We start from the raw sequence: 144,179 nt of genomic DNA, 5'->3' as shown, positions 1-144,179 counted from the left end.
CAATGTGTGGAACATGTATTTTAACATAACCATTAAATAAATAGGTAACAATGCTGTAGAACCTGAAGTAAAACTAAAATTGTAATAATTCAAAATATAGCTTTACAATAAACCTTCAACCTTTCTCCAGGTCGACAGCTGGTTGACTTCAGGCATATTGCACCCATAATGGTCTTAAGGTGCCCCCAGCACATCATACGATATCCTTCTCTAGGGTCAGGAGCATAAATGGGAACCTTAAGTCTTTATTTTCTAAATATCTGCAGAGAGTAAGTTTTGTTAGTAGTGTACTCTGTGCTGTGTCAGGGACACTATGTTATGTAGATGCACATTATTTATTAGCAAGAAGTGTACTATTTAACAAAAACTACCTCTCCCAATACCCGACAGATTCCAAACCAGCCCCCTCCTTCCTAGTCATCATGACAAACTATATCCTTACCCACAATTACTTCTCCTTTCAAGGCATTACATACAAATAAATCCGAGGTACAGCTATGGGCACTCACATGGCACCTATTCATGGGCCATCTAGAAGAATCTTTTCTAAACACCCAGAATCCTAAACCCTCACCTGGTTCAGATTCATTGATGACATCTTTGCGACCTGGGTTTGAGGGAGGGGGGGGGGGGGGGGGGGAGGACACCCTATCCCCATTCATCCAGAACCTCAACAGTTTCTCCCCCATTTGATTCACCTGGTCCTACTCAACCCAACCCACCATCCTAGATGTTGGCCTCCACGTCAAAGATGGCTACATCAGTACCTCCGTCCATATCAAACCTACTAACCACCAGCATTAACTCCACTTCGACAGCTGCCACCCATTGCACACCAAGAAGTCCCTTCCATATAGCCTAGCCACCCATGGCCATTGCATCTACAGTGATGAGCGGTCCCTCTCGAAATATACCAAGGGTCTTACTGAAGCCTTCACAGACCATAATTATCCTCCCACCCTTGAACAAAAACAAATCTCCCATGCCTTATCTTTCCAGTCTCCCACCACCTCCCAAAGTCCCACTGTCCAGCCACAGAGGAGTATTCCCCTCATAACTTAGTACCACCCCGGACTGGAGCAACTGAATTAATTCTCTGCCAGGGTTTCAATTACCTCTCATCATGCCCTGAAATAAGAAATGTCCTGCCCACTATCTTTCCCACCCCTCTCACAGCGGTATTGTACTCTCCACTGAACCTACAAAATTTACTCGTCCATCCCTACCTCACCTATCCCTTCAGTGGCAGGGACACCTGTGAAACCAGTCATGTGATCTACAAGCTAAGCTGCAACCACTGTGCTTCACTCTATGTGGGCACGACAACCAACGAGCTGTCTGTCTGCATGTATGGCAACCGATAAACTGTGGCAAAGAAACACTTGGATTACCCTGTTGCTGAGCACGCTGCCAAACATGACATGCTTTATTTCAATGACTGCTTCACAGCCTGTGCCATATGGATCCTTCCCACCAACACCAGATTTTTTGAACTGCGCAAGTAGGAACTTTCCCTGCAATAAAGCCTACGTTCCTGTAACTCTCCTGGCCGCAATCTTCATTAGTCATTGTCCTCACCCATCCAGCCCCTTCCCTGTTTCAACTCCCCACCCCACCCTACCATCCCTCCACCTCCCCACTCCAGCCTCCTCCTTACCCCCCACCTAGGCACCATCCTGTCATGCACTGGTGCTCTGCTCGCATTGTGGCTTCGGCTGCCCGAGACTCTGTGTGTGTGTGTGTGTGTGTGTGTGTGTGTGTGTGTGTGTGTGTACTCTACTGTTCTTGCTCTACACATTGCTTAATTATCTCCATTTGTAAATCCCTGGGTAACTTATTTTCTATATTAGAAATTTTATCTACTTTTGTAGCTGCTTCCTCCCCCTTTCTTTTTAAATTTGAAAAGTGCATATTTAAGTTTTTTAATTCATCCCCTTGGGTTGTGACAGACAATTCTTCTTTGGTGGCTTTAACACTATTTGTTAAATCTTCTAATTTTATTCAGTATTTCTGGTAAAATGCCTTCTGTCTTGTGGGTAGTAACTGGCATACAGTATACACAACAAAAGTTCACTTAATAGCACTTAAAAATAATGTTACTACATTTTGACACCATCACTCAGTCAGTGAAATGTGTTTTTGCAGTTCTTCACAGAATGAATTACTAATAAAAATAAATCTCAGGCTGGGGCTATTTACAGTTCACCTAATCAGCTGGCTCCACTGCACTGCTGATGTGTCATGCATGGTCTAAGTGATACAGTGATGAGCTGTTGCATAGTCATTGTGTGTCCAGCTGACTGACTGCTGCACTGCGAAGCAAAGTGGAGCTGCAATGTTTTTGTGCTGGTCAGCTGCTGCAGGGATGTTGTCAGAGATTGCTGCTGCAGTTTTAGTCTCAAATCACTATGTGGAATTCTTCCACACTGTTGATGAAATTCTTTTCTACTCATGCGCCAGAGATTACTAAAGCATGTAAAAATCTTTCATTATTGACCTCGTTGCTATGGTCAACGCACATCCTTTGTCCTACTCTTTATAATAAATAACTCTTCTTCAGTCTTAGTCCAGCTCAAATTATTTCTTCTCAAATATTCAAATTAATTCAGACAACACCATTGTGTGTGCCTGATTATATTTTCTAAGCTGTTGACTTGATGGTGTAGACAATATTGTATCTTGTTCCAATATTTTTGTCAAAATTCTTAAAAAACCTTTTTATTGTTATTAAAGCTTTCTTCTTTTAGCATCTCTAATTTGTTCCATGCACAAGGATGCCAAATGAAGTGTGATAGATGTCCTTTTGTGGTACGATGTGTTCCATTTCTTGCACGATCTGTCATCCGGTTATGTGTGCAACGGTCACATATATGAACAAAAATAAGGCCTAACTACAGGGAAGTGCATATCAAGAATACTCAGAATTATATTTTTAGATTATATCAAGAATAATTTTTTTGAAAAGCCCAATGACCTGACTAAAAAGTAGTATACAGTCACCATTATGTAGATGGTACACTAGTCTTATTTGATGGCACTCTTGCCAAAGGTAATAGATATTGCCAAAGATTTAATCAGTTACATAAGAACATCACCTTCACTGTAGAACTTGAAGACAATTGGAGTATTAACTTCTTAGACCTAACTGCTAAAATAGAAGGAGATACTCACCTTTTCAAAATATTTCAGAAACCCAGTACATCTGACTGTGTAATTCACAGCAGTTCTTGCCCTCCATGATATCATATTTTCATTCAGTGATTGACAGGTTAATCAAATACCCTTTTAATGAGGTGAATATTAATGCTGAATTCACACACTGGAGAAGGCAGCATCTGACAATGGGTATGACCTAGAACTAGTTACGAAATTATACAAAAAAATTTGAGATGTATATAAATATGATTTTAGAAATGACAAAAGACAGATAATGTAACTCTTTGGCCTGTCAGTTCCATATTTACACTATATGACAGTTATGTCATAAATGATCAAGAATTGTTACTGCCTAAGATTTGACAGCAGTAACATATTCAATTAACTGTTTACTATGTGATAGGATGGACTTCATATTGTCTGACATAAACTGACATGTATGTTATTGCTATAGAGATACATAATGTGCGTGGACTTATATTTCTGCTGTTATATAGACAGTTATCATGTTGTAGAAATCGATGTACATACAATTGTTTGTTCTTCTGTATCAGATGCTCCTGACAATGGGGTGTACTCTCAAATACTGATTTGGCAAATAAACCTTTAAAGTGCGGCTCATGGCATATGGATGACATCCTATAATAAACACGCTTACCATTTACATGATTATCTTCACCACACATTCAGAAATTCTTCTATCGAGTAGGAGTTGTCAAGCATATATGATTTTGTTCATTTGCCAAAACACAATGGTGAATGAAAACAGGAAAACTATGTAAACTTTTTCACATATTTATCTCCAAAATCTGTATTATCTATAGAACAAAAGTTGCAGAGATTAGATGTTTAAGATTATAATATAATAACATGTGACTTCCATTTCAGGTTCTTACTGATACAAACTGCTATGAACTAACAACATTCCATTTAATTTATTGATTTAAGTCTTGCATTATTTTTACTGGAATAGTCAGGCCTTGTGCAGTACAGAATTTATACTTTATGCTTGATCTGAGTTCAGAGAAAGTCTATTTGCAGAGAAACAGTGATCAATTTCCAGGAAAAATTTTTTGTAAATTTTCAAGTGTCAAAGGTTCTGTATCAGGCTTGATTATAATTCTTACATCATCAGCAAAGAGAACTATTTTATGCTTGTTTGGTATATGCTAGTAGGTGGTTTATGTGTAATAATAACAAGAGAAAACGCAATGCCGATCCCTTTGGTACACTCTAGCAAATGTTACCCATTCTAAAAATGTAGTTTTATTATACACACTTCCCAAGTTTATTAATGCACACACCACATCATTTTAGTTGAATAGGATGAAAAACAATTACCAATAAGGTTTCCGATACCAAATAAAAATGCCTTTTACAAGTTACAGGAAAAAGCGTTTAGCAACATTTTGGCATTTAAATTTTTCGTAATCTGATTTGTCAATTAAAAACTGTATTCTGTGGAGAAGCCTTTTGAAATTCAAACTGAGACTGTTTCTTGTTCTAAGAATGGTGTGTTACAACTGCTTCAAACATTCTCTTTTCCAGTGCCTTCAAGAAGGAGGTAAGTCATGAGACTGGTTGTAATTGATATTGTGTGTTTTATTACTTTTCTTGTAAAGGATTCTGTTGGAAGATATCCCCTTTGATAGTGATCTAGTGTGTATGTGACTCAATAGATTGCATATATGTGAAGAATGAGTTTTTAGTATTTTACTTGAGATAGCATCAACTATGTGAGAATTTTTTGTGTTTGAGGGATTTCATTACATGCTTAACTTCTTTGGGAGAGCATAGAGTAATTCTTGTGATTTTGCTGATTTATATGTTGAACTGTCCATACTGATATACTTCTGGGAAGTGAGAAATGACTGACTATTTGACTGCTTTGATTTATTTGGCTGCATTCTGTAATAAAAAAATCCTGACATTTGAAAACTTATTCCTCAGTATCTCCTTTGGTTATTGCTCACAGCAGCTTTATTTTTATTAACTGAACTATTAATTTCAGATGTTGTACATATTTTAATCAATTTCCTTAATACATACTTAATGCAGCACATTATTTCTTTTAATAGAAATCGGTCCTACTTCTCTGCTTGTCCCAAACATTTCATACAGTTTCCTTTTTCTGTAAAAGGTCCTTTTTCTGTAAATGTCCTTTTGCTGTAAGTGAAACCTTGATTCCTTTTTTGATCCCTAGTCTGTTTTGACTTCTTATAAGTGTTATTTTTCTCCTTAGAAAAACAGCTGTTAAGGATTGGTAGAAATTCATTTATAAATATAATATATTTGTGATTGACATGTCACATTATACACATCCCAACTGGTTCTATTACAGTATATTTTAAGAAGGTAGTACTCAACACCTCATAAATATTTGAAGAACATTATTGTTACTACCAACTTTTGCTGATAAAATTTCTTTATTTGACAAACCAGTTTCGGCCCACAAACCTTCATCAGGTTCATAAAACATTTACATCATGATACCAGACGACACAAAATCAGTGGGGTCAAATAATAAAATCCGTGAATTCATCACTGTTGTCAAATTTTAATATAAATTACATTGTTAATCATAAATTTTTTGTGGTTGACAATACAATTTGGATTTTATTACTTGATCCCTTCAAATTTATATCGACCAGTATGATGATGTAAATGTTTATGATGGCCCACGGACTGAAACTAATGGTTCAATAAAGAAATTTTATCAGCAGCTTTTGGGAGTAATGAAGACATTCTTCAGATGGTTCTGCTACTTCACAGCACCTCTAAAAGTTAATCAAAATACTCAGTTCTGTATGCTTTGCATTTAGAAATATCTCTCACTGTGTTGACCTGCATACAGAATTGCTAGCACGCTGTCCTGTGGTGTAATCTTCTGGAGCAATGCAGCTAAGATAAGAAAAGTATTTACCTGACAGAATGTGCAGTAGAAGTACTGCATAAAACTGATAACTGAGCATCTTCCAGAAACTTCTTCAGAGGATCTTGTGATTCTTACAGTCACACACCGGTATGTTTTAATTTAACTATTGAAAGGCAAATACCAATATGGCTCCATAGGAAAGTATGTGGTCAATCTGCTTCCCCTTTATCGATCAATTCGGGCTTGTGTTCCATTGCTAATGAGCGTGTAGTCCATGAGGACATTAACCCTTCTTTTTTCCAAGATTTCTTTACTTTGTTCATATGCTTCGAATAATTACCTTTGATATTGTTGTGTTTGAAAGCTACAGTCTAATTTTTAGCAAAGATTTTATTTCATCAGTTTTTACCAATATGATTGTGCCTTCTTTCTTCTCACAGTCATCTACATCTGCATATATATATATAATCTGCAAACCTCTGTAAGGAACAATGCAGAAGGCATATCCCACTCTATTGGTTATTAGGGTTTCTTCCTGTTCCATTCACATATGGAGCATAGGAAGAATGATTGTGTCAAATTTCTCTTATCCTAAAGATCTCTTTGTGGGCTACACATAGGGGACTGGAGTATATTCCTAGAGTCATCATTTAAAGCCAGTTCTTGAAACTTTGTAAGTAGACTTTCTCTGGATAGTTAACATATATCTTCAAGAGTCTTCCACTTCAGTTCCTTCAGTACCTCTGCGACACCATACCGTGGATCAAACAAATCTCTGACTGTTCGTGCTGCCCTTCACTGTATACATTCACTATCCCCTGTTAGTCCTGTTTAGCATAGATTTCACACACTTGAGCAATATTCTATAATGGTTCATGTGAGTGATTTGTAAGCAATTTTCTTTGTGGACTGATTGCACTTTCCCAGTGTTCTACCAATAAACTGATATCTACCACCTCCTTAATCCACAACTGGGCCTTTGTTATCATTCCATTTCATATCCCTACAAAGTGTTACATCCAGGTATTTTTATGAGTTGGCAAATTTCAACAGTGCCTCATTGATATTATAATCATAGGATACTATATTTTTTTCATTTTGTGAAGTGCTTAATTTTATACTTCTGAAATTTTAAAGCAAGTTGCCGACCTTTGCACCAGTTTGAAATCTTATTGAGAACTGACTGAATATTTATGCAGCTTCTTTCAGATAGTACTTCATTATAGATAACTGTGTCATCTGAAAAAAGTCTGAGATAGATATTACTATTGTCTGCATGGCCATTAATATACAACATGAACAGCAAGGGTCCCAGCACACTCTCCTGGGACACACCGGAAGTCACTTCTACATCTGACGGAGACTCTCCATCCGAGATAACATGCTGCATCTCCCTACCAAAATTTCCACAGTTAAGTCACAAATTTCAGCTGACACCCTATATGATCGTACTTGTGGCAATAAACATACTGAGTCAAATGCTTTTCGGAAATCAAGAAATACTGCATCTACCTGAATGCATTCATCCAAACCTTTCAGCACGTCGTGCGAGAAAAGTGAGAGTTGTTTCACATGATCAATGTTTTCGGAATCCATGCTGGTTGTCAGTGAGGTCATTCTGTTCAAGATACTCCATTACATTTGAGCTCAGAATATGTTCTTAGATTCTACAACAAATTGATGTCAGGGACATTGTATGGTACTTTTGTGGTTCACTTCTAGTGCACTCCTCATAGACAGGTATGACTTTTTCCAAGAACTGGGTATGGATTTTTGTTCAAGGGATCTATGAAAGACTATAATTAAAAGAGTGGCTAAGTCTGCCACATATCCAGTATGGAATCACAGTGATTTCATTGGGCCGTGGAGCTTTGTTCAATTTTAATGATTTCCGCTGTTTCTCAACACCACTGACTCTAATACTTATTTCATTCATCTTTTCAGTGGTATTAGTGTTAAATTGGGGCAATCATGATAATCTTTGCAGTTATTTTTCTACAGGCAATGCTCATCCAAAAGAACATTATTCTCAAAATGCCAAGTTTTGGGCATACTGTTACAGAAGCAATAGTTGGTTTAAAACAAATACAGTTGAAACTCACATAGCGAACATAATTCATTCCAGAATCTTAATCGTAGTGCAAAACAGTCGTTAATTGAAACAATTTATCCTGTGTAAATTAATGTAAAATACTATAATATGTACCATACAGAAAAAGTAATAAAAGTTTTATCTTATTCATGCCATTTATTCAAAGAAAATTATACATACAGTATTATGTACTTTATTATTCATAATATATAACTAAATCTTTGTTACTAGGAAGCTATGTTTCTTGTTTCTGCTGATACTTCAACAGTTGGCAATAATGCGACACAGAATTATCGTCAAATAAATTTGTAGTGCACATACAAATAGCCACTGCATTATTGGAGTGATGATTTTCAATGTACAATGCAACTGATTCTCATGATTTCAGCATTTCTCTTATTGTTCCAAAAGATTGCTACTTTGCTGTTACTACCTCCTTCTCCTCCTCCTCCTCTGCAGAACTCCTTTCCACAGCTTCCCACTGTGAAACACACTGCAACTTCATAAGCTCTTCAATGGTCATTTCTTGACTATGATCTTTCACAAGCTCACCAATATCACTGTTACCCACTTTTAGTCCCATGCTTTTGGCCAAACACACAATCTCGTTGACTACAGGCTCCACAGGTACTGACTCAAATGCCTCAGAGTCACATTTGACAATGCGCTCCAGCCAAATCTTCTTACAAGTAGAAGTGAGAGTTCTCTTGGTAACCCCTTCCCATGTAGCCAATGATATTGAAGTGATATTTCCAAAACTCTCTGATGATGAAATTGGTAGCTTCTGTCAACTCAAAGCAATGCTCAGAGAGTGCTGTAGTGATGAGATTCTTAAAGTTAGAAATAAATTGCTGGTCCATAGGCTGGAATAACGGATTGGTTTTGGGAGGCAAAAATTGGATCTCGGTGAATTTAAATTCTTCATGGAGGTTGTCTTGTTGGCCTGGAAAATGGGCAGGAGCATTTTCCACAACATGCAAGATAAGGAGTGGCAGATTCATCTCAAGGAAATATTTTTTCACCAAAGAACCAAACACTTCATTGATCCAATCACAAAAAGATCATGTCACCCAAACCTTGTTGTTGGACCTCAACATCTCATTTAATCTGCTCCTCTGGACTTAACACTTCTTGAAGGCTTGTGGGGTTTGTGAATGTTAAACAAGCAGCGGTTTAATTTTCAAATCTCCTCTTGCACTGGCACAGAACAGCAGTGTCAGACGATTTTTCATTGGCTTGTGACTGGGCGATGCATTCTCCTGTGCTGTTAAAAAGCTATGCTTTGGCATCCTTTTCCAGACTAGACCTGCCTCGTCACAATTAAGAACCTGTTGTAGCAGTAACCCTCAGAATATATGAGTATCTTGAAGTTGCTGATGAAGTTCTCTTCTGCCTTTGTGTCAGAGCTGGCTGCTTCGCCGTGCCTCACAACACTGTGGATGCTGATTCTTCTCTTAAACTTCTCGAACCATGACGGCTTCCCTTAAACACTTCTTTGGCCGCTGATTACCTTGGCATCTTCATAACGACGTTGGCAAAATTCTCACCTTCTCACACATTATGTCCTCGTTAATAGTGTCGCCTTGCAATTGCTTTTCATTTATCCATGCACTGAGCAACCTTTTGACGTCATCCAGAATACGAAGCAGTTGTTTGGCTACTCTTTCACTCCCTTTGAAGGATATATCTCCTCCACCTTGTCCTTTTTCTTGAGGATAGTGCAAATAGTTGATGTAGACCGATTGTTTGTGGGTGCTAAACCAGCAACACTCACACCACATTCGCGTTTTTGAATGAATTTACGTTTGGCTTTTAAGGTCATTTTCTTCCTGTTATGGTCATCTTGCGGCTTTGTCTTCGGGGATATTTCTACGAAGGTTATTAAAATGTGCACACAAAAAAGTGCAATATAAGTTTACAAAAACGTGTAATCACAAGTTGCATGAAGAGACTAGCAGAAAGAGCTCAAAGCCCAGACTGCAGTACGTTCTGAAGACATTGTTGATATGCCGCTGCCAACAGTGAAAGGTGTTCATATTGTTGAACGTTTCCTACACTGCGCGTGAATGGCTGGTGACGTCTCACTAAATCGTCACTCGTTATACGAAACGTCTCTCGCTAAGTGAGTCATTCTTGTACAATTTTTTATGATCCTTATGCGAATTGCGCGTTATGGGAGGTGCTCATTAAGTGAGGTTCTACTGTATACATATAGAACGAATGTATCAATGACATGCTAATATTTATATGGAAAAATGTGAAACTTATCGACAAAGCCATCCAGCCATGAATAAGTTTCTCCTGCCGCTGTGGCCGAGTGGTTCTAGGCGCTTCAGTCCAGAAACGCACCCTGCCTCGGGCATGGGTGTGTGTGATGTCGTTAGGTTAAGTTAGGTTTAAGTTGTTCTAAGACTAGGGGACTGATCATCTCAGATGTAAAGTCCCATAGTGCTTAGAGCCATTTGAACCATGAATAAGTTTCAGCAGAGACGACTATTTGACAGGCTCATTTTCTAACAAAGGGGAAAATGATAAGTTACACTGAAGAGCCAAAGAAAGTGGTACACCTGCCTAATATCGTGTATGGCTCTCGCGAGCACGCAGAAGTGCCGTAACACAACGTGTCATGGACTCGACTAATATCTGAAGTAGTGCTGTAGGGAATTGACACCATGAATCCTGCAGGGCTGTCCATAAATCCATAAAAGTACGAGGGGATGGAGATCTCTTCTGAACGACACGTTGCAAGGAATCCCGAATATGCTCAATAATGTTCATGTCTGGGGATTTCGGTGGCGAGCGGAAGTGTTCAAACTCGGAAGAGTGTACTTGGAGCCACACTGTAGCAATTCTGGATGTGTGGGGAGTCGCATTCTTCTGTTAGAACTGCCCAAGTCCGTCGGAATGCACAATGGGCATGAATGGATGCAGGTAATCAGACAGGATGCTTATGTACATGTCACATATCAGAGTCGTATCTAGACGTATCAGGAGTCCCATATCACTCGAACTGCACATGCTCCACGCCATTAAGAGCCTCCACAAGCTTGTACAGTCCCCTGCTCACATGCAGGGTCCATGGATTCATGAGACTGTCTCCATACCCATACATGTCCGTCCGCTAGATACAATTTGAAACGAGAGTCGTACGACCAGGCAACAGGTTTCCAGTCAACAGTCCAATGTCGCTGTTGACGGGCCATGCGAGGCTTTGTGTGGTGCAGTCGTAAAGGGTACAGGAATGGGCCTTCGGTTCCGAAAGCCCATATCGATTATGTTTCGTTGAACGGTTCGCACGCTGACACTTGTTGATTGCCCAGCACTGAAATCCGCAGCTATTTGCGGAAGGGTTGCACTTGTGTCATGTCGAACAATTCTCTTCAGTCGTCGTTGGTCCCGTTCTTGCACGATCTTTTTCCGGTCGCAGCGATATCGGAGATCTGTTTTACCGGGATTCCTGCTATTCACGGTGCACTCGCGAAATGGTCGTACGGGAAAATCCCCACTTCAAGATCCTATAGCTATCTCGGATATGCTGTATCCCTTCGCTGGTGATATGCTGTATCCCTTCGCTGGTGCGCCAACTATAACACCACGTTTAAATTCACTTAAATCTTGATAACATGCCCTTATGGCAGCAGTAATAGATCTAACAACTGCGCCAGACACTTATTGTGTTATATAGACGTTGCAGACGGCAGCGTCGTCTTCTGCCCGTTTGCATCTCTCTATATTTGAATACGCATGCCTATATCAGTTTCTTTGGCGCTTAGTGTACATACCAGGATATTTACAGGAAGCATGTAAGCGCCTATTACACGAAGCGCCTGATCCGTACACCTGGAGAGCCTGTACAGGCACTCTACGTACACCTATGCACCAGCGCCCCAAGCGGGCATATCTGTAACTACGTACTGGTTCACATAGACCTATTGCACTATCTATATGCAGGATACACCTGGCGCACATGCGCAGTAGACGGTAATAACGCGCGAAACGCAAACAAAACTGCCTGATATCTTGTAAAGTCGTTCGTTCTACGGCGCGAAACGCAAGGGATTCTGTGTGACTTATTGGAACGCCATTCGTTAAAAATATTTATGTGAGCTCAAGGTTCCTATTTAATAAGAAATTGTTTTTATGATTATTTATTAAGTGACTGTTATTCTCTTATGTAGGTTACTACTTTCCTGAATTACAGGCTCAACAGTTAGATTTATATACGACACTTGGTTACACAGGTAGAAGTATATAAGTTTACATTGATACACCAGTTTGAACATGGAGGATCCACTTGTTTTTTGTAGCTATTGCTCTGACAGTGGCAGTAAATCTTCTTATTAGGGCACATCGACGACGAAAACGAAAATCCAGACGTTGTTGAGTTCGACCCTGGCTGAAAAGAAGGAACGAAGGTAGGGGATTATATTCACTGCTTATGAGAGAACTGAGGCTCGAAGATCCGCAAGAATTTTGGAACTTCTTGAGGACGGATATGGCCTGTTTTGAGAAGCTGCTGTTTATGATAGAAGACGGATTTAGCAAGTGTGTGACAAGTAATGAGGGAGGCATGTCACGTTCTCGAAAGTAAGAATTAAACCATATGTTTATACGTTTTATGATCATACCAGTCTAGATCACTGATAAAATACCGGTAAACGCCCTGTTATGTTGCAGGCTGGTTGTAACATTACGTTTCCTGGCGATAGGTTAATCTTTAAAGTGTCTGGTTTTTAGTCACAGTACAGCACAGCCCACCATTTCAAAAGTTGTGGATGTATGAACTGCAATTTGCAGCACTTGAAAGGACCAATACTTAAAGGTGTACTTGTGTTATTTTTCCAGGTTTTGAATATACGGTACATAAGTGCTACTCAGAGTTTTTCAGTCCTCGTCTATCGCACTGGGCGAAACTGCACGGAGTTTGTCGCCTATCACTGCCAGTTTCTCGTTTCTGGCATACTGAAATAAACAAGAGATTCAATCAAAACAAACATGAACTTTCGTAAGCTAAGGCAGTACGATACAAATCGAAAATCACCGTGTGGCGTTATATGCATATTGCTCCCCAACGCGAAAATCTGAATAAGCTACTAGCCACCAAGCAGTAAGCAAATAACAAGCAGAAGGAAAGTTATCTTTGTACCATCTGCTTCCAAGGCGAAGCTTAGTTTTGTTCCTAACATTTGTGTACCTCAGGCAAAAACTCATTTGTATTAAATGTCAATCCCAATGTCATCAATACACAGGCTGATCCATAGGCTATAGTATCAAGAGGATTTTGTCTGCCTTCGCAAAATAAGCCAGCCACCCTGTTCAGTGAATGTTGGTTATTTTTGAACTGTATTGACATCCACAAAGATATAGAACATATGTTCAAGGATCAAAAATCAGTGCCATAAGCGAAAGAAAATATGTTAACTGAACACAGCAGAGAAAATATTTTCTTCAGATTTAATTCAGCAGGACGACGAAATTAATCATGATATACCTGGCTGACACAGTACCTTCCCAAGCCAACTGAAGATTATAAAACAGCAATTTCCAAGCCTTAAAGTGACATAGGCTGCTGTTAATTGAGAGATCGTGAATGGATTAGTCTCGCATTGCTTCGTCAAGAAGAGGAAAATAAAAAAGATTACAGTATAAAGACAACGAGAAACAATGTACAACTGTGATATAAGGCATAACTGTGCCTGTATCAAAGGAGTCTCCAGATAAAACATCTTTTACACTGTACAAATTTGCTTTAGTGATATTTTTGTAATGAAGAAATGTTGTAATTTTACACTTGCAAAACAATTCAATGGAATAAATTCCACAATGCATTTGAAAAGGCGGTATTCACGCAGGCCGTCAATGGAGCCCGGCCTCAATGTAGATTTCTCGAGAGACCCGATGACTGACTTTAAATCCTTTGTTCTCTGGAGTGGCTGTGCATGACGCCACGCCGCTAAGTACCTAGGACTGCCACTAGATGTCACACTCAGAGAGTTGCTCTTTTCCAGGCCATTGAATTTAATGCAATGCATCAGAGTCGCTGTCGGATGTATTACGCCTCGCGTATGTATTTGCACTCCGGTCAGACAACAGCTTGCGAGGTGCCGGGGCTAGCAGTGTATTTAACACTAAATTCTTCTAGAATCTACATATGTAAATGATGCTCTAAGCCCCCCCCCCCCCACCCTTCTAACTCCGACTTCTGCTGTTGCACATGGATTAAAAAGAAACGCGAACTGACTGTAATCGACCCTGCAAGTGGAGTAGAAAAGAGTTTGGCACCTGCAATAATTTAATTTGATAAATAAGTTAAATAAAGGAAAGTTTCATTAACGTAGTGAGAAATGATAGGGTTGCTCTACCGATTAACAGAATGAATGTTCTGTCCAAAATAACAATATTATTTATTATGACTAAACTCAAAATAATAAACAAAACACATGAAACATTTACAATACATCAAATTGGCTCAAAGTGGATACTCAAATAAATGCTGTGAAGATGAAGTTGTCCCTAAACTAGATTGTGACATTTATGACGAAGTGGTATGTGGAGCCAATTCTTTGCAACTCAAATCTTAAGAGAAACACACAGCCAACCCAACATTAACTGCCGCTACAGTAGTGAGAACTCAGACAATGAACACCCAAGACAGAACAAAGTTAGAAAAGACGAACAGGCGCGCTCTGCTGAGCTCTGATTATCACCTAGTAAAATTGTCTGCTTTGCCGGTGCTGCGGACATACATTACCAAGTTGTCTTCTTAACTGCAAGGACACGATCTGGCGTACCGGAGCCGATGGCTGGTTGCTTCGACGTGCCGTCGTGGTGATAATAATGTCGCGAGTATAGCCCGAAACAAATTATCCTGGTCTGGTTGTTCCAGACTAAAGACTTCCTAGCAATACAAATGCGTCTCTGAGGGAGACAAAGAAGGCTCGCCACACAATCACTGACGGTACAGTGATTGATTTTAACAAGCGAAGTCACACAGTAACTCCAATACAGTCAACTTTAGCCAAAACTGCTCAAGACAGACAACGTAGGCCGCTTGTACGAAAGGACGCTCAATTGCCAACTGTACTCGGAAAGTTACGTTGAAGTCGAAACTTCAGCAACTTCGTCAAACAGTTACAATTAAATAAAACTATATTAGACAGCCAACGGAAGGCAGGCTGTCCAGAGCAGCGAGAGCTCAGTCTTGTAACCTGCTCCGACCGAAAGACGAGAGCCGGCTCTGTTCAAGAGCACCAGCACAAGCCGAACCCAGAACCTTCCCGCTCCCACGACAGTGGCCGTGGTTAAACGTTCCAATCAGCAACTCGAAAACCGGCGGAAAATTCCACTCTATTGCCGAAGCACTACCATTCCACCAATGGAGATTCTTGGCGCCAATTTCTGCGCCGATTTTGCTACGTCACGGAGCTATGCCCTGAGCAAGCCAATCACAGTTACGATTTTGCAGAAAACGCGGGAATTTGCCCGCCAAGACTGCCTGGGAACACAAGTCATTCCCACGCCTCGCTGGTAGCCCGCCAGAAACGGTTTTCACTAAGTTTCTGCGAACTAACGGAATCTCTAGCCCAGCCGCCCCTTCTGGCCCATCTGAGCGTGTCGCCGCCCCTCTTATGACAACGTCGGCGTCTGGAAAGCATCCACTCGACTCCCTCACACCCGTCGGCTTAACCCTTTCAAAATCAGCAGAACCCGCCTGTCACCGGACCACCCGGGTGACTAGAGACGCTGCGTTGTAAAGTCCGCGTGTGAAGGAATAGCAACTTTTCACCGCTTGCAATTGGAGAGGAAAATCGAATTACTCAGTGTAAGATAGAAATATGAGAGAGGGCCCATGCCACCTCTCAAGCTTGTATAGATATTACGCCTGTGAGCGTATATATAAGCTTCTATCTGACCAGGGATCTTGTGGACTGGCCCTGTTCCTCTTTGTTGATGTTGTTGTTGTGGTCTTCAGTCCTCAGACTAGTTTGATGCAGCTCCCCATGCTACTCTGTCCTGTGCAAGCTGCTTCATCTCTCAGTACCTACTGCAACCTACATCCTTCTGAATCTGTTTAGTGTATTCATCTCTTGGTCTCCCTCTACGATTTTACACTCCACGCCGCCCTCTAATACTAAATGGATGATCCCTTGATGCCTCAGAACAAGTCCTAGCAACCGATCCCTTCTTCTAGTCAAGTTGTGCCACAAACTCCTCTTCTCCCCAATTCTGTTCAATACCTCCTCATTAGTTATGTGATCTACCCATCTAATCTTCAGCATTGTTCTGTAGCACCACATTTGGAAAGCTTCTATTCTCTTCTTGTTCACACTATTTATCGTCCATGTTTCACTTCCATAGATGGCTACACTCCATACAAATACTTTCAGAAACGACTTCCTGACACTTAAATCTATACTCGATGTTAACAAATTTCTCTTCTTCAGAAACGCTTTCCTTGCCATTGCCAGCCTACATTTTATATCCTCTCTGCTTCGACCATCATAAGTTATTTTGCTCCCCAAATAGCAAAACTCCTTTACTACTTTAAGTGTCTCATTTCCTAATCTAATTCCCTCAGCATCACCCAACTTAATTCGACTACATTCCTTGATCCTCGTTTTGCTTTTGTTGATGTTCATCTTATATCCTCCTTTCAAGACACTGTCCATTCCGTTCAACTGCTCTTCCAAGTCCTTTGCTGTCTCTGACAGAATTACAATGTCATCAGTGAACCTCAAAGTTTTTGTTTCTTCTCCATGGATTTTAATACCTACTCCGAATTTTTCTTTTGTTTCTTTTACTGCTTGCTCAGTATACAGATTGAACAACATTGGGGAGAGGCTAAAACCCTGTCTCACTCCCTTCCCAACCACTGCTTCCCTTTCATGTCCCTCGACTCTTATAACTGCCATCTGGTTTCTGTACATATTGTAAATAGCCTTTCGCTCCCTGTATTTTACACCTGCCACCTTCGGAATTTGAAAGAGAGTATTCCAATCAACATTGTCAAAAGCTTTCTCCAAGTCTACAAATGCTAGAAACGTAGGTTTGTCTTTCTTTAATCTATTTTCTAATATAAATCGTAGGGGGGGGGGGGGGGGGGCGGGGGGTCCACCGGGGGCCGAACCGCACAATAACCTTGGGTTCGGTGTGGAGTGACGGAAGGGTGAAGTGGACTGCGGTAGTCGTCGTGGGGTTGTGTTCGACAGCGGCTGCAGTGGGGATGGAGCCTCTCCGACGTTTCTAGGTCACCGATTACCATACAACACAATGCAATACAATGGTTATGATTCATAATTATATTTTTCAAAATTTTGTTAATTTCGTAAATGTTTAGTATCTTTTATCTAGCCATCTTAAATGTAAAAATCTTGTTTATTTTATAAAATACTTTTCCGAATTTATAATATGTCTGAAAGCTACAATATGTCATAACTTCTTCTCTGTCTTCATAAATTCAATAGCTGATTTTAAGGTTTTCATTTCTTAGTTAATTTTAAGATCATACGTATGTAAAGCTGCACTATTATTAATCCTTTTTAAAAATAAGAAATAAGCAAGTATCATAGTCTGCACATGTACGATTTCGTATTTTGAAAGTACAACCTGTCTTAGTAACAAGGCGGCAGTCATTTGTAAATGGCAGCAAGTAAATAAAAAGTGTGTATATTCGTGGCTGCGAATACATTTCATGAAATTGAAATTTGTGGTAAGATCTTATGGAATCAAACCGCTGAGGTCATCGGTCCCTAACCTTACACACTACTTAATCTCACTTAAACTAACTTAATCTAAGGACAACACACACACACACACACCCATGCCCGAGGGAGGACTCGAACCTCCGACGGGGGGAGCCGCGCGATCCGTGATAGGACGCCCCAGACCACGCGGCTACACAGCACGGCTACATTTTAGGTATGAATAAGAAATTAGTGGATATTAGGCGTAAATAGAGGTGATATGGAATACCCAAGGTAAATGCATTTACAGTTGACCAGCAGATGTTTCTGTAAGTACAGTCCAGCCTTCTGAATTTTTACGTACTAGGATCTACTAGATGACTAGTGATGGGGATGCCGTTCATGATATTTAGAAGTATGCTTCTTCACTTTACTCACAGAGGCTTTCATAGTTTTGACTGTACTAGTTTGTTTTTTGTCAACATAATTCATTCTACCAAGTATGGAAAAGTATTAATATTTTGATGTACTATATTTCTATAAATTCCGTGAATACGACCATCAGACATCTCCCAGTACTTGATAACATGAAGTTTCGACTCAGTTTTATCACGATCCAGAACACTAGAATCGGTTTTGCTTTCGGTATTACCGTTGACAATCGGTGCAGGTACAACTGTGGGGACACATTGTTTTTACACATTTGTAGTCGTTGTTGTAGAATAAGCGTCCGTTTGAAGACATTTTGCTGAACAATACTTGTGAAATGTACCATAACACAAGTGTAGATTCACTCTGTAAATTAAGACAATATTTATTGTGGAGTTTCATCTCCTTGGCCTAATGTGAACTTCATTTGTTTATTTATGTAGTTAGTTAGTTATTCTTTGCCCATTGACTCTAGCTGATAATTTTCACCCGAAAGTATAAGGTGTGTCGTACAATTTTATATGTACAATAAATGTCCAGTAAAGAAAACAGGATTACTTTTTGAAGGGACATGTGAGGTTACTACTTACCTTCTATTACAGTACAACAGCTAATATTTAATTTGAAATTTAATACTTACATACATTTCTCTGTAAGATACACTTTTAAACGTTTCTTAAATAAATTTAATGCTTTTACTTTTTTAATTGATTTTGGAAGTTTGTTGAAAAACCTTTTGCCTACTCCATAGGGAGCACTCATTTTCAGTTTCACATTATCTTATGTACTAACTTTCCTTTCCTCTTGTCGCGTGGTCATTTACGACTTTATGTAGGAGGTATTTATTACTTATTCTCTACATCTACCTCTACATGGATACTCTGCAAATCACATATAAGTGCCTGGCAGAGGGTTCATCGAAACATCTTCATAATTCTGTATTATTCCAATCACGCATAGCACGCGCAAAAACCAACACATATATCTTTCCGTGCGAGCTCTGATTTTCCTTATTTTATCTCGGTGATGGTTTCTCTCTACGTAGGTCTGTATCAAAAAAATATTTTCGCATTCGGGGGAGAAAGTTGGTGATTGGAATTTCGTGAGAAGATTCCTCCGCAACGAAAAAAGCCGTTGTTTTAATGATGTCCACCTCAAATACTGTATCATTTCAGTGACACTCTCTCCCCTACTTCGCAGTAATATAAAATGTGCTGCCCTTTTTTGAACTTTTTCGATGTACTCCGTCAGTCCTATCTGGTAAGGATCCCAGGCCGCGCAGCAGTACTCCAAAAGAGGAAGGACAAGCGTAGTGTACGCAGTCTCTTTAGTAGGTCTGTTACATTTTCTAAGTGTCCTGCCAATAAAAAGTAGTGTTTGTTTTTCCTTCCCCACAACATTTTCTGTGTGTTCCTTCCAATTTAACTTGTTCGTAATTGTAATTCCTAGGTATTTAGTTGAATTTACAGCTTTTAGATTTGACTGATTTATCGTGTATCCGAAGTTTAATGGATTCCTTTTAGCACTCATGTGGATGACCTCACACTTTTCGTTATTTTGGGTCAATTGCCAATTTTCGCAACATACAGATATCTTTTCTAAATCGTTTTGTAATTTGTTTTGATCTTCTGGTGACGTTACTAGTCAATAAACGACAGCGTCGTCTGCAAACAACCTAAGACGGCTATAATATTCTGATTACACTCCTGGAAATGGAGAAAAGAACACATTGACACCGGTGTGTCAGACCCACCATACTTGCTCCGGACACTGCGAGAGGGCTGTACAAGCAATGATCACACGCACGGCACAGCGGACACACCAGGAACCGCGGTGTTGGCCGTCGAATGGCGCTAGCTGCGCAGCATTTGTGCACCGCCGCCGTCAGTGTCAGCCAGTTTGCCGTGGCATACGGAGCTCCATCGCAGTCTTTAACACTGGTAGCATGCCGCGACAGCGTGGACGTGAACCGTATGTGCAGTTGACGGACTTTGAGCGCGGGCGTATAGTGGGCATGCGGGAAGCCGGGTGGACGTACCGCCGCATTGCTCAACACGTGGGGCGTGAGGTCTCCACAGTACATCGATGTTGTCGCCAGTGGTCGGCGGAAGCTGCACGTGCCCGTCGACCTGGGACCGGACCGCAGCGACGCACGGATGCACGCCAAGACCGTAGGATCCTACGCAGTGCCGTAGGGGACCGCACCGCCACTTCCCAGCAAATTAGGGACACTGTTGCTCCTGGGGTATCGGCGAGGACCATTCGCAACCGTCTCCATGAAGCTGGGCTACGGTCCCGCACACCGTTAGGCCGTCTTCCGCTCACGCCCCAACATCGTGCAGCCCGCCTCCAGTGGTGTCGCGACAGGCGTGAATGGAGGGACGAATGGAGACGTGTCGTCTTCAGCGATGAGAGTCGCTTCTGCCTTGGTGCCAATGATGGTCGTATGCGTGTTTGGCGCCGTGCAGGTGAGCGCCACAATCAGGACTGCATACGACCGAGGCACACAGGGCCAACACCCGGCATCATGGTGTGGGGAGCGATCTCCTACACTGGCCGTACACCACTGGTGATCGTCGAGGGGACACTGAATAGTGCACGGTACATCCAAACCGTCATCGAACCCACCGTTCTACCATTCCTAGACCGGCAAGGGAACTTGCTGTTCCAACAGGACAATGCACGTCCGCATGTATCCCGTGCCACCCAACGTGCTCTAGAAGGTGTAAGTCAACTACCCTGGCCAGCAAGATCTCCGGATCTGTTCCCCATTGAGCATGTTTGGGACTGGTTGAAGCGTCGTCTCACGCGGTCTGCACGTCCAGCACGAACGCTGGTCCAACTGAGGCGCCAGGTGGAAATGGCATGGCAAGCCGTTCCACAGGACTACATCCAGCATCTCTACGATCGTCTCCATGGGAGAATAGCAGCCTGCATTGCTGCGAAAGGTGGATATACACTGTACTAGTGCCGACATTGTGCATGCTCTGTTGCCTGTGTCTATGTGCCTGTGGTTCTGTCAGTGTGATCATGTGATGTATCTGACCCCAGGAATGTGTCAATAAAGTTTCCCCTTCCTGGGACAATGAATTCACGGTGTTCTTATTTCAATTTCCAGGAGTGTATATATGTAGAGTGAGTAGACTGCGTTAATATTATAGTGAAGAAAAGCTTGTCAACAAGTTTACCAGGGTGGTATTTTGGCTATGCATCTCACTGCTCTCTTTTGAATTTTAAATATTCTTTTTAAGCAGCTATCTTGTTCACTTCCCCATTTACGAGTTGAGCAGGACAGATGTGGGCACCCAAGTCAATAGTATTTGTCCTGAGTACTTTATCATCCACAACTTTTGCCGTTTTGAGCATGAAAAAAATCTGAGTGTTTAGCTTTTTACACAGAACAACTTTGTGCTTCCCCCATTTCTAATGCTATAATAGTTCCTAAGAATCTTGCGCTGCTTACTACTTTAAGTGCCTCACTACTTACTTTAATATTTAAATTATACATTTTATGATTAACTTCTTTTACTTGACATGAAAAACAAATCTTAAAACACCTAACTTTATAGTCTACGTTCTTGTTAATTCAGTGATTTGTCTCCTGAAGAAGATTCAGAGCAGAAATATGTAGCTGCATTAATATTTTTATCATTCACTAATCCCAATGAAAGCAGGTGTTGACAGATGTGAATATTACCGAACTATCAGTTTAATAAGTACAGCTGCAAAATACTAACGCGAATTCTTTACAGACTGATAGAAGCCGACCTCGGGGAAGATCAGTTTGGATTCCGTAGAAATGTTGGAACACGTGAGGCAATACTGACCCTATGACTTATCTTAGAAGAAAGATTAAGGAAAGGCAAACGTGCATTTGTAGACCTAGAGAACGTTTTTGGCAATGTTGACTAGAATACTCTCTTTCAAATTCTGAAGGTGGCAGGGGTAAAATACAGGGAGCGAAAGGTTAATTACAATTTGTACAGAAACCCGACGGCAGTTATAAGAGTCGAGGGGTATGAAATGGAAGCAGTCGTTACGAAGGGAGTCAGGCAGGGTTGTAGTCTCTCCCCGATGTTATTCAGTCTGTATATTGAGCAAGCAGTAAAGGAAACAAAAGAAAAATTCGGAGTAGGTATTAAAATCCATGGAAAAGAAACAAAAACTTTGAGGTTCACCGATGACATTGTAATTCTGTCAGAGACAGCGAAGGACTTGGAAGAGCAGTTGAACGGAATGGACAGTGTATTGAAAGGAGGATATAAGATGAACACCAACAAAAGCAAAACGAGGATAATGGAATGTAGTCGAATTAAGTTGGGTGATGCTGAGGGAATTAGATTAGGAAATGAGACACTTGAAGTAGTAAAGGAGTTTTGCTATTTGGGAAGCAAAATAACTGATGATGGTCGAAGTAGAGAGGATATAAAATGTAGACTGGCAATGGCAAGAAAAGCATTTCTGAAGAAGAGAAATTTGTTATCATCGATTATAGATTTAAGTGTCAGGAAGCCGTTTCTGAAAGTATTTGTATGGAGTGTAGCCATCTATGGAAGTGAAACGTGGACGATAAATAGTTTGGACAAGAAGAGGATAGAAGCTTTCAAAATGTGGTGCTACAGAAGAATGCTGAAGATTAGATGGGTAGATCACATAACTAATGAGGAGGTATTGAATAGAATTGGGGAGAAGAGGAGCTTGTGGCACAACTTGACTAGAACAAGGGATCGGTTGGTAGGACATGTTCTGAGACATTGAGGGATCACCAATTTAGTATTGAAGCTCAGTGTGGAGGGTAAAAATCGTAGCGGGAGACCAAGAGATGAATACACTTAGCAGATTCAGAAGGATTTAGGCTGCAGTAAGTACTGGGAGATGAAGAAGCTTGCACAGGATAGAGTAGCGTGGAGAGCTGCATCAAACCAGTCTCAGAACTGAACACCACAACAACATTTTGAATTGCACATAATGTTAGCGTAAATAGCGCTAGGGAAATGTGTTATTGGTCGAATGAGCATACTATAGTTCAAAACACGTTTAGTAGCGTATTTTCTGCATTTTCATCTGATGTTTTTGCACCTTTGCCAAAGGTATAACAGCGGAGTTTTACACTCAGCTAACGTCCGTTCGTACGTGCCGCCGAAATGTAGCTGCCTTGGCATTGGCCACTCTCTGAGTGTGACATCTAGTGGCAGCATGAGGTAGCCGTGGCGTGACGTCATGAGCCGTGACCTAAGGAAGCTCAGGGTCGAGCCGCGGGAGGAAACGTTTGGCGCTGGCGTCGTCTGCTGTAACACTAGAAAGTAAACACATATTCCCGCCGCGCTCACTCCCGTTGTTGCAGTGGATTCCGTCTTGTTTTGACTGTATTGTATTGTTTCTTTGTTTTCGTGTTGCATTTTGAAGGCTCCATGAGGACTTGGATATTTTTTTTGGGTATTTTCTTCTACAATAGAGGCCAAAACGAAAAGTAATTCCGGTTTTGCAATACCTGGGCAAAGGAAAAACCTATCCTTTGCCCAAATAAGAACATAAATTGATAAAACGATTTTCAAAGATAACCTATATTCTGTGAAGTCAGCTTTATCGAAGGAGAAAAATGGTACCCCCCCCCCCCCCCTTATAAAGGTAATAAGCAATGAGCGAGGTAAAAAAACTCTGTGTGTCATATTAAGGATGTTCTTAGCTGCGTTCGTATGTATGTTCTCTATCAAGACAATCTCGATGTTCTGAAATGTCTGGGCGGCACTATTCCTGTATTTCACTTCTCAGTAGTTAACCGTACGAGCTCTGTAAACAAAATCCGTTGTTAATTTTCTCTGGCCTTTAATAATCTTTAACATTGCTAGTCCCTTAATTCTAAGTTTCGGCTGTTTTGTGTTGTGGTTGGCATCTCGTAAAATCTTATTTTCACTGTTTGGTACATGGCTAAACGAAGCGACGTTTTGACATTCCGTCTGATATGAAAACGCGACAATTAGGCTGAAAAATTCTTATGCCCCGCCATAGGTCGGTCCTCTTTGTAGGCCTGGAGCCGCTTTTGGATCAAAAGGGTCTACGCGCCAGTTTCAATGTACCCGTAAAATACAGAATCAGTTCGAGAGGGAAACCGTAAGGCGCGTGGAAGTTGTTCAAATTTGTGTCAGGTCTGAGCAGTAGTAAGTCAGCGAGCGCGCTGTGGCCCTGTCGCGTTCACATGTGGTCTGCAGGTGCATGGTACCCCTCCCGTCCCCACCACCTGCACCAAGTTGCGCATTCGCTGAGAGATACAGTCGTCGGCACATCAGCGCCAGGGTAACGCAAGTACAACAAGCTCTTCATTATCCGGGCCCAGAGGTGTTTGCAAGGACGAGCAGGAGGAGGAGGAGGGGGAAGAGAGGGGCACCCCCCTTCCCCTGGAACCTGAAGTTTTCTCGCATCACCTGATTTCAGCTCACTTGCAGGAATTAACCTACTAATATTATTATGTTTTTCATTCAGGGTTTTTTTCCTGACAACGGTCCTCTTTTTTTGGATAAGTAGTAATTTTTTAACGAATTTTGTCCTGCGTACTCTAACGACAGATCAACGCATTTCACTGCCTTAATGTGCATGATAACGAATTCCTCGATCACCTCGTCTTCTCTTTGTTTTCTACCAAACACACTTGTTTCACTCTATCCCCGTCTCTTCGACGCTGAAATTCCAAACCCCAGTTTATAGGCATCTTCTACAGGGCGACAAAATGCGTAGTTCAGTAAACGAACATCATATTGAGCTTAAGCCTTTTCTCCCCGAATGTGTAGGCGCAGAAGGAACAAACATAGAACGGAACCAGTCTTTGAAGATAGCATCGCCGAGCCCGGCTCATTTTTGATGCAAGTAGTACACTGGCAAGTTCGCTACTCCTTTGAACAAGCGCGTTTTTTTTCGATTTGTCGCTAACTTCTCGCAGAAAAGAACAATTAAGTCTTTCTTTATTAGTAGCACGCTCTTCTATCCGAGATGCAAGTTCATCCTGGTATAACCTACTCAAAATTGTTCAAATGGCTCTGAGAACTATGGGACTTAACATCTGAGGTCATCAGTCCCCTATAACTTACAACTACTTAAACCTAACTAACTTAAGGACATCACACACATCCATGCCCGAGGCAGGATTTGAACCTGCGACCGTAGCGTATGACCTACTCCAAACCAGTTTCATCGGCGTTGTAAATTTATTACGGGAGGAAATTATTCTGTTCATTGTGAAAGAAAAATACGAAGCAAAAAGCATCAGCTTCGTCTTTGTTCTGTGTTAGCACCAATTTTCTCTCACTGAAAAGCAATTTCTAGAATACCGTAGCGATGTTTAAATTCAACCAGCCATTCTGACGAAGTGTTAAACATTATTCCAGTTTTCATGGAACTCTGCTGCTTTCTATGTTAATATCCTTCTCGTGCTCTCTTCCGCTGGAACCGCAAGTTACAGTGGTTCATTCAGTTTCGGAAAAAAAGATGGTTTCATGGATTTAAGCCTTGACGGTTCGGCTTAGCTGTTAGCTATGGTTATATATATATATATATATATATATATATTTTTTCTGAGAATGTTTTGCTGCAGATTCTCGCTTTTCTAACTTACCAATGCTTCTAATTTGCCGTTATTACAACATTGCGTTTACCTGTCATCTGTTGTAAGCAATCCCCCTGACGATGTTCAACAGTATGCTTTCATTTCGTATAAACACTGATTGTGAGTAAAAATCCTGGATGAATCGCCCCAGAAGGAATCATTGTCTTTTACCATTGGCTGTAAGTGAGGAGGGAATTATCGACTTTTAGCTCATAAGAAAAGGACTTGGCAAACATTAGCCTCAGACACGTTACGAGAGTAAAATCCAATCATTTGCTTTAAGATGAAACAGGAAACAGAAACATATTTCAGGAATGTCCGACGTTGGGATGTTGATTCGTGTTGTTTTATGGCAGAAAAACACGGGTCGGAACGAAAATATTCGTTCTAATTACAGCAGAATACTTCAGGCTTCGATTTCTATTGATTCAAAAATCGTCGAACTGTGTATGAATAATCATCAATCCGAATAATACTCACCTGGATAATCAGAAGGCTAGTAATCAAGTGGAATTCGCTGCGGACGCAGCCTCTCTAATTATTGCATCATGTCGGCCACACGCGGGAGCGTCTGACGTGGCGTGGCGAGTGGCAAATTGTCACAAACAGATTCACCGCCGCGACGGCGACTGCTGGCGCACTTCAAAGTGATCCGCTATTCAATTTTTCTTACGCGATTTTAGGGAAACTATTCGATTACAAAGTAATATTTTGCATATCATAACCTCGTATTATACTGTATTTCGGTGGCTCAGTGATGAAGTGACATACGGCGCCAAAGACCTCGCGTTCGATTCGCGGTCAATCCTAAGATTTATGTCTGTTACTTTTCTTCCTTTCACCTCATCCAATGTTTTCTAATGTCAAAAATGTCAAACTGCACTATGGTTCGCACTGCACGTTAAACTGTAGGCCCCTTTGTAACTGGCTCGATAAATTAATTCATAGGTCGGAGGACAACAATGTACCAATGCCATAGGATGGCTTCTAGTAAAGCAGTGATCGCCGAACCATCCTTCGGGCTGATGACAGCCTTATCTTTAATATTATATTACGGCTTGATTAAAACCTTCGTTATTCACTGTAGTTATATGGTGCTTCAAAATCAAGTTACTGTTTGCACGTATTAAAAAAAAATTGCAGTGAATTTTGCTTTCACTGTCTACTTTGCATCGAGCACACTTTAGATCATGCGTTACTTCCTATGCGATGTTAGTAATTATTCGAATGTTTTAACCTTTCTCTCTCTTCTGTGTACTTCCGCGGAAAGCTATGGAAGAGGGATCAAGGCTCTGAAATTGCCATTTTTGATATAACTGATTTGGTAGGTCTGATGCTGTATCGTGCCCCAAGCAATAAAATTGACTGGAATTCCACCGAACTTATTGTGTCTCAAACGACAGATACGTATCCATTCCATGTTTTTAAGGTAAATTACTTTTGATACCTAAATGGTAACCATATTTGTTCAGTATACGTTATACTATTTTCATCTTTTTGTAATGTGAATGTCATCGCTTTGATCCAACGACCTGAAACTACATCCTTAAATCCAGCCTATCGCATACCAACAATGTTAGGTCAGCATTGTAAATTAAAAATTCGAAACAGAAAAACATCATAATGATGGAGAAAATGGTGGTAGAGAGTAACAAAATAACCAGTAACAAATGCCAAACTGGAGTAACAGGAAACAAAGTTTAGAAAAACACTTATTCGACGAAGATACGATCTATGTCATTTTGTTTGCCTATAAAGATCCCATTTGACCATGTTAATCGGCTAATTGCATTAATTCCGTGCCTTCTGTTACCTAATGTTGACGCGGATCGTTAAAGTTGAACAAAATGTATAAATGATTTTACGGGCTCTTTGAGTAAAGTGTAAGCCATGGCCAGAATCCGACAAGATCAATGTGGGGAAACTCCGAAAACCGCCCTAAAATCAGACCGTAGAGTAGACTATAGTGTAGGATCGAACCGAGGCAGACCACGTCTTGCCAGTTTAATAGATTATCGTGGAGCCATGTCAGGTGTACAGTGTTGCCAGTTTAGCTTTTTTCCTTCAAGATCAGATCACTGGCGTATTTGAGGAGAAAAAAATTTAATCCCGCCTAGCAGGATTTCTCGTTTATTAGTTTCTCATGACGGGCTAATTATCATAATAAGAAGTGCGTCACAAATTTCTGGCCGCATCTGACGTGTGCGTAATCAATAAAGAGAAGAATAAAACTTGAAACTACCTGGCAGATTAAAACTGTGTGCCAGACCGAGACTCCAGTACCGCACTGGCATACAGTTTTAATCTGCCAGGAATTTAAAACCAGCGCACACTCTGCTGTAGAGTGAAAATTCATTCTGGAAGAATTAAACCTACTACTAAGCGAAAATGATCACAATGCGCTCATTGTCATCTGCCCTTGTAGCTTCAAAACGCATTTGTACAGGCACTACAGCGAACTTCCCCAATCCAAGAAGTGATGCAACCAGATAGTACTGCCTGAACAGGGTATTTCCTACCGTGCCTCGCTGAAGGTCTCGTAGTATTATGTCCCCAGCAACGAGTTTCCTACTCGGTAGCCGTACCGATTCACATATCACAATCCCTGCGAATTTATTTAGTTTTCTTCGCAGTATTTATAAACAAGCAGAAAATACCTGTTTGTTAATTTAAGATGCCTCCACAACTCCAGTAGAGATTTTGCGAAGTGTGGTTAAATGATGATTTGTTTAAGTAATAGTTAACTAAGGTTCCGAAAGAGAGTAGTAAGGCAAAGTGTAAATTTTGTGAATCCTATATTCACGCTAAACGCAGCGACCTTGTACATTACACCAAAATACCATCCAACATAATTCCTCATGGAGCTGGTTGGACGAATTTGTTACATCAACTAAGGAAACCGAAGCAGTCTATCTGAAGCTTCCCTGGTCCTTTTTGTAACATGCCATTCATCAAAACATAATATTACGGAAGTATATTTAATGATAGTCCAGCTGCAGTAGGACGTAACAACAACAGAACAAAGCACAGTGCAGTGGTGACTTTTTTTTTACCTCATTTTGAAAAACTTTCGTTGCACGATATAGGGGCCTTTTAGTATTCTCGTTGACGAGTCTAATCACCAGTGTTAACAAAACGTTGAGAATTGCATTTGTCTATTTTAGTGGTAATAAAAAGATTTGACTTACACTTTTCTGTCAGTTTCCTAGTTATGAAACTGAGACACCGAAAATATCACTGCACATGTGCTGCAAATGTTACGTGACAAGAGAGTGAAAATAAATAACAGGAAATGACTTGGTGTTGACAATTCCAGAATAAAGGTGGGTATTAACACAGGAGTTCGTGTAAGGTCGCGAAATAAATGTCCCAATCTCATCATTATTCGATGTGCATGTCGTAGAATTTCTCTCACGAGATACTAGCATCCGATTTGCTCTTTCTGCTGAACGACAGTGCTTGTACAAAGCTGTGTTTGCCGCAATGAAAAGTAAGCTGTCACAGGCGAAAGAGCGGATGCTCGAATTGTAGAACAATGGCTGGAACTCTCTTCTGTGTTTGGAATCACGATGTCAAAGGAAAGGAATTATACAGCCTACATTCCATGTATCTAGCTGAAAAAAATGTTGCACTCTCATTTTTTTCGTCCTCTTTTGGCTGAAGGGCAAAGGGGAGATAGGTCATTTGAAACCGAGGCTGCAGATCCTTCAAAACAGTTTTAGTGGCGGGCAATGCAGAGACATTAGTCTTCCCAACACGCAGGAAGAATTTCTTGGCAGTATGTCCTGTCTACTGGAGAAGAAATGGCATTTCGTAAAATGTACGTGACTCTGCTTTTTAAGTCATTTAGTGAATTTCAAGCAAGACTTTCTGATAAATTTTTGAGAAATATGTCAGGTACAGTAAATTTCAAATTCTTTGTGAGTAGTCAAGGAATTACTTACACCGATAATAAAAAATAAGGAAGGCCATAGCGAAACGATTAGTGGTAAAATATTACGTAGATTTATTATACGGAAAGAAACTTCTGAGCGTCTGTGTTTCTGAGTGGCGAATACGCTTCAGGCGTTAATCCGTTTGAATGTTTAGCGGGTAGCAAATTCTTTACTAGTTTTGCCGCGCTCAGATGTAGAGGCGGAAAGAATTTTCGGTATCATGAGCATTGTGACACAGAAACTACGCAATATAATTTCGTCAGAAGTGTTAAACGTAATAATTAGCCAACAGTAAAACCAGAGCTTAGTCGCATGGGAAAGTGTTGTAAAAAGTTCAATCGGAAATATTAAGCAAAGCAGTTTACATTTTGAACTCCCATCGCACGTTTCAATATGGCGCGGACGTAAACATCAGCCTTCGCTGTTGGTCAGTGTATTGCCGCAACCAGATATTCTGCTTTTACGTTCGCTGGCTTCGCCAGCTCAAACAAAACTGTCACCCTCCAACCTAACGTAGACCTCAGCCTGCGCTAAGCCGGCCGCTGTGGCCGAACGGTTCTAGGCTCTTCAGTCCGGAACCGCGGTGCGGCTACTGTCGCAGGTTCGAATCTTGCCTCGGGCGTGGATGTATGTGATGTCCTTAGGTTAGTTAGGTTTAAGTAGTTCTAAGTTCTAGGTGACTGATGACAGATGTTTAAGTCTCATAGTGCTTACTTAGAGCCATTTGAACCATTTCAGCCTGCGCTAGTGATCAGCCTGACGCCACAGCCGAGATTTCAGGGAGGGATCCAATACCACACTTTAAGTGGAACGATGGCTACATATAAGAGTGACACAGCTGATAATCTGACGATCTGAACTGAATCTTCGAGAGCTACAGACATTTCGAGTAGGACTGCACGCCTTAATTTCTGTCGATTACCGAACTGTAATTTGAAGCTGGTAATTGAACTGCAATCGTTATTTACAGAGGTAGTTAACTATTTTGTTATCTTGTACGGTATTAAAAATATATGGTAGATAAATGTCATTACAAATAGCGTTTTAGCTGAAATGACTCTGAGCACTATGGGACTTAACATCTGAGGTCATCAGTCCCCTAGAACTCAGAACTACTTAAACCTAACTAATCTAAGGACATCACACACATCCATGCCCAAGGCAGGACTCGAACCTGTGACCGTAGCAGTCGCGCGGTTCCGGACTGAAGCGCCTAGAACCGTTCGGCCACCGCGGTCGGCCAGATAGCGTATTATTGCATGCTTTTTAACACTTAGAAATATAATACAACGTTCACACAGTCTAGTTTATTTCTGAACGCCTTTTAGCGGGATTGTCGCTACGCATTTGGCAATACGGAACAGGAATGCAGGATTTGATAAGTTCTGTAAGATGGAATGTTGGGTTGCGTGCATCCCACAGGTTCGGATTCAAGGGGGAGTTGAATAAAAAGTACAGACCTAACCACTGACGTAGATATAGTATTAAGATTACATTAAGAAATAAAATTAATTTTTCGTTATTTTATTGTAGCACGTTAAATGTACGCGTGGCCTCCGCTCAACCGAAACCTGGATCTGCAGCTGTCAACCTCGTAGTGTTTTTAAGAAGGCCCCAATTTCTGGAAAGGACATATTTTCGATCTCAATATGTCACTTTTTTTTTCTTCTCTTCTCGAGTGATGCATTTGGATCCATAGACAAACATATTTCCAGTACAGCACAGCCATGCTCTGCAGTCTACAAGAGCTCTGCGGTGCAGAACTGAATGTAAATTCAGCAAGTGGATCTTCTTCTCCCACAGGGAAATGGTGAACTGCTGTTGTGATTACATTGTGCTGCTAGGGGAGTGGCCGTCCATGTGGAAATTCTGGACGGGTGTCGGGAAAATGTGCTGCAGCGACAGCGGTGTAAGCCGGCCGAAGTGGTCGAGAGGTTCTAGGCGCTTCAGTCCGGAACCGCGCTGTTGCTACGGTCGCAGGTTCGAATCCTGCCTCGGGCATGGATGTGTGTGATGTCCTTAGGTTAGTTAGGTTTAAGTAGTTCTAAGTCTAGGGGACTGATGACCTCAGATGTTAAGTCCCATATTGCTCAGAGCCATTTGAACCGTTTGATAGCGGTGTAACATCCCGTGAACCACACGCGGATCCAGAAGGATATTAGTTACAGTGTGTTCCCGATTTAGGATGATTTTCTAAATGTGGTTGACCTTCGACGTTTGTTTGGTGTGCAGGAGGAATGAGAATGTTTTTGTTGTTGCTCGGTATGTAGGCTACTTTCACTGTGAGTTATTAATGTCGATACTAATTCTGTCTTCCTCTCGCCCCTTCTCCCCCCTACCCCCCGCATATTTTAGCACGACATGTACATGGGCTTTAATATAAAAAACAATAAATATATAAATATTTTAATACATTAATGATAATAATAATAAACATAAAATGCGTTTAAATCAGCGTTTATTAAATCACTATGACATAACTTCAAGAAGATTGCAAGTCGGGAGAATACATCACTAGAAAATCTGAATAATTTGTATCTCATACAGCGTCATAATTCACACAGTATAAAATCGTGCGCACTCACCATTGAAGTGATGCAGTATGGTACACTTCTTTTTACTGTTCTCATGTTACATTCCGTTTCTGTTACCATAATACGGCTCATTTTACACAACCTCACCTAACAAACAATCTACACCTGTTGCGATCCCGGCACAATGCGGCAACTCATTCCATTACTATCAAACAAACAAATAACGACACAGTTGCGAAAAACGAATGAAAAATCTCATTGCTGTTACAAAAACACACAATCAATTTTCTTCATTTATAGAATTTTAAATGTGTTGAACAAATGCGATGAATGATCGGCTATAATGAGGCAAAAATGGTGTGATGTTAAAGCTTTCTTGCAAGACCCTATAGTGTATTTGTATTTTCTGTTTTTTTCCAAAAAGTTTGACATTAGTCACTGACATGTACTTTAGTTTCGTACTTCCCCTTTTAAGAATTGTCGAATACCGTTAAAGAAAGCACATTGTCGTATTGCAATAGCTAAAATTCGACGGTCTTCATCCTTATTTTCGGTCAAATACAGCAATGCACTTAGACGACAACACAAAATTATTATACGAGTAGCTTCGAGCTCACGACCAACAGCGCGGCAATACGACGCTACACGCCACTATCTGACTTTTTTCAATGCGGCTACTGTTGTAATGGATGCTAGGTAAACTGACCTCGGGCGGTTATCGAGGATGGAGCTCTTGCACGACGGCCTGTTACGAGTATTGTGACAGGCTATACTGCGAGATATATCACCATTTAGTCGGTTCTCCGACCCCCACCCCGATCCGCATCCTCCACTAGCGAGAAAAATCGTTCTCTGTATGAAATTTGTTAATAAAGTGTGTCTCAATAAACGTGTATCATGTACGAACGAGAGGGCATCATATTATTAAGCGACGTTCCCGGAACCTGGTACCTATTGCACTGCTTCCACGAGAAACAAAAAATTGATTTTCAATATGGTGCGTAATCACTGACCGAATTTAAAATTTTTTGTATGCTGCCTTAGGCTACTCATTAAGAAGTACAATCTTATATCAAAAGTTTAATACAGGAAGACAAGTATAGCTAAAATTCATGGGTCTTCATCCTTATTTTCGGTCAAATACAATAATTCACTTCGACGACAACACAAAATTATTACACGAGTAGCTTCTACCTCATGACCAACAGCGCGTCAATACCCGTCTGCATTCATCAAAAATTTGAGAATGAAAGCACTTAGCGACTTCCAACGAACTTTACACGTAATTTCAAGCCTTTACGAAACTATTCCTCTGTGACACACCCCACCCATAATAATCAAAAAATGACGAAAAGAAAAAAAAAAGTTGTCCATTTACTACATTTTCTACGTTCATGCAGAAAAACCTTAACATCAGACATGATGTTTTAATCTGTTACTTCTTTACTAATGAATCTATTCACAGCGCAATTTACATACAGTATCCACATATATCAATGAATGTACTTGCAAAATTATCATTGTTCAGGAGATACGACATCATAAACATTGACACGCGTTAAAAATTAGTTTTTCTTCAAAACGGAGCGCAAATTACTCCGGCTGTATCCATCCAGTGTTTCATAATGAGAACACTTAGAGACTTCCAACAAAGCATAATTTCAAAGCTTTTCCCGCTTACATGCTTAACGTCAAATATTTAACACATTAACCCATTTGTAAAGTAGGCAGACGTTTGAAGCTGTCGTATACGTGGGAGTTCGATTGTTTAAAGGATCGAGGATTTACTGGTAGTTTGAAGAAGTTTTACATTTCTGATCATTTAAAGCAAAGTATGTGCAGCTTCGTTCAGATGTGCTTGCTTTTGATAAATTCATCATGTTCGAAGAATTTGAGGTTAGTGTTAGTATTGTCCGCAAGGTCATTAATATACCGGTGATCAAAAAGTCAGTATAAATTTGAAAACTGAATAAATCACGGAGTAATGTAGATAGAGAGGTACAAATTGACACACATGCTAGGAATGACATGGGGTTTTATTAGAACCAAAAAAATACAACAGTGAAAAAAATGCCCGACATATGGCGCTTCATCTGATCAGAATAGCAATAATCAGCATAACAAAGTAAGACAAAGCAAATATGATGTTCTTAACAGGAAATGCTCAATATGTCCACCATCATTCCTCAACAATAGCTGTAGTCGAGGAATAATGTTGTGAACAGCACTGTAAAGCATGTCCGGAGTTATGGTGGGCATTGGCGTCGGATGTTGTCTTTCAGCAAAAATGGTTCAAATGGCTCTGAGCACTATGGAACTCAACATCTGAGGTCATCAGTCCCCTAGAACTTAGAACTACTTAAACCTAACTAACCTAAGGACATCACACACATCCATGCCCGAGGCAGGATTCGAACCTGCGACCGTAGCGGTCACGTGGTTCCAAACTGAAGCGCTTAGAACCGCACGGCCACACCGGCCGGCTGTCTTTCAGCATCCCTAGAGATGTCGGTCGATCACGATACACTTGCTACTTCAGTTGACCCCAAAGCCAATAATCGCACGGACTGAGGTCTGGGGACCTGGGAGGCCTAGCATGCGGAAAGTGGCGGCTGAGCACACGATCCCCACCAAACGATGCGCGCAAGAGATCTTACACGCGTCTAGCAATATGGAGTGGAGCGCCATCCTGCATAAACATCGTACGTTCCAGCAGGTGTTTATCAGCCAGGCTGGGGATCATGCGATTCTGTAACATCGGCGTACCTCTCACCCGTCACGGTAGCAGTCACTGACGTTTTGCTGTCCAGCGCCATCTGTCGGACATTTTGTGAACTTTGTTTTTTTTTTTTTTGTTCTAATAAAACCCCATGTAATTCCAAGCATGTGTGTCAATTTTTACCTCTCTATCTACATTATTCCTTGGTTTATTAAGTTTTCAAATTTATACTGTCTTTTTGATCACCCGGTTCAACGTGAACAGCTAGATACCCAGTACACTTTCCTGCAGTACGCTTAAGCTACTTCTACATCAGTCAGTGACTAATACATTCAAAATACTGAGTCAAATATATTTCTGAAATGGAGAAATACTACATCTATATGACTGTCTTGATCTATTCATTTCAGGATATCATGTGAGAAAAGTTCTAGTTAGGTTTGTGTGATATATGTTTTCGCTATCCGTGCTGGTTGTCATGGACGAAGTCGTGCTGTTCGAGATACCTTATTACGTTTGAGCTCATAATACCCTCTTTAGATTTTGTGGATCATTTCTACTGCCCTTCTTGTAGACGGGTATGACATTTGTTTTCTTCCAACTACTGGGCACGGTTTTTTGTTCGAGGGGTCTACGGCAGATTGTAGTTAACAGAGAATCTAACTCAAGCCGCAAATTGGGTGTTCCATCGGACCTTGGAAAACTGTTCAATTTTAAACGTTTCAACTATTTCTCGACACAACTGACACTAATATCTATTTCATTCATATTTTCAGTGGCACGAGGATTAAACTGGGGCAATACTCCTGGGTTTTCGTTTGTAAAGGGACATTTGTAAACTGAGTTAAGAATCTCTGCTTTAGCGTTGCTACTCTCAATTGCAGTTCCTGCTTTGTCCGTGAGTGACGATATTCTAACTTTGGTGCCACTACTGCCTTTAATTACGACCAGAATTATTTTCGGTTTGGTGAAATTTTTTCGACAGTGTTCTACTATGGCAGTCGCTGAAGCTTCACGCATAGTTGTCTTGATGCCCCACGCGTTTTATTCAGCATCACTCTACGTATAGCTCTATGCATTGTTATACCTCTTATGCAATAGTCTCTGTTTCTTTAGAATTTTGTTAACAGTGACTGTAAACCATTTTATATTTTCTAACACTAATACGAGACAGAGTTGGCCCTTGTTCAAGCTACTCATTGCTGCACATAATTTGTAACTTACAACAAAAGTGTAATATATCACAGGTATCACGTTCTACACGACGTTCTCAAGTTATCCACCGATACTACAGTAACGCTACAAATGCGAACAGTTATTAAAGGCTGGTCACGTCAGACCAATAATTTGAATTCTGTGGGTTGTGATTTTGTAAATACTAGTGTTAAGGCAAAATTGTTGTGGGGAATGGTTCAGTAGAACTATATGATAGACTTGATGCAGTACAATCGATATTAGATGGTCACGTAACTCCTGGACAAGAAGATCTTATGTAGTGCGGACGCGAACTGGTGAGCTGCTAAGGAACTGCAACGATGATGGTTCTCCGGTAACAAAAGAAAATTGTTGCAGCCAACGTTCTCGGGAGTGTTGTCTAGTTCGCAATGCAAATGCGGTAACTGAAAAGTCCCCTTCCGCCTCAGTTGGGAATCCCATTCGTCACTGTCGTACTTGGTTCACATTCGACTTGGAAGAACCGAACTATCTGTAACAGGTAGTATCTCAAACAGACAGGACAGGGAATGAATCGTAAATATGAACAGCAGCGGGAGAAACTGCAAGGAGCAGGCGTGGAGGGGAGGCGTGGACCCGCGGCACCCCCTCCTTCCCCCACCAACTGCGGCCAAGCTGTTGCCAGATAAACTGCACGCAGAGTGATTCAGTCGGCGCTCGGCTGTAGACAAGCGGTGGCGTTAGGGTAAGTACGTCTTTGAGAGCTTCGCGGTCACGTACCAAATATTCATCTGAGAACTTGGCGTAACGCACCCTAGCTGTTAGGGACGCCGTATGCTTCGGCCAAGCACCCGGCTGTGCTCGTGTACTGTCTGGAATGTGGGATATCAAGCAATCTGCTGCGTCTAAAGAAAACAGTTTTATGTAAATGAAGCAAAGCTATATCCGTATCTGTACTTAGTTTACTAGCAACATTTTAATTTTGTGCGAAAAAATTAAAAAAGAAATCTATTTCGCATTAACGTGTTTTCTTTGCTATGCAATGTTTCTCGCGCGGTTTTAAGAAAACTATTCGCAAAAGAAATTGATTCTTGCGCTTTAATTTCGTATCGCCGCTTGATTATGAACTTGCTATCTTTTCTTTACTCGACATAGTTTTTATGATGGAATTAATGAAGCAGTTTTTGGATAAAACATATGACCTTATGTTGATCAAATATAAAGTACATCTGCAACTACACTCCGCAAGGCACCTGGCGGTGTGTAGCGGAGAGTACTTCTGGTACCACTGCCTGATCCCTCCCCCTTTCCCTGTTTCGTTTGCAAATGGCGCATGGAAAGAATAATTTTGGTAAGCCTCCATATTAGCTCAAATTTCTAGAATTTTCTAGTTTTGGTCGTTTTGCGAGACGTGCATAGAAGAAAGTGATACCTTGTCCAACTCTTCCCAGAAAGTACTTTCTCGGTATTTCAGTAGTAAACTTCTCCGTGATCCGTAACGCCTCTCTTGTTTCGTCTGCCACTGGACTTCATAGGGCATATCCGTAACTTTTTTCCGCCGACGAAACGATCCCTTCGCAAAAACGCGCCGCTGTTCGCTGTGGTATCTTGCCTCCCTCTTATCAATCCAAGCTGGTAAGGATCCCAGACTGATGAGCAATACTCAAATGTCGGTCGAACGATAATTTTGCAAGCCACTTCCTTCGTGGATGAATTACATTTCATTTAATATTTTCCCTACGAATCTGATTGGCATCTGCTTTTCCTACTGTTTGTTTCATGTGGTCATTCCACATCAGACCGCCCCTGATAGTTACTCCCAGACATTTTTTACGGTAGATAATGTTGGCCGCAGTTTGTCACCAATACCGCAGCTTTACAGTAGAAGCTTTCTTCTCATAAGTTCAAATGGTTGAAATGGCTCTGAGCACTATGGGACTTAACTTCTGAGGTCATCAGTCCCCTAGAACTTAGAACTACTTAAACCTAACTAACCTAAGGACATTACACACATCCATGCCCGAGGCAGGATTCGAACCTGCGGTCGCGCGGTTCCAGACTGTAGCGCCTAGAACCGCTCGGCCACCTCGGCCGGCTTCTCATAAGTAACCGCTCTCTTTTTTTTTTTTTTTTTTTTTTTTTTACAAGGACATGATCAATTTTCACTCCTAGTGCGATTCATCAATCCTCTGCAGGATTCTGACGTTGCTATCTCCTTGTAGAAACCGCATCATATGCAGATAGCCTCATGAAACTTTGAACGTTATCCACTAGATCAATTACACAGGGTAGTTCACGAAGATATGCAAATATTTTAATATGTTATTCTACAAGTAAAGCTAAAGAAAAAAGTTCATATAAACATGTTTGGTTACGGAGTTACGGTAATAAAAGATTTTGCATTAAATTTAGCAACTTCGCTAATATGAGGCCATCGCAAAACTGTACCAGGTTAAAGTAAAGCACGATTTCCATTTATATATTTATTTATAATATGAGACCATCGCAAGACTGTACCAGGTTAAAGTAAAGCACGATTTTCATTTATTTTGTTGTTAGTGATCGGTGAGTCTAATAAAACATGTCCCAGACGTGTATCTGCAGTAGTTTTTCAGAACAACCAGAGAAGCAAAGACGTAATTTCGTAAAATTTTAAATTTAGCAACTACTTGGCGCATTTTTATTTTTAATTCCAGACAATTGCACAAAGTTTTTAACAGAAGTTGTAGAGAATTTAATTTTGGAAAAATGATGGTAATAACGTTAGGCCTAACTGAAACTGTATGAATGTGTCAGATAATCTGCTTTTATTAATAAAATAGCACACGTGAATTCGTTTAAAGAAAGAACAAAGCTCAGTTTTAAGAAAGTTGTATAGTGTACATACAATTTCACAATACATTCACAATAAATGTTCAAAAATGTCCACCGAGTTCGATGCATTTTAGGAAGCGACTGAAACAACTCACTAACGGTTGCCAACAGTGACATAAATGTTTCAACATCCTTAATGGAAAGTAAACAAATTTACTTGTAAATAATCTTTGCTTCTCTGGATGTTCTGGAAAACTGCTGCAGATATACGTCTGGGACATGTTTTATTAGATTCACCAGACCAATAACAACAAAATAAATGGAAATCGTGTATTACCTTAACCTTGAAGTTTTGCGATGACTTCATATTATCGAAGTCGCTAAATTTCAGGCAAACTCTTTTATTAGCCGTAACTCTGTAACAAAACATTTGCCGGGCCTGTGTTTATATGAATTTTTTTCTTTACTTTTACTTGTAAAATAACATATTAAAATATTTGCATATCTTCGTGAATCACCCTGTATATATATATTGTAAACAGCAACGGTCCTATTACACTTCCAGAAACTACCCTTACATCTGCCGATTTTGTACCGTTAAGAGCGACGTATTGAGTTCTATCTGCAATTAAGTCTTGAATCCAATCACAAATGTGGTGCTATACGCGGTAAGTTCTTATTTTTTCACTTAGCAGGACTGTATCAAAAGAGTTCCGCATGTCAAGGAACACTGCATGGACTTGAACGTCGATGTCTGGAACACTGTATGCGCGATATAGTAAAGATTTTTTTTTAATGCGTCTTTCAGTGCAACGTCCCGTTTTTACACAACAAATGAAAACTGCTACCCAAATTCCCGTTCTAAGATGAACTGGAAACAACACCTGAGAACTCTCCTAAGAACAACCAACAGCTCTCGATCTCTGATTCGCAAGTGAAAAGAGGAGTCTTGTTCTCGGATTAGATATTCGAATACTCGATGTAAGTTCTAGAGAACATGAAGGAATCTCGTTGGCTAACACCAAGTAAATGCGTCACTCAGGAAGGCACATGTCTGCAGCAAAGCCACACTTCACACGGAGCCAGTAACTTAGTTCAGTGGGCGACTTATTAGTAAACAAACGTGTTAGGACATTTTTTAACCGAGTATTGTGGTAAAATGAGTTATTAGGCTCGGATATAGTCGACGTTTGCCTAGCTTCCCTTACCCCTTCTCACTAGTAGCACGCCCCACTGGATGTGTCTGAACACCGTGTGTTTGGGAGGCGTATTAAGTCGGGTGATGCTGAGGGAATTAGATTAGGAAATGAGACACTTAAAGTAGTAGAGGAGTTTTGCTATTTGCGGAGCAAAATAACTGATGATGGTCGAAGTAGAGAGGATATAAAATGTAGACTGGCAATGGCAAGGAAAGCGTTTCTGAAGAAGAAAAATTTGTTAACATCGAGTATAGATTTAAATGTCAGGAAGTCGTTTCTGAAAGTATTTGTATGGAGTGTAGCCATGTATGGAAGTGAAACATGGACGATAAATAGTTTGGACAAGAAGAGAATAGAAGCTTTCGAAATGTGGTGCTACAGAAGAATGCTGAAGATTAGATGGGTAGATCACATAACTAATGAGGAAGTATTGAATAGGATTGGGGAGAAGAGGAGTTTGTGGCACAACTTGACTAGAAGAAGGGATCGGTTGGTAGGACATGTTCTGAGACATCGAGGGATCACCAATTTAGTATTGAAGGTCAGTGTGGAGGGTAAAAATCGTAGCGGGAGACCAAGAAATGAATACACTAAGCAGATTCAGAAAGAGATGTAGGCTGCAGTAGGTACTGGGAGATGAAGAAGTTTGCACAGGATAGAGTAGTATGGAGAGCTGCATCAAACCGGTCTCAGGACTGAACACCACAACAACAACAATGGTATATTAAAGTTGATCGTCCAGCTAGCAGCTGAACGCAACTCAGATTGAGAAAGGATGAGGAAGGAAATCGGCTATGTCTATTGCAAAGGAACCATACCAGGGGTTGACTAAAGGTATTTATTGAATACTGCCGAACCATCAGTTTAATACGTCATGGTTGCAGAAAAGCTAGAAGAGGACGATATTGAGGAAGATCAGTTTGGGTTCCGGAGAAATAAAGGTACACGGGGGGGGGGGGGAGGGGGGGGGGAATACTGACCCTACGAATTAGCAGATGGGTTGAGGAAAGGCAAACTTACGTTCATAGCATTTGTAGACTTAGAGAAAGCTTTTGACAGTGTCGGCTGCAATACATTCTTAGAAATTCTGAATGTAGCTGGGATAAAATACAGGGAGCGAAAGACTATATACAGTGGGTAGAAAAACCAGACGGCAGTTATAAGACCCGAAAGGCAATAAAGAAAAATAGGAAGTGATACACGGTTGTAGCCTATCCCCAGTGTTATTCTAATGGAATGTAGTTGAAATAAATCAGGCAGTGCTGAGGAAATAGATTAAGAAATGAGACACTAAAAGTAGTAGAGGACTTTTGCTATTTGTGCAGAAAAATAATGGCCAAAGTAGAGAAGATATAAAATGCAGGCTAGCAATAGCAAGAAAAGTGTTTCTGAAAAAGAGGATTTTGCTAACAAATGGCTCTGAGCACTATGGGACTTAACAGCTATGGTCATCAGTCCTTTTGCTAACACCTAATATAAATTTGAAGTGATGGAAATGTTCCTGAAGGTGTGTGTGTCTATCATGTGTAGCCTTATATGGAAGTGAAACGTGGCCGATTAGCAATTCAGACAAGGAGACAGAAGCTTTTGAAATGTAGTGCAACAGAAGAGCGCTGAATATTAGACAGATAGATCGAATAACACATGAGGTGGTATTTGCACAAACTGGGGAAAAAGAAACATATGGCACAATTTGAATAAAAGAAGAGATCAGTTGATAGGACACGTTCTGAGGCATCAAGGCACTGTCAGTTTTGGTAATGGGATGAGGTGTGTAGCTCTGACGGAGGGGGGGGGGGGGATGGAGGGGTAAAAATTGTAGCGGGTGGGAGAAGTCACGTGCGGTAGGTATGCCGAGATGAAGAGGCTTGCACAGGGTAGACTAGCATGGAGAGCTGCATCAAACTCGTCTTTCGTGTGAAGACCAGCACAAACGATATAATATGTGGAAACCACGAAAAATGGCCAGGCGGAAATACCGGAAATGTGAAATGTCGGCCTCCCGAGGGTGACTTTATTGCGCCAACTCTCTCTCTCTCTCTCTCTCTCTCTCTCTCTCTCTCCGTCTGACTTCATTAGCAGAGGATTCTCATTCCACTATATTTTATGGTTGTGACAAGACGAAATTATTACTTCCTTAGATGCAAGTGTTCTGTCTAGGTAATAAAGTATCCAGTAGCAAGACGACGTTGCCTCCATTTTTAGTTTTTTGAAGATGTGACTTCCTTTGGGTGAACATCGTTATTTTGAATTCAAGTCAATACTTTTTCTTACAGAGGATAGCATTTAATTCCCTAAGCATAATGGTTACATGTACGTGCGGTATATACACACTCGTGACGATCCTGGCTTGGTGTTTCCGAAATTGTTGGATGCCTTCTGTCAGGTCGACTTGTTAACGACTTCAGACATCTGAGGAGTGCTCAAAAATATTTCATTTGCGTCAGGTAGATTTTTTTTGTTAACAAATCTACTGCAATTTCCAAGAATCGTGTGAACAAATATAAATCTTCCTTCGCCTTCTTACTAAAGATTTCGTTTGTTCTTTCCATTTTATATCGCTTTGTAGTATTGCCTTTAATATTTAATCCGTGTGACTAACATTTCTCTTGTTTATATCACTATTTTATATTTCGGTACATCTAAGGAGAGCTAACGTTAAGTATGTTTGTGGAAATACGAAGTCGTTCTGTATTTCCTTATAGTCATCCAGAGATAGTACTTTCCTCCAGATAAGCACATTGTCAGCGAACAATCTGTGTGCTGCATGCGCTATGTGATAAATCGTTTATATGTACAGAGTCTGGCAGAGTGAACAGTAGGGTATAAAAAAAGACAGAACTTCGAAACATATTTATTGAAACGCACATTGAAAACAAAGAAAATTATGTGCTATTACATATCATATACGCCCTCTACTTGGTTTTAAATATAAGAGTAAACAAATTATGCCAAACTAAGCCACACTGCACACCACAGTCACACGTTCACAGTGCGCGGGTTTGTCATGCAACCAAAGAGGGATTCCCTTGGTTAGACAGCGATCAGTAATTCTGTTTATTTACACCCCTGTCTAGTTGAAAATGGGTCTCATTCCGACACCAGCAGGTTGTTTGGCATCTGCGGGTCGCTAAAAGTTCCAGGAAGTGCAAAGCGAATGTTCATCGGTCAGCATTATTTATTCGCTTAGTTTCTGTACGACCTGCAATTTGTATTTATCACGGATAGTGTGCTGCGAGTAACGATGTGACATTGTTATTCAGCGCCAATGCATGTCTGCCTGCAGAATGGTGACTTCGGATGACAGTTCGACGCGCCTCCTCCACTCGTCCCGCTGTGTCCTTCGTCACCCTGGACTTCTCTTACTTGCACAGGGTGCAGCAGCCCTGAATTCTTGCACCGCCGTACAATCGTCCGATGATCTGGGATTTTATCATGTCGTTTCGACTCGAAGACAAAAAGAGTCGCTGAACTGTGATGGGAGACTAGTTATTTTTTAAATACGCCTCGACGGGGAGTGCTTGATACCCTGAACTTCACAAGGTCATAATTAAAGCGTGATTGTGCCCTTCACGAGGGTTCATCTATAAATCTGAACTAGGATAGGGGCTAATTGCGCGGTACATTCTTTGTAAAATTTAATAAGAATCATGCAAGCCCTTTTTTATTCTCTATTTTGCCAAGCTCTGACTGTGCAGTTGGTTAAGTTTAACGAAGTGTTCATCGATGGAAAAGTTAATGTCGTTTAAGCGTGTACAGCCCCTGGCAAGGTACACTTCTCATTGCACGCAGCGCTGAGCGCACTACAAGGCCTCCCTCACATTACGAAAACAGCCGACGCACGACGAACGTATACGAACACTCCCCCTTCTCTCTAGAGCAGCCCAAGTTCAAAGAACTTAGAGAAGGACGCCGAAGTCAGCCGAGAGAGATTCTGTTCAGCGTTTCCGACGCACTTGACAGGGTTGTCAGTGCAGTCTTTAAACTATAGCCCGGTCCACACGCAACGATCTGTCTGCGCAGACATCAGCGCAGATGTCTGTACATGCAAAAGATCGCTGCAAATGTGGTGTGTTCACACGACACAAACCCCAATCTACTACTCGCCCGCCATCTGTAAGTGTAGAAAAGAAATATCAGTGCCAAGCGACTACGCTCCCCGTGAACGTCAAAAATTTAATTCAGTTATTTTGAAATATAGAAATGGAGGAAGTTCTGTTGTGGTCTGTGTTCGCAACTTGTGTTGCAAAAAACATTCAGACCAACCGCAGGAAACAGAGAAAGCGGTCAAAATGGTATAGACAGTGGCTGCTAAAGCGAAAGCAGTTTTCTCACGTAAATTTACTGCGAGAGGTGCAGGGCGAACCTAAGGCAAGCAGATCAAAATACCATAACGTTGGCTGGTATACTTGATCTACTCCTACACCAGATCTTCTAGATTTCTGAACTTTGGATAACTCTTTTCGGTAAACAAGTCGCAACGAATTTATTTATTTTTATTACTGTTTCTCTGTTTGCCGAGGTGTCAACTGCCCGCAATTTTTCAATTAGAGCTTTGTATCCTGCTGTCTTTTTGTCTCAGTCACTATATTCTTTACTTTTAATCTTCCACAAACATGGGTGGTTTCTATATATTTCAATTAATTCACTTACAAACTCTCGAGAACACTGACAAGTATCAGCCATTTTAATGCCCTGTGCGCACAAATACAAACACTAGACTGAGCAAACAGCTGTTTCGCGCAAGATTTGCGGCGATCTACTGTCCACACGCTCCAACTTGTCTGCGCAGATGTGGTTTGAACCCACAGGTTTGAGAGGTTTCGCTCAAACCTCCAACTCCAACTTCCAGGTTTGCACACACCTCAGGTTGGTGCAAATCTTCTGTCCACACGCAACGATCTGTGTGCGCAGATGTGATGTGCGCAGACAGATCGTTGCGTGTGGACGGGCCTTATGGTTGGCAGTCTAGCGGACACCCATTCAAAAATATTGCGAATGGCGCATGGGAAGAATGACCGTAGGTAAACCTGCACATTAGCTCTAATTTTTCGGATTTTCTCATTGTGGCCATTTTGCGAGATGTATGTGGGAGGAAGCAGTGTATCACAGTCTAACATTAGACTGGAATATACTGTCCGACTCTTTCCAGAATCAATTATGCGTCTTGGCGAAATTGCTTCCCAATTAGCGTAAGGTCGCTCGTGATACGAGCCTGTGACCCGGAAACGTAATAAGACAAAATATGCACATGAGGAAAAAAAATTAATCGCATGGTCGCCTGACAGTGACATCTTAATTCCTGACCGTAAAGTACTAAGGATTTAAAATTTTCAACTGCATTTTCCAAGAAGATACTGAGCGAAATAACATCTAACAAACACAAAGCTAAATACACAGTTCTGGTGACAAGTAAAGTACCGATATTTCAATTACGGAATTATTGTGACAGGCTACAGATAATATTTTTTCCATTTTTAGACATGTTTGGAATTCCACATAGCGTTAGAAATGGTAGGAGTGGCCGATGAGGTATGTTTTACTTTGCTATCGAGTATCTAGAGATTGTTTCTAATTCCCTGCCTGAAGTCTACCACCAAGATTCAGAATTACAATTAAAATTAGCTGTCTTCGTACTACAATCGCTTGCTTTCCACGAGCATTTGGGACTCATATATATTTTGATAAACGCGGCAATGAATTGTCTGGAGCTTCGACGCATATCAAACATTTCATAATTCAGTTTGCACGCAAATACGGGGATCTGTAGACACATGACCGGAACAAATTTCGTGTGTAATTTTTGTGGCGCCCTCCTTTCCATTCACTGCGATTTGTCAATGGGCGTGTGATTTGCGCTCACAGATGTGAACAATTTTGCCCAAATTTTCAAATCCAACTCCCAAGTTAGCGCAAGTCTTGATATGTAAAAATGTCTGTTTCACAGCTACGATAAGCCTGCAAAACGCGGAGATGTAACCTCGCACGGATAGAGGGTTGCGTCGTGACCAGCGTTTACGGGCGAAGTGTGATCACTGCTGTTACTCCGCTGAATTGCTTTGGTTGGTGTTTGGTGGTAAAATTTCTTTGTTAGTTTTTTTGCGTGTAGCCGGCTTAGAGACGCGTCGCCGAAGGAGGAAATATTCTTGCTGGACTGGTAAGAATCTGATAGCCTATTATGATACTAAAATTTTGAAGGAGTAATGTTTACGTTATTATTTGTATAGTGGCTATTGGCTAATGACAGTTTAAATTTCGGCGGTAAATGAGCGACAACTTGTTGATTTCGTAAGTGAAATCATTTATAGTGAAGAAATGTTAGAAGTATGTACAGTTCGTAATGTTCATGGAAATTTGTCGTAATAGTGCAGTTTAAAATATATTTTGTGGCTAAGTGATATTTATGAGTTGTGTGTCAACCTTCTACTTTCAAAGTAAACACAAATCATGCTGTTTTTGTGATGTGTGCTTGTAAAGTGAGATGGAGATGGTGAAGTGGCGAAATTTTAAGGACTTGTGGTATTTGTTTGCAGTTGCATAGTCGCGTGCCCAAGCGTTTTTGAGGGGTTACTGTGAACCATACAGACGCTATGCGAAATTGAATTCGCGGTGTTATGAGTCCGCTCGAGTGACTTCCCGCAAAACAGAATGTTTCTGGTGGCAGATTCATTAATATGAAAGGCTGTCAACTTGTTCATTCTCTGCACATTCGAGAGAAGTTAAAACCGAATTATATGTGAGGAGTAACAGATTATTTACAGACGTGACATTTCGATATGTATGGGAAAAAGTAGTTCTCATTAAGCCGAAGGAAAACTCTCACTGGTTTATCGTAGTTTTCTTGTGCTATTCAGAGACCAAGAGACAGCACACTGGTGGATGGATATACTTATGGTGTCATAACAATGGCTTCGTTGCTATTTATTGTTGGTTAGCAATGTGTGGACGAGTGTTCGTTTATGTAGTAATAGTAGTGTTTTGTAAATATAGATATCAAGTGTGTTTCCTTCTTTCCAGGCGCCAGTAATGGAGCTCGGTGAAAACCTTTATGAAGGTTGTGATCAGCTGAGTGTTTCGTAAGTACAAATACAATCAAGCTTCAATAAATCTTCTGTCTGGTATTATTATCCATTTGCTAACTGGACGTCACTCATTCATTGCCCTTTATAAAATAGACATTGTTTTCTATATCCATTGTGTATAATTGATATTAAATAATTCTTATAATTGTGATGTGTAGAAACTTTTTCATTGGATGATTATGTCATGTGCACTGACACCTGGATGAAATTTAGGGGTGATAAAGTTCTATGGTAATTATGCAATTTGACTGTAACTACCACAGCACAGTACATCAGTTAGCTTGGGAAAAAAATTGTAGAATTCGTAACAGAGCTGTTATCTATCCTTCTAGTTAATAGTTTAAAATAGAAAATGTTTCCTCACAAACACTGATGTTCATTTGACGTGAATTACTATATTTTCTTCAGGAAGAAGTTGTTTGCAACTCAACGATTTTCCGTTTTAACAAAATTTTTCCACTAAGTACCTAAGGGACCAGAGTGAACTGAAGCTAAGTTTTACATCTACATGCATATTCTGCAAACCACTGAGAAGTGCATTGCACAAGGTACTTAGCAGTATACCACATGCTGTTCTTCCCATTCTAATCCTGTACGGAGTGCGGGAAGAACACATGCTGCAAGTAGGCTAGTCTAATGTTGTCTCTATGGGAGTGATACATAGGGGGTTGAAGAATATCTCTAGATTTTTCATTGAATATTGCTTCTTGAGATTTTGTAAGCAGGCTTTCACAGAATAATTTGCACCTCTGTTCAAGAGTGTTAATTCAGGATTTTCAGCATTTCTGTGACTCTCTCCCATGTGTCAGACAAATCTGTGACCACTTGTGCCATCCTCCTTTGTATGCATCCATTCCATTTTAGTCCCATCCACATGAACATTATTCTGAGATGAAACCCACTGTTTATTTGTAAACAGTCTCCTTTGTAAACTGACAGCATTTTCCCAGTGTTTTGGTAATGAACTTAAGTCTGCCATGTGCTTTACCTACAGCTGAACCCAACTGATCATTCAATTTCATATCCATACAAATTGCTAAACTTAAGTATTTGAATAACTATCTTAGGATACTATGTCTTTCTTTGTTTAGTGAAGCTCATAATTTTACATTTCTGAACAACTAAAGCAAGTTTCTAACCTCTGCATCTTTTTGAAATCTTATCAAGATCTGACTGAATATTTGGGCAGCTTTTATCATACAGTACTTCATTATAGAAAATTGCAAAAATTGCACTATCTGTGAAAAGTCTGCAGTTACTATCAGTATTGTTTGCAAGGCCATTAATATACAGCAATGGCCTCAGCCTACTTCCCCCCGTCACACCTAAATTCATGCAAACAAAGTTGACTCAACTCGGTGGCTGATGGGAGTGACTGTATATGGGAAATGCTATTATCGCTCCTGTCTGCCACCGCGCAGAATATCAACTTTGTTTGTGCATGTAGTAGTGGTACTTGTACGTCTGCCAATGACTCGCTACCCAAGAGAACATGAGGTGTCCTTCCTACCACGAAATTCTCAATCCAGTCACAAATTTGGTTAGATGCCTCATTTATTCATACTCCTGTTAATAAACTTTTGTTTGGTACAAAGTCAAATGCATTTTGTATATAATAAACTGCATCCATCAGTTTGAGTTGATCCATGGCTGTCAGCATCTTGTGTGAAGAAAACGCAAATTGTACACCAGAATCCATCCTGGTTGGAATAGAGACGGTCATTCTGTTTGAATATATCATTGTGTTTGCACTCGGAGTATATGTTCTAGGACTACAAGACAGACATCAGTGAGATTGGACAGTGATTTGGGGACCACTCCTGTCACCATTTCTTGTATCGTGTGACCTGTGCTTTTCCCATTCTCTGGGCAGCAGTTCTTTGGGCTAAAGTTATGTATTGGACACCCCCCCTCCCCCAATCTTGGTTGTGGGGACAGAAAACAGTCAACCGGGCAGCCGAAGATGTAGATTAGGTTGAAAGGTGACAATCTGGTTGTGAGTTGGCAAAGCAGTGAAAGCAGAAAATGTGTTTGTGCTGACAGATTGACGAGGAGCGAAGGCTAATGTTTACATCTGCACCATATTGAAAATTGCAAGGGGGTCCAATATGTAACATTTTACTGTGTTTTTTTTAAAGGTACCTACAGTATATTATTAATAAAATGGAGCTATCGTAGCTGCAAATTCTGTATAGAATCTGACAGGCCTCCCATTGGGCACAGGAGCCATTTTTAATTTTAGCTGTTTCTGTATGTCACTATTGACATCAGTATCTATATAATTCAATTTTGAAGTGGTGCAAGGATTAAAGTGGGGCAGTACATCTGTACCTTCCTCCATAAACATACGTTTGAAGACAGTGTTCAGTAGTACTGCTTTTACTGTTTCACCATCAGTTTCTGTTCCTCTGTTTTCCTTGAGAATGTGGACATTTAAGTTTTGTAATGTGGTGTTGGTACTGTAGCCAATTTGCCCAAGGACCAGTTTGTAAGACCCTGGAAAAGAACAAAAACAAAAACAAAACAACAACAACAACAAAAATCTCGAATTTAGTAAATCATTGTTTCTAACCTGTAACTTGCCATCCTGACAAAGGTTATTTTAAAGAAATCTTTGAATGTAAAACAAATTTCTCTATTTATTTAATGTTATACATGTTTTGTATGTACTGCAAATGGTGATGAGCATCAATAGATTTTCATTCATTTAACACATGGAAAGTTTACAAATATAACTGAATGTTACCACCCTCTATCCTTAAGTATCATGGTTGTATTCTTGTTTTGTGTGGCTAAAGGTTTGAAGTTACAGTACAGAATATTATGAACATCAGTTATTATTTTATTGTAAATGTAATTTATATTCAAAATGATTTGTTTAAATAATTATTGTAATTCTTTCAGAGAGCAAGAAGTGAGCAGCAGCCAGTCATTGTCAGTAAGTTTACACTAAACTTTCTCATATTTTGTGTTATTTTATTTAATCCATGAAAAGAAACAATCAGAATCTTCAAGTCTAAAAACTGAACGTGCATAGAGTTACAATGACTGTGTGTACCTCATTTGATGATCAAAGAACACTAGGAATCTAATGAATGCCTGCAGAGAACTCCTCAAACAAGCTGTCAGTGATGGCACGTTCACATTAAGGATCATTACAGGTGAGGGCTATGACATTAAGACAAAAGTCTACTCATTATTGTGGTCTGGCAGTTGATCTCCATGATCAAAATAAACTCAAGAAGCTGTGTCAGAGTGACGCTTGCTGATTTTTTGACATAATTGGAATTGCATATTTTGAATTTTTATCTCAATGTTGTGTCAGTCGTGGCAAAAAGTATATTCCTTCACCACTGTTGTGGCCCCACCTGATCACACAGCTTTCACAATTGGCAAATGTTGTGAAACTGTTTGTTTAGTGTATCACCTTGCAAAACACGAATGTACCCAAAGAAGTTACTCTATATAAGTTTGTATAAGAATATAAGTATGTGAATCGCAAATCACAAAACAATTGGGCAGATTTTTTTTTTACGTATTTGGTTGCTTCTCGGAGTCACAGTAAAGATGTTTGATCACTGACCAGATTATGGCTGTGAAGGGTAGATAGTTTTTGGTTCCACAGTGTCATTCTGATTTTTTAAGAAGCTGGCATTTCCAGTCAGTATAAAGAGTCCACATGTGATACGGTTTGCTGTCCTGTTGCGTTGAGTCCATTGTAGACTCACATTGCTGAGGACTCTTGTTTTGTGATAAAAATCAGATTACAGTCCACTCTGTCTCCCTGCTGCCCAGATTCATCCTAATGATGTTTTTGTATTTTTTAAAAAAAAGTGTTAAAGACAATTGTTTTGACGCCTTTATGGCATTAAGAAGTGTTTGTCACAGGCACTAAAGGACATTTCAAAAGGAAGTTTTCTGAGGTTGCTTGGTGAAGTTGAAACAGCACCGAGAGAAGTGTGTGATTAGAGGAGCGGAGTGGAAGTACTTTGAAGGAGACAAGGACTGAGGAACTGAAAGTTGAATGAAACAGTTTGCTTAACTTATTTGTGAGACCTCGTACAGAGCTGATGTCTGAAACAAATTGATCAGGAGAGAAAAACTGGCTCCCATCTTCTCCAGCCAGCAGCCAACATCTCCTTAGGAACCTCTTTATTTATTTTGGGTGCCGTTTGAGGAAAATTCTTTTGACAAAGTGTTAAAAAGGCATAGTGACACTGAGACTTAAAACACTTGTCAGTGAAATTTGTGTGTTAATCCCAGCACTATTTAAGGATATTAGATGGTAAGCTCAGTGCTTGAAGAACATATTTTTGTTCATTTAAATTGGAGTATACTTTTCTTTCTGGATGTAAGACTGAGCAAGGTGGCACAGTGTTAAGGCACTGGACTCCCATTCAGGAGGATGGTGGTATAAATATTCTTCTGGCCATCCAGATGTAGATTTTCTGTAATTGCTTATGCTAAATGCTGGGATGGTTCTCTTGAAAACAACAGGGCTAATTTCCTTCCTGAGGTAGAGTTTTTACTCCACTCAGTAATCATGTTGCTGTCAACAGAGTGCTAAAACGCCCCCCAGGGGGTCCACAAATCTTTTGTGGATACGTGCGTAGCGAGCATGGGACCCCGAGCTAATGTGGCCTTCCTTCCTTTCCGGGCTGCATACCTTCCCTTTCCGCATCCTTCCCCATCCCGCATCTTCGCCCCTCCTCCCCTCACCTCTGGCTCTTTGCTTCCCTTTCTCCCCATCTGGGAGTATGGTTTGTGCCTACGTCCGGAGACGGACGCGTTAAACTGTTACAACTTCCTTGCTTTCTGTACTTGCAAGTCTTCGTCCTTCCTCTGTTCTTCTCTTTTCCTTCCCGCTTCTCTCTGCACTTTTCTCTGCTGTGGCGTTTGAGACCCCTCTTCTTTCCTTTCCCTTTCTCTTTTTTCCTCCCTGTGCGTGTCTGAAGGCCGACCCATGCACTTCCATGCGTAGCCGGTGACGGGGTAACGCGTAATTCCCCGCCCCGGGTAGACAGGTAGGACACGTACGTACCCCCTGGTAACGGCCAGGCCCAGGGAGGGGTGATTACCTGAGCTGATACCTTCCGAAAGTGCCGATTGGTCCCTCCGTCCGTTTGTCGGGAGGTGTGACCTGAGGTGTGAACAATCACCTAAGGCGGGAGCGCCCTCAGTGAGGGCCCCCACAAGGGAGGAGCGCGCCATCGGAGACGCTGGTAATCATGGGGGATTCTTCTGCAATGGTTTCCTCACCTTCCACTATGTCTGCTCACAAACGTAAGTTCACTGAGTCTCAGCCACAGACAGTTCTTCCATCGTTGCCACAGTTCCTTGTTGTTTCTCGGTCTGACGAAGGTCACGACTTCTCCACAGTCAATCCTTTCATTATTCAGAAAGGTGTCGACGCAATTGCAGGTCCTGTAAAGTCTTGTTCCAGATTACAAAATGGCACCCTGTTGTTAGAAACAGTCAGTGCCCTCCAGGTACAAAAATTGCTGCGTACTTCTCTGCTCCACACCTTCCCTGTCCGGGTGGAACCGCACCGTACCTTAAATTCCTCTCGTGGGGTCGTTTATACACGCTCGCTCGATGGATTGTCTGACGAAGAAATTCAGCACTACCTGTCTGACCAGGGCGTAACGGCTGTTCATAGAGTTATGAAAAGGGTTGACACGAACATCATTCCAACCCGCACTGTGTTCTTGACATTTGACAAAGTTCAACTCCCATCGAAAATCAAAGCAGGCTATGAGATAATTTCCGTTCGCCCTTATGTCCCAAACCCTACGCGTTGCTATCGGTGTCAGCGGTTCAATCACACCAGCCAGTCCTGTTCCAATCCGGCCAAATGCGTTACGTGTGGCAAGGATGCCCATGAGGGTGCTTGTCCACCTCCATCCCCTCGCTGCATCAACTGTATGGGTGACCACGCTGCTTCCTCTCGAGATTGCCCCGTTTTTAAGGACGAAAAGCTCATCCAGGAAATAAGAGTGAAGGAAAAGGTGTCGACCTTTGCTGCTCGAAAATTATTTGCCAGTCGCCAGCCCACCGTGCCGCAGACAGGAAAATACAGCACTGTCCTTGCTTCTCCTCGGCCAACAAAGGAGGCGGCCACGCAGACTTGCGACCTCACCTTCAGTGCCACGGTCGTCAGATCGGCCAGCGCAAAGATCGCCCGTTCAACGTCACCACTTTCGCCTGCCCACTCTATAGCTCATCCTTCATCGGGTTCTGCTAAATCTCGAGCCCAAAAGTCAGACACCAAGCCTTCCAAAAAAGAGCATACTCGTGAAGAGTTTTTACGTACCGCAACTTCCCAACCATCGGTTCCTCCTTCATCTAAACATCATACTTCTAAGAAGGCTACAAAGAAACCCAGTTCCTCTCCTCCTCCGCCAAGGCGTGTCCCATCTACAGCACCACCTGGCAGAAATCGCCCTCGGCCGCCTTCTGTGTCGCCGAGGCGCACTGCTGGTGGCCGGTCAACCGGCCAATCGCTGGTGGCAGGAGCTGCTCCTGACCAACCTATGGATCAGGATCTTCTGCCTTCGGCTGACTGCCATTCCATGCTGTCGGTCGCTAGCTCCGAGCAGTCTTTGAGTTGACAGCAACTTTGGTCACATTCCTCCCTTTTCTGTTCACCCCATGTCCATTATCCACTGGAATATCCGCGGCATTCGAGCCAATAGGGATGAATTGTTGATCCTCTTACGATCCTACTCGCCGGTCATCTTCTGTCTTCAGGAAACAAAGCTGCATCCCCATGACCGCTTTGTTCTCCCTCATTTTCAGTCCGTCCGATATGATCTCCCCTCTGTTGAAGGCTCTCCAGCCCATGGAGGACTCATGATTCTTCTCCATGATACTCTCCATTATCACCCAATCCCCTTAAACACTTCCTTCCAAGCTGTCGCCGTCCGTCTTTCCCTTTCCGGATACACGTTCTCTCTTTGTACTGTATACATTCCATCGTCCACACCAATGGCACGAACTGATCTCCTTCATCTTCTTGGTCAGCTTCCACCCCCCTATTTGCTGGTTGGGGACTTCAATGCCCACCACCCGCTTTGGGGATCTCCACATCCTTGTCCACGTGGCTCCATATTGCTAGACGTCTTCCACCAAGCGGATCTAGTTTGCCTCAACACTGGGGTCCCCACATTTTTGTCTGCCTCCACGACAAATTTATCTCATTTGGACCTTGCTGTCGGTACTGTTCCGCTAGCTCGGCGCTTCGAATGGTCCGCCCTTGATGATACACACTCGAGTGACCACTTTCCATGTGTACTCAGACTGCAGCCTCAACTGCCATATATGCGCCCCCGACGCTGGAAGTTTGCCCAAGCCGATTGGACACTTTTTTCGTCTCTAGCGACATTCGATGACTGTCGCTTTCCCAGCGTCGACGATGAAGTCACACATATTACCGACGTTATTCTTACAGCTGCGGAACGTTCAATACCACGCACCTCCGAATTGCCCCGGCGCCCCCCAGTTCCTTAGTGGAACGAGGCATGCCGTGATGCACTACGTGAGCGGCGCCGTGCTCTTCGCATTTTCCGTCACCATCCTACTTTGGCCAACTGTATCCGCTATAAGCAGCTCCGTGCGCGACGCCGTCGCGTCTTCCGCGATAGCAAGAAGGCAAGCTGGAAATTCTTTATTAGCTCATTTAACACCTTCACTCCCTCCTCGGAAGTTTGGAGTCGGCTTCGACGGTTCTCAGGCGCGCCTAGTTTCTCACCGGTCTCTGGGCTCACTGTTGCGCATGATACATTAGTGGACCCCGTCGCAATTTCTAACTCATTGGGTCAGCACTTTGCTGAGATTTCGAGCTCTTCCAATTACCCGCCAGCGTTTCTCCCGAAGAAACGTGCAGCGGAAGCGCGACCTCTTGCTTTCTCCTCTCCAAATCGCGAAAGCTACAATACTGTTTTCTCCATGCGGGAACTCCAACATGCCCTCTCCTCTTCTCGCTCCTCCGCCCCAGGACCGGATGGTATCCACGTCCAAATGTTGCTGCATTTACCAACCCATAGTCTGCGTTACCTCCTTCGCCTTTATAATCGAATTTGGACCGACAGTACTTTTCCCCGACGATGGCGGGAAGCTGTCGTCGTTCCTGTTCCGAAACCTGGAAAGGACAAACATCTCCCCTCTAGCTATCGCCCCATTTCTCTCACGAGTAGTGTCTGTAAGGTTTTGGAGCGTATGGTGAATTACCGTTTAGCTTGGTGGCTGGAATCCCGCAGTCTTTTAACACCTGCCCAATGCGGATTCCGAAAGCATCGTTCTGCAGTTGACCATCTAGTTGCTCTCTCCACTTATATCATGAATAATTTTCTCCGGAAACGCCAAACAGTAGCAATATTTTTTGATCTGGAGAGAGCATACGATACCTGTTGGAGGACAGGTATCCTTCGCACACTGTTCTCTTGGGGCTTTCGAGGTCGGCTGCCCCTTTTTCTTCGCGAATTTATGGCAGAGCGCACATTTAGGGTGCGGGTGAACACTACTCTCTCCCGTACTTTCTCCCAAGAAAACGGGGTACCCCAAGGCTCCGTGCTGAGTGTTGTACTGTTTGCCATTGCCATCAATCCAATTATGGATTGTCTCCTTCCTGATGTCTCGGGCTCCCTCTTTGTGGACGATTTTGCGATCTACTACAGCTCTCAACGGACCAGCCTTCTTGAACGTCGTCTTCAAGGATGTCTCGATCGCCTCCACTCTTGGAGCATCGAAACCGGCTTCCGTTTTTCTCCCAGTAAGACCGTTTGTGTTAATTTTTGGCGACGTAAGGAGTTTCTTCCACCCTCCTTACATCTAGGACCTGTCAACCTTCCGTTTTCAGACGTTGCTAAATTCTTGGGTCTTATGTTTGACAGAAAACTATGCTGGTCCTCCCACATTTCATATCTTTCGGCTCGCTGTCTGCGATCCCTCAACACCCTCCGTGTCCTGAATGGTACCTCCTGGGGAGCGGACCGAGTGGTCCTTCTCCGCCTCTATCGCGCCTTAGTGCGCTCGAAATTGGACTATGGAAGCATAGTCTACTCCTCTGCTCGGCCGTCTATTCTTTGGCGTCTCAACTCTATCCATCACCGTGGATTACGTTTAGTGTCTGGAGCTTTTTACACCAGCCCTGTGGAAAGCCTTTATGCTGAGACTGGTGAACCTCCGCTGTCCAATCGGCGAGCAGTCCTTCTGAGCCGTTATGCCAGCTATCTGTCTTCCATGCCTGTTAATCCAGCCCATGACATATTTTTCGACGCCTCCTTTGATGTAGGGTACGCAGGCCGCCCCTCCTCCCTACTACCACCGGGAGTCCGCTTCCGTCAACTGCTCCATTCTCTTTCCTTCCGCTTTCCTAAAACCTTCTTGACAACTTGGGGTACAGCACCGCCTTGGCTCCGTCCCCGGATCTGCCTGCTCCGTGACCTTTGTCGATTTCCCAAGGATGGTACCCCTTCACTTGTTTATCGTCGGGCATTTGCTGCTCTATGTGCACAAATGACGGAAGCCACATTTATTTACACTGATGGCTCGAAAACATCGTTAGGTGTAGGTAGTGCCTATGTTGTTGGCGACACCCCAAATCACTTTCGGCTTCCCGACCAGTGTTCGGTCTATACTGCGGAGCTTTACGCTGTTCTCCGGGCTGTCCACTACATTCGCCGCCATCAGCGGATACAGTACGTTATCTGCTCCGATTCTCTCAGCTCTCTCCTCAGTCCCCAAGCTCTTTACCCTGTGCACCCTCTGGTCCACCGGATTCAGGACTGTCTGCGCTTGCTCCACCTGGGGGGCGTCTCGGTGGCGTTCCTCTGGCTCCCGGGACACGTTGGTATCTGCGGAAATGAGGCGGCCGATATTGCAGCCAAGGCTGCAGTCTCTCTTCTTCGGCCAGCTATTCCATTGATTCCCGTTGCCAGTCTACGGAGCGTTTTATGTCGTCGTGTTGTTCATTTATGGCACGCGCACTGGTAGACACTTCCCCAAAATAAGTTGCGGGACGTAAAAACTCTTCCTTGTGCTTGGACCTCTTCCTCCCGAACGCGTCGTCGGGAGGAGGTAATTTTAACTAGACTCCGGATAGGGCACTGTCTTTTTAGCCATAGACATCTTCTAAGCGGCGATCCTCCCCCACTCTGTCCCCACTGCTCTCAGTTGTGGACGGTAAGACACCTTTTAATTGAGTGTCCCTATTTTACTCCGTTACGCGCCCGTCTAAAGCTGTCGCCTGATATATCGTCAATTTTAGCAGATGACTCGCGATCGGCCGATCGCGTTCTAGAGTTCATTTGTGCCAGTGAAATGACGTCAGTCATTTGAAGTTTTTTTGGGACAACCAACCCCCTTCTGTAGTGAATTTTTAAGCCTTCCTTCTGCTTTTAGTTTCTCCAATTTTATGACTTTCGTTCCCATTGCTGCTAGTTTCCGTTTTCGTTTTTTTACTGTTTCCTAAGTCACAGACCGGGCGCTAATGACCTTAGCAGTTTTGCGCCCTAAAAAAAAAAAAGTGCTAAAACGCTAATCTTCCTTCCTTTAAGATTTAAGGTAGTTATGCTTGAGGAAGATTTCTCACATTTTTAGAGTTACTATTTAGAATTTTCATGACATTAATATTAGCTTTCTTTTTTCTGCACTTAAGCTATTTGTGTGTTAAAATTTTTATTTCTAGAGGCAATTATTTTATACAAAAGCATGGTTTTATGGCAATATATACTGATAAAATTCTGTTGGGCTTGTTGCTGCCATCATATGGTGGCACTACCACGTGTGACATCAGGTGATGCCCAGTCCAGAACCTTATAAGGTAATGTTCTAGCTGCAAGAGCGCTGTGCCTGCTTTAACCTTCTGGTGGCCAAGCTGTGCTTAGCTGCAGGCTGCTGTCTTATTGAGCGTGTTTTTAGAAATGTGTGTGTTGTTTGCTTCTTTTGTGAAGCTACCCCAGAATTTTTTGTCTTTTTAGTAATACATGTGTCATTGAGTGTAATTCAGTGCCTGATTTCCAGAGCATACTCTCCTACCACAGATTTCTCTGCGTTGTGAGGTCTACATCACCTTTCACATAGCTTGCTGTGGAAAACAGACACAGAATTCCATTTGACAAAAGATCTATTATCAGGTGGACAAACGATTTCTCCGAGAGTCGTAAAAGAAGTGATTCAGGTAAAAATTTCTGAAAACCTTTCGATAAATATTCTGTCTGCAGTTACGTATAGCTTGGGACCCAAGCTTTAGAAGGCTGAAGCAGTCATAGTGGCCTTGCAACCGAAGCATTACCTTATATGGTGCCAGACTGGGCACCAGTGACATCACAGGCAATAGTGCCACCATATAAGAATGACTTCAGCAACCACATGACGCTCATCACCTGACAATGGCTGTGGAATACTTGGGCAAAAGCTTGTGGATTTTAAACCCGTTGAAATCATTGTAAACCTGGACAAATTTCATCAATCATATTTCTGGTTTTACATTAGTATGTTTGATCATCCTGACCATTCATCCCCTGTTAAATAAGCAGCATGGGATGACCAAGGTCACAAACTTTGTGTATATGCCTTTTATCTCATAGATAAGAATAACTATTACTCATCTTTGCAGCTGAATTTTTAATGAAACCTGTTTTGCCAAGTTTATTTAGACCCTTTTTTGGTGGTTTATATTCCAGTAACAATATAATGAAACGGATAGTCCCTACTCACCATATAGCAGAGATGCTAAGTCGCAAATAGGCTCAACAGAAAGACTGTTGAAAAGTGAACAAGGCCTTTGTCGAAAATAGACAAAACACATACACACACTCATGTCAATGCAACTCACACACATGTGGTCACAATCTTTGGCAGCCGAAGCCTGACTGTGTTTCATATATGTCCATTGGCTCCCATGTAAGTACTTCTTGAGTCAAGCTTCTGTGGTAATTTTTCACGCAACTGAATGTGACAACTGGATCCAGAAGTGCTTACACAAGACCCAATGTAAATGACACACACACACACATACACACACACACACACACACACATACACACAAACTGAAGGAGCTGTCTAAAACAATGTTGAACGAAACCATTATGACCACTACCTTCAGTGAGATCGAATGCCAGTTGATAGCATTGCAGACATTTGATGGTGTAAGAAAAGTATGTATGGGGAGCAGATATGGATGCAAAATCATTCTAGTGACAGTACGAGCTGTAGATTAGAAAAGCCAATGAAATTAAAGACTTATGACAAATGGAGAAGTTGGTTGACTGTCTGTATGCATCTATGGAAAGTGATTGAAGAATGATGAAATAAGAAGTAGGTGACAAGGTGTTGAGCATCCACAGGTCTTCACAGAATGCGGAGTTTAGAGGCTAGGGCATCCTGTAAAACAGGATGGGTGCCAATCTGTAGTAGATGTGACAGATAAGTACAATGTTGGTGTAGACACAAATGTTTTGGAGTACACTGTTCAGTGAAAGTTGTTTAATATGGGGCTCTGCATCAGACAGCATCTACATGTTCTTATGTTTACACAGTGACATTGTTAATTACAATTTCTGTCATGTCAGGGTTGCTATCATCCAGAGGCACAGGTGCACCAAACATACACCACGCCTCGGACACAGACCATTCTGGGTAGTGTTATGTGGGTAGAGGGCTTTCACCTCGGCTTCTGTGGGACAACTGGTAGTAATTGAAGGCACCGTGGCAGCTGTGGGCCTACATGAATATTGTTGCAGACCACTTCCATCCCTATGTGCTTGATTTGATGCCTTCCTTGACAGTGGTGGCTGCTTCCAGCACAATAACTGCCCATGTCACAAGGCCAGAATTGTGCTACAGTGGTTTGAGGAACATGACAGTGAACTCATATTGAATTCTTGGCCACCATATTCGCCTCATCTGAACCTGATGGCATACTACTGGGATGCTATCGAGCAGTAGCTCTATGTCGACAAATAATCTATCACTAATTTATGGGGATTGCATGACCTTTGCATAGACATTTGGTGCCACATACCTCTGGTAACCTACAAAGGACTAATTGAACCTGTGCAACATGGAATCTCTGCTGTAGTATGTTCCAAATTGGGTCCGACCAACTATTAAGCATTTGGTCATAATGTTGTGGCTCACCAACATAAGTGTTAAATGTTTGGTATAAGTGATAAGTGTTTGGTTAAAAACAAAAATAAAAATCCATTTGCAAAATAGAGATAATAGCTATTCCTACCTACAATATAATCAAAGAGAAAAAGTGGCTGTAAACATTAGTGATGTTCATCAAATGTACGCATGTACCAAAATTTACATACAATAAACCAGCCATCGTAGTCTTTCGTAATTTTGCAAGTGGCCAGGGCACCACAACAAAAATAATTTCTTAAATATGCTGCTTCTACAAGCATTTATTCTGAAAAAAAGGTTATATCAATCTCATTTTAAAATTATGTAATGACTGCAGCACAACATTATATTGTGAGCTCAGAGAAATGTTTCATACACTCCTGAGCAAGATCACACTGTTCTTGTAGTTGATGGTCTGGATCCCTCATAAACTCCATCTCCTTATCTCATATGTCTTCAGTGTTGACAATATTGGACAGCCTAAAGGCTAGACATGAGCTTGTTAACGTCTAACAAATAAATCGAAGGACACAAGTCACTACAGGTGTAATATGGTTTATTGCCCTAAGCTGAGAATGTATTCAAACAAAATGTCTGAATGTGGTTTAGTTTTATGAAACCAAATTTCAGAATTATAACAAGTGAAAATCCTTTATCCATGACTGTGGGGAGGGGGGGGGGGGGGGGAGGGGCAGGCAAACAACCATACAGACATTTTCAATATTCTTGGATGTAACAGAATGTCTGTGTCAGTTCCTACAAGATATTAAAATATAGTGTAGTGTTTCTCTTTGATTACCTAGTTTGCAATAATTCTTCAGAAGATCATACTAGTTTTTATGTTTTCAGGAAATGCTTGTATCAACGCGGACAGAGTACTGTCTTGAAGACGCATATACAACAGAAGAAAGTTTAACATGGCCAGCAGCGATGGGGTTAGGGCCACTTTCTGTAACATCAACTACAACAACAGCAACCACAAATGCAGCATCAGCTTCCTTCCCAGCTACTGTTAAGCGACCTCATACTGATGCTTTTGCTGGACAATATCATTTTGATATCCAACCATCTAGACACCAAGAGGATGCGCATTGGGTGGTATGTTTCATAATGAACAATGAAAACTCTCAAAAGTGAATTTTCAAGGTTACTTCAAACTTTTGCAGTACATTTGTACTATCTTGGTATCATTAAGATCTCATCCGTTGCTGTGATATGCATATTTTTGTACAATGTGGAAATTTTAAGCTTTATAGTATCTTTTTGGGACTATTTTGTTAAGCAACTGATTCTTGTTGATAAAATTATTGATATAGCCATCCAAAACAAATATCTCTCATTTTGAAAGTGATATTAATGGGTGATGTATTAATTTCACCCAACTGTTAGCTTGAGTTGTGGTGCAGGGATGTTATCAACAGAAATGGGAAAATCGTCCATCTATGAACCCAGTCATACAAAATATTTGCAACACGTACTTTGAGGACAACAGCATTTACTGAACACCAGTGAACTTGTGTAACAACAGAGTAAAATTTGCTATTAGTCCCTAAAAACAAACAATTATAGTTCTTGGTGGAAAGTGTTTAAGCCATAGTTCCACATAGAAATTAACATTCTAATTCACTATGCATGCACATTGTATGACACTAAGAAAAGCTGCATCGTGCCTGGTGGGGGTGATGGTGGTGGTGGAAACCATACACTTAGACATATGAGGTCGATGCACTATGTGACACAAGTCTAAATCAGTTGATGTAAACAGCAGCAACAATTGTAGTTCACTTGGAGAGGCTTTTGGATTATAGTGATTGAAAGGGTGTTTGCCACTGGTCATCTTTAAATTGCCAGCTACAGAAGTTCACGACTGGTCTTTTATATCAGCCGTGTCTCCATCGCATGCACCTTTGTTGTGCGTGTGTGACGTTGCATCGATGGATTCTTATCTTCCATTTTCACATCCAGCAGGGTTACTAAATCCCTCCCCCATGAAATGATTGTGGGGCCATTACCTGCTGACCAGTGTGGAGGATGAAGCTGGTAGCTGGGCAGTATCATGGTGAAAGATTCCTGTGTGACATCCGGGAGTGCTTGCGATTCTAGTGCGGCTGGATGTTTGTGGAGAGTGCACTCTCATCTCGTAGTGGGGGGGACCAGGCAGCCCTCTAGGACTAGAGAGAGCTACAATGTGGTAGTGATACTGAACTCCCCAATGAGAGGAGGTCATACACCTAGATGCTGTTTCAAGAATTTATTGTGGTGCCAGTGCAGCATCCCACGTGTTGTAGCCACCAACACTATCTGGATCCACCCCAAATTCAGCTCAGATGTGTGTACCCACAATGGGGCATTTCACACGGAACAGTGTGGCTGCGTCTCCTTCGCATTGTATGTTTGGGAACAAGATCCAAAAGTGTCCTGTTAGGATGACCATGAAGGTGCTGTGACGGGTTACAACCATTGACAAGAGTGAACCAGTAAGAAACTAAGGATTTTAGTGCTGTAGCAGATGCACCATACCCTGGAGCTCTTAATGTAAGTGTGAGTTCTTTTTGTTAACACATCTGAGGCTGGGTGAAACATGGGAGTAGCAACATGTTTAATCCTATTGCAGGTGCAAAACCTTTTGAAAAAAATCATTTTGAATTGGGGACCATTGCCAGTTACCAGCATGTGAGGTTCACTGTCTGTTGCAAAGATCCTGTAAAAAGATCTCACTGTGGTCGTCGTTGGCTGCTGGAGGCATACAACATATGGGAAATGGGAGGATTGGCTCACAGAGAACGATTTGGGTGGAGCTGACAGGTGTGCCTGTTGAACCACCTGTGCAACGCCATCATCCAGATAAGATCAGTAGATATTGCAACATATCAGTTGCTTAGTGCTTGAAATTCCCCAATGGGACTGATGCAAGAATGGAAGCCCCAGTATTGCTGGGAGGATGGCTGCTCTTCCCAACGCCATTCATCAGCTTCTGTAAAGATCACAAAACCTTGCAAAACCAGATGTTGGTGCTGCTGATGGAAAACGAAAGGCGAATGACAAGTGGTCTGCATCTGAGAGCTCAATAGGCCAACCCAAGGGACATATTGTAGGACCTGTTGAAGAACCAGGTCACACTTAGATGCAGGAACTGTTCAAGCAGTTGTTCCAGTTGGCTGTCTAACCGAAAATACTGTCCCCCCCACAGAGGGCCCACAGCTCTTTCATGGGTACGTGTGTGGCACACATTTGGTCCCGAGCTGTATGCATTCCCTTCCCCATATCCATTCCTTCCCATCCTAGCTCCTCCTCATGCTGTTTGTCCCTTTTTTCAGCTTTTTCTGGTCTCTTCCTCCCCCCCCCCCCTTCCTTCCCTTATGTTTTCTGTTTCCATAAAGTGAACCATTTGGGGAAGAACTCCCTCTCTAGGGCTCCAGGATTGGTTCCTCTTCCCTCTTCTCTTTCCACCCTTCCTTCCTCCCCTAGCCCCCACACCTTCACCTGCTAGGTCACCAGCATGTGTAACCAGTTTGCGTGATGGGGCTGTTATGTACCCATCTGACAGCATCCCCTGACAACACAGGGATCACTGTCACTGCCTTGTTTATGCCTGGGAGTGGTTGCTCATCTTCTTGGGACATTGGAATTCCTGACAGTGACTGCTGGACCAGGTGGCTCTAGCTGCAACTGGATGGTGCCTGCGAGGTGAGTCCCTGATTGAAGTGGGTGGTACCAGAGAGGATACTCTGTGCATGAAGTATGCTAAGCTCCTTAATTCTGGGCAATCTTCCATAGCTGTTTCTTCAGACAGAAACAGTTCTCTCTCTGCTTCTACTTTTGCGTCGAAAAGGAGGGGGGCCAGGCCTACCAGCTTGCATTGAGGCAAAATCCTTTCCCTGTGACTTGACTCACTCCAGGACAGATGCAATGGGGATACTTTTTTTTCTTTTTCTTTCTTTCTTTTTTTTTTTTTTTTTTTTTTTTTTTTAAAGAATATTTCGATGACAAGTTTTCTAAAGTTGATCCGCTTAGTAGGATGTGATCTCATTCTCTGCTGAGTAAAACTTCTTTTGCCAATCAGTTGACTTCCCTTTGTGCTTGCGACCACTCAGGGGATATCCCAGTAAGTATTACCTCTCACCAGTCTTTAAATATGACCCAGGGCATTATTTTTCACAGTTCCTCCTCCTCCTTCAGTCTGATGAGTAACTCAGGACTAACCTGGCACGACGTGGCATTTATTTCGTACAGCAAGCCCACAGAGGTTCTAAGAACTATCACTTTGATGCTGGCACTTTCATCCTGTCTTTTGAGGGGGTATCCTTCTGGAAAAGTCTTAAGTTATGGTTTACCATTATGACATGAAGCCCTAAATCTTGTCTCCCACTCACTGTTTCTAGTGTCTCCGTTTTGGTCACATGTGATGTGAGGTGAATCCTATTTACAGTGGCAGCGGTTGTCCCCTCCATGTGAGGAATTCTTACACCCACTGCCCAAGTGAGTTAACTGTTGCAGCCCACATTCTCCTTGCTTGCTGTATTGCCTGACCTATAAAAAGGAAAGGAAGATTCAGGAGTTCAAAACTCTCAGACCATCTGTCCTATTCTGAGGTCTGACAGAAATTCAACTTTCTCCACCCTGTATCTTTACTGCCCATTTTTGCTTCTGTTGCATCCTTTCCTCCTCCTCCTCCTCGTACTCGTACTCCTTCTGCTCCTTCCTCCTTAACTCCGTCCTCTCCCCCTTTCCTCCTCTCTGGCGATTCCCATTCCCACCCCTCTGGACTGCACCTTCTCTTCGGCCGGAGAAGAAACCCTCTCCTCTGGCACCCACTGGGGATGGGGCTGCCTCTGTGAACCTCCCTTCACGATGTCTGCAGCACAGAAACCCTGTTATTTCAAGTTGGATGCGGAACCCATGCACGGTGGGCTTCAAGGCTACTTGTTGTCTTTTGGATCCTGATATTGCTTGGAGCTTTCTGTCTTTCCAATCACATCTCCTCTTGCCCTCTGAAGGAGAGGAAGAAGATGCATAATTCTTGGTACGAAACCTTGCTGACATCCCAGGGGCTGTCACTCCCTCCTTCGTAATCATGTTCTGATCTTACACTAGAGAATGCCACTCTGTGCTTACCGGTGACAGACGCTGACTCTACAAATAACTGTTTCTGGCCTGTTTGACGTCCATATGGGCTCATCTAGTACTCTCCTCCAATGGGACTCTAACGATTCCTATTGTCACCTTCTGGAATTGCAGTCTCTTCTTTCTCTGTACTCTGTAGCTTTTGTTGTATTGCAGGGATCTCATTTTGTGGATACTCACGTACCGACTCTTCGTGGCTCCCAAGCCTTCTGCCAGAACTGGGTCAGCCCTTTGTGAGCCTCTGGTGGTGTCAGTATGTTGGTCCACATGGACATTGTTAGTTTCTGGGTTCATCTACATAATGTGTTGGAAGCACTGGCCGTTTCAATCCATTTAGATTCTGTGGTAACAATATGCAATCTTTATCCCTTTTCAGATTGACTTTGTATGCTTCCTGCTCTTCTTGCTCTCCTCCTTTGACAGATCCCTCCCCCCTTCTTTCTCCTTTGGGTTTTAACACCCATAATCCTTTTGTCGGGTGCTACTGCAACCACTGACTGGGGCAGGATTGTTGAAGACCTTCTACTAGTAGGGCTTGATCTCGGACCCCTTACCACTTGAGCCCCCACTCACTTTAATATTACGCATAGCTCTTTCTTGGCCATTGATATTTCTGTATGTAGCACTGGATTCCTTCCCCTTCATTCAGTGGCGAGCTCATGACAATTGCGACAGCGATCATTTTCTGATTGTTTCATCTTTTCTCTAGTATTACTCGTTTGGAAGTTCTCTCAGGTGGGCCTTTACTAATATGGATTGGGATGCCTTTTCGTCAACTGCCATGCCACTGCTCCACCACACAGTGGCATTGATGAGTCTATATATAGTTTGACTGATGCCATTCTTTTAGCAGCTGCTTTGACAATTCCATCTTCATCAGGCTCTCCTCAACAGAAGACTGTCCCTTGGTGGACCCCTGAAATTGCTGCAGCTATTAAAGATTGTTTCCGTGCTTCCCGGCCTTTAAAAGGCTTTTTGCCCAGGCCACTATGTTCCTAAATGCCAGAAACTGATTCGTTGTGAATGATATGTCACTGTCACTGGGCTGCATACTTCCTCTTTGCATGTGTGGGCAGTGATCAGGTGCATTTTTGACTGCTGTCCTGTGTTCCAAGAATTTCTTTGAATGGTGTTATCCTCAGCAGCCTGGGTTCTGTCACTGAGCATATTGCTCAGCATTTCGTCCAGGCCTCAGAGTAGGTTCAACGTCCATCAGTCAGATACGGCGGAACAACATCCTTTATCTTTTATTCCCTACTGCCTCGAACCTTATAACACCCCACTTAGCGAATGGAAATTTGCCATGCATTTTCTTCCCCTTTTTAACTCTCTCTATCAAGGGGAATTCCCTTCCCATTGGTGAGAAAGTGTCGCTATTCCAGTTTTGAAATTTGGTAAACCACATCTTCAGATGGACTCTTTCGTCCGGTCAGTTTAAACAATGTTCTCCACAAGTTATATGAACATATGATGAGTTGAAGGCTGTATTGGATCCTCGAATCCGGGGACCTTTTGGCTTCGACCCAGTATGGTTTTTTTCACTGAGGCTGCTGTACTACAGATAATTTAGTTTGCCTACAGCCTGTTATCCAAATGGCTTTTTCTGGTACTGTGCAGAATTTGAATCCCCGCCAGACGTCATTGACGTCAAAGACCCCTAGAGGTCTCTGCACCTTCGTGCCGTAAGGTGTGGTGGTGCGTGCCTCTGGGCCCGCATTTAGTGTGAGGGCACCACAGTGGAACACGTGGTTCCAGCTGCCAATAGCGGTGCCCCTGATAGAGTACTTAAGCTCCTGCCTCTCACTCAGCCAGCCAGTGTAACCTTGCATACATCTTGGGACACATCGCCTCGCCTTAGACAGCTTATTTACTTTCTTGTCCTGTGTACGAGTGGACGTGGTTGTTAGGTTTTCGTGTGACTACGTTGTTTCGATTTTGTTGTTGTTCGCTCTGTCCTCCGTTGGTCGTGTCCGTCCTCCCGTTGTGTGGTTGTTAGCGGGCCACGCCGCGGGTCCTCCTGCGCTTTCCATCTCTTCAATCCCGCGACTGTTCCAGTTGCCGTTACAACATTTTTGGCAACGAGGTCAACAGTGTTCGTTGTTGGTATGGAGGCAGAAGTTAGTCTGTCTGCTGGAGCAACTGCAGCAGCAGCAGCAGCTCCAGTTAGACATCTTACAAAAGTCGCTGCAGTTGGTAACGGACAAAGTCAATCCCCGGGACGCGTTACCACAGCAGCTTCAGAGTCCTCGGATGTCCGATGCTTTCCCATGTCTGCCATCATTTCCACCCTTTAATGACGCTAAAGGGGACTGGGAAACCTACTTACATCGGCTGAAACAACATTTCATAACTTTCCAAGTCACAGATGACTCCTTGCAGTGGTCGTTGTTTTTGTTTTGGGCCTCCCCAGACACGTTCTTTCTTCTCCGCAAGTTGGCACCATTGTCCGACCCTGTGGCTCTCTCTTTCCAGGAGATCTGCCTTTTGCTGACAAACTGTTATTCCCAACGCTACCATGTGGTGGCCTCTCGGCTGGAGTTCCACCAGTACCATAAACAGCCTGGTCAATCGTATTATTCCTGGGTCATGGACTTATGCAGGGTCTCAGCCGTCGATGCGATTTTACATGTGCCAATCAGCAGTATAAGGCTTCATATGCGGACTCCCTGATTCGGGATGTGGTGTTTCAGCTGGTTCCCGATCCTGAGGTCTGTATTGTGGCGTTGAAACTCGACAACACCTTCTTAGAAGAGATTCTGCGCATTGCCCACTCCTTTGAAATTACTTAAGCAGCTAATGAGTGTTGTATGGTGCGATCGCAGGTGGTGGCGATCGCGGCGTCACTGCGGGTTCCGCCCTCGCGACGTCGACGTGGCCCGGCCGACAGAGGCCAGTGCCGTCGGGACTCCTCATTGTCCGACGTCTCTATGGCATTGGCGCTAGAGATGGGCAAAACTGTTCTTTTCAGAGATTGGATCAGAACTGTTCACTCCCTGAAATGAATTAGCTCTTTTTCATGACTCACCACTCATTTACAATAGAAAATAAATGGAAGGCACATTGCCCTTTAAACTTGGTTTATTCCAGTACTATACCTGTATTTTGATCTTATTTGATCCTATTTTGAAGTAACACAGATAATGAGTTAGAATTTTGTATTGTTTATTGAAATTTCCACGATATAACAAAGTTTTTGATTATTGATTTATTTTGCACTACCATGGTTTTTTGGGTGATCGGAAAATGTTGTAACTTGAGATTTACATTAACAATATATTTGGCTATAATGTATTAAAATTTCATTAACCTCATACAAATACATCGCAAGCCATATATTTTTAAAGTGAACGTTTCCTTCCGAAGACGCCTAAAATCGCAAAATCCGTACCAGAATAAGAAAAAAAAATATAAATTTGACTGTAAAACGAAAGTGCTGCATATACCCTTACGCAGAATAAAACAAGGAAAATATTGGTGTATCACATTTTGCGATACGTTTATCGGTTCGCTCGTAATTAAAGCGTAAATTCGAGTGTCCATAATAAAAATCCTATAGTAAGAGGAGTCATCAGGAACCTAATCTAATCAGTTTAAACAAATAAAAATAAAATAAAAACAATTGATGTATACATAACATAATAATGTAATATACATAGCGGTATTACTACGAAGAACAATATCCAGTAGGGACGAACTCTGATGCAGAGGCGCTGAGTCGAGCAGGTCGAGCCGCGAGCTGTATTACTGCGTGAGCTGAGACCGCAGAGACCAGAGTGACACTCGAGTCGCTTTGCTCAACGCTCTGGCTAGAGTCGAGACAGTGGGGTGAGCGTTGAGCGGGCGAGTTCCGAGGGAGGGGGGAGCGGTGAACTCACCCGCTCCGAGACAAATCGTCCGTTCCCTTGCGAGCAGGTTGTTGCAAGTAGTTCCTATGTTATCCGCTAGGTGGCTCTCTGTCCTGTTGCTCGCATCAACTGCCCAGAGGGCAGGACGTGCGACTGAAACGATCGCTGTCAGGGTGCGATGCGAAGTTAAGCTGCGCCAGACACTGTACACGGCAGACGACGCACAGAGACGGCACGGAATATGTGAAACACAAAATCCAATGGGGCACTGCACAATGCAGGCAGCCAAGGTAGAAGCAGGGCAGAGGCCGGCGCTGGCTGTGTTGTGTGGCGTGCACTTTGCTCTGACCAGCTGCTGAGGCGCTGCTGATATGCTCCGTCTCTCTCTCTCTCTCTCTCTCTCTCTCTCTCTCTCTCTCTCTCTCTCTCTGCCGTGGGAAACGTTTGGAGCTACCGTTCTTTTTTTCTGAATCACTGATTGTTCACTCCTTTGAAAGATTCAACTCTATGAATTAGTTCAAGAGCGGATCCCCCATCTCTAATTGGCGCCTTCGGTCGCGCCTCGTCGCCGGTCGCGCGGCCCACTTCCATCTTGCCCACAGTGCGACACGTACCTCATTCCACGACAGGAAGACCTTCTTGCCAAGCTTGCCGGGGGAGAGTATTTTTCCAAGATCTACCTGGCTGAGGCATACCACCAGTTGCCCGTGGATGGCGAATCTCAGAACATTGTGGTTATTAACATGCCTATTTACATGCCTTCGGATTGACACCTTCCATTTGGTGTCCCTTCGGCAGCGGCCATTTTCCAGCGATTCGTGGAGCTGCTTACACAGCCTATCCCTGCCTGTGTGAATTATCTGGATGACATCTTGGTCACCAGGTGTTCCCGTCAGGAACATTTGCAAAACCTCAGAGCCTTATTTCTTGCTCTGAAGTCTGCTGGTGTACGCTGTCGGCTGGACAAGTGTTTTTTTTTTTTTTTTTTTTTTTTTCAACCGGAAGTGGAATACTTAGGCCACTGGCTTGGCAAAGATGGCATTCGCCCTTTGCGTCGTAATGTCGCGGCCATTGAGGCCCTTTCTCGTCCCAAGGACGTATCTGAACTCCAGGTGTTTTTGGGCAAGGTTACTTATTACTTAAAGTTCTTGCCCCAGGCTGACTCCATTGCTCAACTCCTCAATCACTTGTGTCACAAAGGGGTACCTTTTGATTGGTCTCCTGCCTGTGACCAGGCTTTTCTCCGTTTAAAGGCGATGCTGAAGTACGCCCCTTGCCTTACTGCCTTTTCCCCGGACTGCCCCTTGGTTGTGGTGGCTGATGCGTAGGCATATGGCATTGGAGCCGTCCTTGCGCATCGGGATGCCGATGGCTCTGAACAGCCCATCGCTTATGCCTCTAAGATGTTGAACCCAGCACAACGGAACTACTCCCAGATTGGAAAGGAGGCTCTGGCGATTGTGTGTGCCGTCCAAAAATTTCACACCTATCTCTTTGGGGCAAAATTCACCCTCCTGACATACCATAAACCCTTGGTTACACTTTTCGGACCCCACTCTCACCTTCCAGAGTGGACGGCTCACCGTCTCCAGCACTGGGCATTGTTTTTACATAATTACACTTACACCATCCGGTATAAGCCCACCATGCTAACGTGGACGCTTTGTTGCGTCACCCAGCAGGCCCTAATCCTGCCTTCGACCAACAGGAGGTCCTCTGCTTTCACATTGATTCTGCCTGCCGGGATGCGCTAGACGGTCTGCCTCTTACAGCTGCTCGCATTGCTGCGGCCACCCCACCGCGACCCTGTCTTGCAGCAGGTTCTCAACTATGTGGTCCATGGGTGGCCATCCTATGTTACTCGTCGGATGCAGTCCGATTTCAGCCCCTGGCGCCACTTGTCCCACAGGCTCTCTGTGGTCGATGATGTCCCTCTCGGCCACGGAGTCGGATGCCCATCGGGTGGTCATCCCTCCAGAATTGCGGCTTCGGGTGCTCGGTTTGTTAAACCGCTGGCACTAGGGTATGTCCCGTATGAAAGTTTTGGCCTGCCGGCATGTGTATTGGCCCGGCATCGATGGTGATATTGAGCGCCTGGTCCGTGGGTGCACTGTCTGTGCGCGTCACCAGGCAAGCCCCCCTCAGTCCGTTTGCACCATGGCCTGTGCCTTGCTGCCCCTGGGATCGCATCCATATCGACTTTGTGTGCCCGTTTTTGGGGTCCATGTGGTTACTTATCGTTGATACCTACTCCAAATACCCATATGTTGTCCGCATGGCATCCACCACCATGGAGGCTACACTCACGACCCTGGTCCAGGTTCTCACCATTGAGGGCATGCCACACACATTGGTCTCCGATAATGGTCCCCAATTCATGGCGTCCTCCTTCCACGACTTCTGTCAGGCCAACGGTATCAAACATATCCATAGCCCCCCTTTCCACCCTTCATCCAATGGTGCGGCGGAGAGGCTTGTCCGCACTTTTAAACACCAGTTGACTAAGGCGGTCGACACATCTGCAACCGCGTCGGCCCTCACCCTGTTTTTGAGCACCTGTCGCACTACGCCAATTGACGGATGCAGTCCAGCAGAGCTCCTTCATGGGCGACAGCCACGGACGTTGCTCCATTTGCTGGTGCCATCCTCCTCCCGGCCCTCACAGCGGGTTTGCCCCTGGCACGGCCGTGTGGGCCCGCGAGTATGGGCACAAGGCGGGTGGACACCCGCCATGGTCGTTGCGGCCCATGGGAGGTGTGTGATGTCGGTGCAGACATCAAAAGGGTTGGAGTGCCGCCATCATAATCAGCTCCGCCCGTGTGCCGCCACGGGACTCGCCCCACTGCCTCTTTCCCTACCTCCTTCAGGTACGGACGTGGTCCTTGAGTCACCGTCCCTGCCCCCAGTTGCTGTCTCCCCGTGGGCCTGCCGCCGGCCCTCTCCGCCTCCGGGTGGATCGGCGGCTCCCGCCCTGGACTCTGGATCAGCTGTCATGGATACCTTGGGTGTCCCTTCCTCCCCACCAATAGCGGTTGATGAGCGCGTCTCCTCTTCCCACTGCCGCCCACCTCGGCACTGTCCAGGGCTTTTCCGCTCCTACGTGCAAGTTTCAGGAGGGGAGGGATCTGGTACTGCATGTTGCGGAATTTGAATCCCCGCCAGACGTCATGGATGTCGAAGACGCCTAGAGGTCTCTGCACCATTGCGCCGTAAGCTGTGGCAGCGCACACCTCCGGGCCCGCATTTAGTTTGAGGGCGCCACAATGGAACACCTGGTTCCAGCTGTCAATAGTGGTGCCCCCGATTGAGTACTGAAGCGCCTGCCTCTCGCTCAGTCATCCAGTCTAACCATGCGTATGTCTCCGGACATATCGCCTCGCCTTAGACAGCTTATTTACTTTCTTGTTCTGTGTATGAGTGTACGTGGTTGTTAGGTTTTCGTGTGACTCCGTTGTTTCGATTTTGTCGTTGTTTGTTCTGTCCTTTGTTGGTCATGTCCGTCCTCTCCCGTTGTGTGGTAGTTTGCGGTTCGCTCCGCGGGTTCGCCATGCTTTCTTTCTCTTCAATCTTGCGACCATTCCGGTCGCCGTTACAACAATTTTGCTCCCTTTAACCATTTGAGAAAGTGCATCCACTTCGGAATTATGGGCAGAGGTGTCACAGTGAAATTAGTATCGGAAATTTGTCAAACAGTGAGGCCATTGATGAAAGCAAGTGCCATTCTTTTTAGCAGTTTCACCTTGGGTCCAAAGAGGAATGAATGGTTTTTGACTTGCAGGTATTAATACTTTACATAGAATAAAATTCTTGTGACAAGATCGAGCACTAGAATTTAACCCTTTATAGGTTTGCAGTCTATTTTTCAACCACATCACATAGGGCACATTTTCTCATTGATTTACAGTATGATTTAGTCTTTATGGCTCCAGCACATCAGTGAGAATGTTTTCCGGTTGGAAAAGTAGCCACAATGTAGCTCACTAAATTCTCAACAGACGGCAGGCGTACATACATTACCTTTGTGGTTGAAATATCAACCACAGAATGTTGCTGACCACGTCAGAGGTATTTACCGCCTTTGTTACTTTGCAGGCAAGTGTATTTTTGTTGTTAAATAAATTTTACCCATTGTAGTCGTTCTCTGAAGTTTTATCTTTGGAAAAGTGGCAGTAATGTCTTGAAATAGAAAGTTAGTAGTCTTGAAATAAACGATTTGCAATTACACTGTTGAGCAAGCTCTTCATTACTGCTATTCTGCTGAAATACAGAGCTGACTGTTTTTGTAAACTGTGATCCATGAAGGTGTGATGGTCATTTTTATACATGCTTTTTGGCACCTGAAATGTTGTAAGAACATCACAGAATTTGACATGCAGCCTGTAACTTTTCCGCTGAGATGTTATTTTCGAGTTGTATGCACATTTGGCATGCTGCAGTACAGAATTGGACATCCTACATTTTCTTCTGCTTGGCATCAAGACGATTTGCTTTGAAGTAATTGTTATTTACGAAATATCTATCATAGCTGCTTGTACTGTGTACTTTATGAGTGTTCAATGTTTTTTATGTTTATTATTTTCCTTTGTGGTCAATAATGGGTACATTAGCGTAATTTCTTTTGTAGTGAAGTGGCTAGACAAAGACTGAATGAAGCAGAGATACTGCAGATTCTTGAAGATTCATGTTCTGATGTTTCTTCGGATGATTCTGAGTAGGGGGGTGATACAGATGCAGAAGATTCCATGAACCCAGGGCCAGTCAGTGCCTCCCTGATACAGTTCATCCTGTGCAGGATGACAGAGGAATTAGACTTCAATGGCAGTACCTGCAATGAATGTGAAGATTCTGCAGTTGTTACTCAGCCTCCACATTCCTTGACAAATTCTGCTACTCATTCAGATAGTGACTTAGGGACTGGTGGAACAGCAATAACACAGGGGCAATACCAGTTCACTAAATGTGGAGTTGAACCAAGAGAATTCAGTGACAGTGTTTGTAGTGAATATTTTAGGCCAAATGTTCCAGTAAATTTAAGTTCCCCATCTGAGATATTTTCACAGTTCTTTTTTTGACACTTTTCTCAATTTCATAGTAGTACAACACGTATGTTATTCAGAGAAGAGCAGTTCTTAATCTGAACTTACAGGAGCTGAAAGCTTTTATTGGTACACTAATTATATGGGATTCCATTCTCTTCTGAGTATTAGCCAGTATTGGTCAACTGACCCCAACTTTCATGTACCAAGAATTGCAAATACACTCCTGGAAATTGAAAAAAGAACACATTGATACCGGTGTGTCAGACCCACCATACTTGCTCCGGACACTGCGAGAGGGCTGTACAAGCAATGATCACACGCACGGCACAGCGGACACACCAGGAACCGCGGTGTTGGCCGTTGAATGGCGCTAGCTGCGCAGCATTTGTGCACCGCCGCCGTCAGTGTCAGTCAGTTTGCCGTGGCATACGGAGCTCCATCGCAGTCTTTAACACTGGTAGCATGCTGCGACAGCGTGGACGTGAACCGTATGTGCAGTTGACGGACTTTGAGCGAGGGCGTATAGTGGGCATGCGGGAGGCCGGGTGGACGTACCGCCGAATTGCTCAACACATGGGGCGTGAGGTCTCCACAGTACATCGATGTTGTCGCCAGTGGTCGGCGGAAGGTGCACGTGCCCGTCGACCTGGGACCGGACCACAGCGACGCACGGATGCACGCCAAGACTGTAGGATCCTACGCAGTGCCGTAGGGGACCGCACCGCCACTTCCCAGCAAATTAGGGACACTGTTGCTCCTGGGGTATCGGCGAGGACCATTCGCAACCGTCTCCATGAAGCTGGGCTACGGTCCCGCACACCGTTAGGCCGTCTTCCGCTCACGCCCCAACATCGTGCAGCCCGCCTCCAGTGGTGTCGCGACAGGCGTGAATGGAGGGACGAATGGAGACGTGTCGTCTTCAGCGATGAGAGTCGCTTCTGCCTTGGTGCCAATGATGGTCGTATGCGTGTTTGGCGCCGTGCAGGTGAGCGCCACAATCAGGACTGCATACGACCGAGGCACACAGGGCCAACACCCGGCATCATGGTGTGGGGAGCGATCTCCTACACTGGCCGTACACCACTGGTGATCGTCGAGGGGACACTGAATAGTGCACGGTACATCCAAACCGTCATCGAACCCATCGTTCTACCATTCCTAGACCGGCAAGGGAACTTGCTGTTCCAACAGGACAATGCACGTCCGCATGTATCCCGTGCCACCCAACGTGCTCTAGAAGGTGTAAGTCAACTACCCTGGCCAGCAAGATCTCCGGATCTGTCCCCCATTGAGCATGTTTGGGACTGGATGAAGCGTCGTCTCACGCGGTCTGCACGTCCAGCACGAACGCTGGTCCAACTGAGGCGCCAGGTGGAAATGGCATGGCAAGCCGTTCCACAGGACTACATCCAGTATCTCTACAATCGTCTCCATGGGAGAACAGCAGCCTGCATTGCTGCGAAAGGTGGATATACACTGTACTAGTGCCGACATTGTGCATGCTCTGTTGCCTGTGTCTATGTGCCTGTGGTTCTGTCAGTGTGATCATGTGATGTATCTGACCCCAGGAATGTGTCAATAAAGTTTCCCCTTCCTGGGACAATGAATTCACGGTGTTCTTGTTTCAATTTCCAGGAGTGTATAATGTCACACAAACAATTTCTAAATTTGTTATCTGCATCAGAATGACAATAAAAGATGCCCAGTAAAGGCGCTTCAGGCTAAGACAAACTTCATCAAGTAAGACCACTTTTGAATCAAGTGAATGAACTTTTCAGAGCAACATTCAGTCCAGGTACATTCCTTTCAGTAGATGAAAGTATGATAGCATTCAAAGGCAGGATCCCTCTCATGCAGTACATGCCACTCAGACCAATAAAGTGTGGCCACAAAGGTTTTGCTATATGCTGCTCTGTAACAGGATACATGTTGAACTTTCAGATTTATGAAGAAAAGACTGATGAATGTAATACAACCTTGGGAGAGAAAGTTGTATTGTCACTTTCATTATCTTTCCAACATCATGGATACTGTTTGTTTTACAGTCGTTTTTTCGCCAGCTTTCCTCTCCTATCTAAATTTTTGCAGGAACATGTTTTCAGGTGTGGGATGATTTTATCTTCAAAGAGGTATTTCCCAAACCCTTTCAACCGATAAAAAACAGACTTCGCTGTCTGTAACAAAATGGAAAGACAGGGGCACTAAGTCAGTCATTGTGCAAGCAGTATGCACAATCCGACAGATAACATTTTTTACACGTTGTGACAAGAAGGGGAAGGAAGCAAATGATCCCTTGTCCTCAAGCCATTGCTAATTACAACTGCTATATGGGTGGTGTAGATAGATTTGACCAGCATCATGCACCCTATAACGTAGCATGGAAGTCTAGGTGCTGCTGGATGAAAATTTTTTATTATTTTATAGATGCATCAATAGTGAAAGCCTATGTTCTGTACAAAGAAACTAGCAAACTAACCATACACAGTAAACAGCAGTCACATTTAACATTCCGGATCATACTGGCAAATTATCTAATAGGTAGTTTTTGTTCCAAATCAAGGATGACAACTATACCACACCCAAAAGTCCTTATTAGTAAGAATAAATCACACATCACTTCCAAGATCAGCATGTCTCCTACTACTGCAGCACGCATGCATGTGAAAGGTACTTCAAGGAGGTGTGCAATGTGCAGTACCGGAGCAAAACCGAAAAGAAGTTCTCTTAATTGTAGTTCCTGCAAGGTAGCTCTTTGCAAGCAATGCTTTGCACCATTTCACGATATGAAATGATTGAGTGTTATTGGATGGTCTTTGATTAGTTATCAAAATAATTTTTAAAGGTGGATATGCTCACACAATTTAGTTAGAAAAGTAAAATTTTTATTTTCAATAGAAAAATTGTTTTGAAAATGTGAATTTTGTTCAGAGTATTTGTTTTAACGTCAAACCCAGGAATAAAATTATCTTCTTCAAGAGATGGTCGAAAAATCAACAACAAAACATTCAGGTAATGAATGTGATCTTAAATGGATTGTGGTCGATTTTTTGCCAAGCAAAAAAAATCCTAAAAATTCAATTGTTGTTTGTCATGTTAAAATCCATATTTTCCTGTTTCCATGTGTAAAAAGAAAGTTAGTACTTTTTGTGTCTGCTTCTTTGAAGGAAAAAATTGCTGTGACCTATAAAAGGTTTAAAGTATGAACAAATATTAAAGTATTTGTGCGGCTGCTTTCTACACAAAATATATCACTTTTGCAAGCCTGAGAGTGGAGTGTCAGCTTCTTAACACATTACCTCAAGAGTGACCACTACACCCAGACTCCACCAGAATGATGGCTCGACTCGGAATGACCTGGAGGAACAGCTCAATTGCACTTTTAAGCTTTTAGTGTCCCCCCCCCCCCCCCCCCCCCTCACCACCCCGGCAAAAAAATAAATAAATTCACAGCATACTCAAAATACACAAAAAGGACCACCATTCACAGTATACATAAGTAACAAGTATATCTAAAAAGAAAGATGATGAGACTTACCAAACAAAAGCGCTGGCAGGTCGATAGACACACAAACAAACACAAACATACACACAAAATTCTAGCTTTCGCAACCAACGGTTGCCTCGTCAGGAAAGAGGGAAGGAGAGGGAAAGACAAAAGGATTTGGGTTTTAAGGGAGAGGGTAAGGGGTCATTCCAATCCCGGGAGCGGAAAGACTTACCTTAGGGGGAAAAAAGGACAGGTATACACTCGCGCACACACACACATATCCATCCGCATATACACAGACACAAGCAGACATTTGTAAAGCAAGCACACACAATCACCAACTCCAGCATCTAGGTCCTGAATGCAGTATCACGTAGGATGCAAGCAGCAATCTGGTGGGGCCACAGAAGGGGAAGGGATGGTGTGTGGGTGGGTGGGGAGAGAGATGAATGCTGTCTGGTGGAGTGTGCAGGGACTAAAATGTCAACAGGCACAGTGTCAGGATGTGGGGAAAGAAGGAACAGAAAAGGAGAGGAGTGGGGAAAGACAGGCTGATGCGTTGGCAAAGGGCTACAAATAAAGAGGGTGGGAGATGAGCATGCAGATAGAGAGGGTGGAAACTGTTGAGTGGAGGGTGTGGGGACAGTATGTTACTGTAGATTGAGGCCGGTATATTGCGGGAGTGGAGAATGTGTTGTAAGGATAACTCCTATCTGCACAGTTCAGAAAAACTGGTGGTGGAGGGAAGGATTCAGATGTCTCGGGTAGTGAAGCAGCCATTGAAATGAAGTGTGTTGTGTTCAGCTGCATGCTGTGCCGCGTGGTGGTCTGCTTTGTCTTGGCTACAGTTTGACGGTGGCTGCTCATCCTGTTGGACAGCTGGTTGGTTGTAATACCAATATAAAAAGCTCTGCAATGATTGCAACAAAGCTGGTAAATGACATGGGCTGCTTTCGCAGGTGGCCCGGCCCTTGATGGGGTATGATAAACTTGTGACAGGACTGGAATGGGAAGTGCTGGGTGGGTGGATTGGGCAGGTTTTGCCCTTGGATCTTCCACAAGGATATGATCCTTGTGACAAGGGATTGGGATTGGGAGTGGGATAGGAACGGACTAGGATGTTGTGGAGGTTGGGTGGACTGTGGAACACCACTTTAGGAGGAGTGGGACGTATCTTTGGTAGTATGTCCCTCATTTCAGATTGTGATGAGAGGTAATCAAAGCCCTGGCGATGGATGTGATTCAGTTGTTCCAGTCCGGGATGGCCAGGCTGTGTGGGAGGGATTTTTTGGTGTGAGGGGATGACAGCTGTTAAAATGAAGGTACTGTTGGTGGTTGGTGGGTTTAATCTGGATATAAGTGAAAATCGAGCCATCGGAGAGGAGAACCGTGTGAAGTGGATGGGAGAGAATGTCCTGAGGTTGTGAAGGAATGAAGACCCTGAATCCAGATCATGAAGATCATCACCAATGTACCTGGATCAGACTAGGGGTTTTCTGCTCCTTTCCCCACCTCCCTGCCCATCATCCTTCTGACACGATGCCTGTTGACATTCTAGTCTCTACACACTCCACCAGACAGCATTCGTTTCTCTCCTCAGCCGTACACCATCCCTTCCTCGCCCCTCCAAATTGCTGCTTGCATCCCACGTGATGTTTCATTCCGGCGCGATGCTGGAGTTGGTGGTCGTGTGTGTGAGAATGGTGTGTCTCTCTCTCTTTTACTGATGAAGGCTGTGGCTGAAAGCTACGTGTAAGTGTCTTTTAAATGTACCTGTCTGCAACTTGATGTGTCTTCTTTACAGTAAGTAGCAATTTGCCTTTTCCTACAGTGTTGATGTTCCTACTGAAATTTCCATTGTTCAATGTTAATTAACGTGGAAGATAACAAGTTTATGGTAGTTTAAAGTGCTTTACATGAAAATTGGAATGCTTAACTTTTAGATGGTGTGGGTCACTTTTCCCAACAATCTCAATTAGTACACTTTTTTTGCACGTAGCAAACAGTAGTACTAACTTCAATAGGCTTTAACTTTTAATTAATAGAGCCCAAATGACAACTAACTGCACCAATATAATCAAAATGGCCTAAATAATAATCTGAATGAAAAATCCAATGAAATTTGATCTAAATAAAAACTTGAGAGGTTTTTATGTAAGTTTTACATACCAAAAGATAAATGTATGGAAAATAATATAAAAATTTGTGAAATAAATTTGGTTATTTATGGAGAAGAAAAAACATAACAAATGGGAAGAATTCATCTGCTGTGTTGCAATACGTAGACGGACACAATGAATGACTGTTAAAATATTAAGCTTTCAACCCCCCCCCCCCCCCCCCCACACACACACACACACACAGACACAGACACACACATTGACTACTATCTCTGTGCACTGGAGCCCAACTGTGACCACAACTGATGTGAGCAGCAGTCCGCGTGACTTGGTAAAGGGAGAGGTATGGATATCAGGGTGGAGGGTGGGGGAAGATTCTGTGCTGCTATCCCTCCCCCTCCCCGTCCCATGCCTCCTCCTTTACTGCCTCACCCTTCACCCAACCAGCAGTTTGCAGCCAGCTCATGTCACATTCGGTCTCCATCGCTTTTTTTGTGTGTGTGTGTGTGTGTGTGTGTGTGTGTGTGTGTGTGTGTTCTATTTTGGCAGGTGGACTTTGTCCAGAAGATTAAAATTTTAACAGTCTTTTTCCTTGTGCCTGTATGCAACTTAATGCTTCCTCTACATGGCAAGTAGCAATCTGTTGTTTCCATATTGTTGTTAGATCAGTAACCTACATATATGTCACCTAATCTGTACATATGTTACGTCCTTTAAGTAGGTATGTATAATGAATGTCGTGTTACATTCATTTGCTATATAACTGTGTAGAATACAATGATTTGACACATTTACCTAATTAAAAACAAATAACAGGGTATATACCATGGGCAATGGGAAATCTGGGAAAAAGCTGGGAATTTTTTCAGCTGGAAGAAAACTGGGAAAAACCCGGGAACTTTTTAGAATTCCGGGAATTTTTCATTGCTTTAGTTTTCTGTCAATTTTGTAATTTTGACTGGTAAGAACTGATACAACACAAAAGAGTGGGGAAAAAACTTAAGTTGTAAAGGAAATGTGCCATTTACTACAACAAAACCGTTGCACACAAAAGCGTGTGCCAACAGCAAAATTTTTCGAATGCTTTAGGATGAAGACTACTCAACACTTCGTAACAACCAACTGCTTTTGCTGAGGTGACTTCACAACAGTTTACATTAGGCTCATTTGAGTAATTGCCAGTGGGCTCATGCACAAGTGCAGTTGAGTCATATGTGAGCAGTACCTTTTCCTGCTTATGGCTGCTTGAAGTGCGGCTGTTAGCTGTATCAGCAGTGGCAACAAGCAGCCAGATGCTACCCAAAAAAAAAATTTCTGGTACGCCCAAGCTGCCAGATTCGCACATGCACAGAGCAGTTTGCAATGAGAAGTAGTGGGAAGGGAGGTAGTCTCCATGTAACTCGTGTTAATGTTTAGTGATTTTGCTGTTCTTCGTTTACAGCTCCCATGTCAAATCAAGTGAATACATTCACATAATTATTGGAGGCTAAAATATGTTATTAGTTTCAGTTTCCTGATTTTATTATATTTCCAGGTTTTCTTGACAGTCGACCATTAATTGCCGTGCAGAACAGTGAAGTTATTTTTGTTGATTTGCTGAAGAAATTTTGTTTTCATTAATTTTTTTCTGCAGAGGCAGTCAATTTATTTGAAATGGAGCATTCAATTTTACACTGCTGGCTAATGTCAACAGTTTTTGCTGAATCACAAGTGCTTGTTTTTATTTCTTGTGCATATGGCATTATGCCATAATAAAGATCTAAACCAGGGTTGCCACAAGTTCTGGAAATCAGGGAATATCAGAGAATTTCAAACGTGTCAGGAGAATCAGGGTAATTTGGGGGGGGGGGGGGGACCATTGGAAAAATCTCGTTTTTGTCTGAGTAGATGAAGTGGTTTGTTTACTGGGATGTTATGTGTCTCATCACTGGCTGGGCGCAGCTGGGTACGTGCACCGCTTCCCTACTCCCTCATTCTTATTGCTTCTCCCTTTTCATCCACTCCCCTCAGCTTGCGGTTAGTGCTGCCAGTACTTTTTGTCACTAGCCTAGCAGCTGCCGATGAGAGGCAAGGTGGTGTGAGAAGGGTTTGTTTGGATCTGATTCTCAGAGACTGTTTACACAGCGGCTGGAGACTGCGTTCATATGTGCATGAGTTGTGTCTGAGTGATTGGGTGAATGTATGTGCTTTCGTTTTCTGACAAAGGCTATGACAAAAAAATTTAGTTGTGAGAGTGTGGTTGTCTTTTCTATGTGCCTGTTTGCAGCTCAGCAATCATCTTCATGGTGAGTTGCTACCTATGCTCATTAGTATTCATTCTTAGAGTATTCGCAAAAGTTATCTGTTGTATGGATTGATCACCTCAGTCTCATGTCATCGGCAGGTGTCTGTGACACATGACTAGCTGGCCACATGAGTGGACTTCCATGACAGGCAAAGCCCATCGTTTCCCACTAATGTGCAGGCCCTGCACGTCAGATCTGTTCTCATCAATCTGCCCACAGGCAAGGTATGTTTGTGTGTGGCATAACACAGCGGATTATTATGGTTTATCCATGGAGCCAGGACTGCAGCGTTCCTCGGCAGAGCAGACGCCAAGGGCAATGGATTTCAGGGATTGTGACTGTCACACTACAAGAACATTGTAAAGTGCAGCATTTTATAGACATTTTATTTATTCTAGTACATTTTGGGACTTTGAAAGTAGCTTGTATATTAGGAAGTGTTTGAAAGTAGCTTATATATTAGAAAGTGTGGACAGTAAGAAGAAGAAAATTGTGCAGTCCCTGGCAGTTTGTACAGTATGTACTCATGTATTTCACATCTCTTCCCTGCTTTATACATTTCTTTCAAGGGGCCTACTTTTTGCTAAGGTTATTTCTGAAATCAGTGAAGGTATTTTAAATTTGTTTTCCAACTCCAACGAAATGCGTATTTTTGGCACCCAGTGTGTTTTGTTTTATTGAAATAAAATAAGATCTGTGGTATTAATGAAACATATGTAGACCATTTGGCTTGCTTTCTCCATCTAAAAACAGTTCATTACAAAAGATGTTGATATTAGTAGATTTTTACTCACACGTTTAGAAATACACAAGTCTTTACAATTTTTGGTTAACTTGTGTCTGCACTTAACCCTTGAAGTCTCAAAATTTGTCAGAGAAAAATGCTAAAACTCGTCTGGAAATCAGGGAATTTCACGTAGGGAAACTTGTGGCAACTCTACAAACATGAAATAATACAGTATTGGTACTCCAAGAAAATTTGTGTCCCGAAAACTACACCTAAAACCTTGATATCAGGTTGGAGCCTACTTTTTTGTGAGTCTGGACATACGAATGTGCACTTTAAGCACAGTTGTGCATTTTAGTATGGTTTATGAAATTTTGATGCTCTGGAAGTATTCTCTGATGATCTGTTTTGTTTATAACGTAATGTAAGAGCTCTTAATTATGCAGTAACATAAGGGCTTCCTACGTCATCGTAGGTGCGTATGCGCAGTAATGTCATTTTCTGGCGCACTCTGACAACTGCTGAAACAAATGCTAATATTGCAAATGGTGATTTGAAAAGTGTTACTTTCAAACTATGTTTCATTTTACGCAAGATGAATTGTTATATGTGCAAATGTGCCTTGAATTTCTTAAAACACAGATTGTTTGATTCTCATTTAAAGCTTTAGCACTTTGAGGGCCAACCATTTAAAAGCATTTCAAGCCCTGAAGACCAGTCTTTTACGTTATTATTTAAAATTTTAGTGGTATATTTGTGTGATGTACCTTAAAGTGAAACACATGCAAATAAGACCAGTATTACATGTGGAAGCTTAGCTTTTCTTGCAGCTACACTACGTATATTAATTTAAACCATCGACCTTTCCTATTTGTGTGTCTGCGCTACCTGAGAGTGATGTTACTAAATGGCAGACTACATCATGGGTTCTATGCTCTGAACATCTGCTTTTATCTATTAGAGAAATCGCATGATGTGAGCTATTAGTGCCTTACTACAACACATCACAGTCTCTATTTCAGTGCTTTGGAAGCTAACATGTAGTGTTTGGTGGAATTCAAATACAGTAGAGTCTCGATTATCTGATCTTCAGTTATCCGACCTTCTTTGTTATCCGACCCTTTCACCGCGCCAGCCATACGCCAGCCGACGACAGGTCAGTGATTAACGTGTTGTTTGTTGATACTCAGTTCATTGTCGTCGTCTGCTACTCCTCACTCCTTAGTGCTAACTTAGATCTGTAGTGGAGTGGACGTGTTGTGCTTTGTTTATTGTAAAAATTTGTGGTGATGGCTTCAAAACAGAAAAAGGTGGTCGTTTAAATGGAAGAAAAACTTAAATCTTTAAAAAGAATAGACAATGGTGAAACTTTATTAAAAGTGACACAAGATTATAATGTCGGGAAAAAAACAGTTGGAGACTGCTAAAGGAACCGTAATGAAATTGAGAAGTGGTGTTCTCAGCGAGCAACCTCGGCTGTTTTGGAAGATCGGAAAACCGTGAAAAAATGTGGCTCGATAGATGGAAGAAAAGATACGGACTTCAGCAACGTAATGTCTGTAGTGAAAAGCTATCAGCAAATTTTGAAGCTGTTCAATTGTTTCGGAATAAACTTCACAAGGTATTGGACAATGAAAACTTACCAGGCAATCAAATTTTTAACTGCGACAAGACTGATCTCAATTACAAAATGTTACCAGAAAATTTTTAAAGAATGTTTTACCAATCTTTAAACATGGAAACAGAAAAGATTGTAACAACTACAGAGGTATCTCTTAAATCAGCGTTGTGGGTAAAATCTTCTCAGGTATTGTTGAAAGGAAAGTGCGAGTATTAGTTGAGGACCAATTGGATGAAAATCAGTGTGGGTTTAGGCCTCTTAGAGGTTGTCAGGACCAGATCTTTAGCTTACGGCAAATAATGGAGAAGTGTTATGAGTGGAACAGGGAATTGTATCTATGCTTTATAGATCTAGAAAAGGCATATGACCGGGTTCCTAGGAGGAAGTTATTGTCTGTTCTACAAGATTATGGAATAGGAGGCAAACTTTTGCAAGCAATTAAAGGTCTTTACATGGATAGTCAGGCAGCAGTTAGAGTTGACGGTAAATTGAGTTCATGGTTCAGAGTAGTTTCAGGAGTAAGACAAGGCTGCAACCTGTCTCCACTGTTGTTCATATTATTTATGGATCATATGTTGAAAACAATAGACTGGCTGGGTGAGATTAAGATATGTGAACACAAAATAAGCAGTCTTGCATATGCGGATGACCTAGTTGTGATGGCAGATTCGATTGAAAGTTTGCAAAGTAGTATTTCAGAGCTAGATCAGAAATGTAAGGACTATGGTATGAAGATTAGCATCTCCAAAATGAAAGTAATGTCAGTGGGAATGAAATATAAACGGATTGAGTGCCAAATAGGAGGAACAAAGTTAGAACAGGTGGACGGTTTCTCACAGGATGGCAACATAGTGAAAGAACTGGAAGCGAGGTGTAGCAAAGCTAATGCAGTGAGCGCTCAGCTACGATCTACTCTCTTCTGCAAGAAGGAAGTCAGTACCAATACTAAGTTATCTGTGCACCGTTCAGTCTTTCGACCAACTTTGTTGTATGGGAGCGAAAGCTGGGTGGATTCAGGTTACCTTATCAACAAGGTTGAGGTTACGGATATGAAAGTAGCTAGGATGATTGCAGGTACTAGTAGATGGGAACAATGGCGGGAGGGTGTGCACAATGAGGAAATCAAAGAAAAACTGGGAATGAACTCTATAGATGTAGCAGTCAGGGCGAACAGGCTTAGATGGTGGGGTCATGTTACACGCATGAGAGAAGCAAGGTTACCCAAGAGACTCATGGATTCAGCAGTAGAGGGTAGGAGGAGTCGGGGCAGACCGAGGAGAAGGTACCTGGATTCGATTAAGAATGATTTTGAAGTAATAGGTTTAACATCAGAAGAGGAACCAATGTTAGCACTGAATAGGGGATCATGGAGGAACTGTATAAGGGGGGCTATGCTCCAGACTGAACGCTGAAAGGCATAATCAGTCTTAAATGATGATGATGATGACGATGATGATGATGATGATGATGATGTTGATGTTTTTTTAACGAGTTTGTGCCACAAACTGAAAAGTTTTTGAAAGCCAACAACTTGCCCCGCCAAGCACTGTTGCTTCTAGACAATGCCACTTGTCATCCTAATGAAGATGAACTTCAACATCAAGATATAAAGGCCATGTTTTTGCCTCCAAATGTCACATCCTTATGTCAGCCTATGGTCCAAGGGACCTTAGAGACACTGAAGAGAAACTACCGCAGAAACTTACTTTCCTCTTTAATTAATGCTATCTACAAGGGAGAAGACATGCTAGAGCAGTTGCGTTGCACCATATTAATTTGAAAGATGTAGCTTATGACTTGGCCCAATCTTGGGAGAGTGTTGGAGCAAGTACAATTGCAAAATTCTGGAAAATTTTGCATCAGGAAAATCAAGAAAATTCTCCAGATGATGAAAATCTACAGCAGCAGACCGAACCAGAAAATACTACCCTGCTTCCATTGTTACGAAAAGTTCTGGGACGTGCTGATGCCACAGAAGATGACATAAATGAATGGATTGTTCAAGATGAAGAATTTGAAGTGACAGATGAAGAAATACTGAACATGGTAAATGAAAAAGAAGACGAAGAAGCGGATGTAGTGGAGGAAAATGCACCCAAGATTTCTCACAACGAAGGACACAAGGTCTTAGAAACTGCTTTAAAATATGTAGAGCAACTGGAGGAAACATCGTCTACCGAGGTTTTACTTCTTAAGAGACTACATGATTTAGCGGCAAACAGCAGGTAAACAAAAGACAATTACTAACTTCTTCACACAGTAAATATCTATTCAGTGTAATGTGATTTGTGTTATATTAAATGTTTAACTCATTTGGCCTACTTTAGTTTAATTTTTGTGTTTTTCTTTTTTTGTATTATTTTCCGTGTTATGCGACCTTGCCGCGGCTGGTTTAGGTAGGATAATCAAGACTCTACTATATATACTTTTGTAATACGAAAATATGCAGTGTACATGCTGGTGCAAGATCTTTCCAAAATGTGTATTTTTTCCCCTGAAGTGCCAGAAGTTCTATGCTGGTGTATAAAACCTTAACCATTCAAAGGATTGATAAGTTTTACTGTTCCGAGGGAAAGTATACTGTCACTTAAATTGGAAAAAGTGTATTTTCACCTGGAAAAAGTGTATTTTTAACTGGGAAATCAGGGAAGAACCCAGGATTTTTTTTTTTTTTCGTTGTCCACTTGTACACCCTGAATAAAAATGTAATAACTCGACAAATAAAGTATGTATAAGTGTATGTCTTTCAGTGGCTATAGCTTGTGTCCTAAGCTATCATCCACTACCTTGAAACTTCCTGGCAGATTAAAACTGTGTGCCCGACCGAGACTCGAACTCGGGACCTTGCCTTTCGCGGGCAAGTGCTCTACCAACTGAGCTACCGAAGCACGACTCACGCCCGGTACTCACAGCTTTACTTCTGCCAGTACCTCGTCTCCTACCTTCCAAACTTTACAGAAGCTCTCCTGCGAACCTTGCAGAACTAGCACTCCTGAAAGAAAGGATATTGCGGAGACATGGCTTAGCCACAGCCTGAGGGATGTTTCCAGAATGAGATTTTCACTCTGCAGCGGAGTGTGCGCTGATATGAAACTTCCTGGCAGATTAAAACTGTGTGCCCGACCGAGACTCGAACTCGGGACCTTTGCCTTTCGCGGGCAAGTGCTCTACCAACTGAGCTACCGAAGCACGACTCACGCCCGGTACTCACAGCTTTACTTCTGCCAGTACCTCGTCTCCTACCTTCCAAACTTTACAGAAGCTCTCCTGCGAACCTTGCAGAACTAGCACTCCTGAAAGAAAGGATATTGCGGAGACATGGCTTAGCCACAGCCTGAGGGATGTTTCCAGAATGAGATTTTCACTCTGCAGCGGAGTGTGCGCTGATATGAAACTTCCTGGCAGATTAAAACTGTGTGCCCGACCGAGACTCGAACTCGGGACCTTTGCCTTTCGCGGGTCCCGAGTTCGAGTCTCGGTCGGGCACACAGTTTTAATCTGCCAGGAAGTTTCATATCTGCGCACACTCCGCTGCAGAGTGAAAATCTCATTCTGGAAACATCCCTCAGGCTGTGGCTAAGCCATGTCTCCGCAATATCCTTTCTTTCAGGAGTGCTAGTTCTGCATGGTTCGCAGGAGAGCTTCTGTAAAGTTTGGAAGGTAGGAGACGAGGTACTGGCAGAAGTAAAGCTGTGAGTACCGGGCGTGAGTCGTGCTTCGGTAGCTCAGTTGGTAGAGCACTTGCCCGCGAAAGGCAAAGGTCCCGAGTTCGAGTCTCGGTCGGGCACACAGTTTTAATCTGCCAGGAAGTTTCATATCAGCGCACACTCCGCTGCAGAGTGAAAATTCTCATTCATCCACTACCTTGTTTGTCAAGATTTCATGAAGCCTTCAGCAGTTATTAATTTTTAATGGGTTTTTTTGAAAGATTATTCACTTATTGGGAGTGCCTAACTATTGTAGTTTTTGTGATACTCGTAACATAAATGTCTCAACACATGCATTTCAGTGTTGTGAATATGCTGATGTGATTGGTTTTGTGATATAACAAAATTGTGAATTACTTCCAAATTTCAAAGTAATGCAAATTAGCCATATTGTGTCTCATTGTGAATGCTACCATCGTTGGAGCCACCTACGCTCGGACCATGTTGCCCAGATGACAAACTGCAGTCCTCCAACCCCTGTGCCTTGACATTTTTTTTTTTTTTTTTTAATTTGTAGTTCACTGTTGCTGTTTGAGTTAACACGTGCCATTTTGTCATTTGGAGATAGTGAGTGGAGCTATGGATATGAGAAAATGAAGTGCTCTGTGGTGAAATTGAAACATATCTAGTATTCTTCTGTTTGAGTTTAGTAGAGGGTTGACAGCCGTGTAGGCAACCAGAAACATTTACACTGTGTATGGGGACAATGCCATTGGACAGAGCACAGCAGAAAAATAGTTCTTGTTTTAAGGAGGATAGTTTTGACATTAGTGACACTCCACATCTCGCCTGGGGTTTGATGAAGACAGTTTAAATGCTTTAATCCGTAATGATCCACCTCAGTGTACTCGAGAACTGACATATATGATGAACTGTAATCACTCCACCAATGTGCGACATTTGCATGCAGTGGGGAAGGTTCAGAAACAGGTGTATGGGTACCAAGTGCTCTAAGCCAAAATCACAACAGTGGTTGGTGATATGTGCGTCTCTGCTTACTTGTCATCAATTGGCTCGTGAACAACACCGACTATTCCTATCCTTTATCATTGCTGGTGATGAGGAATAATGTCTTTATGCTAACATAAGGAAAAGAAAGGAATGATTGAACACACAAAAAATAGCATTTCCCTGTACAAAGATCTATGCACATCTCTAAAAGGTAATCTTACATGTTACGCATCTGGTGGTGATGCTGTGGAGTACTGCTAAGATGTGACCATCACTGCTGACATTTATTGTCAACAACTGACACGTCTTGCTGGCTCAGTGCAAGAGAAACGGCCATGAAGACTGCGTGAAGTGATGCTACTCCACAATAACACATGCCCACATTCTGCTAGACTGACAAACATTATACGGAAGATGGATTGGGAAGTCGTTCCACAACCATCTTATTCATCGGATCTTGTGCCCTCAGATTCACCGTTTCTGCTCTCTATCAAACATCCTTTAAGGAACTTCCTTTCCAGATGAAAATGTGCTGCAAACATAGCTTGATAGCGTCATTGCCTCAATACCCTGTTGTTTCTACAGTTGCTGAATCAAAAAGTTAGATCAACGTTAGCAGACTGTTGTAAATAGTGTAGGAGACTGTTATTGATGACTAAAGTCTCTGTTATGTGTACCTGTTGTGTGTATTAAACTTACTGAAAAACACTACGAACTTGCCCACCATCCAATGCATATTGTTCTTCTAACCTTGATGATCATCATAGACCACGTATGATGTCAGCATGGTGATTGAGCCAAGGGAATGTAGAGCAAAGCAATGAGCTGGCATCGTGTAAGCCAAGGGATGATGTGTGATGTCTGGAAGAGCTTCAGCCAGGCAGTTGGCTCCGTAGGGTACCATCTAGCGGCAATGGTGGAGTACATGGAAATATTTGTACATTGGGATGAGTAAACAATAATCAGTATGTGACTGCCTGTAAATAATATATTAGGACAGTTGAATTGCCCATTAATGGTGTCATTCACTTGGCTTAACTGTCAAATTAGAATTTGCCTACTTCTAAGCAGGTTATTTTCAGTTCACACTGCATGGATGCTGGTGTGGATTAATGTTGCCTCTATGGTGCAGTCACGGAGTGTCTGATTAGTTCCTTGATCGAATAATGCCTACAAGAAGTATCAGTCGCTAAAGTCCAAAATCACATCATTCCTTTATCATTGTGCAATATAGTCACATGCAACGATAACTTAAACGCAGTTCACACGTAGCTAAGTGATGTGATCACATAACACTCATACGTAGCATTCACGAACTGCACATCATTACTCATGTTGACACACAACAGATGGTTTTATTCACAGATAGTCTTGAGTATGTGGATCACCTAACCATCACACAAGATCACTGTTTGTGAAGCATAGATTTATCAGTCGCACAAGAGGGAGTGCATTGAAATGCTCACCCACAAATTCAGTATCTCAATGATTTTCTTTGATCACTGTCTCACTGCTTGACTGCTCGAGTTCCACTAGAGTTCAGTTAGCCAACATAATACAACTTCAAATGCCAGTTTGTAATGAAACTGTTATGTGAGGAGACAGTGAAATTTTTCTGGGGAAAAAATGTTCTACATCGAAAAGAGATATTTGATTTAAACAAAAAAACTCAAAAAATTGTTATTATTCTTGTGTTCCATAGACATCAAGAAGCGTGTGATCAAGGGGGCGTTTCTTACTGATCACATTGGCCTCCACCACTCAAAGAATTACTTTGAGACAAATGCAAATGTTTACTGCTAGAACAGTTTCCAAAACATTACAGTTTAGTAATTAGTTCTACAGTGACATGTATATAGTTCAGTTGATTTCTTATACATACCTTAGTTTTGTGTAACTCAGAGTAATCTGCTTCCTGCTGTTGCCGGTACTGATGATGTGTTGCCTTGGTCTATTTCATCTGCTAACTGGACCAAGTTACGTAAATCCCATGAAATAATCCAGGTACCAAGTCGTTTTATAGAGGTTTATTTATGACAAGCTGCAATATTTCTTCTTAGTGGGAGCCCACTCCACATAACAAGCTACATGGTCACAAAACTGTATTACAACAATTAGATTATAGCACAGACTTGCGACACAGTGGCTGCGTCTCAAAACTGTCTCCAATTGTTCATTCTTGAGCCTTGTGCTCCTCCTATTTATACGTTTTTTAACAATCAAGTCAAGAAAACTACATTGCAAATTTATTAAATTAACAATTAAAAGTTATAACATTTTTATGAATAACTATCCACAAAACCTTGCTTATTTTATGCTGAAACTGGCGTATACAATAAAAAAAGACTTACAGAGGATATACATCATATTATATAAAATACTGAAAGATAACAATGCTAACCTAAATTTTCTTAATTAGGGCTTCATTTGTAAATGCAAACATATATTGGACAAGCGTAAACAAATGAAATAATAAGTTTAATGTATTACACGAAATCACTTATTAGATACCATTGGAATTATGGAACTTTCAAAACAGGAATGTAAAACAAAAGTGTTATTTTATTTCAAATTGTAAAATTGAATATGACTTATTGATTACAAATTTTACCTACGCCTGTCTCAAGAGTCACCAGCAAAATGCTGGCGAGGGATTGGTAGGGCAAAATGCTGTAATACCCTGTACTCCTCTCTATGACTCGCCTAACTTGTACCAGGGTTGTGAGGCTTAAAAAGACAACTGCCCAAGGATCAATTCCTCCTCCAAAATATAAAATAAACAAATCTGACTCCTCGTGTGGATATCACATCATTAATTATTCAGAATTTACGCAGATCGTTAGGTTCTGTTAATCTCATCACTGTATTTATCTATGTGGTGAATATAATTTCATCAGTTGTTGCAGCAAGATCCTCCTTAAACTACTGTGTAATAAATACATACTAAACGTATTTAATAATATAGCTATTACCTTCCTGGCAAGGATTGATTATTCACGGCCATACACATAATGAAAAATCAGTCTAATGCGTGTTCTTCTGAGTGAATGCTTTCAAACAATGCTCATCTATTTTTAGATCAGCTCACTAATATATGCACATAAATAATCAACACATTTTAAAGGAATTTCATTAACATGTAATACATATTGGAAAACAGTGACACATATCTGCTTACTTAACTTACTGTTTACAGCTATACAAATTGTTCCGTCTTGGCACATATGTCACATTACATATCCTTCGTCTGGTCAAATCACATATTAATATAAGTCTTTACAGGGATGCAGTCCTCTGATTCATTGGCTGTCCAGATGAGCAAGCAAATAAGTGCCTGGATTAGGCACGCTTATTATTTCAAAAGGCCCCACATAAAGAAGTTGCCACTTCTTGTTTCTTTTGTGAAGCAAAGACAATTGAGGGTGATTTTTTAGTAATGCCTTCACCCCCACCTCAGATTTGAATCTTCTTGATGTTAGTCATTATGGTCCTTCCTGTGACACACTTTCGCTGTCAAAATAATCACTGCTTCAAGGACACATTGTTCCCAGGTGTCATCATTCAGAATTCGTGACAGTTTATCCACCCACTCATTTTTTTCCTGACCATCAGTTTGGCAGGTGTATAATTAGTTGAAGAATTATTGTGTATTTCCCACTGGAGCATTTGTTTAATTTCATAATTGGCAGCAGATCTCCTCACCGTGGAATAGAGTAGAGTCTATGACAGTATGCAGGGTGAATCACATAAAACGTGCACAGCAAATATTGCATAAATAGAAAGTGCTGTTGACATGCAAATTTCAAAGAATGGATTGATAGTCGGGATTGTATTGTTAGCCAATAAAGTAATTGTAATAATATGTAGAAAGTGGTTTTTTTGTGCAAACATACAATTTTTAAATGGAACAACGCTTATTAACATTAGCAGATTAAAAGTAGGTTAAATTAGAATATTTGTGGTGTTTGTTGCAAGAGTCTAGTGCGAAACGTATACAAGATACCATATTTTGAAAAATTCCCACACCGACTCCACCCACTCATTTCTTTCTGTTTTCCTGACCATCAGTTTGGCAGGTGTATAATTAGTTGAAGAATTATTGTGTATTTCCCACTGGAGCATTTGTTTAATTTCATAATTGGCAGCAGATCTCCTCACCGTGGAATAGAGTAGAGTCTATGACAGTATGCAGGGTGAATAACATAAAACGTGCACAGCAAATATTGCATAAATAGAAAGTGCTGTTGACATGCAATTTTCAAAGAATGGATTGATAGTCGGGATTGTATTGTTAGCCAATAAAGTAATTGTAATAATATGTAGAAAGTGGTTTTTTTGTGCAAACATACAATTTTTAAATGGAACAACGCTTATTAACATTAGCAGTTTAAAAGTAGGTTAAATTAGAATATTTGTGGTGTTTGTTGCAAGAGTCTAGTGCGAAACGTATACAAGATACCATATTTTGAAAAATTCCCACACCGACTCTTTATTTGTGCCATTCAACCTGCATATTTCCTAGATATGATGTTATGTTTGCTTACAGTGTGCTTGTGTGTTCCTTGAGAGAATTGTGACTTGCTAGTCAGTTATTGTGTGACAGTTGAAGTAGTAGGTGGTGAGTGGACAATGGGATTTACCAATGCAGAAAAAGCCGACATGCTCATGGTGTACAGAGAGTGTAGGAAGAATGCAGTTTGTTATTGTACAGCGTATGTGGCAAGCTATCCCAATAGATATCAATCATCTTAGCAATTATTTATCAATCATTGAACCAGTTACGTGAAAATATTTGTATAACACCTAGATAAAGTAACAGAAGGAAACAAGTGATGACAAAACGGGGGGAAATTGATGTTCTTGCTGCTGTTGCAGTTGATCTGCAGTTTTGCTCCCCTGCATTCGTACAAGGTAAGTGTCCTACACATTCTCCATTGACAGCTTCCATCCCCATTACGTCTCTCACCATCAAGAGCTGCATGGAAAAAATTGTGAGAATTGTGTTAACCTCTGTACATGGAGATTAAGACAGGATACTCCAAATATATCATGTATCTGGTTTAGTGAACTACCAAAACATGCACTATTGGTAAGTTGGCAGTCCCTGTTGGCTTCATCGGTGGAACATCAGTGTCCGTGGAGTGTTAACCTGTGGTGTGGGATAGTGAACCATCAGCTCGTAGGCCTGTTTTTCATAGACGAAACACTGAACCCAAGCACAAGTATCACAGCCTCCTAACAGGTCATCTTCTGTGGGTGTTAGAAGACCCTCTACAGACTAGGAGGAATCTGTGGTACCAGCATGATGACTGTAGCTTATGGTGCACAAAGTACTGCAGCATGTCTTCAAGAAGTGTTCCCAAATTGTTGGATTGGAGACAGAGGACGTGTACCTTGGCCATCACGTTCCCTGGATTTGACACCTGTAGACTCTTTTCTGTGGGGAATGCTGAAATAAGTTGTCTACAAGAGAAGCTGTCTGCAAGAACATACTATTTACACCCGATGATATGCAATGATGTATTACTGCAGCCTTGTCCGACATCTTTGCTGAAATGCTAGCATGTATGCAGCAGTCATTCCATATCAGACTGGAAGTGTGTATTGCCATTGCCAATGGTCATTTTAAACGCAATCTGTGATGATCAATTGTCTCATTACTAGTCATAATCCTTCTAACTATTGTATGTATGTGGATTTAGTGTGCTACCACTGATATTGTACAAGTGTCAGTGTGGGGACTGTTCAAAATACATCTCATAAATGACTCGCACTAGAATCATGCAACAAACACCTATTATATTCTAATTTACTGTACTTTTAGTTTATTAATGTCAATAGGCATTGTTCCATTTAAAAATTTATGTTTGCACAAAAAATACACTTTCTAAGTAGTATTATGATCTGTTGATGGCCAACAATACCAGCCCCTGACTACCAATCCATTCTGTGAAAATTGCAAATCAGTAGCAATAATTTATATTCCTGCAGTATTTGTGGTGCAAGTTGTAGCTGTCAGCTGAGTGCAACATTCAGGTAGCATATGTATTTTTGCATCACTCCTGGTGTCTTTGGGGGGGGGGGGGGGGGACTGAACATATTGCTGAAGTAGGTTAAACAGCTCAGTGTACTGTGCTTGTGACAATGCATTGGATTCCATGACCTGTGATTGAATTTGCTCATTTAGAGATGAAATTTTCAGTGTTACAGGATTCTGAATGCATCCACTTTATTGTTATTCCATAACAGTGTTTGCCATGGACTTAGTTTGCTCAATCAATTTACTGAAACCGGAACACTGTCACTCGTAAGGTGCAACTTGCAAGAAGAAGTTGACTATGGCATCCTTATTCCTCAGAAGGTCAGGCCCTACAGTACAATCTACATCCAGATGTGGGACGACTGGGGAGATGCCTCCAATTGCTACCAATTTCGTAACTTGCCTTTGAGCCACGTCTGCAGTCTTACATTGTGCGATTGTCGTCATTATGCAGTTACAATAATACTACAAGGTGTATACGCCCTGGGAAATCCAGGAAAAATGCAGGGATCTTTTCATCTGGAAAAAAAACATGGAAATTTTTTAGAATCTCAGGAATTTCTAGTTTTCAGTTAAATTTTTCTAATTTTGACTGGTATGAACTGATACTGTATCAAAGAATTTTACTTTAGTGCGCTAAAGCAGAATAATACTGTGGTAATAAAACATAAACAAGAGGATAACACCAAAATAAAACTTTAGTTGTAGACAAAATGTGCCATTTACAACAAAACACAATGCCCTTACAGGTATCTGCTGACAGCAAATTTTGTTAAAGGTTTTAGGATGAAGACTACGCAATACTGTACTTAGTAAGAACCAACTGCTTTCAAATAGTGTCATATCACAACAAAAGAGCTTGCTTACAAGTCACTCATGCAACCCATCCTAGAATATTGTTAAAGTGTATGAGACCCGTACCAGATACTACTAACAGGGGATATTGTAAGTATACAGAGAAAGACAGCATGAATGGTTACAGGTTTGTTTAATCCATGGGAGAATGTCACAGAGATACTGAGGGAATTGTAATGGAAGACTCTTGAAGGTAGACATAAACTATCCCAAGAAAGTCTATTAACAAAGTTTTAAGAACTGGCTTGGAATGATTACTCTGGGGATATACTACAACCCCTACATATTGCTCACACAGAGATCGTGAGGATAAGATTTATTAGAGTCATTCATTCAATCAATCATTCGTCCCATGCTTCGTATGTGAATGGAACAGGAAGAAGCCCTAATAACGGGCACAATGAGCTGTACCCTCTGCCACGGTGGTTTGTAGAGTATAGATGGAGATGTAGAACTTTTTATATTTGTAACAGGTCATGAGAAAATATTTCGAATGCTGGTTTGAAAAGCATTACTTTCACAGTAAATGTCCTTGTACGCAAGTTGAATTATGCTACAAGTGAGAAAGCATAATGGATTTCTTAAATTGAGGAGCATTTGACTCTCAGGCAAAACTTAATACTTTGAGGACCAACTACTTTGAAAAGTTACGCGCCCAGAAGACCAGCCATTAATACCATTATTTAAAATTTTACTGGCACATTTGTGTTTAATATATCTTAAAGTGCCACAAACACTAAAGACCAAGCTTCAAGGTTAGTTTCCTGTATTTATTTTAGTTCTTTATAGATTACAAATTATGTAATACGGATGGGAAAAAAGTATAACTATCCTTAAAATTGTGCGAGATGAGTTCTTGTGCGATTGCACGTGTAATTGGCATTTCTCTGGAAAAATGAAAGTGTTCAACGGAACTTGTATTCCGTCAGGTAACCCACAAAATGTTTGGCGTACAGCAGTAAATCTTATAATAGAGGTTGTCAGATATATTCAGCTGCTGCAGTTTACACTGTGCTCTTAGGATGCTACTTAACCACATCCTCAGAAAGCCAGCAAAAACTTTTTGACAACCAATGTTATATGTGAAAGTTTAACTTGTCCAGTTTGTGTGTTCGCACTACTTAACAGTGACATTGCTATTGGCTGGCAACATTGCATGCCCTATACTCTGAATATCTGCTGTCATTGGTTGGCGAAATCAAGTGACATGGGCTATGATGGCTGACAAAAATGCATCATTCAGCACAGTCTTGATTTCAGTGCTTCACAAGCTGCGATGCTGTATCTAGTGGAATTTGTATTTATGCGTTTTTTATGAAAATACGCTGTGTACATGTTGCCGTGCATCGAAGATCTGTCAAAAAAAAAAAAAAAGAATTTGTAAATGTCTCTATGGCAATGCCTCATTGTTGTCATAGTTCTGTAGATGGCTGCTGATTTCGCTTGCAGGATTTAGCGCTCCCAGTTGAAAACTGTTAATGGCACTTTGAGCTGACACCATGTCATCTATAGCCCAGGGTTGCTGAGTATGCGACCACATGGTCACTAGTGAATGGAACTTATAAATCGCTTTTGAGCCTGCAATGGAAACTGATTGTAGTACATTGCTACTGTTCTGGGCCAGATATCAAAGTCTGAAAAAGTTTCTTGTGCCATTCAAAATATTGGCACACAGCCAAGGAGAAGTCAAACTGTTTTCAAAGCTTGAATGCGAACCTCTGTGGCTAAGTGAACCACATATTAAATTTTTCGCATATGATTTTCCATTTACATACATATGAATTAGCCTTGTCGCTAACAAACACATCTTGTTCAGAAGTGATTGGGTAATAAAGAAAATGTGTCAGAGCACAGTAACACAGACAGATCGGACAACAGTGCTAACTTCTGAACCAAGTAATGCAACTGTGAGTTTGTAAACAGCAAAAAGGCACGTTAGCAATCCAAACATTTGATATCACATTCTGAAAGTGCATCACAAGGCAGTTTTGACATACTTTCCTTTCTTAAGCAGCTGGGACGTCCCCATTTCCAATATTGTGATCCTCAGTTTGAGGGCAGTGGATTTATTGAACACAAATAAATTTCCATAACAATAAATTAAAAGTGTCTATTAGGCCATGAAAACAAACAGTTATAGCTCTTGATGGATATAAGTGATAGATCCAAATATAAATTAATATGCGATAGTTTCGGATTGAAATTGACAAAAGTCCAAGGATTACTAATTCAATATGCAGGTGTACTGAAAGACTGATATCAAACAAAGGTCCATTAAATCTAGTGGTGTTGGAAACCGCCTACTCGTAGGTCGAAGCACTACGCAATCACAGTGTAAATTGGTCCAAGTGAACTGTAGCAATGGTTACAGTTCACTTCTAGAGGCAAAGTTGCAGCTGCAGAAGTCAGCTGCTTGCATGGTCTAGTGGTTAGCAGTTTTGGCTTTGCTCGGTGAGCACATCAAATTTTTCTGTGGAGGAATGGTAGGGAAGGTGGTCTACTCAGCCTTATGAGGCCAACCGAAACACTGCTTGAATATAAAAGCTGCAAAATTGACATGTAAGTTGCCAAAGTGGCATTACATCACAATGCTTATACCAGGAGAAAGTGAGATGCTTGACGTTTGATGAATATGGATCATGTTCTTTCAAAATGCCATACAGTTCTGTAAGTTTTAGGTTTAGATGGTGTAGTGGCAGTAGGAAGGGAACCATGTTCTTCCAAAATTTGGTCAATATAATAAAGAGGAGAAGATTGGTGATCCTTAATGAATGCCTAAAGTTAGTCTTTTTTTGTTTCTATGCATTTTTAATTTTTCCTGACCATTTCTACATGGTAGTCTGAAGTTGTTTTCCCTTTATAGTTAAAGAGGAGAAGCGAACATGAAACAGAACTGCATGCATTTGCAACAATGAAACATTCAATGACAATAGTGTTTGATTGTACGCACACACTTTCTCTTTGCAAGCATTTCTTCACAGTGTAATGTATATGAATCCACGGTTTGTCTAAATAAACTATGGGCCACTTCAATCTTTATTCTTCACTTTTTTGTAAAAATTCTAGTGTATGTTTTTTTTTTTTTTAAGTATATTCTCCCAGGCGCACATAATGACTCATTCATTCTGGAAACTTTTAAAATCATCCTATGGATAGAACAGATTTTGTTAGTTTCTTTACCAGACTGAAAATCTAGTTGTGTGTGACAAAAGCAATGAAGTTTTTGCAGAGATGGTATTCCCTTGTATTTTTCATAATATTCCAGAAATCACTGTCTAATAACACATTTAGTTATGTCAGCAATGAAATAATTATTATATGCGTTTCAGTTACTCCACTTTCGGACAGATACTTGAATACTACTCCATTTAGTATCATGTCCATCCTTCAATGATTTATGCACCAGTAACTTCTGGCACCTTCTCTGTTGGCACTATTATACATTACTCATTTTTGTTGTTAGTAAAGATGTTGGCAGAAAGTTGTCGCAGTTTCCCACGAAGGTCTTTTCTGGCGATCACTTTTCACATTCACTCTGGGAGGTAACAATGTGTGCTACTTCGAATTGGAACATGACTGTACCTAGTCACGTGATCAAGTTAGTTCCCATCCTGACTGGTTAACCAGCTCACATTGCCCAGTAATAAAATTACTTTTATGCATAACAAGTCGTGGGAATACATGCTGCAGTACCAGAGGATCTAGATTAAACTACTTAAACTGTAACCACTTGAAAGTGACTTACGGTCATAATTGCAGTATTGGATATCGTAATGTCCCACACTTTTCCATTCCCAGTTATCTGTTTGCTGATCTAAAGCTTTTTCCCATCCAAAATCAATGCCATTCTTCATTAGCTACCTCATCGACCAATCTAATCTTCAGCATTCTTTTGGAACATCACATGTCACAAGTTTCTACTCTCCTGTTACCTTCACTTTTAATTGTCCATGTTTCACTCCATCTAAGGCTCCATTACAGACAAATCTACTAACCACTGATCGAGGTGGTGCAGTAATTAGCAGACTGGACTCGCATTCGAGTGGGTGATGGTTCAAACATGCATCCGGCCATCCTGATTTAGGTTTTCCATGATTTCCCTAAATTGCTTCAAGTAAATGCCAGGATGGTTCCTTTAAAAAGGCATAGCCGACTTCCTTCCCCATCCTTTTAATCTGATGGGACTGACGATCTCGCTGTTTGGTCCTCTCCCCCAAATCAACCAACCAACGTATCCAAACTGCTAACCGAGGGTACAGCCACCTGGTTCCATTTGCAGAATGCCTATCTAACGATTTACAGGTGCACAAATGTTTGATTTTTAGTATTCGATATAATTATTTACCAAATTAAAAATTTAAGTTACTATCATAATCTATCCATTATATTAAAATTTTAACACAGTACGGCAAGGAATATGGTAAGAAACTGTGTATATGTCTCAAGGCAGCATAACATAGCGTGCAAATTATCCAGACTGCATTCTTCCAGTATTTGAGATTGAGAGCACTTAGCAACTTCCAAAAAACTTTACCCATAATTTCAAACCTTTACAAGACTTTTTCTCACTGGCATCCCTCCTCTCCCCTTCCACAAAAAATGATGAAAGGAAACAAGTTTATTGCTTACTACATTTTCACTGTTCATGCATAAAACTTCACCATTAGGCACAACATTTTAATTTATTACTTCTCTATACCTGACTGTATTTGCAACATATTTTGCAGATGGCATCCACATACACCGCTGAATTTACCTGCAAAATTACGTCATTGTATGACACATAGTTCAAGAGATAATTATGCCATAAACATTGAGATGTGTGAAAAACTAGTTTTTGCTTGAAACAGAATGCAAATTATGCATACTATACTTATCAATTGTTTGATAATAAGAGCACTTAGTGGCTAACAGCAAACTTTAAACGTAATTTAAAACCACTTCTGAACTTTTTTCTCGCATACATGCTTAATGGCAAATAATTAATACATTAATTCATTTTGAAAGTAATCAGATGTTTGAAGCTTTTTTCTGCATACAAGTTTGATTCTTTAAAGAATTGGGTGTTTGGTGATATTTTTAGAAAAGACTTCATAACATTTAAATTTATACCAGTTGATGACTTAAATTTATACTAATTGATGACAACATATATCAGGAAACCTTTAATCACTAGTCAGTCTGCATATCCTCTTTACTCTTGCCATAATTTTATTTTGCTTCCCGTCTTGTAAAACTGCTCTACTACTTTGTCTCATTTGCAAATTAAATTCTATACAGTAATGAATAGCATAGGTCACAACCTTGCTTCACTGACTTCTGTGTCACTGCCTCCATTTATTCTTAGAACTACAATGTGGTTTCTGTACATGTTGTGGGTAATGTTTTGCTCCTTGAATTGCCCTCAGATAACATCAAAATTCCAAAAATTGTTTTCCGGTTGACACCATGAAAAAGATTTTCTAAACATACAAGTGCTATGAATGTATCTTTATTTTTCTTTAATCTTTGTTATAAAGTGTTGATTCATTCGTTTCGACATTTCTCCAGAATCCAAACTGATCTTCCTCCAGACTGTCATAATTTGTTCCATCCTTCTGCAGACAGTTCGCTTTAGTATTTTATAACTTTGACATGTGGAACTTATGGTTTGTGGGTAAAAAGATAATATGCTGAATCTAGTCTTTGTCTGTTACAAGATTAATAAGTAGAGTCTTTTAAAGCACAACTTGTAAATGAAATCTAAGAAGTGTTAATTTTCTCTTCCTCAGTATTCACAGATTCTGGACAAAGTATTCACAGATATAGGCAAAAGTGTTCGTTTCAGTGTGACACTGAACACAGATTGGACACCGTCAACTGCTCTCTTCATTCGTGCACTTCCATTGTTCGTACCAGAATCTGAATCATTTGAAGAAGTTGTTAAGACATGCCCCACTCATGAGGACTTGGCTCATACACTGAATGCAGGTGTGTACCATGAATTTGTGTCTTGACTCTCATGTAATATTTTTGACAGTAAATGACTTACAGTTTCAGTACACTGAAGCTTCTGTTTTAGGCTGTCCATCTGTGAAGCACGTTGTCCGCTGCAGTGACCCTTTAACGCAATATCAGACAGATCCAGTGTCGGGACGCTACAGTGTTGTTACACCACTCTGTGCTCCACAGCCTGGTGCTACTAGCGTTCCTTTACTGTACACTTTTGTGTGTAAGAACAGCTGTAGAGGTGGTATTGGCCGAAGGGCTCTTGCACTCGTCTTTACTCTGGAGGACGTCAGGTTTGTACTGTTAGATCATATATTGCAGATAATATTAACATAAGTAGAACAGATTGTTTATGTACACGTCACTCTGAGAAAAAAATTGCTTGTTACCAGTGGAGAAATCCTAGGGCGTCGTGTGTTGGAAGTGAGGGTGTGTAGCTGCCCTCGCAGAGACAAGGAGAAGCAGGAGAAGCAGTACCTGCGTAATCATTCGAGAGACCACTCTGAAGAAGTTCAATCAGAGACTAAAACTGCCATCCAACAGCTGATGCACGTCTCGAGAATTCAGGCACTGCAAGAAGTACCCCAGACCCAAGTTGCTGCTGAGCAGCAGAGAGATTCACCACAGGTACAGATATGTTGTGTGACGTTTCTAGCTGTCTAAAATCCTGCACTGAGTGTTATTTACAATAGGACATTTTGTATACTTGCAAATTACAGTTCCTGTTGTTACCTATTAAATTACCTAGCATCTTGCATATAGCGAGCATTTTCATTAGTTTCGGCTACATAACATGACAAGTGAAGTTTGGTGGCAGGAGGAACAAGACTTCTGGTCAGGTGACTACAGGGTTATAAACACAAAGTCAAATAGGGGTAATGCAGGAGTAGGTTTAATAATGAATAGGAAAATAGGAATGCGAGTAAGCTACTACAAACAGCATAGTGAACGCATTATTGTGGTCAAGATAGATACGAAGCCCACACCTACTACAGTAGCACAAGTTTATATGCCAACTAGCTCTGCAGATGACAAAGAAATTGAAGAAATGAATGATGAAATAAAAGAAATTATTCAGATAGTGAAGGGAGACGAAAATTTAATAGTCATGGGTGACTGGAATTCGAGTGTAGGAAAAGGGAGAGAAGGAAATGTAGTAGGTGAATATGGATTGGGGCTAAGAAATGAAAGTGGAAGCCGCCTGGTAGAATTTTGCACAGAGCACAACTTAATCATAGCTAACACTTGGTTTAAGAATCATGATAGAAGGTTGTATACATGGAAGGACCCTGGAGATACAAAAAGGTATCAGCTAGATTATATAATGGTAAGACAGAGATTTAGGAACCAGGTTTTAAATTGTAAGACATTTCCAGGGGCAGATGTGGACTCCGACCACAATTTATTGGTTATGAACTGTAGATTAAAACTGAAGAAACTGCAAAAAAGGTGGGAATTTAAGGAGATGGGACCTGGATAAATTGACTAAACCAGAGGTTGTACAGAGTTTCAGGGAGAGCATAAGGGAACAATTGACAGGAATGGGGGAAAGAAATACAGTAGAAGAAGAATGGGTAGCTTTGAGGAATGAAATAGTGAAGACACCAGATGATGAAGTAGGTAAAAAGACGAGGGCTAGTAGAAATCCTTGGGTAACAGAAGAAATATTGTATTTAATTGATGAAAGCAGAAAATATAAAAATGCAGTAAATGAAGCAGGCAAAAAGGAATACAAACGCCTCAAAAATGAGATCGACAGGAAGTGCAAAATGGCTAAGCAGGGATGGCTAGAGGACAAATGTAAGGATGTAGAGGCTTATCTCACTAGGGGTAAGATAGATACTGCCTACAGGAAAATTAAAGAGACCTTTGGAGATAAGAGAACCACTTGTCTGATCATCAAGAGCTCAGATGGAAACCCAGTTCTAAGCAAAGAAGGGAAAGCAGAAAGGTGGAAGGAGTATATAGAGGGTCTATACAAGGGCGATGTACTTGAGGACAATATTATGGAAATGGAAGAGGATGTAGATGAAGATGAAATGGGAGATAAGATACTGCGTGAAGAGTTTGACAGAGCACTGAAAGACCTGAGTCGAAACAAGGCCCCGGGAGTAGACAACATTCCATTGGAACTACTGACGGCCTTGGGAGAGCCAGTCCTGACAAAACTCTACCATCTGGTGAGCAAGATGTATGAAACAGGCGAAATACCCTCAGACTTCAAGAAGAATATAATAATTCCAATCCCAAAGAAAGCAGGTGTTGACAGTTGTGAAAATTACCGAACAATCAGTTTAATAAGCCACAGCTGCAAAATACTAACACGAATTCTTTACAGACGAATGGAAAAACTAGAAGAAGCCGACCTTGGGGAAGATCAGTTTGGATTCCGTAGAAACACTGGAACACGTGAGGCAATACTGATCTTACGACTTATCTTAGAAGAAAGATTAAGGAAAGGCAAACCTACGTTTCTAGCATTTGTAGACTTAGAGAGAGCTTTTGACAATGTTGACTGGAATACTCTCTTTCAAATTCTAAAGGTGGCAGGGGTAAAATACAGGGAGCGGAAGGCTATTTACAATTTGTACAGAAACCAGATGGCAGTTATAAGAGTCGAGGGACATGAAAGGGAAGCAGTGGTTGGGAAGGGAGTAAGACAGGGTTGTAGCCTCTCCCCGATGTTATTCAATCTGTGTATTGAGCAAGCAGTAAAGGAAACAAAAGAAAAATTCGGAGTAGGTATTAAAATCCATGGAGAAGAAATAAAAACTTTTGAGGTTCGCCGATGACATTGTAATTCTGTCAGAGACAGCAAAGGACTTGGAAGAGCAGTTGAACGGAATGGATGGTGTCTTGAAGGGAGGATATAAGATGAACATCAACAAAAGCAAAACGAGGATAATGGAATGTAGTCTAATTATGTCTGGTGATGTTGTGGGTATTAGATTAGGTAATGATACACTTAAAATAGTAAAGGAGTTTTGCTATTTGGGGAGCAAAATAACTGATGATGGTCGAAGTAGAGAGGATATAAAATGTAGACTGGCAATGGCAAGGAAAGCGTTTCTGAAGAAGAGAAATTTGTTAACATCAAGTGTAGATTTAAGTGTCAGGAAGTCATTTCTGAAAGTATTTGTATGGAGTGTAGCCACGTATAGAAGTGAAACATGGACGGTAAATAGTTTTTGACAAGAAGAGAATAGAAGCTTTCGAAATGTGGTGCTACAGAAGAATGCTGAAGATTAGATGGGTAGATCACATAACTAATGAGGAAGTATTGAATAGGACTGGGGAGAAGTTTGTGGCACAACTTGACCAGAAGAAGGGATCGGTTGGTAGGACATGTTCTGAGGCATCAATGGATCACCAATTTAGTATTGGAGGGCAGCGTGGAGGGTAAAAATCGTAGGGGGAGACCAAGAGATGAATACACTAAGCAGATCCAGAAGGATGTAGGTTGCAGTAGGTACTGGGAGATGAAGAAGCTTGCACAGGATAGAGTAGTGTGGAGAGCTGCATCAAACCAGTCTCAGGACTGAAGAACACAACAACAACAACAACAACAACAACAACAACATGCTTCAGTGCTGCATGGTGCTAATCTTACTTCCTCGTTGTTGTGTTTAAAGGTATCCTTATCATGGAAGAAAGACCTAGACTGTTGTTTCATGTGAAGCTAATTTCATATGCTGCTTTATAATAACATGTATATACAAATAATGGGACTACTAGAGGTTGTTATAGTTTGTGTTAACGAGTTCAACAACTGGATATTGCACCAATGTTTTCATTACTGCAATTTGTGTGAGAAGTGTTGAAGAGCATGATTTTTCAATGCACACCTTGCTTCCTGACATGCGAACTCCAAAAATTATACTTCGGAATACGCCTTTCCAAAGCATCTGCAAATTTAGGGACACTTTTAAATCACACGCCAAAATGCAAGACAGCAAAATGTATGGAATATGACGACTTCAGTTTAATCCAATAAGTTGGATGTGAGAGCTATCAGGAACAGAAATACTCAGTCACCTCAAAACACCACAAAGCCTAACATGTAATGTAATGCCCACTCTAACTATGTCACTATAATGTAGCCAGTTAACCACATGTGACAATGTTAACACTGTGATCCGTTTACAGTTGATAGAAATATAAAATAAAGTAATAGCCAAGAGACATCATTTCTTCTTGAACTCTGTCCTCATAAAAATTTATGTACAAATCAAAATTTTTTACGCTTGCTCATGAAATACCACTATTGGTAATGTATGTGAATGGTGAGGCATAATATATTGGCATGGAAAGAAATTGCCATTTGAAAGGTGAGAAAGCAGGTATGAAATGTCCTCCACATGGTGGTGCAATCTTTGGGGACATTTGAAACTATTTCCTCATAGGGGGCTTGCTGATGTGCCGCAAAATTCAAAACAGCTGCAGGCGTTCCCTCCTGGAAGTATACTGTGACAAAGTGCCTGCTGGGGAGTTGCAGTAGGAAATCCACTCCTGCAGAGTTTGATCCAAAGCCAGCAGCATACACACAGAGCCCTAGGACATTGAACAAGCAAAGATGATTGATTTTGACCTATTTTAGAGGATATGTTAGGTTTATTATACTTAAAGATTAGAAGAAAAGGCAGCACATTTTCCAACTTTCTACATTGCCCTTGCCCTGAGACTGTGTGTGTGTGTGTGTGTGTGTGTGTGTGTGTGTGTGTGTGTGTGTGTGTTTCTGTTTTACTATTTACTAGAAATGTTAGCACATCATGACTTACAAATAAATTAATTGTCATCTTCAATTGCAGGAGTGTGATAATACTGCGTTAAGAGCCAGTAGCCATATTATTGGCATGCAAAGGCAGCAGCAAGCTGAGCAACCTTGCATTTACCTTCCAGTATATCTATCCCATCAGAGAGAAATCAAGCGACAAGCCATAGCAATGCTGTGGAGAGATGCTGGTGAAAATCAGGTGCCCTTCTCAGAGTGTGACTCTATCTTGCGACAGGTGTACAAAGAAGACTACTGACAGTCGTCTTTTAGGTAAGAATGTAGCTACATAAGTAGGAAACTCTTTCAGTTGATGTATTTCACAGATGTACAAATTGTCAGTCCAGACTTTCAATTATTCTTGCAGTCCCACTTTCTATTACTAAAAGCGGTTGATATGGTTTAGCAAAGTAGGTAACCCAACAATTTCAACCACATCTGTCTCTTTGGTGTTCTGTTTCCGTGCAGAATTCCCCAAAGTGCTTTTTATGTAAACTGCAGTATATCCACATATTTTTTCGATCATACCCATGATGAAACAAGTTTACTATTACTAGTCAATGTTTATTTATCAGGGTGTATACAATCCGGGAGAAAACTGGGAAAAACCCGGGAATTTTTCATTGTTTTAGCTTTCAGTTAAATTTTTGTAATATTGACTGCAGAATTGATTCTCTAGCAAAGAATGTTATTGTATCCTGCTACTGGAGAATGATACTGCAGCAATAAAATATAAACGAGAGGGAAAAAATAAAACTTTAGTGGCAAAGGAAATGTGCAATTTACGACAACAAAACACCGTGCACGCACAAGCGTCTGCAGATAGCAAAAGTATGTCAAAGGCCGTAGGGCGCAGACTGTAATTCTTCATAACAATAAACTGCTTGCTATGAGCATGACGTCACAACTGTTCACATTAGGTTCGTTTGACCAGTTGCCAGCAGTCTGTTGCGCATGCGCATTTGACTCTCGTGTAAGCAGTACCTTCTCCCACTTCCCGCTACTTGAAGTTTGGCTGTTAGCTGTATCGGTAGTAGCAGCAAGCAGACAGATGCAAGTGAGAAAAATTTTTCTCGCGCGCCCTAGCTGCCAGATTCGTGCTTGAACAGAGTTGTCTGAGTTGTAGTGGGGAGGGGGTTAGTCTCCATGTGACCCGTGTTTACGTTAAGTGATTTCGCCGCTTCTCTTTGCGTACAGCTCCCACGTCAAATGAAAATAAAACGGATTTCTGTGGCCGGGAGCTATCAAGTGAATTAAAATACATTCACATAATTACGGAGGGCGAAAATATATTATTAATTTCAGTTTTCTGATTTCATTTTCTTTCCAAGTTAGTAGCAGTCAAGCATTAATCGCCTTGCAGAAGATTGAAGTTATTTTTGCAAGTTTGCTAAAGAAATTCCACTGAAGCAATCATTTTATTTGAAACGAAGTGTTTCATTCTACAGTGTTGGCTAGTTCCAACTGTTCGATGAATTTCAAGTGCACGTTATCATCTTCTGCCATGTATGGCATTATGCCATAATAAAGAACCAAACATGAGATTGTAGAGTACTGGTACTCCAAGAAAATTTACATCCCAAAAACCACACTGAATAGCTTAATATCAGATGGAACCTACTTCATTGTGAATCTGGAAAAAGCCAATTTGCACTTCAAGCCGAATTATGTATTTTAGTATGGTTTACGAAATTTCGATGCTCTTTGGAGTATCCTCTGATGCCCTGTTTCTTTTATGGTGTAATGTAAGCTCTCTTAGTGCTTTATACACACGAATATGCGGGCTTCCTACACCACTGCAGTTGCACACGCACAATAATCCATTTTCTGGCGCTCTCTGGCAACTGGTAAATCGAACCTATTTCTAACAGTATTGCGAACGGTGGTTAGAAAAGTGTTACTTTCAAAGTAAATTTCTTTTTACACAAGATGAATTATGTTACGTGTGAGAAAGTGGGATGGATATCTAAATCACAGAGCGTTCGAAACTGAACAGTTTGAGGACCAGCCACTTACAAGAATTTCGAGCCGAGGCATTTGTCATAATTTTAAATTTACTGGCACATTTGTGTGATGTATCTTAAAGTATAACACACGCAAAAAAGATCAATATTACATGTGAAAGCTTAGCTTCTATTGTAGCGTGTTAATCTTAGAGACCAATATTATATGTGAAAGCTTAGCTTTTCTTGTAGATATACGGTACTGTGTACATTAATGTAAACCGTTAACTGTTCCTCTTGTGTGTTCACGTTGTGTAACCAGTAATCTTGCTGTTGGCTGACTATAACACATGTCCTATGCTCTGAATAGCTGCTGTCATCGGCTGGCGAGATCTCGTGGCTTGAGATGTGACTCGCTTACAAAAAGACATCCCAACCTCGGTTGCAACGCTCCGGAAACTAACGCGCTGTGTTTGGTGCAATTCGAATTTATACTTTCATAATACGAATTTATGCAGTGTGTATGTTGCTGCAAATCAAAGGTCTTTCCAAAACTTCTTTCATTTTTTTTATTAAAAGTCTCTCCAAAACTTCTCTGCTCCGTCTTTTTTCCCGGGGTGTTCTATGCGATTATATAAAACGTTAACCATTCAAAGGATTGATAAGTTTTACAGTTCCGAGGGAAAATCTATGGAAACCCTACTGTCACTTAGCACAGAAAAAGTGTATTTTTGCCTGGGAAAAAGTATATTTTTTAAACGGGATATCCAGGAGAAATCCGGGTATAATCTGGGAATTTGTTTTCCTTGTGTTTCAGGGGTTTAAACCTTCATTATCAGGTGCATTTATATGTCTTAAGACGAAGTGTGTGTTGTGTTAAGCATTTGGGGTAACCTGTGGCACTGTCTCCAAAGGTCACAGGCTCCATTCTCTGTTGTAATACATCACATATAAACACTTACACTTTGTAGACAAAGATGGTGTCTGTCAACTACTAGGTACTAAACTACTAGGTGCTGTATGTTCTTTGCCCCAAAACAGTAACACAGAACACCCATGATGATGGAGATTTAGACCTTTGAAACTCGTTGTGTATGTAAATAAAAAATGACTGCTAACAGTAAATTTATTGTTTCATTTGATAATCAGTAACGGTCGTGGTAAAGCCTACTAAACTAAAATCTTTGACCATACCTTCATCAAAAAACAAAAGGGAGGACTCTTTTAAGTTTGATTTCACAGTTCTGGCTGCAGCTTTCACACCTGGTGGATGAATAATAGTATTGTAAGGTCTTTTCCTTACATTCCTTCTTGGAGGGTTCTTTGTCCATTTTGTTGATTTGTCTTTTCCAAAGTAGAAATTGTTATTTTCAAAACTCATTTGCCTATCATTAGCATCTGTCTCTGTATCACTTCAGTGTTCGAGTTCTTCACACTCCTCAGATGACTCTGAATCTACTTCATCATACATTTTTTTTGCTTCAACTTCTTCCAGCAATCTCTGTTTTTGTCTTTCGTTTTTGTTATGCATACGCATAATGTAGGTTGAGTTGTTACAGTACAATAGCAGAAAGGAGACTGACTCCAAGACTTTTATTTCACTTGTAAAGCATAATAGTGACTTTAATGTCCCAGAAACAGTGCCAGTACCTACCCACAACATTTAATGATTTTATTCAGTGAGACGTTTCCTCCTGTCTTAATGAAAAAGAAATTCCAGAGAAGCAGAATAACCTGTACTCATATATTTTTTTAATCAGATTCCTGTCAAAACTTATTCCTGACTAAAAGTAGAAGGGCAGTTTGTCTTTATGAACATTCATCCTTTCACTCTCATACGGCACCATTGATGCGCATCTTCACTAGTCACATTTAGTCTGTACACAGAACAAATTTTATGATAAGTATTGATGGCATTGAGATTTTTTTCACTGAACAGTGTGTTATGGAACTGATTTCACGTTTAGTGGAATTTTCTGTGGCAACAATTGTTTTGAATTGTTAGTGTAGACGAACAAGAAGCAAGAGTCTTTGACACTATCACAGCTCCAGGCATACTGATCTACTTTATCCTTTATATTATATGTATAAATGTACATTAGTGTAACTGGTGCGCCAGAAGGGTGCTATAAACATTCTGACTTGAGATGGCTAATTTGTGAATGTTGGTTGTGATCCTCTCTTCATGTGATTTTATGAAGTTATGCAAAGTATCAGCAAGAATTAGTAGAGGACTCTTGATGACATACAGGGGCAATCTAGGAGGTAATGACAATTAGACTTCAGCAAATGCAAGAAATCTGTGTGACAACAAAAAAATATCTCTTAACGATATTGAAGCTACTTCACCAACATAATCACCTGCATTATACAAGCATTGGTTATATTTTTTCTCGAACTTTAGAATTCCCCATGTCATAGTCTGCTTGTGCCAGCTCCTTAATCCAGTTGTTCATTGCATTCTTCACCATGCCATCACTTCCAAAACGTTTTCCATCCAGGAACACTCTAAACTCTGTGAAAAGGTGCCTTGTACAATTTAGTTTCTTACTTGATTCTTCAAACCATGTAAGTGAAGTAGCTGACATTCGAATCAAGTTTCGTCAGGCACATTAATTTGTCGCTTGCTGAACAATTCACACCAATTCATCAGATTTGTTTCATTCAGACTGTATCACCATAGGTGAAGACAGCCATACTCTCTACTATCTGTCAGCAGCCAATGAGATTAGTCTTCTTCCAAACAATTAGCCATTAGTAATGCTGGACAGTGATAATCGAAACAAGAGGCTAATGGAAAGTGCAGAGGATGTATTTGTTATAGTAGATAAGAAACTCAAAGCAACAGAGACAAAAACTGAAGCTTCATGTGAGACTGTTTTTGACAAGTCAGTTTAATAGGATTCTTCCATCAAACACCAGACTCGCCCCTGAATACATCTGGAAACTTGAGAAAATCTCAGTTTATTAATACACAATATATTTCCTAATCATGCTGTCATTGGAGGGGAATTTAATCATCCAACAATGTAATCTGAAATTCAAAAACCTCAAGATAAGAACTTGGGAGAAATGAGATCTGAATAGACTTAAGGATGGTATCGTTAGATCGAGATGCGTGGAATTAAAAAACATATCAACAGTTAATGAACAACACCAGAAATGTAGAAGAAAGAGGGGGGGGGGGGGGTTGAAGAAAGAAGAGTGTCATTGAAATGCAACATCCTACGAGCAGCAAACGAAGTAGTTGGGAGACAGAAGACAAATCATAAAAAAGAATGGCTTACAGAAAGCATAATAACAAAAATAAATTTAAGATGTCACTAAGATCAGAGACAATATAGAGCATTGAGGAATGAAATAGACTGAGTCAAAAAGGACTAAACAACATTTCTTGGAGGACCAATGCAAAGAGGTGAATGAAATGATCGAGGTAGAAAAGCTGGAATCTGCCTAGAAATCAATTAAACAGTTTTTTGGAAGCAGACAAATAAAATGTAGTGGAATCCAGAATGAAGATGGAATAATATTATATGAGCAGAAAGACATACTAGAAGGGTGGAAACAATACCTTGAAAAATTGTATGCAGGAAATAATGAAAACTTGGAACATCGGAAGTTCACTAAGGCTTTTTGCGGATGATGCTGTGGTATATTGAGAGGTTGTAACAATGGAAAATTGTACTGAAATGCAGGAGTATCTGCAGCAAATTGACGCATGGCGCAGGGAATGGCAATTGAATCTCAATGTAGACAAGTGTAATGTGCTGCGAATACATAGAAAGAAAGATCCCTTATCATTTAGCTACAATATAGCAGGCCAGCAACTGGAAGCAGTTAATTCCATAAATTATCTGGGAGTAGGCATTAGGAGTGATTTAAAATGGAATGATCATATAAAGTTGATCATCGGGAAAGCAGATGCCAGAGTGAGATTCATTGGGAGAATCCTAAGGAAATGCAATCCGAAAACAAAGGAAGTGGGTTATTGTACACTTGTTCGCTCACTGCTTGAATATTGCTCACCAGTGTGGGATCCATACCAGATAGGGTTGATAGAAGAGATAGAGAAGATCCAACGGAGAGCAGCGCGCTTCGTTACAGGATCATTTAGTAATCGCGAAAGCGTTACAGAGATGATAGGTAAACTCCAGTGGAAGACTCTGAAGGAGAGATGCTCAGTAGCTCGGTACGGGCTTTTGTTGAAGTTTCGAGAACATACCTTCACCGAGGAGTCAAGCAGTATATTGCTCCCTCCTTCGTATACCTCGCGAAGAGACCATGAGAATAAAATCAGAGAGATTAGAGCCCACACAGAGGTGTACTGGCAATCTTTCTTTCCATGAACAATACGAGACTGGAATAGAAGGGAGAACCAATAGAGGTACTCAAGGTACCCTCTGCCACACACCGTCAGGTGGCTTGGAGAGTATGGATGTAGATGTAGATGTAGAGAATGCTGAGGAGATCAGTCTGTAAGAAGAGGGAGACTGTATGTTGTGCATTGAGTTCAACCTTGCAGTCAGGCAGCGTTCCATCTCATACAAGTTATATACGAAACAGGAGAGCTCCCGACAGGCTTTCAAAAATGTTCTGCAGACTGATGTGAACAGTGTGGGACCCTCAGTTTGGTAACATGTTTGAAAGATTTTTGACCTGTATTATTTTAAGGTGGATAGAAGGCAGGATAGATGCAATGATCACAGATGACCAGTTTGGCTGTAGAAGAGGTATAGGTACATGAGAACATGAGAAGCAATACTCAGCTTAAAGACCAAAGATGGGTCTAGACACACACATTGCCTTCATCAACTTATAAAAGCATTCAACGGGGTAGACTGGTGATAGCTTTTTAAGGTGTTGAGAGAGACTGGCAAAGCATGACAGAAGAGTAATGCAGAGACTGTATAGAGAAGATGTGACTGTGATAAGATGTAAGAACATCAAGCTGCCACTATCAGACAGGGTGTATGACAAGGCTGCTCACTCTCTCCTGTCTTGTTCAGTAAATACATCCAGAGAGCAATAGGTGAAGTTAGGTGAAGACTAGGAGACATACGAGGAATTAAAGTTCATGGAAGGAAAATAGACAAGCCGAGAATTGCTGATGATACCACAGTGTTAAGTGAAGATACAGAATAGTTAGAAGCGATGCTGGTGCAGATGAAACCAACCTCAGATCTTCCCATAATATGAAAATTAATAAAGGTAAAACAAAAATCTTAGTGGTGTGCAGACAAAACACTGTTACCCCATGCTCACCTAACAATGAGCAACTGTGACCTTCGAATCTTGTGTGTACCAAGGGAGTAAAATTACATCAGATGGAAGGTCAAGGAAGGATATCGTAAGCCAGATCCACCAGGCAAAAGCTGCTTTTAACAAGAGAAGAAAGCTTTTCATGTCCATCAGCACAGACAAATATCTCAGGAAAAACTTCATGAAGATGTTTTTTTGTGGTGTGCTGCTGTACAGAAGTGAAACATGGACAGTCTGAGGAGCAGAAAAACACAAAACAACAGTGTTCGAGATGTGGTGCTGCAGCAGAATGCTCGAGATTTCCTGGGTAGACAAGACATCAAACAAAGAGGTGCTCCACAGAGTCGAGGAAGAGAAGCCTCGTTTCCTGAAGCTAATTTCATATGGAAGGTGGGTCGACCATCTGCTAAGACATTATAGCATCACTAAAAGTATCATTGAAGGGACAGCGGAAGGAAAAAATAAAAGAGGCAGACCCAGACAAGACTACATCAACCAGATCAAGGACTGCTCTCAAGGGGAAGGCCGAAGACAGAAATGAATGGCAAACTGCTGTTGACAAACCTGGTGGTTGAACGCCTATGAAGAAGAAGGAGAAGAAGAGGTGAGCATGACAAAACATGCAACAAAACAGTGCTAAATGCTTTCTCTGCGAACTTAAAGCAGTTGGTTCAACAAAAAGGAGGCCTGGTCTCTCTGAAGAGGCCCACATTGAAAGTGATATCAGTGACCATGAGACAGTTGCATTACGTTTCTCGGCAAACTGGCCCAAAAAAGTATAAAATGCAGGAAAGCATAGGAAACACATCAAGTGAAAATGAGTAAACTAAACTTAATACTGTTCAAAATATGAAATTAAATTAATTTAAATTTTGCTTATTTAAAAAATCTGAAAATTGTTTTTGTTTCTTTCTAACGGCAATTAGCTCTACTTGTCTCTTCACAGCACACAAAGCATCAAATGCGTTAATATCACCTGATGCACAACCAGTGTACTGCCTCAAAATGTTAATAGGTTACTTAGCTTCTGTACAGCTTGGCATAACTGGTACTTGGTCATCATCATCATCATCCTCACCAACCACTTCTCTCACCACTTCTTCAAAATGTTTGGTAATGGTACTATCTAATGTTGGCACCTCAGAAATGGTGATTGAAGCATCAACACTGATATACTCTTGAAACGTAGACAATATGCCTGTCACAGAAAAATGTGTTTGGTCAGACAAATCTTCTTTCAGTGATTCCTGTGTGTGTGTGTGTGTGTGTGTGTGTGTGTGTGTGTGTTTTCTTTTTTTTTTTTTTAAATGCTGCTTTCATGAAACAGTTTGAAATATTTAAAGGATTCACATCCATTCATGCTTTGGCTACATAATGCATAGCGTTCAAAAGTGATACGGTCATAAGTTTGGGTCCATGTCATTATTTTGCATAAATACAGCCTTCTGGACAAGCATTTTTCTGTATTTACATGTAAATGAATGGATGATTCCCAGATCTAATTGTTGAAGCTCACTCACACAATTAGGAGGAAGGAACACAAAGTTTATATGTCTGAGCTGAGGATTGTCAGTGTATGCTGGACATTGGTCTAGTAGCATCATTATTGTCCTGTTTTTTTCCTCCATGCATGATGGATGTCAAGAAGGAACTGGCAATTGATTCATTGCTGTTGGATTCATAATTAGTGGACAGAATTCTCAAATTTTTTAAATGCCTCAGATTTTTAAATTTACGAAGGAGGTAATGTTTTAGACCTATCAGTGGTGACCATAAGTAAAATGGTTATCCTATGCTTACCCAGTTAACACTGTGGCATTTCTCACCTTTAAAACATATGGTCTTATTTGATAATATGTTATAAAAAGAAGGCCAGTTTCATCAACATTAAAAATATTTTTTGGGTCATAATCCTTAAAGACATTTTGCAGTTCTTTTTTCCATTGGCTCACAGTTCCATTATCAGCAGTTAAGTCTTTCACCATACAGTTGGTTGTAAATAACATTATGACGAGTTTTAAATCGATTGATCCAGCCATTCGATGCTGTATTGATCCAGCCATTCGATGCTGTGAAGTTGGTGATCCGCATTCTTGCAACAAACTGTAGTGCCTTTTCTCTCATTATATTGCCACCAAGTGGAATTTCCAGTGCTCTCGTGCTAATGAGCCAATCTACAATGAGTTTACCCGAATGATCATATGCTGATGGCTGAATGTATTTACACTTTTTTGCCATGGAACCAGACTGTGTATCATTGGCTTCGATCTTGGACCGATTTCTCAGTCGTGTTCGAGGTGGAAGTGGAAAGCCGTAGGTTCTTCACTAATTGAACGCATGATCCAACATGTGAATCCACATGTTCTAGTATCATTTTTTCTTCCACAGAGGACATTTGCTGTCTTTTTTGGTCATTTCACTCGTAGGTACTGATTAAGCTATTTCAGAAAGTGATTTTTACACTAGTGTTTGTTTGCTTATTATTACCAGTACTGTACTGCTTTTTTCAGGATAATTGTTAGAATTAAATCTCCCTTGTTGCGTTCAAAGAAGCAGTACAATGGCGCATTTTGTTTCAGAATTCATAATTAAATATGCAGTAATCATTTTTAGTTTTTAAGGAGTGGAAGACTTTTTGCCTAGTTCTTTTTGTGACATTGTTGTGATTCGGAACATCTGTCAACTGTCTTCTGTTTTCAGTTGTGGCATCTAAAATGATGTGGCGGAATGACTCTAGTAGCATCCTTCATTCTATTCATGGCATTGTGTTAAAACAACTTTATTTTAATTTCACAGTCATTTATACAAGTAAACACTGCTTTCGGAGATGACTGTCTCTCTAATGGGCTTTCATGAAGTGGTTCCACTTAAAACACGCTAATCTGTTGTAAATGTGCAGTTTTAGGTTGGTATGATCTGATGTCAGATGTAAACATTCCTCCTCAAGATGCTCTGTAACACGACAATTTCTGCCCTCTTTCTCACACAGGACATCTTTGTTGGCAACAATCTGTAGATTTCATGGTTATTGTTTTCTGTTTATGAAGACTGCCAACTTAAGTGTTTTAACCAATGCAGTATTATGTTAAAAGTTTTATTTACCAGAATTTTATAATGATTATCAATAATAAGTCTCACATTAGAACACGACTATCTTTTTAACGTGGTTTCAGGAAAGACTTTTGCTTCCTTTACATCATTGAACATTATCGGAACGAAAAAGGAAACCCATGCATGTGTTAGGTCTCCCATTATGGAAATGGCTGTATTCAAAAAATGGTGTTTATTTGCATAAATGGCTGTGAAAATAAATTAAAGCTGTTGTAGTACAACACAATGAGCAGAAGGAAGGTTGCTACTAGGATCATTATCATCACATTGTGATCATCATTAAGGCAGTGACCCAACGTACTTTCTCCCCCCTCTCTGAACACCGTGAACCTATAATGTAGACGGCCGTGACCCCAACATGCCAACAATGAAAATCTTGGTTACCAGGCTAATGCTACTTTAGATGATCAATAACTTATGCATATAGTCTGTTTTTCCTGCTTTGGGTTGGGTTGTTTGGGGGAAGAGACCAAACTGCGAGGTCATCGGTCTCATCGAATTAGGGAAGGACGAGGAAGGAAGTCGGCTGTGCCCTTTCAAAGGAACCATCCCGGCATTTGCCTGGAGCGATTTAGGGAAATCACAGAAAACCTAAATCAGGATGGCCGGACGCGGGATTGAACCGTCCTCCCGAATGCGAGTCCAGTGTGCTAACCACTGCGTCACCTCGCTTGGTTTCCTGCTTTGTTCCCAGGCTGACTTTGCAGGAGCACTTCTTGCAGAAATCTGTTTGAAAATCAATGTTAAAGGCTGTGATAACACCAAGGAAAATGTAAATTGTGAGAAATGTTGTAACATGGAATCATTAATGATAGGAAAGCATTCTGTTGGGACCGACAAAAATGAATGTAAAATGTGGTAACGTAAAAGCAGTGTTTGACTGTAAATAGGTAGTAGCAGTACCTTAAGGGGGGACGTACATGAAAATGACCAAATTTGTGAAAAAAATTTTATTGGCTCTTCATTTACTACATGGTATTGAAATTTCAATTACCAAATATTACGTTCCAATTCCGCTTCTAAGGGGGAAAAAAATAATAATTTGTAATAGCTTGCACAGGGCGACGCCCCCCCATCTTGGTCTTCATCCTCTCGTATATCTATTTATACTGCGTTTTTTTCCAGTTTTGTGCAGTCACAATGCAGGGAACGTTTGTGTACTACATCAAGAAGGCTGTGGAATAATATCTCTGCCGCTGGTTTTATATTCTTTGATTTATAGCGTTTGTTTACGAGTGTTTGTTTGGAATACATTTTTACGAAAGTTGTAAGTAGACTTGTTATTATATTTTGCAGCATGCCGCGTTCTAGTAAGGTGTTTAAAAAGGTTAGAAAGTGTCAAGCTTCTCGATGTAGTAAAGACAACTTGAAAACCAGCCCCATAATAACAAATGGAAACGATACTTCAACCAAGAAAGCGAGTGCTTCGAGAAGGAAAATTGACAGCTGTCAATCACTTGATGATTGTGGCTCAGACACTCAAGCTACTAGTGGTTTTAGGCTTATTGATTTGAAAATACTATCTGATATTATATCATCTGCTTGTGTATGTGCTGACTGTGGTGCAAAAAGTTTGAGATTATATGACGAAGAAAACAGAATTGGAATAGTGTGTATGTTGCATCTTACTTGTGAAAGCTGTCATTCAGACACTGCTTTTAGAACTTCGGCATCAAGTAACCGGATATATGAAGCAAATATGCGTTTAATATATGGCATGAGATGTTTGGGCATAGGCAGGGAAGGTACCAGACTGTTTTGTGGGATCATGAACATGCCACAACCAAGTGCTAGGTACACCACTGGAAATAAAACACTGCTAAGTGCTCTTCAAGAGGAAGTGGAAGAAAACTTGAAGTCCTCTGCAAAGGAAGCTGTGAAGATGAATAGTGAACTAAAGACAGAAGCAGATAACACGCCAGACACCGATTTGTGTGTGTCATGTGATGGAACGTGGATGAAGCGTGGACATACATCACTGTATGGAGTATCATCTGTCATTAGTGTTGATACTGGAAAAATTCTTGACGTTCAGGTAATGAGCAAATATTGCTATAGCTGTGTACTCGGAAAGAGAGCTGGTGAAGTGGAAGAAAATAAGTGGCAGGTTGAACACAAGAAAGTGTGCTGTAGAAATTATTCTGGTTCTAGTGGTGGAATGGAACCTGCAGCTATGAAACTTATGTTCCATCGAAGTGTGGAAAAGTACGGTGTTAGATACACAAAATACCTTGGTGATGGTGACTCCAGCTCCTTCAAAACTGTTTTGGAAAGTGAACCTTATGGTCCCCATTGTGCTATAGAAAAGTTGGAATGTGTTGGACATGTGCAAAAACGAATGGGAGGCAGACTTTTAAAATTGAAACGTGAATTGAAGGGCAGGAAACTTGAGGATGGAAAACTTTTAGGTGGTCCCAACAGACTCACAGACAAAGAAATTCATTCTTTACAAGTGTACTATGGCAAGGCAATAAGGGACAACAGTGGAAATTTGAATAACATGCAGAAGGCTGTGTGGTCTATTTATTTTCATAAACTATCCACAGATGACAAACCTGTACATAATTTGTGTGACATATCGTGGTGCAAATTCAAGCAGGCTGAGCGTGATGGCATGAACTATTCACACAAGCACAGTTTACCTGTGGCTGTTTTAAGTGCTATAAAACCAACATTTAGGTGTTTAGCAGAGCCAGACCTCCTACGAAAGTGTGTGCATGGAAAGACACAAAACCCTAATGAAAGTTACAACTCACTGATTTGGAAACGTTGCCCAAAAACAACATTTGTTTCAACAATTATTGTTGAAATTGCTGCATATGATGCTTGTTTAGTTTTTAACAATGGTAATCTTGGAAGAATAAAAACTCTACAGAGGCTAGGATTTCATCCAGGAGCTTTCACCTATTCAATATTGAAGGACATCGATGACAAAAGAGTTGCTGCGGCTGATATTACAGCCAATAAAATTGAACAGCAGGTTAACCAAAGAAGACAAGCAAAGAAGAGACTGCTTGCAGATGAAGAGGAGTATGCATATGGCTTGCACTAGTTCACACAGAGACGGTAAGACCTAATACAAACACTATCAAATCATTGATTCAGTTTTCCCGTAACTTACATTTTTATAACTTTATGTACCTTTTTCTCAAAAACCACAAAAGGTAGAGAAGTGAAATTTGGTATATGACTAGTCAGTACTATAGTGAAAAATTCTGTGGAAGGAATTTTCATTTAATAAAATAGTAAGGTATTTATGGTAGAAAATATTCCTTAAATTTGATATATTATTTTTCAGGGAAATTGGGAGACCCGTAAAAACTGAACAAAAGAAGATATAAAAATTCTGCTCCACAGAGTTTTGTAATTATTTGGTATGAAAGTGTGTACAAAAATTCATTAACATTGCTCTCACAGTTTTCTCAAAAAAGGAACATTTGTAATTACATTGTTGAAAAAAAATTAATTGTTAATAATTAAAGATGTAAAAGGTCAATAAAAATGAAAATTTAGGTTCATATGCGCATAACATTTCTTAATAACTGTACCAAATTTGGATTGATTATCTTAAAAAATTAGAGTTTTATAAAATACTTTTAAAATTACTGCAGTTTCGTGTACGTCCCCCCTTAAGGAAGAATCCCAAACATTTACTCTGGGGAGAACTTAAAGGAACTGTGGCTCAGGTTAAAAAGAATAGGTGTCCAAGCACTGGCTAGGCATATATGTAGCAAAACAGTTCTTGATGGGTTCTCTCATTGTATAAAGTCTCTAAAGAAGCAACTACTATAGCTTAGCAGGTGTAAAACGAAGCATAGGACGAGAGAGAGAGAGAGAGAGAGAGAGAGAGAGAGAGAGAGAGAGAGAGAGAGAGAGTGAGTGAGTGAGTTTGGCTTTCAAAAGGGCAGTGAGTGTAGCCTTTAGTGGCTTATGTAGCAGAATCTTTGAAAGACCTGTAATAAAACCAAAAGAAAATTCTGGACAAATGTTAAACCTGTTAGTGCCACCAAAGTTAGTGTCCAGTCCCTAACGGGTGACACCGAACCAAAATTGAGAGTAGCAAAGTAAAATCAGAAATGCTGAACTCTGTTGTCAAATATTTCTTTACCAAGGGAAATCCAAGAATACTGCCCCAGTTTAATTGTTGAACCATTCCAAAGCAGAGTAATATTGATATTATGTCAGTTGCTGTTAAAAGCAGCTGAAATTGCTAAAACTAAATAAGGTACCATGGCCTGCTAAAGATTACGTCAGATTGTAGAAAAAAAATTGCAGTTGAGTTGGTCCCTCTCTTAACCATAATATACTGTCTTAACCGTAATATACTTTAGATCCCTTGGGGAGAGGGGGGGGGGGGGGGGGTAAGCGAGCTTCGTGGTTGGATGAAAGTGAAGGTTACACCAGTTGTCAAGGATGGTAGTAGAAATGACCTGCAAAACTGCTATCCAATATCATTAACATCCCTAAGTTGTAGAACCTTAGAACATATTCTGAACTCAAATGTAATCTTGAACAGAATGACCTCCTCTACGCCGACAATCATGAATTCCAAAAACATTGATGTTGTGAAATCCAACTTACAATTTTCTCCCATGATATTCTGAAAGCCATGGATCAAGGAAGTCAAGTGAATGGAAGCATTTAACTTGGAATTACACTATCACTTATTAACAAAAGTATAATCATATGGGTATCAGTTGAAATTCGTGACCTGGATTGAGGATTTTTTGGTAGGGAGGACATTGCGTGATATCTTTGATTGTTATAGACATATGCAGAAGTAATCTCAGGTATGCCCCAGGAAAGAGTGCTGCACATTTAGTTTACTGATTTGGCAGACTATATTAATAGTAACCTCAGATTTTTTGCAGTGATGTGGTTATATATAACTGAAGCTCTATCTGAAAAAAGCTGCTCAAATATTCAATCAGATCTAGATAAGTATACAAAGTGGTGTAAAGATTGGCAGCATGCTTTAAATGTTCAGTAATGTAAAATTATGCACTTCTGTGTCACTATTGGAATTGGTTAATTCATGCAAATATCAGGGTGTAACAATTTGTGGGGATATGAAATTGAATGATCACCAAAGTTTAGTTGTAGGTAAAACAGCTGGCAGATGTTTTCGTAGGAAGGATGTTGGGAAAATGTAGACAGTTGACAAATGAGATTGCGTAAGCCTTTGACTGCTATAGTCAAGTTAACTCGCGATCTGCCACCTGCCGCATCCCAGGTGCTGAGGATTTTTAAATCCGGCTCCTGGGTTTTCCTTAAGTGCTGTTAATCTGTTTACACATCTGGTTCTGCCAACCCTCTCACTGCTGTGGACATATTACTTCCATATCTCTGTGAATAACTTTCAAGTATTTATCATGCAACATATGTGCCTCTTTGTATGCTGTCATTTGCTAACAAACCTGATTGCAATATCTTGAACCATTTATGAAGTATGATGATTGTTATGACCACATGATTCCCGATGCGTAGGTGCGGAACTTGGCATGTCCTGTGTGACCATCCACTGGATATAAAGATCAATATTTTCGAAATAAAATTTCGGTACCTTATCTACATTTCATACACAGCAATGCGTAGCTAAAATCAACTGTACGCAAAATCTACGCAATGTGTTTTTATCTGTACAAACTCTTTAATGTTCTGTGCAATGTTTTGCTTAATTTGATGAGCCACAGTAACTATGTTGAATAATGAAAAGCAATTTAGTCCTTGAGTGAATATATCAGGCTGGAGATGTGCAAAAATAATTTTTTTTTCACCAAATAGTTCTTTTTTTAAATCAGATGGTAAATATTTCATAGTGGCCAGAATGTCATCCCTCAGCGTAGGTAGCAGTATTAGACAAGCGAAATAGTGATGACAAAGCCACACTCACCACAGAATGCAGAGAGCACATCTGTAGCAGTCAAAAGGATTAATGAAACACTTGTCCTGGAATAATGTTCAGTTGTGTGGGATTCATACCAAATAGGACTAACAGGGCATACTGAACATATACGAGGAAGGGCAACATAAATGATCCAAAGTTTGACTTGCAAATGTGTCTCTCGGAAATGTTCAAAAATGCTGAAAGCTGCCAGTAACTAACCTCTGAAAGCCTACATACATAGTCCCAAGAACAAGTGTTGAGTAAGCACTCTGGGAACACACTATGACCCTGTACATACAACTCTATAGGGACATCTAAAGACAAGTTTAGGTTGATTACAGAGTGCACTGAGGCATTTAAGCAGTTATTTCTCTCACATCCTGTATATGAATGGAATAGGTTGAAACCCTAATGTGTAGTGCATTATGTAGTACCTTCTCCTATGTGCTTCACAGTTGTTTTCAAGGTGTGGATGTAGATGTAACTGCTGCTCTACAGACTGCAACATAGCCATATTTAGGTGGTGATAAATTTTTATTCATTGTTGTTAGCAGCAATGCTGTGTTAAGTTTGAGGCTTTCTGATGCTGTTGCCTATAGGAAGTTTGAAATACCAGTAATCCATTAGCAAAATACATATATAGACCTGCAGAGCATTGACACTACATGCAGGGACTGGTATTTGATTCTCAACAAAGTCAATGCAACATTTTGCAAATAAATAGACAGAAAGGTCCATTAGTGTTTGATTACTGTGTTGGCAATAAATCAGTGTAAACAATTGTAAGATACCTAAGAGTAACTGTCGACACAAACTAGACTGGAATGGCTCCTTATCACTAGTTTTATGAAAAGCAGATACCAGCCTGAGATTGGTGGGAAGAAGGAAATGTAATTCATCCTTCAGAAGTGGCATACAAAACACGTATTTGAGTGATTGTTGAGCATTACTTATTGGTAATGGATTCTTAGCAGGTAGAATTAATAGAAGAGAGAAAGAAGATCCAAAAAGGAGCAGCACATTTCATGTGGTGACAGGATTATTGCAATGCTAATCAAATTGCATTGGTTGACACAACAAGGTAGGCATTATGCATCAAGGAAAAGTTTACATTTAAAATTCAGAGGAGTGATGCAACACATTGCTTCCTCTGACATATATCTTGTGAAATGACCTCTACAGGAAAAACAAGAAATTAGAGGTCTTACAGAGTTTTACCTGTAGTTGTTATTCTCGCACACCTTTCACAAATGGAACAAGATAGGGGAAATCATAGTGATACCAAAAGCACTCTCCACTGCATATCATGAGGTGGCCTGCAGAATATAGATGTAGATGTTCTCTGATGTCAAGCCAACAATTTGGGTGAAACTGTATGGTCTGTTAACAACCATGTAGCTGTAATCAAATGATGCTTGCCTGTGCATATTTCACTTGCCTGTCCACTGTTGCCATCCATGAACATAATAGCTGAAGTGTCACAGGCTAACACACCCACTTCCTGAGGACCGATCTTTATTCCCATTTCAATCACCTGGTACTGATAGTCCACCTCCTAATGTCAATCTCTCTGTGGGCACATACGGGCACTTACTTTCACATTAGCCCGTCGTTTAGTTGCCCTTCATTTACTGGCTTAATACTGAACTTTCAGGCCACATACAAGAGAGTGCTGCTTGGTCTGGGTATGAGTTGATACTCAGCAATCTTAATCACTTGATTGCTGATACACTGTTTTACGTATTGTTAGAGTTTAGCTTTCGGATGATGTCCTCCTTCAGAGAACACACACACACACACACACACCAGGGTGTGCAGTTGTATGGATTATATTGTACCAGCATTGTAGTCCAACTGGGGGCTACAATCGAATGCCCTGCTGGTGCGGTATGATAAGCTGGCACATTGTAGCCATACGAGTGTGTGTGTGTGTGTGTGTGTGTGTGTGTGTGTGTGTGTGCGCACGCTTGCGTGAGTGCGCGTTTTCTGTACTCAATAGCTCTGAAGGAGGACATCATTTGAAAGCTTAGCAACTTTCAAAACCTTCTTCTTTCTAAGTACACATCTACAACTCTACACATCAACTATATATATATACATATGGGAAAGAGGGAAGGAGAGGGAAAGACGAAAGGATGTGGGTTTTAAGGGAGAGGGTAAGGAGTCATTCCAGTCCCGGGAGTGGAAAGACTTACCTTAGGGGGAAAAAAGGACGGGTATACACTCGCACGCACACACACACATATCCATCCACACATATCTTTAAATATGTCTGCTTGTCTCTGTATATGTATGGATGGATATGTGTGTGTGTGTGCGAGTGTATACCCGTCCTTTTTTCCTCCTAAGGTAAGTCTTTCCACTCCCGGGACTGGAATGACTCCTTACCCTCTCCCTTAAAACCCACATCCTTTCGTCTTTCCCTCTCCTTCCCTCTTTCCTGATGAGGCAACAGTTTGTTGCGAAAGCTTGAATTTTGTGTGTGTGTTTGTGTTCGTTTTTTGTGTTCGTTTGTGTGTCTGTCGACCTGCCAGCACTTTCATTTGGTAAGTCACATCATCTTTGTTTTTAGGTATATTTTTCCTACGTGGAATGTTTCCTTCTATTATATATATATATATATATATATATATATATATATATATATATATATATATGGTTATGGAAAAAATATATCTAAAAACAAAGATGATGAGACTTGCCAAACAAAAGCGCTGGCAGGTCGATAGACACACAAACATACACACAAAATTCAAGCTTTCGCAACAAACGGTTGCTTCATCAGGAAAGAGGGAAGGTGAGGGAAAGACGAAAGGATGTGGGTTTTAAGGGAGAGGGTAAGGAGTCATTCCAATCCCAGGAGCGGAAAGACTTACCTTAGGGGGAAAAAGGACAGGTATACACTCGCGCGCGCGCGCGCGCACACACACACACACACACACACACACACACACACACACACACACACATATATCCATCCGCACATACACAGACACAAGCAGACATTTGTAAAGGCAAAGAGTTTGGGCAGAGATGTCAGTCGAGGCGGAAGTAAAGAGGCAAAGATGTTGTTGAAAGACAGGTGAGGTATGAGTGGCGGCAACTTGAAATTAGCGGAGGTTGAGGACTAGTGGATAACGAGAAGAGAGGATATACTGAAGGGCAAGTTCCCATCTCCGGAGTTCTGACAGGTTGGTGTTAGTGGGAAGTATCCGGATAACCCGGACGGTGTAACACTGTGCCAAGATGTGCTGGCCGTGCACCAAGGCATGTTTAGCCACAGGGTGATCCTCATTACCATTCATGCGAATGGACAGTTTGTTGCTGGTCATTCCCACATAGAAAGCTTCACAGTGTAGGCAGGTCAGTTGGTAAATCACGTGGGTGCTTTCACACGTGGCTCTGCCTTTGATTGTGTACACCTTCCGGGTTACAGGACTGGAGTAGGTGGTGATGGGAGGGTGCATGGGACAGGTTTTACACGGGGGGCGGTTACAAGGGTAGGAGCCAGAGGATAGGGAAGGTGGTTTGGGGATTTCATAGGGATGAACTAAGAGGTTACAAAGGTTAGTTGGACGGCGGAAAGACACTCTTGGTGGAATTCATGAAGGATGGATCTCATTTCAGGGCAGGATTTAAGGAAGTCGTATCCCTGCTGGAGAGCCACATTCAGAGTCTGGTCCAGTCCCGGAAAGTATCCTGTCACAAGTGGGGCACTTTCGGGGTTCTTCTGTGGGAGGTTCTAGGTTTGAAGGGATGAGGAAGTGGCTCTGGTTATTTGCTTCTGTACCAGGTCGGGAGGGTAGTTGCGGGATGCGAAAGCTGTTTTCAGGTTGTTGGTGTAATGTTTCAGGGATTCTGGACTGGAGCAGATTCGTTTGCCACGAAGACCTAGGCTGTAGGGAAGGGACCGTTTGATGTGGAATGGGTGGCAGCTGTCATAATGGAGATACTGTTGCTTGTTGGTGGGTTTGATGTGGACAGTCGTGTGAAGCTGGCCGTTGGACAGATGGAGGTCAACGTCAAGGAAAGTGGCATGGGATTTAGAGTAGGACCAGGTGAATCTGATGGAACCAAAGGAGTTGTGGTTTGAGAGGAAATTCTGGAGTTCTTCTTCACTGTGAGTCCAGATCATGAAGATGTCATCAATAAACCTGTACCAAACTTTGGGTTTGCAGGCCTGGGTAACCAAGAAGGCTTCCTCTAAGCGACCCATGAATAGGTTGGCATACGAGGGGGCCATCCTGGTACCATGGCTGTTCCCTTTAATTGTTGGTAGGTCTGGCCTTCAAAAGTGAAGAAGTTGTTGGTCAGGATGAAGCTGGCTAAGGTAATGAGGAAAGAGGTTTTAGGTAGGGTGGCAGGTGATTGGCGTGAAAGGAAGTGCTCCATCGCAGTGAGGCCCTGGGCTCTGCCTTTGATCGTGTTCACGTGTGAAAGCACCCACGTGATTTGCCAACTGACCTGCCTACACTGTGAAACTTTCTATGTGGGAATGACCAGCAACAAACTGTCCATTCGCATGAATGGACACAGGCAGACAGTGTTTGTTGGTAATGAGGATCACCCTGTGACTAAACATGCCTTGGTGCATGGCCAGCACATCTTGGCACAGTGTTACACCGTCCGGGTTATCTGGATACTTCCCACTAACACCAACCTGTCAGAACTCCGGAGATGGGAACTTGCACTTCAGTATATCCTCTCTTCTCGTTATCCGCCAGGCCTCAACCTCCGCTAATTTCAAGTTGCCGCCACTCATACCTCGCCTGTCTTTCAACAACATCTTTGCCTCTTTACTTCCGCCTCGACTGACATCTCTGCCCAAACTCTTTGCCTTTACGAATGTCTGCTTGTGTCTGTGTATGTGCGGATGGATATGTGTGTGTGTGCGAGTGTATACCTGTCCTTTTTTCCCCCTAAGGTAAGTCTTTCTGCTCCCGGGATTGGAATGACTCCTTACCCTCTCCCTTAAAACCCACATCCTTTCGTCTTTCCCTCTCCTTCCCTCTTTCCTGATGAAGCAACCGTTTGTTGCGAAAGCTTGAATTTTGTGTGTATGTTTGTGTTTGTTTGTGTGTCTATCGACCTGCCAGCGCTTTTTGTTTGGTAAGTCTCATCATCTTTGTTTTTAGATATATTTTTCCCACGTGGAATGTTTCCCTCCATTATATTCATATCATTAATTTGAACCCAACAATTACGTTTGTTTGTGTCACTGTTGCATTTCGAAATATTTTCTGTCATTTTATTTTCTCTTTCTGTTTTTGCCAGTAGTTTCACTTTGTATTCACCTTCTCCTTTTTACCGTTATCTGCTATACAATTTTATACCGCCGATATATACTCAATAATACGTAATACGTAATAATACATAACCCACTTCCAAACCATAACCAAAAAATTTTTTTCGGCTTTCAACACTACCGCTGCTATAAAATCCACCGTTTCTAGTTCACAAACAGTTCCTTTCATCTATTAAACAACCATTTTGGCTAGTTCTAATAACTTTTGCTTTGTTTCCATTTCCGTTTTTCTCAAATCACCGATCATTTTTAGCCGCTTCCCACAGGTTTTAACGTCATTATTTCTTCGTTAGGCAATTGTTAGCCTCATTTTCATAATCTGCCACCACAAAACCACTCCTTTTAATACATTTACACGTAGTTTTTTCGAAATTTTCCCGAATTTCTCCATCCTTTAACGTGTTTTGGCGGCAACACAACCACCTAACCTTTATGTACATCGTTGTCTACCTACACAAGTTCACCACAGGATCAACATAGCCCAGCTCTAACCAACACTTTTTCGCCTTTTTTCACACCAGATCTCCAGTTGCTTTCTAGTTCACCTTTATCTCTCTCCATATGTTTTTATTTTCATTTTAATTTCAGCCTCATGTTACACTTTCCACCTTCTAATACCATGTCACCCTCACAACACCTCCACAACGACCCCATTAAGTTTTATTTACATTCCCTCCGCAAACATGCCTTCGCCCTAGCCAGATTACACTCCCATATTTTATTTTCTCAGGCTTGTCTGACATTTGGCATTATCCCCAAAGGCCTCACACTTACAGTTCCCATCTCTGGCTGCAACCCTTCTTTCCATCAGTCCCTATACCAGTTCCAAACTGAACAATCCATTGCCCTCACCCACCTAATCCTTCACCTACACATCAACTCAGCCAATGAACACATCCTTAATAAAAGTCTTCAATCTTTCCTCTCCCACATCCACACCGGCTGTTCAGAGCATCCTCCTACAGGCCAACCGCAAATTAGAACAGCATGCCACCCTCTACCTTAAAAAACTATCCAATCTCCTGGTTTCCCACCTCTGGAAAGGCAACTCACTCACCCTTCACAACCTTTCCAGCAAACCTCACCCTCCTCTCATTGCACACAAACCCAGTCTCTCCCATCTACTCAGTCTCCCACTTCCAGCTCCACTCCCTCCAAAACCTCTAAATTCCAATCAACACAATCTGGAACCACAACACCCTAATTCAGTAGTTAACCTTTCCTCCAAACCTCTCTCCCAATCCGAAACCGCTGTCCTATCCAAAGGCCTCACCTCCAGCCCCACTCCCAGATTCATCCAAACATCCCTCGTCAAAGATTTACTGTCCTACGCTCGTACTCTCTGCTGGAAATATCACTTTGCCACGAAGAAAAATGATCCTAATCCTACTCCTACACCTAATGATCAACTCCCCAAGACACTATCCAAATTGAACCCTGCCTGGAACAGTTCCGTCCTCCGTCACAGCGGGACCCACCTCCTCTTCCTCAAAATCACCCCCTCCAAACCTTCCAGGAATTTCTGACTTCCAGCCTTGCCTCTCAATCCTTCATAAAAAACCTTAATCCTACTCCCAACATCACCACTGCTGAAGCCCAAGCTATCCGTGATCTGAAGACTGACCGTTCCATCGTCATTCTTCCGGCGGACAAGGGTTCCACGATAGTGGTACTTGATTGTCGGGAGTATGTGGCTGAGGGACTGCGTCAGCTTTCAGACAACACCACATACAAAGTTTGCCAAGGTAATCCCCTTCCTGATGTCCAGGCGGAGCTTCAAGGAATCCTAAGAACCTTAGGCCCCCTACAAAACCTTTCACCTGACTCCATCAACCTCCTGACCCCAACAACACCCCGCACCCCTACCTTCTACCTTCTTCCTAAAATTCACAAACCCAATCATCCCGGCCGCCCCATTGTAGCTGGTTACCAAACCCCCACAGAACGTATCTCTGCCTACGTAGATCAACACCTTCAACCCATTACATGCAGTCTCCCATCCTTCATCAAATACACCAACCACTTTCTCGAATGCCTGGAATCCTTACCCAGTCTGTTACCCCAGGAAACCATCTTTGTAACCATTGATGCCACTTCCTTGTACACAAATATTCCGCACGTCCAGGGCCTCACTGAGATGGAGCACTTCCTTTCACGCCGATCACCTGCCACCCTACCTAAAACCTCTTTCCTCATTACCTTAGCCAGCTTCATCCTGACCCACAACTTCTTCACTTTTGAAGGCCAGACCTACCAACAATTAAAGGGAACAGCCATGGTACCAGGATGGCCCCCTCATACGCCAACCTATTCATGGGTCGCTTAGAAGAAGCCTTCTTGTTTACCCAGGCCTGCAAACCCAAAGTTTGGTACAGATTTATTGATGACATCTTCATGATCTGGACTCACAGTGAAGAAGAACTCCAGAATTTCCTCTCAAACCTCAACTCCTTTGGTTCCATCAGATTCACCTGGTCCTACTCTAAATCCCATGCCACTTTCCTTGACGTTGACCTCCATATGTCCAATGGCCAGCTTCACACGTCCGTCCTCATCAAACCCACCAACAAGCAACAGTACCTCCATTATGACAGCTGCCACCCATTCCACATCAAACGGTCCCTTCCCTACAGCCTAGGTCTTCGTGGCAAACGAATCTGCTCCAGTCCAGAATCCCTGAAACATTACACCAACAACCTGAAAACAGCTTTCGCATCCCGCAACTACCCTCCCGACCTGGTACAGAAGCAAATAACCAGAGCCACTTCCTCATCCCTTCAAACCTAGAACCTCCCACAGAAGAACCCCGAAAGTGCCCCACTTGTGACAGGATACTTTCCGGGACTGGACCAGACTCTGAATGTGGCTCTCCAGCAGGGATACGACTTCCTTAAATCCTGCCCTGAAATGAGATCCATCCTTCATGAAATCCTCCCCACTCCACCAAGAGTGTCTTTCCGCCGTCCACCTAACCTTGGTAACCTCTTAGTTCATCCCTATGAAATCCCCAAACCACCTTCCCTACCCTCTGGCTCCTACCCTTGTAACCGCCCCCCGTGTAAAACCTGTCCCATGCACCCTCCCACCACCACCTACTCCAGTCCTGTAAACCGGAAGGTGAACACGATCAAAGGCAGAGCCACGTGTGAAAGCACCCACGTGATTTACTGACTGACTTGCCTACACTGTGAAGCTTTCTATGTGGGAATGACCAGCAACAAACTGTCCATTCGCATGAATGGACACAGGCAGACAGTGTTTGTTGGTAATGAGGATCACCCTGTGGCTAAACATGCCTTGGTGCTGTGAGATCAATAACTCTAATCAGTCAATGTCCATTTCATCTTCATTGTGGGGCTGGCGACAGCTATTGGACTGGACTGTGATAGTTGAATGTTGTAGGCGTACATTTTTTCCACAATCATCACATTCTCAACCCCCCCCCCTTTTTTTAAGCCACACAAATAACATATACCTCTCTTAGTTGGAACTGGTACCACTCTATTAATTATATCGTTCTCTATGTACTTTCTTGAAAACACTAACAAATCTTTTGGTAGATACTTCAATTTAGCTCTTTCCATCAGGTTTTCGCTCATCAACTCCAAAGCTAACTCGTGTAAGAATAGCCTTCTTGTTATGTCTTTTTCAGTAACTGTGTTGAATTGAAAAATCCATAACGAATTTATTCCTGCTAAGTTCAGTAAGCGGAAAAATATAAATGCAGGCCACCTTTGCATCTTTCTTGATGTGGAAATTCGAGAGCATTTAAGGTTGACAGTATCAACCCCACCTTTGGTTGAAGTATAGTTGGTGATTTGTACAGGCTGTATGGTAACTTCATCAATGGCGTGCGTATCATGCATGGTTGAGAGGACTGCTAGAGCTTTCCTTTTTTTGTAATCATATAAATTAGAGTTTTGTCATCTTGACATCTGAACATGTAGTCTCCTAGAACTGCATTTCTGTTTACTTTCATGAATTTGGGGGAAATTTCTTTTTTATTTTTTCTCATTGTATCTAAAACAAAAAAATGAAGCCTTTACTAACGAGGTATTCAGCAAAAGGGTAACTTGAAAAATAATTATGGCTGTTATGTTTCTATTATTTTTTTTAACTTTTTTTTATTTTTCATGGCTGTTATGTTTCTATTGTCCGCCCCTCGTGGTCTCGCGGTAGCATTCTCGCTTCCCGAGCACGGGGTCCCGGGTTCGATTCCCGGCGGGGTCAGGGATTTTTCCTGCCTCGAAATGACTGGGTGGTGTTGTGTCGTCTTCATCATCATCATTCATCCCCATTACGGTCAGAGGAAGGCAACGGCAAACCACCTCCATTAGGACCTTGCCTAGTAAGGCGGTGCGGGTCTCCCGCATCGTTCCCCTACGCTCTGTAAAGAAGCATGGGACTTCATTTCCATTTTCATGTTTCTATTTGTCCCTTCTATACATTCAACCAATGTAGCCACCAAGTCATGCTGTTTGATGGAGAGTATGTTAGGGCCTGGAATTTGTTTTCCGCAGTAATCTTCTAAATTATGTGTATAAAAAATGCGTGTATCACACAATGCATATATTTTTAACCCAAATTTGGCTGGTTTTTAGACTATACTGGATAAATGAACAGCATCCTCTCTCTACATGTGACCAACATCTCATCAACAGTAACAAATTCCCCTAAACTGAATGATCTTTGACTGTTTGTAACAAAAGAAGATAACACTTCTCAGATACGAGCAAGTTTGTCCATTGCTTGACGTAACAATCTCGTGCTGAGGTCATCAAATCTCAGAGCCCATAGAAAAAATATAAATCGATTTAAGCTGAAATTGGCTCGCAAAATCATCAGACCTGTGCCATTAGTACTGAAATATTAGGCAAAATTGGCACAGTTTCCCCCTTTCACTGCAATCACAAACAAAGCACCAAATAATGCTCTATTTCAGCCATTGTCGTTGGCCTATAATCCCTATCGCGTACCTCCAAGTTATTGCTTCCTTCGGCCAGGATTTGACCTGCCAGTTTTGTCCTTTCAATATAAATATTTGTGTATCTTACAATCCATTCTACCATTTTGGGAGTTGTTATACACTGAAAACATTTCAACATAGTTTTCCATTTTCTAGCTTGTTCTATAGGGCCTGGTAATGTGTTGATCCTATACACACACTCTGCTTTGCTTTGCTTCCTCCGTATCCAGTTCATCCAAAATTCGATGTATGTCATCAGACGTAAGGCATCCTCATTCCCTTAAAAAATAATAATTGTTACTTTTCACAGCAGAAAGTTCTGTGCAAAAGCAGGAAGAAAAATAGAACTTGTGAAACGAAAAATTTATGTAAAGCAATGCACAGACATTAGGGTATGGAAGGAGCCTGTAAAAGTGAGAAATTGTAGAGGAATGACAAAAATAAATACTTACATTCTGAAGTAGCCGAGTAGGAAAAAAATCACGTAAACGCTTGCAAGGCGATGAACTGACTGTAGTTCCTGTGTTGTATGTGCTCGTAAGGTGGTCAAATGACTGGCCGACCTTTTGAGACTTGTACTACTGAGAGGCAGAGAGGAGTGATTTCAGTGAACTTCGATCAGGATCAATCACAGCTTTTTACCTTTGTGGAGTTAGTGTGGCGAGAAATTGTGAGGAGGTGGTCACCTCACCACCCGCAAGAGTGTGTGAAGGTTGTCAAGGGTTAAAAATATTACATTATGCGCCAAAGGGAAGAAAACTTAATTTTCTCGAAGAATTAGAGATTTATTTCAGCATTAAGAAGGCCCCAGGTAAGGTTTTGAATGAAGAGAAAGAATTGAGCCAGAATTATTAATTCAGTTTCTTCGATGCCATGTTATAGAGGAAGGGGTCATCGCTAATCTGTGACAGCACGTCTTCCAGCTGGGCTGCCATCTGCCATATAGCTGTGCATGCCTCCAGCGCTGCTGGCAGAACTCCTGTTTCATATGAGGCGATGCCCGTCACCATCAGCTGTTGCATCATCTCGACCAATATTGTACCTTTCATTGTTAAATTCTATGATGAACAACACTGCAGTCCCTGCTGTTTATAGCCTCTAGACCATTTGGGTACTCTGCATTTTATTTATGTTTTTTCACTTGATTAATGACGATATGACCTACATTTTATACGTATATTTTCATTTTATTGAGGATGATGATGATTCAATCTTGGATCATTTTTATTATTACTATGCACTACTACATTAGGCATATGTTAGACATAATTTTTAGTCGTCTTTATTATCTTCCTTTGCAGTACACATACAATACAGTTGTGTCAATCTTTGTAAATACAAGTGCTCCCACGCCTTCCTATCACCCGTGTTAGCTACCCTGGTTGGCCATTAGGAGCCCTTGCATAATCCAGTTTTTTTTTGGACATGTCTTGTCAGAATGGTGGGCGTGCAGCATTTTCATATTATCCTTCAATTCATGCATATTTCATAAAAAATGGCTATGTTTCAAGGAATGGTATTTCCCTTTCATTTTAAGGATGTTGATTACATAGCTTCATTACAAAATTACTAAGAACTGTATGGTTTATATCTTTACAGCTATGGATCACCTAACAGTTGTTGGAACTGTTGCATATACTGTTCTGACAATAACTGTTATACTACTGCAAATAATGATCTTTTGATCCAGCTTCTACTCATGCAACTGGACAATTTCGTATATGACCGTCAACCTGCGAAATTACCATGTGTTATTCATATTTGTAGTGCTACGCTGTACTTGATGTTTTCATCAATTGACTCTCACCTATGATCTATCTTTAACATAAGGCATATTGCCAGTTAGCTATATAAGGCAGCTTCCCTCTCTTGTAGTTTTTAACTTCATTACAGTGTTATTTTTATGGTTTTAAAATTAGTTTGGCTTCAGCACAAGCTTCTGGGATTTCATTCACAAATTAATGCCAATTACATATGACTGCTTCCTACAAATGGCTTGTTGCCAGTTCAGGGCATAATACAGATCTCTGCTCTGTAATTTTAACTTCATGTCGTTATTATCTTTATATTTAAAATTCATTTGGATATGGAGAAAGCTTTTTGAGATTTCCGGTCTCCAGTTCTTTCGACAGGTCTACAACTTGGCTTGCTTGCGGTGATGTTTTCAGCTACATATTGTTATTATTTTGGTACTTACAAGCGCATGTTGCATGACTACAGCTAATGATGCTTTCCAATGTTTATTGACTGCCTTTTCATATTTTGAATGATATGTTACATTATAAGTATTAACATAGTTTGTACTACACAGTTAAATGGCTTTGTCAAATGTTCACTTTTACTTGTAGAATTGGTTCCTCATTATTTTTGCTCGGGTGTTAGTGTTTTTCTATTCAACTTGATTGAACATAATTTTCTTAGGTTATGTTTCCTACATGTGTTACAGACCTGAAGATGGTTGCAGATAAGCAACCGAAACTAGTCATTGAACTTTGTGATAGGAAAATTGCGAGCTAGGCATTAAAAGTGTTTACTTTAAAAATATTGTTTATTTAAGAAAGTATGTTAAGACTGTCATCTCCCCCCTGGCCATGTCAGGCTTCACTAAGAAATAAGTCATATAGAGGCAGTGGATAGACAAGCTGGATTTTATGGTTTTGTGTGTGGGTGTGTGTTTTATACTGAATAAAGGGGGAGCAGCATGCACCGTTGAAAACTAATTATGAAAAAGAAATACAGAAAAACTGTGAGTGGGACACAGAGGAGAAAGATTAATGGAGGCCTCTACAACCATACTCATAATCAATGTGAGTAGAAGAAGTTAATAAAGAGACCAGAGATAGCCATGTAAGAATGGAGCACATAGACTGAAATGGCATCATGGATTTTGAAATGATATTAACTAGTAATGTGTGAAAAGTAATAATTTCAGAGGAATGGGGGAGGAAAGTAGTAAACGAACTGGTATGCGAAAAAGCCTTCAGTCTCTGCTCAGTTGAATTTTCTCCAAATGGGGTGGAAGGAGTTGCTGGATCTGACTGGAATTAATGGGACTGACTGGTTCTTAATGTTATGTTGGTTCAAGAGAAGGTTTTGCACATTGTTGTCATCAAATATGCCTTACCCAGCTGTTGTGTGGTATGTGATTCAGAGTATTGTAGTGAAGGACAATTTCAAGTCACTTGAAAAATTGTGATAGAAAAAATTGCTTAGATTGACATTACTGTTTGTTCCTTTCTCTTGCAACACCTTCTGTTTTATCTCTGTTAATAAGACTCCTATTAGTAAAAGAATGTTACATATAAACTACAAAATCCTTGCCTTAATGGAAAATGTGTCTTTTTTTCCAGAACTATGAGGTGCCATTATTTTGTCCAATTAAAGAGACAACTGCTGTAAGGCTGTTTCAAGTTGGAATGTTTGTACAATCAGTCTGCCAGTTACCATTACCAGTGGTGCTCAGGATTCATTGAATGTGATGTGTGTATGTATTCATACAGCCATTATAATTCGGTTGTTTTAAGCGTATTGAGGGATTTTACTGTGCCCTTGATTGTTGTGATATTTGGTTCCTCAATGAGGAACGGATTGTGTGGCCATAATTTGATAGCCTGTGTGTTTTTACATATTTTCATGTTTTGCATTGTTGGATGTGTTATGTTGCAAGATACTTGCATAGTATTTTTACAAATCTTTGAGCAAGACTGTTTTTTCGAGTACTCTATCATTCTGTTGAGTAAACATAATTGCGTGTTGCAATCACATAATGTTTAAAGTGATTGTTTGTCAATTGTATATAGTTTTTGTACGTTCATATTTTTTCTATATGATGTATTTCTAATAAAAAAAAGAAACACAAATTTTCTTTGTATTTTTTTCTCTGGCTCTCTCATACTAGTGTCCATTACCTGACAAAGAGAAGTAAAGCACCCAGAAGATGTGGTTAGATGTCATGAACTCTGTACAAGTTTAAGTTCACACTATTGGTATGTAAGTAAATCATCAGAGTTGCAGTTTTCTGTAGCAAGTAGAACAGCCACCAGAGAGCATTAGTATTCATCTTGTTACCAGGTCAGGTAGGATATACAGGGAGTCACTAGAGGAATGGTGTACATTCAGTGATACGACAGGAGCACTCATTTGAAGTAAACTACTTCATATGGACATAATGCTATATTCCGAATGATTTCCAAGATGCAAAACCCGTAGTGCCACATTTGTAAGTTTTTCTTGAAACTACATTAATTTTCCTACAAAAAATATACTATTCATTTTTTCTCTAGGACTAGTAGCTTGCATGAGCTTACCCCTAACGTAAGTCTTTCCGCTCCCGGGACTGGAATGACTCCTTACCCTCTCCCTTAAAACCCACATCCTTTCGTCTTTCCCTCTCCTTCCCTCTTTCCTGATGAGGCAACAGTTTGTTGCGAAAGCTTGAATTTTGTGTGTATGTTTGTGTTCGTTTGTGTGTCTGCCGACCTGCCAGCACTTTCATCTCGTAAGTCACATCATCTTTGTTTTTAGATATATTTTTCCTACGTGGAATGTTTCCCTCTATTATAACCATATATGTATATATATATACACACAACAAACACAAACACAAACATACACACAAAATTCAAGCTTTCGCAACAAACGGTTGCTTCATCAGGAAAGAGGGAAAGACAAAAGGATGTGGGTTTTAAGGGAGAGGGTAAGGAGTCATTCCAATCCCTAGCGGGAAAAAAGGACAGGTATACACTCGCGCCCACACACACACACACACACACACACACACACACACACACACAAGCAGACAATTGTAAAGGAAAAGAGTTTGGGCAGAGATGTCAGTCGAGGCGGAAGTAAAGAGGCAAAGATGTTGTTGAAAGACAGGTGAGGTATGAGCGGCGGCAACTTGAAATTAGCGGAGCTTGAGGCCTGGCGGATAACGAGAAGAGAGGATATACTAAAGGGCAAGTTCCCATCTCCGGAGTTCTGACAGGTTGGTGTTAGTGGGAAGTATCCAAATAACCCGGACGGTGTAACACTGTGCCAAGATGTGCTGGCCATGCACCAAGGCATGTTTAGCCACAGGGTGATCCTCATTACCAACAAACACTGTCTGCCTGTGTCCATTCATGCGAATGGACAGTTTGTTGCTGGTCATTCCCACATAGAAACCTTCACAGTGTAGGCAAGTCAGTCGGTAAATCACGTGGGTGCTTTCACACGTGGCTCTGCCTTTGATCGTGTTCACCTTCCAGGTTACAGGACTGGAGTAGGTGGTGGTGGGAGGGTGCATGGGACAGGTTTTACACGGGGGGCGGTTACAAGGGTAGGAGCCAGAGGGTAGGGAAGGTGGTTTGGGGATTTCATAGGGATGAACTAAGAGGTTACCAAGGTTAGGTGGACGGCGGAAAGACACTCTTGGTGGAGTGGGGAGGATTTCATGAAGGATGGATCTCATTTCAGGGCAGGATTTGAGGAAGTCGTATCCCTGCTGGAGAGCCACATTCAGAGTCTGATCCAGTCCCAGAAAGTATCCTGTAACAAGTGGGGCACTTTTGGGGTTCCTCTGTGGGAGGTTCTGGGTTTGAAGGGATGAGGAAGTGGCTCTGGTTATTTGCTTCTGTACCAGGTCGGGAGGGTAGTTGCGGGATGCGTAAGCTGTTTTCAGGTTGTTGGTGTAATGGTTCAGGGATTCCGGACTGGAGCAGATTCGTTTGCCACGAAGACCTAGGCTGTAGGGAAGGGACCGTTTGATGTGGAATGGGTGGCAGCTGTCATAATGGAGGTACTGTTGCTTGTTGGTGGGTTTGATGTGGACGGACATGTGAAGCTGGCCATTGGACAGATGGAGGTCAACGTCAAGGAAAGTGGCATGGGATTTAGAGTAGGACCAGGTGAATCTGATGGAACCAAAGGAGTTGATGTTGGAGAGGAAATTCTGGAGTTCATCTTCACTGTGAGTTCAGATCATGAAGATGTCATCAATAAATCTGTACCAAACTTTGGGTTTGCAGGTCTGGGTAACCAAGAAGGCTTCCTCTAAACGACCCGTGAATAGGTTGGCGTATGAGGGGGCCATCCTGGTACCCATGGCTGCTCCCTTTAATTGTTGGTATGTATGGCCTTCAAAAGTGAAGAAGTTGTGGGTCAGGATGAAGCTAAGGTAATGAGGAAAGAGATTTTAGGTAGGGTGGCAGGTGTTCAGCGTGAAAGGAAGTGTTCCATCGCAGCGAGGTGCTGGACGTGCGTAATATTTGTGTATAAGGAAGTGGCATCAATGGTTACAAGGATGGTTTCCAGGGGTAACAGACTGGGTAAGGATTCTAGGCGTTCGAGAAAGTGGTTGGTGTCTTTGATGAAGGATGGGAGACTGCATCTAATGGGTTGAAGGTGTTGATCTATGTAGGCAGAGATACGTTCTGTTGGGGCTTGGTAACCAGCTACAATGGGGTGGCCGGGATGATTGGGTTTGTGAATTTTAGGAAGAAGGTAGGGGTGCGAGGTGTCGGTGGGGTCAGGAGGTTGATGGAGTCAGGTGAAAGGTTTTGTAGGGGGCCTAAGGTTCTGAGGATTCCTTGAAGCTCCGCCTGGACATCAGGAATGGAATTACCTTGGCAAACTTTGTATGTGGTGTTGTCTGAAAGCTGACGCAGTCCCTCTGCCACATACTCCCGGCGATCAAGTACCACTGTCGTGGAACCCTTGTCCAACGGAAGAATGACGATGGAACGGTCAGCCTTCAGATCACGGATAGCTTGGGCTTCAGCAGTGGTGATGTTGGGAGTAGGAGTAAGGTTTTTTATGAAGGATTGAGAGGCAAGGCTGGAAGTCAGAAATTCCTGGAAGGTTTGGAGGGGGTGATTTTGAGGAAGAGGAGGTGGGTCCCGCTGTGACGGAGGACGGAACTGCTCCAGGCAGGGTTCAATTTGGTTAGTGTCTTGGGGAGTTGATCATTAGGAGTAGGAGTAGGATTAGGATCATTTTTCTTCGTGGCAAAGTGATATTTCCAGCAGATAGTACGAGTGTAGGACAGTAAATCTTTGACGAGGGATGTTTGGATGAATCTGGGAGTGGGGCTGAAGGTGAGGCCTTTGGATAGGACAGAGGTTTTGGATTGGGAGAGAGGTTTGGAGGAAAGGTTAACTACTGAATTAGGGTGTTGTGGTTCCATCAGATTCAGGCTGAGTTGGCATCCCTTCGCTCCCAGCTTCAGGCAGTGTTGGCTTCGGTCACACAGCTTGAGGCTGTTGCCAATGGGCATCACTGTGGGGGTCCGGATGGGGGTTTGTCGGGGACGGCCAGCTCGTCCCACGCATCCCCCGATCGGACTAAGACTGTGGTTGCCCGGGAGACTGCCCGCATTGAGGCTGATCCCTCACCTGTGGTAGAGTGGGAGGTCGTCTCAAGGTGTGGCAGGGGGCGAAAGACATTCCGGAGGGCTGAACGGAAGGCCTCTCCAGTTTGTCTGACGAACCGGTTTCAGGCTCTGTCTCAGGCTGATACTGATCTTCAGCCTGACATGGCTGCTTGTCCTGTTCCAGAGGTTGCCCCTCAGTCTGCAAGATCCGGGCAGTCGCAGAGGGTGGGCTTACTGGTAGTTGGGAGCTCCAACGTCAGGCGCGTAATGGGGCCCCTTAGGGATATGGCAGCAAGTGAGGGGAAGAAAACCAAAGTGCACTCCGTGTGCATACCGGGGGGAGTCATTCCAGATGTGGAAAGGGTCCTTCCGGATGCCATGAAGGGTACAGGGTGCACCCATCTGCAGGTGGTCGCTCATGTCGGCACCAATGATGTGTGTCGCTATGGATCGGAGGAAATCCTCTCTGGCTTCCGGCGGCTATCTGATTTGGTGAAGACTGCCAGTCTCGCTAGCGGGATGAAAGCAGAGCTCACCATCTGCAGCATCGTCGACAGGACTGACTGCGGACCTTTGGTACAGAGCCGAGTGGAGGGTCTGAATCAGAGGTTGAGACGGTTCTGCGACCATGTGGGCTGCAGATTCCTCGACTTGCGCCATAGGGTGGTGGGGTTTCAGGTTCCGCTGGATAGGTCAGGAGTCCACTACACGCAACAAGCGGCTACACGGGTAGCAGGGGTTGTGTGGCGTGGGCTGGGCGGTTTTTTAGGTTAGATGGCCTCGGGCAAGTGCAGAAAGGGCAACAGCCTCAACGGGTGCGGGGCAAAGTCAGGACATGCGGGGACCAAGCAGCAATCGGTATTGTAATTGTAAACTGTCGAAGCTGCGTTGGTAAAGTACCGGAACTTCAAGCGCTGATAGAAAGCACCGAAGCTGAAATCGTTATAGGTACAGAAAGCTGGCTGAAGCCAGAGATAAATTCTGCCGAAATTTTTACAAAGGCACAGACGGTGTTTAGAAAGGATAGATTGCATGCAACCGGTGGTGGAGTGTTCGTCGCTGTTAGTAGTAGTTTATCCTGTAGTGAAGTAGAAGTGGATAGTTCCTGTGAATTATTATGGGTGGAGGTTACACTCAACAACCGAGCTAGGTTAATAATTGGCTCCTTTTACCGACCCCCCGACTCAGCAGCATTAGTAGCAGAACAACTGAGAGAAAATTTGGAATACATTTCACATAAATTTTCTCAGCATGTTATGGTCTTAGGTGGAGATTTCAATTTACCAGATATAGACTGGGACACTCAGATGTTTAGGACGGGTGGTAGGGACAGAGCATCGAGTGACATTATACTGAGTGCACTATCCGAAAATTACCTCGAGCAATTAAACAGAGAACCGACTCGTGGAGATAACATCTTGGACCTACTGATAACAAACAGACCCGAACTTTTCGACTCTGTAAGTGCAGAACAGGGAATCAGTGATCATAAGGCCGTTGCAGCATCCCTGAATATGGAAGTTAATAGGAATATAAAAAAAGGGAGGAAGGTTTATCTGTTTAGCAAGAGTAATAGCAGGCAGATTTCAGACTACCTAACAGATCAAAACGAAAATTTCTGTTCCGAAACTGACAATGTTGAGTGTTTATGGAAAAAGTTCAAGGCAATCGTAAAATGCGTTTTAGACAGGTACGTGCCGAGGAAAACTGTGAGGGACGGGAAAAACCCACCGTGGTACAACAACAAAGTTAGGAAACTACTGCGAAAGCAAAGAGAGCTTCACTCCAAGTTTAAACGCAGCCAAAACCTCTCAGACAAACAGAAGCTAAACGATGTCAAAGTTAGCGTAAGGAGGGCTATGCGTGAAGCGTTCAGTGAATTCGAAAGTAAAATACTAGGTACCGACTTGACAGAAAATCCTAGGAAGTTCTGGTCTTACGTTAAATCAGTAAGTGGCTCGAAACATCATGTCCAGACACTCCGGGATGATGATGGCATTGAAACAGAGGATGACAAGCGTAAAGCTGAAATACTAAACACCTTTTTCCAAAGCTGTTCCACAGAGGAAGACCGCACTGCAGTTCCTTCTCTAAATCCTCGCACCAACGAAAAAATGGCTGACATTGAAATAAGTGTCCAAGGAATAGAAAAGCAACTGGAATCACTCAACAGAGGAAAGTCCACTGGACCTGACGGGATACCAATTCGATTCTACACAGAGTACGCGAAAGAACTTGCCCCCCTTCTAACAGCCGTGTACCGCAAGTCTCTAGAGGAACAGAAGGTTCCAAATGATTGGAAAAGAGCACAGGTAGTCCCTGTCTTCAAGAAGGGTCGTCGAGCAGATGCGCAAAACTATAGACCTATCTCTCTGACGTCGATCTGTTGTAGAATTTTAGAACATGTCTTTTGCTCGAGTATCATGTCGTTTTTGGAAACTCAGAATCTACTATGTAGGAATCAACATGGATTCCGGAAACAGCGATCGTGTGAAACCCAACTCGCTTTATTTGTTCATGAGACCCAGAAAATATTAGATACAGGCTCCCAGGTAGATGCCATTTTCCTTGACTTCCGGAAGGCGTTCGATACAGTTCCGCACTGTCGCCTGATAAACAAAGTAAGAGCCTACGGAATATCAGACCAGCTGTGTGGCTGGATTGAAGAGTTTTTAGCAAACAGAACACAGCATGTTGTTCTCAATGGAGAGACATCTACAGACCTTAAAGTAACCTCTGGCGTGCCACAGGGGAGTGTTATGGGACCATTGCTTTTCACAATATATATAAATGACCTAGTAGATAGTGTCGGAAGTTCCATGCGGCTTTTCGCGGATGATGCTGTAGTATACAGAGAAGTTGCAGCATTAGAAAATTGTAGCGAAATGCAGGAAGATCTGCAGCGGATAGGCACTTGGTGCAGGGAGTGGCAACTGACCCTTAACATAGACAAATGTAATGTATTGCGAATACATAGAAAGAAGGATCCTTTATTGTATGATTATATGATAGCGGAACAAACACTGGTAGCAGTTACTTCTGTAAAATATCTGGGAGTACGCGTGCGGAACGATTTGAAGTGGAATGATCATATAAAATTAATTGTTGGTAAGGCGGGTACCAGGTTGAGATTCATTGGGAGAGTCCTTAGAAAATGTAGTCCATCAACAAAGGAGGTGGCTTACAAAACACTCGTTCGACCTATACTTGAGTATTGCTCATCAGTGTGGGATCCGTACCAGATCGGGTTGACGGAGGAGATAGAGAAGATCCAAAGAAGAGCGGCGCGTTTCGTCACAGGGTTATTTGGTAACCGTGATAGCGTTACGGAGATGTTTAACAAACTCAAGTGGCAGACTCTGCAAGAGAGGCGCTCTG

General features: G+C 41.7%; 1 protein-coding gene across 2 annotated transcripts; it reads left to right on the top strand.

Moving 5' to 3' along the window:
* Nucleotides 1–36,897: 36,897 nt before the first annotated feature.
* On the top strand, nt 36,898–137,275 carry LOC126191591 (tumor protein p73-like). 2 transcript variants are annotated; one of them, XM_049932537.1, is made up of 9 exons: nt 36,898–36,938; nt 47,224–47,282; nt 50,193–50,226; nt 61,269–61,517; nt 101,992–102,190; nt 102,282–102,501; nt 102,601–102,835; nt 107,017–107,252; nt 136,801–137,275. In XM_049932537.1, the coding sequence occupies exons 2-8, from the start codon at nt 47,233–47,235 to the stop codon at nt 107,236–107,238; spliced, it is 1,209 nt and encodes a 402-aa protein (XP_049788494.1). In that variant the 5' UTR covers nt 36,898–36,938; nt 47,224–47,232; the 3' UTR covers nt 107,239–107,252; nt 136,801–137,275. The 2 variants fall into 2 exon arrangements, with proteins under 2 accessions (XP_049788494.1, XP_049788493.1); XM_049932536.1 differs by lacking the exon at nt 36,898–36,938 and adding an exon at nt 46,251–46,363.
* The last annotated feature ends 6,904 nt before the right edge of the window (nt 137,276–144,179 follow it).

Source organism: Schistocerca cancellata, chromosome 6 (genome assembly GCF_023864275.1).
Source record: "Schistocerca cancellata isolate TAMUIC-IGC-003103 chromosome 6, iqSchCanc2.1, whole genome shotgun sequence".
In the NCBI taxonomy this organism is placed as follows: Eukaryota; Metazoa; Arthropoda; class Insecta; order Orthoptera; family Acrididae; genus Schistocerca; species Schistocerca cancellata.
The sequence above is the reverse complement of the archived record's forward strand: the minus strand, read 5'-3'. Positions and strand labels throughout refer to the sequence as shown.

Excerpts from the sequence above, each read along its gene's own strand:
- LOC126191591 (XM_049932537.1), top strand. The coding sequence starts at position 47,233 with ATGGAGCTCGGTGAAAACCTTTATGAAGGTTGTGATCAGCTGAGTGTT. Across the intron at positions 50,227-61,268 it reads GCAGCAGCCAGTCATTGTCA|GAAATGCTTGTATCAACGCG; the intron begins GTAAGTTTACAC and ends TTATGTTTTCAG. Across the intron at positions 102,191-102,281 it reads GGCTCATACACTGAATGCAG|GCTGTCCATCTGTGAAGCAC; the intron begins GTGTGTACCATG and ends CTTCTGTTTTAG.